This window comes from Malaya genurostris, chromosome 3 (genome assembly GCF_030247185.1).
Source record: "Malaya genurostris strain Urasoe2022 chromosome 3, Malgen_1.1, whole genome shotgun sequence".
Lineage (NCBI taxonomy): Eukaryota > Metazoa > Arthropoda > Insecta > Diptera > Culicidae > Malaya > Malaya genurostris.
Window position 1 is genome coordinate 49,077,611 of NC_080572.1, and position 113,984 is coordinate 49,191,594.

At 37.9% G+C, this 113,984-nt stretch overlaps 1 protein-coding gene across 1 annotated transcript; it reads right to left on the reverse strand.

Moving 5' to 3' along the window:
• Positions 1 to 2,261: 2,261 nt before the first annotated feature.
• On the reverse strand, positions 2,262 to 93,729 carry LOC131434641 (uncharacterized). The gene is made up of 11 exons (XM_058601576.1): positions 93,016 to 93,729; positions 29,054 to 29,132; positions 18,841 to 19,262; positions 4,608 to 6,366; positions 4,316 to 4,547; positions 4,138 to 4,260; positions 3,799 to 4,085; positions 3,594 to 3,735; positions 3,247 to 3,533; positions 3,099 to 3,190; positions 2,262 to 3,038 (listed from the first exon to the last, which is right to left on the reverse strand). The coding sequence occupies exons 3-11, from the start codon at positions 18,983 to 18,985 to the stop codon at positions 2,557 to 2,559; spliced, it is 3,549 nt and encodes a 1,182-aa protein (XP_058457559.1). The 5' UTR covers positions 18,986 to 19,262; positions 29,054 to 29,132; positions 93,016 to 93,729; the 3' UTR covers positions 2,262 to 2,556.
• Positions 93,730 to 113,984: the final 20,255 nt, after the last annotated feature.

Consider the following 113,984-nt stretch of genomic DNA (forward strand, 5'->3'; position numbering starts at 1 on the left):
GTCTCGAAACATATTTTGTTTACAAAGGTAATTGTGACAGATATTGTCAAAAAACGGAATGTTTTGACATAAACTTCTGTGTAACTCTAAAAGTAAACATCCGATCTTAAAAACATTCAATAACGTTCAGGGTGACGAGGAGACCTTTCATTTCATGAAAATCGGTCCAGTCATCTCTGAGATATCGACCCGACCGAGTTTGAGCGAATACTATACCTGTTTTTATATTGATAAAATATGTAAAAATGCATCTTATATTGAACTTATTTAAATTTGTTTCATTCATAAATTTAATCTGTCCAGATTTTGTCGCGAGCAAGGGTTTTTTGAGAACAGAGCCAACGTAATATATTATTTTCCGAGAGGAAAGAAAATAATTGTTCATTGCCTTTCTCTTTCACCTCCGGAAACGTTCCCAAGGGCCTTTTTTTTATTTCTTGGAAGAAGATTAGTTCATTTTTTTTTTTGCTTAAGAGATTTTTAGCCGGAGGCTGGTTCGTCCCTTTTCTTGGGAGAGAGTTGTAGCTGAATAAAAACAACTACCTGGTCAATTCGTAATGCTGAACTGTGCATTTCCATGTAACGTAGTGCTAAAATTTGCACTTCCAAAATACTACCTTGATCAAAAAGCTCCCGGAATTTATTCAGAAAATTAAAAATACAAGATTATTCGTCAAAACCGATATTGTTCCCTTCAAAGTACTCCCCATCGACTGCAACACACTTGTGCCAGCGCTTTATCCAATCCTCGTAACATTTTTTATATTCAGTTTTCGGTATGGTCATCAGAGCCATCTGCGATTTTTCCTTAACCTTATCTCCGTTGCTGGAACGCGTTCCACGAAGCGGTTTCTTGAGTCGAACGAATAGGAAAAGTCGCAGGGAGCCAAATTAGGTAAATTCGGTTGTTGCTATATGATATTCGTTTCGTTTTTATCCAAATGTTCTCGGATAACGATGGCATTGTGTGACGGTGCGTTATCGTGGTTCAAGATCCACGAGTTGTTTGCCCAAAAATCTAGTCTTTTTCGGCGAAGTGCTTCACGCAATCGGTTCGTGCCAATGATAATCGACTGTTTTCTTCAGAATAACACTTTTCTAACATTTGCAATGTCATCGCATTATTGAAATCGTTTTTAACGCAAAATTGCAAACTCATTGTTGCAAATTGAATTCCTTTTTTGAAAATTGTACAAAATCGAGGACACGTACGATCGCGTAACTTTTAAACATGTCCAGGTATCAAGCTGAAAATCAACGACAGATGCGGCAACCTATAAATAATCTAATCGGGTGACTGAAAGCGCCACACGGTGGTGATTCCGGGAACTTTTTGATCAAGGTAGTTCGATACACTTAAAGGTATTTTTAGCATCTGCGCAGTAATAACAGAGGAAAAAGGCCGATCATCAAGTTTGAATATCAAATGGCTGTGACTTCTGGTTCAGGAGATATGATGGTATAAGTGACGTAACCGACAAAAAGCAATGCTTTCTTCGCGCTCAATTTTCTCGAAGATGCCTGAACCAATTTCAACAACCTTAGGCTCGTTTGAAAACTACTGTTGAGTCATTGATCAAGTTCGAAGATCAAATGTCTGACTCTTTTGCTTCTGGATATATAACGGTATAAGTGACGTCACCGACAAACCCCTGGCTTCCAGCGAGGAACGTTGTTTGAGTAGTGATGGATAACGAAACTGAAAGTTACATCCATTCGCTCGCTGGATAGTTGCTTTTATATGTGTGCGGTGTGTTGATACCGTATTCACTGCAGTATATTGAATACTAGTAGCAGTTTGTTTTGATTCTCCGGTTACTAGCAGACCAATTTAAAACTATCGGCGATATATTTTTTGGACCTAATTTGAAGCGCTTGTATCTTGGTGATTTGTTGATGGATTTGCCTTATTTAACTTCAATTGAGTGCTTCAATATGTTACGCATAAAAATGTTTTTAATTTGTCAATGGTTCGTGTGCATACTAAAATCTCCATTCACTTACAAACAAAACGGTGGCGTGCAAATGGATTGAGTATAAAGCTGTGTTATGATGATAATCATACATATATCATTTTCATTAAATGTGACTAAACACAATTATTATTTAACTCGTGTTAGTGTTAGCTCGAAACAACTAAATATCAGTTTTTTAGTTGAACCATAGCAAACCTAATAATTATGATACGAATGAAGTAGTGCGAACTGAGGATTGTCGGAATTTCGGATAGAAACAGGCCAAACAATGAAAGAACTCAAATATTTGATGGAATGTTTATGATTTTTTCCTGGATTGTGATTACGTTTTAGTGAATTTACTTCTTCTCAATTGAAATCTTTTCCAAAAACAAACAATCGTTAAAATGTAATGACAAGTTTACAATCTTACTCCAATACTAAAAAGCTAAAACTCCAAGAAATCCACAATTATTTTCGTGTGGCAAGCACAAATAAATAGAAAATTGATAAATCAAAGCAAGACTACAAGAGGTTACTGTTATTATTATCAGTGTTATTCCACACTTCTCTACATCATATCAATTCATGTGTGGTGAGGTTAGATTCTCCGCTGTTTCTGAAGCGTGTTAGTTCTCGAGCTACCGGATTGATTCGCCGCCAAGCTTGATCCATCCCTTGGCCTTCGTGGTAACGAGTGTGTCTGATGACCAGCTCCGACAGTTCTCGGATACCGGGAGTTGTCGAATGAAGAGCTCTTGTCCGAATCCAGATCGTCCTTCACACTTGCGTTATTGCGACGGCTTTTCGGTTTATTCCGATTCAGCGTTGATTGACTAGTCGATCGGTTCTTTAGCGGTCGCGGTAGGGTTGAGATCGGTTTCGTCACCGGTTGCTGTTGATCGTTATGATAGTTAATTTCGTATCCTTCGCGGATGTGTTTCGGTTTCCATGGTGCCAACACCGATATCGAACGGGAGATGGTTCGCGTCATTGGTTGAAGTTTTTTTGGGCTGTTCAGTGACTCCCGTGAATACGCCATCCGGTGAGCGTTTGCTATATGTGGATGGGGTATGTCACCAACTAAGAGGAAAGAGGAAAGTTTGTATTATTCGTACAATTGTGGATTATCATTGCATGGACCTGTTGTGGCGTGAAGAAATACAACGCTGCGCTGACTTTGTTGACTAGATTCACCCTCGGTACCGGAGCTGTCATGAACCCGATCGAATTCCCTATAGTGATAACAAAAAATATAGACTTAATCGAGAATTGGAATTTTTACAATTACCTGGTCAAGCTTCCTCTTCGTTCGAATGATCGCGCTGGTTTTTGGGGCCCTGTAGGTGGTTTGTTACTACGTTGTTCGTTCCTACTGCGGCTCGAGCGCTGGTAATGCTCTGATTCTGAGTGATCAACACTGTTCTCCCGTGATCGACTGTAACTTTTTCGACTAGTCGACCGTTCTGGAGTGTAATCCCGATTTATACTATGGACCCGCTTAGGCGGATAGGCAGGAGACGGTGATCTCATTCGATAGCTCGTCGTATCCTCGGAAATATCGTAGAGATCATTTCGCTGTAAATAAATACTATACTTGAACCAGGATGCTCAAAATCTACGTGTAAAGTTTGTAACCTTGGAATCCTTTTGACGATCGCCATGGTCCAAGTTCAACATAGACGTTGATCGATTCCGGTTCTCTCGAATCTTTGGTGTCGCTTCCAAATCGTAAGCACTTTGATATCGTTTGTCAACTTTCGACAACGAAGACTTCGAGCTGTTGAAGAATCAATTAACCAAATGTAGACATTTCTTCGAACTGATTTGGCTATGTACTTACCGACTAACTTTCTGTGGCACATGATCAACGTATTCCGAATCGGTATCCCCGAAAAATCGCAGACTTTTCTGCTGCTTGATACCACTGGATGATTTCGAATCGCTACCGACATGGGACTTGGCATCCGACTTTTTACGGGACAAACGATCAAACGACTTGAACCAATCGGATCGGGAGGATTTCGTTGCTTCGCTACCCTTTACTCCCTTGAAAGATAGCGACCGCTTCGTCGTCGATGGACTGGACTTGGGCGTTGACAGTCGACGACGATTGGCAATGTCGGACACCTGACGGAATTAATTATTAGTTAAACCAATTTCGAACTACTAAACTACTCACCTTTGAAAGATGTTGTTCCTCATATCGCGCCCGATCCTCACTGCGAATACTGCTTTGTCTGGAGCCTTTCTTATCCGTATCGCCTAATAATTTCTTTTTCGTAGAACTCATAAATTCTTTCACCTTGAATAATTATATCTAGTAGTTGTGGAAACAAGACCTATTGGTTAAGGCATACCTTTGCTAAACCTCCTGGTTTTTTCTCTTGCTTTAGTGACGATTTCAGTACCTTGGTGCGATCTACTGAGTATTCATCCAATCGTGGATCAAAACGGCTGCCATCGTCAATGCTTCGTTCCCTATAAGTGTACATCCTTCTCGGTTTCTGTAGACAGTTGTTGGTATGAACTCGTTCATTCCGAATGAAACTCTCACAAGCCAAAATATTCTGAGACAACGAATATTTTTTGCTGCAATTAAAAATAAAATTATTGTAACTCTTCATGACTCACGAGCATTATTCATCTAACCCCGTCGGAAACTCGTTGACGAATGAATCCTTTCTGAAGTCGTTCTCGATTCCAGAATCACCTTTATCTAAAAACTGCCTTGAGTATCCGATATCATTCAAATTGCGAGTAAAGTTTTGCACTTCCTTCCGTTCTACAGACCCCTCTCGATCGTACGTAGTTCTTGTCGTTCGAACGTCCTCCAGATTTTTGGTAGGGTACTTGAAGCGTTCCACAAATTCCTCTGTGTACGGTTTTCCGTCCCGATTTATTACTGTCTTGGTAACAAATGACTCAACATAACCATTCTTCGCATTCTTTCGTTCAATGGGTTCTTCTTTCACAGGATACGGTGAAACAGTTCTTCGTCGAATCGGGGACTCACTGCCCATCCGATCAGCGCTTCTCCTAAACGCACTCCTTTGATGACTTTCATATCGAGAACCACCCGATTCAACTCCAAATATTCGATCGGGTGAACGCTTATTCAACAGCTCCCTAGACCCAATTCGGTTTCGTATTCTGGATTCTAGAATTTCGCGTCGTTGACTGAGTTCGTGAAATTCTGGTAAATATTCTTTCCCATCTGCCTGACCTCGATAGTTGGCACTAAAACTATGATTGTACAGAGGACGCTCGGGTGGTGCATGTTTGACCGTCGGGGTAATATGATCTTCATCCGAATTCGTGATGGAATCAGTGGTCGTTGCTTTCAGATAGGTGGTTGAGAAACGTTTGCTATAGTCGATTCCAAGACCTTCGTCTTCATCGCTATTGTAAACTTTGAACTTCGTTCGAGGAAAATTATCCGTTTCGTCTAGCGTGTACTTGGGAAGTGGTGGGCTGGGACGTTTCATGGTGAGGTACTCCTTTGTGGTCATTCTGTCTTGATCGTAGAGACTAGATTTCGTTATGTCTTCTTCGTTAACGTTGGCCATATACTGATTGCGAACAGTGTGCTTTTCTTTGCCTTCATTACTACAAACAACCTGTGCATAAACAACAGGTTCACCAGGACGAGTGTAGGAAAATCCGTCGCGGACAATTTGCGCTGGAGGAGGTGATGTGTGACGTTCGCTGGAAAGCCGCTTTACAATGTTCTCCACTGTAACCCCCTTGGTGAGGTTCGGTTTCTCCGGTGGTAACTGAGAGCAGTGCAGTCTTTCTTGAGGTTTGGAGTTTTGGCGCAACAATGCTATCGTTTCCATTACTGGCTTTGAAGCGGTGTGAGCGGAGAAGTTGTCCGACACTGGCGTGTGAACACAATCGTTGATCTGCTGAGTATAAACTGTCAATGGATCCAATTTCTTTGTATATTCCGCCGGAGATGCTTCGATGATCGGTGTTAATGGATCATGTTTCAGCTCTTGAGTGTTTCGCCTGGGTGTTTTACGTACTCTCACCTGGCCTGGTTGACCAACATCACTTTTGCTACGACTGACCACAGTTCGTGACTTTTCGTTCGATGGCGGTGCTGCTCTATCTGACTTGCTTTTGTTGTTAAACAGATTGAGTAAGTTCTTCTGGGGTTTCTGAGACGATGCGTCACTGGAGCTTCGTGTAAGGGCAGCTTTAGCTCGAGATTTACGAGATGGGAGAGAATTAAATTGATTGTCCTTTCCTCGGATCTCTCCTTCACTTTGCGAACGGGCTCTGTCGATGCGATCCGCGTGTGCAAGAACAAATTCAGCTTCCTTCCGTAGTGCTTCTGCTGATAAGTTCTGTGCTTCCTTGCGAACGTTCGAATTTGAAGCGAAAGTTCGTGGCTCCGAACGTGATCCTGAAAATATAGAAATGTTAGAGTTATATCATCTATTCACAAACTGGAAACACACAACCCGATTAGGTCCAAAATGAGCCGCATAAATCATTTAATTATTATATGGTACTTGAGTGAGTGAAAAGCGGATTCACAGTTAAAAAGCTTCAGTTGAACTCAGTAACCCTTGATTATGTATGAAGTAAAACAAAGAAGATAATTTTTTTCGTGTAAGCTGCCGATAGAGCAGTAGCGCAAGGAAGTTCGGTGCGACGATTCTAAAGCGTGAATCTACATTTGGCAGAGCGACAACGTGGCCTAGAAAACTTCAGTTCCTGGGCTTCTGGGATCAAGATGACCATCATCCGGGAAGGTACGTGGGCATCAGGGAAGAAAGCCCTTCAGAAGAAGTCTCGGAAGGGGCACTGGCTACTATATCCGAATAATTATAGTCTCGTCCAGAATGCGGAAACTGCCTGGGACAGTTTGAAGGCAGCGTTCCAAGATAACGGATACATCAGGGTGTTTGGTTTACTCAGGCAATTGCCTGGAGTGAAACTGGTGAACATGGTAATGTCTGCAAGACCTGAACTGTCTCAAATTGGCTTTGAAGTGAACAATCGACAGATAGCCAAAATTTTACTAATAGGACTACTAAAGATGTATGACCCCATGATCATGGGTTTGGTAGTCACAGATATCCAATCACGAGCCGGTACCATCTGTGCGGATGACTGGATAATTGATTCCGGAACGTCATCACTTAGGTGCCGAGAAGAACGGATCTTAAAAGACGCACAGAAGGTGACTGACAGTGTCATAGTTGCGAATAGCATGGAAACATTTGCAGTTCTCGATGGAAATGTAACGATCGAAGCAGACGTTGGAGGTGAAACACAAATACTCGATGTTTCCGAATTCATTCAGAAAATCAATGAAAAAGATCGCTTGTATGCACAAAATTTTGTCGATCGTTGGAACCAAAATTCCTATTTTGAATTGACAATCAAGACAAGATTATTTCGGCAGGATTACGTTACATAATAGTCACTGTAACCTGGGGCAAAACGTAAAAAGTTTACCACACTTCAGCTGGAGTATCTCTGACATTCACTTCTACAATGTCTCGCCAGTGTCGTGTCAACTATCCAACATAAATTGAAAATACTTCGACAGCTGCACAACATCTTTGGGAAAGTTATTCGTCCTAACGAAACACCGGCAATAATCCCCCATCATTTTTTATACACTAAGGTCTCTTTTTACGCGGGGGATGTACCGTGTAAATCCGAGTAAAATAAAACCTCCAAACTAAAGAAAAAAATAGTTCTGATACCAAATATCTTAGAAATGCATTATAAGTCCAGATCTGGTGTCTCCATCGAATCTCGTACGTAGAAGTAGGGGAGAGAAATGTCAAATTCGTGAGCACCAAAATAGTAGCACTGCGCACCAATGCATAATAAAATTTCCGTTGTGTGACATAATCTCAAATAGTTCAAAATTCAACTTTTCTGAAATGTTTGGTATAAACGAGTATCAAAGAGGATAATTCATAAGACGCGTTTGCCTTTCTCGTATTTTGAAAGCTCATATCTCAGTGATCTGTGGAAGGATTTATATAATCTAACTACCATTAGAATCGACATTTTTCAACATAAACGTATATAGCAAAAGCATTGAAGAACGCGTTCTGAGGAAGAGAACAAAATATCTGCTGCTGTACAACAAATCGTTCGAGAAAAATGTTCCGAAAAGTGTTAAAAATCGTTGTGAGTTCCTCAATTTGGTCCTTCTGAATGCTAGAAACGAGTCCCTACAGCATATTGATAGTTTCTTTCAATAAATTATGCAAATCCGAAAAGAAATAATCGACATTAAAATATTGTATGCGGCTATTTTTATAGCCGTTAGGACCGCCCATTAGTGAAAAAGCTACAAACGAAATCACGTAAAAGTAAGCTACTAACAAAAATTGAATCAGTTTGGATTCTATCGCCAATGCGAGCAGATGTATTTTGTGCCGTATTGTATTTTGTGATGTACCAAATCAGCCGTTCTAATGGCTCTAAAAGTTTTCTGAAGAACTGTTAGGATTTGTTGTTCGCAAATCGAAAAACAATATCCTCAGTTTAGTGCAAATCTAGAACAGTTTGGTTAGATTTGTGCACTTTTCGCTGTGTGAAATTCACAGTAATCGAGATCAAGTGAAGCCTTCTTTGTTTTTGCGTAAAACGTGGAAAAGGGGAATGCTTGCATAATTCATACAATTGATCAACTAATTGATATTCAGAAGTGTTAAGGAACATGTCAGTTGATTTCGTATTCACGACATCCAGTTATGTCTCTGACATTACCCACCCGCCTTTTTTTTCTCTGAATTTCGGCAAAATAATTGACGAGATTTGCTACGCCGAGTACTCGGTAATCATCTCGGCAAAAGATAAAATTGCGGAGTCTCGAAAATCTCAAATTAGTAGTCATACTTACTGAATAGATCATACTGAAACTTTTTGTTCTAATGCACACCGGAAAGTTTCTCCGAAATATTTCGTCAGAAACTAACTGCGTAGTGCCAAACGAAAATAAAAAACGAAAATGACAGTTGTCTAGCCGAATTTCGGCAAAAACTAACACATAGTTCGAAATTTCGGCCTAGCCCTAGATTATGCGAAATGTCAGTAAAATGGTGCAATTTTCCGAAAAATCAGTAAATCCACCAAACGAATCTCGGAAAACATAATATTGATTACTGATCAGTGAAATTGTGTGTTGCCGTTCTGTTTCGGCATTTTACTTTACCGAGCTCGAGAATTGGGTTCAAGTGTGTGCATTCAATTATAAAGTTCCGCGGAATGAAATGCAAGATTGTTCGATATCATGCATATCTGAATTTGATTTGTTATTAATATGAAAACAAACATCGTCATAGTTATGACGCATACACACTAAAATTTTATTGCTGAATCTTGACAAAAAATATCTAGACACAATTTACAATTCGATCTCAGCATTTTTCCAAAATGAGTCCTGCGTGCGCTTCGCGCTTCGAAGTAGTTTTTTTTGTGATCGCACTCGAAAAGTCCCAAAATGACCCAAACTGCAGCAACGAAATACATGCAAAATTCGAAACAGTTTGTGAGTAAGTGGGTGAATCGTTTTGAAGAGGTGAAAAATGTCGACGACGGCAGCTTGGGTCGTTTTGGGACCTCCAGGTGCGAGCACAAAAAAACTGCTTCGAAGCGCGAAGCGTACGTGGTACTCATTTTGGAAAAATGCTGAGATCGAATTGTAAACAATAGTCAGCTGATTTATTCTCGCATTGCATGAAGGACACTACTGCCCTCTGTGTTAGAAAAAATCACATCATTCCAATTTACCGATCGCGAGTAATCGTGACCACGCTCATATGTAACAGACTGTAAAAGGTAACACACTGTTTGGAGTCTCGGCAAACGGATTTTCTGATTTCGGTATATTTTTTGTTTACTGACATATATTGTTCATATATTGTTTCATACTTCGGCAAAAAACGCGCTTTACCGTGATATCAGAATAATGCTTTAACGAATTTCGGAAGAAAGCATGTATTAACAAAGATAAACTCAAGATTACAATGTCCCATACGATTAATCGAAAAATATCGGACCATTGATCGTGAACCAGTGAACTTAGTAATAGTGTAAATTTGTTGACCCTTCGTTAATAAGCGTCGATAAACATTTGAAATTGACGATAAAATTCCATAGCAACAATACAAGTTTGGAAGGAAGTAAACATACCGCACAAAATATGTTGTAACATCCATTCACTCTAATGCTTCGCAAGATAAGAATATTGCAAACTGAACCGATTCTTAGCAATAATTTTAGTTGATTTTTGTTTTCCTGCAGCAAAATCCACTCGATATGCAGCGGAGAACTGCAATTTCTGTCATATTGCAACTTAACGTTAATTCTACATAAACAAACATTGTCATAGTTACGACGCATGTAGCGATTCGACGCTTGTTGTTTTGTTTCAAATAATAATTGAAGTACAACTGACGGTGAACCGAAATCGTCGAGGGGTCCTATTTGAATGGTACATGAGAAATCATAGACTATTCCATCTTGAGTTTATCTTTGGTATTAATCCACATGCTACAATCAGTAAAATGTTGCCATTTCATTATGCTGAGCTCGAGAATCTGTTTTAAGTGTGTATAGTGACTAAACATTTAGTGTTTCGGTTCAACTAGTCGTTGAACGGCAACTGACTGTAAACCGAGTGTATCGAGGGTTCCTTTTTGAATGGTACATAAAAAAATCATACATCATTCAATCTTGAGTTTATCTTTAGCAGAATAATCATCGTAGCTGTATTGCATCTACAGGGTCCGGCACTCGAAGTGTAACCAATTAAAAAGGCCATAAATTCAGTTTGGAAAATTACTTTTACTTAATTCAAAGTACAAAATGTGTAAAAATAATACAAAATTCAGAATCAATTCACTTTTGCTCGATATGACCACCTTTTGCCTTGACTTGATGATTTGAGAGAGCGAAAAAAGGATTCTGAACCCTTGATTATAAAGGATTCATAAAGTACATTCCAATTTGTTATACCGTTCTCACCAGACGTCTTTCTATTCTATCAGTTCCAATAACAAATAGCAATAATACCCACATACTGATAAAAGTTGTTACTCCGATCCTGCAGATCATAACAATTTACACATGAAATTTGTAGTTTCCAGTTTCCTCCACGATCCACCGTGTATAGATATACGGGCGACTGACGGTGCATCTGGAGCACCCTTCATCTGCCAATCGATCCGATGACAATGACAGTGACAATCCACAACTCCGAGATCCCAGTAAGTACTTGCGCTACAACCACTTGGCCGTAATTTACGAGCTAGGTGCCAGTAAAGCCTATTTGAACACCGTGTAGCAACCGCAAATCAACGCACTCTTAGCTGCAGGTTCGAGGTCTACCATTCATTGATGGGACCACTCTGACTGCCGCAATGGGGTATTATTTATGCTTCTGTGAGTACGCTACTCAAATAGACGATCCTCTAGCCGCTGCAACTTCTGTGATGGAGCGAGCTGCGCGCAAGTAAAGTAGCACTTGTTTGTTTTTCTTTTCTCCAACATCGAAAAGTTACCAACACAAATTGGTGCTACACTTCTGTCCACAACGCCCGCAAAACTCGATGCAATCGCGGAAAAAGTGCTGTTTATGTTTCGGAGAGTGTGCCATCCACCGTGGGAGGACGATGCCTACATATTCACTGGAGAGGTCGATCTGCCCCGCCAACATAAGTGGTGGCTGATGGCGCGGGCATAAATCAGTAAAGTGGTAGTTTCTTGACTGGGTGCGCGCCGTCAACTATGTTTAGGCAAAGCGAAGCATAGTTTTAAAACCCGGGCACCTCATTGCGCTGATCAGAAAGAAGGTGAAGAGAAGAAAAGCCTTTCTGGTTTTTCAACACTTCCCGACTTCGATGATAGTTCGGCTAATGGGATGGTATCAGCTTTCCGCTGACAGTAATAAATTGGATTAATGCAGAGTAAATGATCGATGTTCTGGGAGCCACATTGTTCAAATATAGTATTTTCCTAGTTCGACACGGAACGACCGAAATTAGCTCTGCGCCTAATTCGTATTACTGTTTTTGAATTAGTTGATTTTAACAACAAAATTTCCAAAATAACTATAAAATTAGTTAAAATTTAGAATTTACTGTGCTGGAAAAAACTCTTATTTTTAGAGAATGTGTTTAGTTGGCGAATATTCTGGACACAAACCAGCAATATTTCGATCCAACACGAAATTCTCATTGACAACTAATTTCGTTATTAAAATCAGAAACTTTGATTCTATTTATCTATCACCGTCATTACTGAAGGACAGTAGTGTCAAAGCAAAACAATCCATTAAAAAGCTAAAAGGGACAGTCTTGTTGAAACTGCTCGCAAATTGTTTAGATGTTTTTCGCATGTGTTACGATATATCCCTATATAAATTTCTAAACCGATATGTAAAAATGACGTAAACTGTTAGTGGAAAGTGTATTTATTCAGAATTCGTGCGCAGTTGAAGCGATTGTGGGTAATAATGTTTTTACGCGAAACAGTGAAGTGAGTTTCGAATGTTGCACTCTAATTGTATACGTCAAATGATGTTTTTTGTATCTTCTCATTCCGGGCTACGCCGTCCGGTGTACTACTTGTATTCGGTTTTGTTTTCCGAGTGCTCAAAGTTTTCAGTGAGAGAGTCGATTTCGCGAAGTCGAATGAAGAAAACAGCGATTTAGAAGTAAAATTTTTCAAGAAGAAGTTTATGCAAATATAGAAAAGATAACCGCGACTGAAATTTTTTTCGGTAGTGGTGTGCCATCTAGTGGCTAGTAGTCATTACGGTGTTAACGAGCGCCATATAGCTGCTAATTGCAGAAACCAATTCAACCATTTATGTTTGTTGAAAACAACGTTTTATTTCTCTAATTCAACTAAAAAATTAGTTGAATGGATATGAAGCGTGCCTTAGCTAAGAAATGACAGCACGTTTAATTGGTGAATTCAACTAAAAAAAATAGCCATTTCAACAAATATTTTATTATTATTAAGAGAATCAGAATTAAAAAATCTAAATTAGCAAAAGTAAGATTTTTTTAGTTGTCTCAAAAAATAACTAACTAAAATCAGAAAATCAACTAATTTTTTCGCCAAAATGCTAATTTCGGTCTTTCCGTGGATAACTGCGCGATATTGAACGAACATTAAAAATATGTGAGTGTTATTTACCATATACCTATCTCGGTGAAAATTTATTTCAGAGTAGACCGCCGAATAAAACATTAGAATGTGTTGGCATATTAACTGCACATTACTCATCCCCACCGTTTGTGAACATAGCGCAAGGTTGAAGTGAGGCAGTTTGGCATTTATCAAAATTCCACTCATCAAAGATAAAAGACTTCTCGTTACCGCATGGATGATTTTTTGAAGAATTCCATTCTTTAGAACAGTGGTTCCAAAATTTACTGGGTATATTTTGAATTGTGCTTCCCAGTAAGTTGAAAATTTTAAAAAATTTGAATGGATGGATTAATATGTAGCTTTATTGCAGTTAACTTGAACTTCAAATGTGAAATAGAGAAAAAAAAGGACGATTTTTCCAATTCTACAATATTAAAATAACATTAAAATAACATGTTAATTCAAGTTCCTATCTAGCAAACATTGATTAAGAAACCTATTCTTAATCCAACTAATGGTGTGATAATGTCATTCTCTTTCATCGATACAGTCTCATTGAAATATTTTGTGCCTTTCTAATTGGACTCATTTTTGACACCAATTTACTCATATTGATTCGGGTAGTTAACAAAATCATGCTTCAGCGCTTCGTCACATATTTCGAAACAGGTCTCAGACCAGGCAATAATATATTTGAACGTGATCATAGGTCACTATCTGAAATCATTATACAGAGAAAAAAAATATTTTGTCGATTACGTCACTTTAACGATTATATCTCCGAAACTTGAAATGTTAGCCATATGATTGTCGAAATCGATCCAGAACCCAAATTTAGTCTCGAACGAGCCTTGAATAATTGATATCGTTTAATCCATATGCAAAAAAGTTGAGTGGTAACGAGTTTTGACGTTTACGTCACTTTTGCCATCATACCACTGGAACCGTAAATGACAGCCATTAAAACTTCAAATCTGTTTAATGAACCAATAATATTTTTCACACGAAATTAAGTTCGTTGAAATCGGTTCAGCCATCATGCATAAAATGAGAGGAGAACAAAACCGCGTTCAGTTGGTTACGTCACTTATACCATTATACCTCCGAAATCTGAAATCACAGCCATTTGATCTTCGAACTCGACAATGACCCAATGGTAACTTTTCTGATAATATTGAGCGCGACAAAAAACGACGCGTTCTGTCAGTCATATTATTATATTTGTGGAACCAGCAGTCACAGCCATTTGATCTTTGAACTTGACCAATGGTCCGATAACAGCTTTAAACAAGCCTACAATTGTTGACCCCGCTCCAGCCATCTTTGAGAAAAATGAGCGCGAATAAAACAACGCGTTTTGTCGGTTACGTAACTTATACCGTTATACACATCTCCAGAACCAGAAGAGACAGACAGATTTTCCAACTTGATCAATTATTCAAAAGTACACGGAAAATAAAAACTACCTATTATTTGACTTCTTTTTACTTAAATTTAAGTTCTTTTGAATTTTTCCTTTCATTCGCTCCTTCAATTGTTGTCAGAATACAAAGAGCAAAACCACCCAACAGCGAAAGTTTCATTTAATAAACTAAAATTAAGTAAACCACACCAATTTGAAATTAAGTAAATACGACTCAACTGTAGAGTAAATATAACTCATATTTAAGTATTTTTTGCATGTGCCTTACGGAACTACCTAGAGCCACTTTACCTAAAATTAGGTTATTGAACGGAACCCCCAAATTGGGTGGAATGTACTTAAAATTAGGTTGTTTTGCGGTTCCGTGTTGCTTTCAAACGCGCCTCAAGTATTGTTATCAAAGCTAAAAAAAGCACTTTGTTTGATAGAGGTCAAATTTATTACATGTAGTTATTAATTTATTGTTATGATAACCTAGAGTGACTGTAATCAGAGTGGCGACAGCTGTTCGTTTGGAATGACAGCTACCAGTTCCAAACGAGCAAACGACCTGTCAATTCAATGTAAAGCTAATGGAATGTTTTGAATTGTTGCCAACATTACGGATGAGATGTCGTCACTCTGGTTATAGGCACTCTATGATAACCAAGTAACATGGATCAAAGAACGTGTATACTGACCCAAAAACGTCGTTCAAAATATCTCTGGTGCTTATAAACACAAATCTCTCGTGGTTATGTTTTCGGAATAGACTCGAAAACTGGAATAGCTCATAGAACCAACATTACTTTTCCTTCTTCGGAAGCAATATATAAATAACGTTCAGAATTGATGTGCTGCTAAAGTATGTATTTAAATTTTTAAACTCAACAGTAAATAATTATTATTATTTCGTACGCTACACAGTCTTTAATTTTCTGTTAATTAATCGGAAGGAAGTTTACAAAATCTCTATCTCTTAGATTTGTATTTTAAGGAAAAAAACGAACAGCGACATTCGTTTTATCAAAACGATTTTTGCAAAATTTATCAGCACAATTCATTTTGATTTATTCAATTTTCACACTTCTATAAAATCAATCCGAGCACGCACACAAATCCCAGTTTTTAAATTCGAAATCAAAAAGTTCATCAAATTAGCCTCACGGATTTAATTAGTTTTCTCTTCGTGTGTGTGGGTTTGTATGTGTGTTGTCAACAAAGAGATCGAGATCTCAGAGATGACAAGACCGATTTTGATCAAACCAGTCGCAAATGAAAAGTCTCCCCGTCACCCTGAACGATATTGAATGGTTTTGAGATCGAATGTTTACTTTTTGAGTCATACAAAGTTTTATGTCAAAATTTTCAGATTTTTGACAACATCTGTCACAATTGACCTTGAAAACAGAATATTATTCTAGACTTAGATTCCGCACGATAATAGCTATCCAACAAGCCATAGATTGTCAAAATTCGTCAATTTTTAACGGAGATATCGATAATATTGTGTAAGCGACTTTTCGCCTAATTCCAGTAGTAAGAGTTTTGAGCGCTAAATGACAAATTAATGTTTGGAAGCAACGTGGAACACGAGTTTTTATACAATTATTTCTAAGTACCAAAAAGACTGTGTACAGCATACTTTTTCATTAAATTTTGCCTCGGGCCGATTTTAGCACGGTTCGTTTTTGGCAACATAACTGTTCGAATATGACACATGTAAACCAGATGATGGCAGCATTTATGAGTTGAAAGCAATTCCATAATTATATTGATTTAAACTACTTACAGAAATAAATGCTGGAAGAACATAACACCCATATACCATTCGAATCAGTTCGTCGACATCAGCAAATGCGTGTGTGACAAATAATTTCACTCAATTTTCTCTGAGATGACTCAACCGTATTCTACGAACTCAGATTCATATGATAAATCGTATGCTCCCGAACAAGGTTCCTCAATTACGTTTGGATTCGACTTCTGGTTCCGGAACTACAGAATGATATGTGAAACGAAATTAAAATAGTGTTACTAATTTTTCTCGTAGATGGCTAAACCGATCTAAGATTCAAATGAATTCTAGGAACCATAAAAGATTAAAATGAAAGGTCTTAAGATCCCATAAAACATCTCGCTTTTTAGTCAGATCCACCTTCCGGTTTAGGGGATACAGAGTGATAAGTATAAAAATGTCCATTTCACATAAATTTATCAGGTTTATCGGGTTTGTAGATTTGGATAGTCAGTAACCAAATAAACTTATTTCAATTTTAGAGGTATTCAGTTTTCGATTCGATGGGTATCCAAAAATTTAAGCACTACGATTCTTCAAAGATGTCTACATTGACTTTCAAACATTTTGAATCTAATGTAAACAATACAGCTCCTCAGGTGAAATTAACTGACTTCGGCTACACCTATTTCCGAATTCCGTTTCCGAAAGTATTGGGATTAGAGAAGCTAAAAGAAGGCCAAAACGAATTTAATAAACAAAAATTCAAATTAAAATAAACTTACAAAATTGCTGAAAAATTAAAATGACGATACTAAAAAATCTTCAAAGTTGGGCTCAAAAACATTTCAATCTATTCGTCATACTAATTCATGAACATACGAATTATTTTGGTTTATGCTGGTCTTTGAATACCGTACCATAAATAATGACAAACACTCACTCAGCTCACTTCTACAACTCATGGAATGCTTAATCGATTGTCATACGTTCAGATTGAAAGGAATAATTTTAAGGTTCATACATTTTCTATTTTCGATTCGTGTTGCAGTTCCGAAATTTTAATATCAATTCATTTAAAATGACGGTCATTAAAATAATTTCATGAAAACTAAACACAACGAAGAGCATTCACGCGAAAAACACATGCTGATTGATAAAAAAAAGTATAATCTCACTGCTAGGTGGATTAAGCACGTTTTTCATAAGGTATTCAATGATCAAGTTTATATGTATTAGCCAGATCGGTCCTTCTATTCGTACCAAATAATTGATTTGTCATACTGAAGACTTGTGCCAAGTTTCATTTTAATTGGAATATTTGAACTCTGACACATTTCTGGAATTACTCAGCTGGGTTATGTTGTTTTCGCTTAATGCCAAACCTAATCCAGTTTCCACCGTAACTGCTGTCACCCCGTTTGAACCTAGTCTAAACCGAACAAGTTTTGTCCAATTGCGAAATAAAAATATTTTATTTTGCGTTTTGCCTAATGCTCTAAACCCACACAGTTCTCTAACCTGGTATTATTATTACGAATAAATCCAATAAATTTGAGAGCTTAGAATAGAATAGCCGTGACAGATCGAGGCGCACCTAGCCCAAAAAATAAACACATTCAAACCAAAGGAATTCAATTACTCATTTTGGCATAAATTCTCCACACTTCGCCCACATCGAAGTCGCAAATAGTTACTTCCGCTCCATGGCGGCTATTTCACGGAATTCGATCGGATTGGAACGCACCATCATGATCTTCCTACTTACAATAAGATCAAGATCACGCTGAGCAAAGTCATTCCTTGAAAATCGCCCCCGCTATCTGAGCCATGGAGCTATCGCGCATTTTAATGCCCTAACACTTTTTTTTATTACATCATAGACCCCAGAAGGAATCAGATCCTCACGATAGAGTTTGCACACTTGAACGCGTGCTAAGTTCGAGATAGGCCTACTGAGTTAGTGAATTGAAATTCCTTTTACCCGATGACATGTGTTGTTTGTTAAGTGCGATTCTCTACATTCTAGAGATGAATCCAACGAAAAGAACTAGAAAGAAAAAACAGACAAAACGGTACCACGAAAAGCATTGAGGGGCAAAGAAGTTTTATAGCGAGCTAAATTCTTGTTATGTAAATTTGCATCTTCTTTTGGGTGTGGGCAGCTCGCGTTCATACGTGGATGGAAGGAAGGTCGCGAAACCGAAGCGACACAAACGAAACAAATAGCTGTCTTATCTGGCACAGCTCCACGCATTTGAGCGCGAAGCCTCGACAGGGCCCGAATGACGTAAGGCGACACTGTTAATTGTCAACCGTCGTTAGTTCTAACAAATGAATCGGACGCTTCCGCGTATGCATACTGTGCCCACACATTGATTCTGTTCCGTAAGTTAGATTTTAGAACTGTTCGTGTCAGTGGAGTTATATCGTTTAGTAAAACAAATTCTAAGCTGGCATATCAACACCGGAAAAGCTGTCAACTCTTTGACTGTTAGAGTGTGTGTGTTGTGCGTTAAAACGTTTCTGCGATTCAGGTGCAGTCCGAAAAGCTTGTGCGTGAGTGTGTGTGTGTGTGTGTCTGGTAAACTAAAATTTTGACAAACCAATCCTTTTAACGTGCACGTCTCGATTGAAGGAAACACTGCGTGGTCCACTGTTACCGGAAGTGGTCAAATTATTGTTGTTGTTGTTGCTGCTGCTGCTGCTGTTGAAGTTCAGTATCTTATGAGGCGTGGCAACATCCGTCATTCTGAACCCGAAGCACTTACTGAATGTACTATTACTACTATTAAAGCTAGCACCTGCACGGACCACCGCATACTTCTACTCGTGTGCCTACTGGGGCTTATTCAGAATAGATTGAATGTATTCCGGAAGCATGGCAATCGAAAGACAACCTTATGTGATAGCAAATTTTCTACGGAAAGCACAACTTTACTTGACGATCAACGACAATTATGAGGACCAAACCAATATAATACGATCACCAGCTAAATACGTTAGTCAGTATATCCGCATCTGCAAACTAAGCAAAAAGAAACAATTTTGGAAGAATTTTTCAAACGTCTAAAGAGTTCAGAGGTGAAAAATGAAGATAACATGCATCACAATACAATATTTGGCTAGTAACACTCAGAGTCTTCGATATACATAAGAGTCACGTACAGAGAAAATATCTGAAACTGGTGCCCCTGCCACTGAATGATATTTTCGTTATTTGCTATTTTTGTGTACTTCAATTTTTTTCATTTTTTTGCACACACCCTCATCGATCCATGCTATTGAATTATTAAAACAAATTAATAATTGCATGTAGTAAGTTGGATTTGGATTCATATTAAACAAAATCGTGTGCTTCGGACAATTTCAATTATTCAAATTCTTGACCTTATTAACAATACTTTATCTTAAAACTTTCAGCAAAAAAGTAATATTTATTTAATTTTATCGATTAGTGCCACTTGGATGGCTAGATTTATTTTTTTTGGGCTCACTCTGTACGCGACTCTTTTCATAGCAAGGACTCTGGTAACACAGTCAGATCGCATTTCTTTCTATAGTGTGTATAAACAATTTGAGGCTGATGCAAAGCTCCTGTTTAATATTATTGTTTCTGAAGCCACAAAATGAATGCATTGAAATGCTTATACCTGAAAGTTCGGTAAAAAATTTATTGAAATTCATTAAAAATGTTACTGAAAAGCTTAGAATTACGAGGGCTGCGCGTCGATGACGGAAACAGAACTGTAGATACTACATTTTTCTAGGTTTATCCGAATCTGTTCTTACACACGCTAGAAATAGTTACCATCAATGGTCATGAGTGCTTTCTACTTTTATTTTGAATAATTATTTAGTCCAAATGAAAAATTGGAGTAACTAATGCTCATCATGTGTAATTTCAGCGCTGAATTTGAGAATTTTTTTAGTCTGAACACCAAAAATTAAAGTTTTTTTTCAAGGTTGTTCCACGTTTTCTGTATATATGTAGGGCCTTACTCATTTTTAAGTAACTTTTTCTAAGCGTGCAAGCTAGTAGTTGTTATACAATTATCAGTGCTTGTTTATCTGAAGCAGTCATAACTGGCAAAATGTTGCTTAATGTAATTTGTGTATTAAGTACATTTTATTTGGTACGTATGCCATAGATCTGTGTATTCATATATGCAGTGCACCGAGTTTATCAAAGTGGATTGCACGATTGAGATTCAAACAATCTCTTTTCACAATAATTTATTCTCAAATGAATGTTAAGCCTGACATCTTGGATGAAATATAAGTTTTGATCAATTTTTCACCAACGTTTGATGGAAAATTGCTTACATTTTATGAATGTAGATTTTAATTCCCTAATAAAAAAGTTAGCAACACTGCTTCAATGCATTTGTATTAGATTGCGCTACACAAAATAAACAAAACTAAATATTTTCTGTTACAAAAGCAGTTTGCCGGAAAATAAATAGTTTTACGACAACATTCCATATCAATTGCCTTTCGCGTGTTAAATTCAAGGTTCGTTTTTTGCCGGATTACTAATAGAAGGTACGAAAATCTTTATATTGAAATAATTTCTGCAAGAGGAAATCCATATAGGAATGTGTTTGTTACTAATCAAATGTGTCAGTGGAAGTAAGCTGAAACTGAAATAATTTTTCTCGAGCAGTTTTAAGGAAAACGGAAGAGTTTTAAACTAAGATTTTTGCTTTTCTTGAATTGCAATTTTAAGCAGTATGAAGTGATTGGTTTATTTTTCAACCATATGGAAAATTTATTGATTAAAATCAGGAAAAGAAGCGCCGGAATTTGTATTTACGCACAAATTGTTGGCATTACTCATACGCTTGCAAAGAGTCTTGCTCCTTAAGGAGCTAGACTCTTTGCAAGCGTATGAGTAATGTCAACAATGTGTGCGTAAAAACAAATTCCGTCGCTTATAACCAACTGGAGCAATCAGCTGAACCTGAGAGAAAAATCGTAAATCTGGCGACGTGATATACATAACAAAAATTCTAGCATCTCTTGCATTTTTATTTGTGTGCGAGTGACTTTTTCAATGTTCGAATTTGTTTGCTTGTGAAGTATCATACTTGTAGCAAAAAAAATAATCATAATAATTTGTTTTCTTTAAAATCATTGAGGAATAGCATAATTTTTTTTTGTTATAGCCAGACCTTTGCCGGATGCATAGGGCGCTGGTCTTACAAACCAGTTGTCGTATGTTCGAGTCCCGACCTGGAAGGATTCGTAGTGCCAGTAGAATTGTAGCACTAGCCATGTAATGGTTCTGTACACTCTGAATCGGCTGCGAAATCTGTTGAAAGAGAAGGTCAAATTCCGCTACAGGAATGTAATACCAATGCTTTGCTTACCTTTGCCGAAACTCTGACTGAATGTTGGCAAAAGTTTGTGAATTGACTTAGCTAGCCGTCTGGGGGGGGGGGGGAATCTTCTCGCCAAGTACAAGTGGACCTTTTTCAAGAATGGGTGTGAGAACCATCATGTCTACTGCGTTATACTTTGACCATATCTCTTCAGTTGTGAAAGTGGCATCGAAGCAAGTGGAGCAACACGACAAAATTTCGATTGCGCATTACTAAAAATCCGAACTACTCATACGCCAACTTGGTAAAATTGTTGGATGTAGCCAAATCAAGTGTTTGGAGATGGGTGAGAAGGGAGAATCGAAGGCCGGAAACCATTAAAATGCGGAAAAGAGTAACCAGCTGTTTGAAGCGAAAACCAAACCTCGCCATACGAGATGTCGCAAGGAAGCAGTCTACAAGTGTGCTTTAAGCTAAAATAACGAACCGGACTGTAAGAGGGTGATGACTTCAAATCGTGACGACATGCCAAAACGGAGTTTAATTGTGTTGTGCGATAAAACCAAGGTATCGAGACAGATTTTAAACAGTATACCGATCAAAATTCTCAAAAAATATCTCGAGTGGCAGGCCATCTGTTTCTGTAGTTGGAAGAACAACATTTACATAGCGACCAAGACTATGAAATTTATTTGCTGAAGTGTCTCGTTACTCTGTTATATTTTCTCAAGCAACGCAATTGTTTCGCTCTGATTTGGCAGATTTGAAATATGCCACTACGGAAGAAGACCATGGAGTGGTATGTCAAGGATATGAACCCTCCCAACTAGTCAAAGCTCTGCCCAAGAGAAAAATATGATTCCATCGTCAGACGAACCTCACTAGGACATTGTAGACAGCAGTCAGCAAGAATTCAATGCAAGCTGATGTTCTGCGGATAGGAAAATTAACCTAAGCGAAGTAGTCCAACAAAAGTACCAGCAGAGTATAAAATGCGCAATAAAAATCAAATCAAAGTTTTTTTTTTTTTGAATTTTAAAGTTTAGATTCATACAGAAAAAAATATTCACTCTAGGTTCCATTTTAGCAATCCACATTTGCTAAAATGGAAGCCCGAGTGAATATATTTTTTCTGTTTGAATCTAAATTTAGAAAACTGATTTGATTTTTATCGCGCATTTTATACTTTAAACATTTAAGATTTCTGCGAGAAAATTATTTTCACAGTCCGTTTCCCGCAGTGCACACATGCAAATAAGCCCATTCTATGAAAACCAGTGATGCCACGTTTGCAAATTTACAGATTTTACTTGTAGTTTTTTTTTTTCTAAATTTGATTCTAGTTATAGTTTTTTTTCTAAGTTTGAATCGCGCAATTCTAGAAAAGTGTTTTTAATTTATGTTAGAGTTACACTCAAGGATGGCTTTTATCGTTTTAAAGAACGTTCACTCTTCACTCTTCACACGATTGAATCAGTGCCATCAAAGAGAGACTAATATCATCGCAACAACAAACACCCGGCATGGCTCATTTAACATAGTATAAACACCAGTGCGAGAGCGAATTTCTCTCGATGACATTTCTGAGAATCAAAGGTTAGCGCGCTGCTGTGGGGATCCTCTCTGAAGCAACAAACGGTCGCTTTTTCTTACCTTTGCCGAAACTCTGACTGAATGTTGGCAAAAGTTTGTGAATTGACTTAGCTAGCCGTCTGGGGGGGAATCTTCTCGCCAAGTACAAGTGGACCTTTTTCAAGAATGGGTGTGAGAACCATCTTGTCTACTGCGTTATACTTTGACCATATCTCTTCAGTTGTGAAAGTGGCATCGAAGCAAGTGGAGCAACACGACAAAATTTCGATTGCGCATTACTAAAAATCCGAACTACTCATACGCCAACTTGGTAAAATTGTTGGATGTAGCCAAATCAAGTGTTTGGAGATGGGTGAGAAGGGAGAATCGAAGGCCGGAAACCATTAAAATGCGGAAAAGAGTAACCAGCTGTTTGAAGCGAAAACCAAACCTCGCCATACGAGATGTCGCAAGGAAGCAGTCTACAAGTGTGCTTTAAGCTAAAATAACGAACCGGACTGTAAGAGGGTGATGACTTCAAATCGTGACGACATGCCAAAACGGAGTTTAATTGTGTTGTGCGATAAAACCAAGGTATCGAGACAGATTTTAAACAGTATACCGATCAAAATTCTCAAAAAATATCTCGAGTGGCAGGCCATCTGTTTCTGTAGTTGGAAGAACAACATTTACATAGCGACCAAGACTATGAAATTTATTTGCTGAAGTGTCTCGTTACTCTGTTATATTTTCTCAAGCAACGCAATTGTTTCGCTCTGATTTGGCAGATTTGAAATATGCCACTACGGAAGAAGACCATGGAGTGGTATGTCAAGGATATGAACCCTCCCAACTAGTCAAAGCTCTGCCCAAGAGAAAAATATGATTCCATCGTCAGACGAACCTCACTAGGACATTGTAGACAGCAGTCAGCAAGAATTCAATGCAAGCTGATGTTCTGCGGATAGGAAAATTAACCTAAGCGAAGTAGTCCAACAAAAGTACCAGCAGAGTATAAAATGCGCAATAAAAATCAAATCAAAGTTTTTTTTTTTTTGAATTTTAAAGTTTAGATTCATACAGAAAAAAATATTCACTCTAGGTTCCATTTTAGCAATCCACATTTGCTAAAATGGAAGCCCGAGTGAATATATTTTTGTCGTGAACACGACTTACTTTACTATGGGGCGCCTTTTCAAAATTAGCCATATGGAAGAATGGGCAGAACTTAATCGTGAATATCTCGACTTGTATTAATGGTAGCAACATAATTCTTTCACCATTTCATCAAAAATATGATCAGGAATTCAGGATAATATTTTGAACAGTGTGCGATAACCACAAACAACTCAAAAATTAAGTTTTCTTAAAATTTGAAAACAACGCGGAAAACACCTTACTTTCGCTTGGGTTTTTCGCGCAAGGACGACGATTTTGAAGTAGTCAGCACATATCTTCAACTGAATGCGTATAAAAGGGGAACCGTGGTCGAAAATCGATCATTTTTTTTCGTGCGTTCGATGGAAGCAGACGTCGTGGGAGTGGAATCATCAACCAGCAGCGACGGACCAAATTGAGTTCCTCAATTTGGTCCTTGTGAATGCTAGAACCGAATCCCTACAGCATATTGATAATTTCTTTCAATAAATTATGCAAATCCGAAATGAAATAATCGACAATAAAATTCTGTATGCGGCTATTTTTATAGCCGTTAGGACCGCCCATTATTGAAAAAGCTACAAACGAAATCAGGTAGAAACAAGCCTCTCAACAAAACTTGAATCAGTTTGGATTGTATCGCCACTGCGAGCAGATGTGTTTTGTGTCGTCTGCACGCTTTCGACAAGAGCGATTACGTCACAGCTGCCAGTCATTAGCATTGGGAAAAAAAACAACGGTGGAGAGCATTACACAATATCAGCCGTTCTAATGGCTCTAAAAGTTTTCTAAAGAACTATTAGGATTTGTTGTTTGCAAATCGTAGGGAAATATCCTCAGTTTACTGCAAATCAAGAACAGTTTGCTTAGATTTGTGCACTTTTCGCTGTGTGAAATTCACAGTAATCGAGATCAAGTGAAGCCTTTTTTTGCGAAAAATGTTCCAGAGTTTAATGTCGTAGAGAATTACGCAATTTGACTCTTCTGAATGCTGGAAACGAATCCCTACAGCATATTGATAGTTTCTTTCAATAAAATATGCAAATCCGAAATGAAATAATCGACATTAAAATTCTGTATGCGGCTATTTTTATAGCCGTTAGGACCGCCCATTAGTGAAAAAGCTACAAACGAAATCACATAAAAGGAAATTTCTTAACAAAAATTCAATCAGTTTGGATTCAATCGCCACTGCGAGCAGATGTGTTTTGTGTCGTCTGCACGCTTTCGACAAGAGCGATTACGTCACAGCTGCCAGTCATTAGCATTGGGAAAAAAAACAACGGTGGAGAGCATTACACAATATCAGCCGTTCTAATGGCTCTAAAAGTTTTCTAAAGAACTATTAGGATTTGTTGTTTGCAAATCGTAGGGAAATATCCTCAGTTTACTGCAAATCAAGAACAGTTTGCTTAGATTTGTGCACTTTTCGCTGTGTGAAATTCACAGTAATCGAGATCAAGTGAAGCCTTTTTTTGCGAAAAATGTTCCAGAGTTTAATGTCGTAGAGAATTACGCAATTTGACTCTTCTGAATGCTGGAAACGAATCCCTACAGCATATTGATAGTTTCTTTCAATAAAATATGCAAATCCGAAATGAAATAATCGACATTAAAATTCTGTATGCGGCTATTTTTATAGCCGTTAGGACCGCCCATTAGTGAAAAAGCTACAAACGAAATCACATAAAAGGAAATTTCTTAACAAAAATTCAATCAGTTTGGATTCAATCGCCACTGCGAGCAGATGTGTTTTGTGTCGTCTGCACGCTTTCGACAAGAGCGATTACGTCACAGCTGCCAGTCATTAGCATTGGGGAAAAAACAACGGTGGAGAGCATTACACAATATCAGCCGTTCTAATGGCTCTAAAAGTTTTCTAAAGAACTATTCGGATTTGTTGTTCGCAAATCGTAGGGAAATATCCTCAGTTTACTGCAAATCAAGAACAATTTGCTTAGATTTGTGCACTTTTCGCTGTGTGAAATTCACAGTAATCGAGATCAAGTGAAGCCTTTTTTTGCGAAAAATGTTCCAGAGTTTAATGTCGTAGAGAATTACGCAATTTGACTCTTCTGAATGCTGGAAACGAATCCCTACAGCATATTGATAGTTTCTTTCAATAAAATATGCAAATCCGAAATGAAATAATCGACATTAAAATTCTGTATGCGGCTATTTTTATAGCCGTTAGGACCGCCCATTAGTGAAAAAGCTACAAACGAAATCAGGCAGAAACAAGCCTCTCAACAAAACTTGAATCAGTTTGGATTGTATCGCCACTGCGAGCAGATGTGTTTTGTGTCGTCTGCACGCTTTCGACAAGAGCGATTACGTCACAGCTGCCAGTCATTAGCAGTGGGAAAAAAACAACGGTGGAGAGCATTGCACAATATCAGCTGTTCTAATGGCTCTAAAAGTTTTCTAAAGAACTATTAGGATTTGTTGTTCGCAAATCGTAGGGAAATATCCTCAGTTTACTGCAAATCAAGAACAGTTTGCTTAGATTTGTGCACTTTTCGCTGTGTGAAATTCACAGTAATCGAGATCAAGTGAAGCCTTTTTTTGCGAAAAATGTTCCAGAGTTTAATGTCGTAGAGAATTACGCAATTTGACTCTTCTGAATGCTGGAAACGAATCCCTACAGCATATTGATAGTTTCTTTCAATAAAATATGCAAATCCGAAATGAAATAATCGACATTAAAATTCTGTATGCGGCTATTTTTATAGCCGTTAGGACCGCCCATTAGTGAAAAAGCTACAAACGAAATCAGGTAGAAACAAGCCTCTCAACAAAACTTGAATCAGTTTGGATTGTATCGCCACTGCGAGCAGATGTGTTTTGTGTCGTCTGCACGCTTTCGACAAGAGCGATTACGTCACAGCTGCCAGTCATTAGCATTGGGAAAAAACAACGGTGGAGAGCATTACACAATATCAGCCGTTCTAATGGCTCTAAAAGTTTTCTAAAGAACTATTAGGATTTGTTGTTCGCAAATCGTAGGGAAATATCCTCAGTTTACTGCAAATCAAGAATAGTTTGCTTAGATTTGTGCACTTTTCGCTGTGTGAAATTCACAGTAATCGAGATCAAGTGAAGCCTTTTTTTGCAAAAAATGTTTTAGAATTTAATGTCGTAGAGAATTGACTCTTCTGAATGCTGGAAACGAATCCCTACAGCATATTGATAGTTTCTTTCAATAAATTATGCAAATCCGAAATGAAATAATCGACAATAAAATTCTGTATGCGGCTAATTTTATAGCCGTTAGGACCGCCCATTAGTGAAAAAGCTACAAACGAAATCACATAAAACATAGCATTGAAAAAAAAACAACGGTGGAGAGCATTGCACAATATCAGCCGTTCTAATGGCTCTAAAAGTTTTCTAAAGAACTATTAGGATTTGTTGTTTGCAAATCGTAGGGAAATATCCTCAGTTTACTGCAAATCAAGAATAGTTTGCTTAGATTTGTGCACTTTTCGCTGTGTGAAATTCACAGTAATCGAGATCAAGTGAAACTTTCTTTGTTTTTGCGAAAAATGTGAAAAAGGGGAATGCGTGCATAATTCATACAATTGATATTCGGAAGTGTTAAGGAACATGTCAGTTGTTTTCGTATTCACGACATCCAGTTATGTCTCTGACATTACCCACCGGCCTTTTTCTGTTTGAATCTAAATTTAGAAAACTGATTTGATTTTTATCGCGCATTTTATACTTTAAACATTTAAGATTTCTGCGAGAAAATTATTTTCACAGTCCGTTTCCCGCAGTGCACACATGCAAATAAGCCCATTCTATGAAAACCAGTGATGCCACGTTTGCAAATTTACAGATTTTACTTGTAGTTTTTTTTCTAAATTTGATTCTAGTTATAGTTTTTTTTCTAAATTTGAATCGCGCAATTCTAGAAAAGTGTTTTTAATTTATGTTAGAGTTACACTCAAGGATGGCTTTTATCGTATCAAAGAACGTTCACTCTTCACTCTTCACACGATTGAATCAGTGCCATCAAAGAGAGACTAATATCATCGCAACAACAAACACCCGGCATGGCTCATTTAACATAGTATAAACACCAGTGCGAGAGCGAATTTCTCTCGATGACATTTCTGAGAATCAAAGGTTAGCGCGCTGCTGTGGGGATCCTCTCTGAAGCAACAAACGGTCGCTTTTTCTCGTTTCGCGATCCGATTCTGTATGGGCAGTGGATAATTGCAATAGAATCATTTTACTATTGCCGCTTATTCTAACTATGTGCATATAACCTTTGTATAAGTTTTGTCTATGAAAATGTCTGTGAATGCTCCACACAAGGGTTTTGAAATATTGCAACCTAGTATGAGAAACATCAAGTTGAACCATCGATTCGATTTTCTGCGATACTTGTCAACTTGCGATTCTCTCTTGGAAAATTCCACACAGCAACGATCATTATCAGGCTGTATATTTTTTCATGGGCCGTGAAATACTCAGAGTATGAAGTGGAGCGAAGAAATGTAGAAAAATTCTCTCGCGGTTCATGCATTGAGAGACTCGAGTTCTTGTAGCATCTTCTACCGGATTGAAAATGTTGTATACAATATAGATAGCAATATAGCAGCTTCTGTCAAATTTTCGGCAATCACCAACACTGGTTACACTCATGAGCCGCTCGGTAATAAGTTACCTTAAGACCTAACCTAATTTGTTCACGCCACATTCATATCAGAAATGCGATCTGTTTATTTAATACTCGTTTAGGAAGCTTCTAACTTACCCTTTTATCACACAACAAATGTAGTCAGACTTTCGTTCAGGTACTCAGTAGATTTCGAATCGACCCTATTATGAAGAACCTGTAAGAAACGAAAAGAAAAATACAATTAATTTCTAATTACATTCTGTGGCTAAAGAAAGTGTATTGGAGATATAGCATTCTGCGGGACAACAGCACTAGTTTTTCCCGTGAGTTTGTACTTCATAGTTTTCGAAGCACTTTTAATTAAGATGGTATCTCGAAATTGTGAGAGTTTTTCGAAACCTTAAATATCTTCTTTCCATGTCTCTATCAGGTAACTCCGGTGTTTGGAATCATTGTTCTCTCGAATCAACCAATTTTAATGTACCTAATCTACCTAACGGACTTCCAAAATTTCCGACGGTAGATTTTGTACAGATTGTCGGTATTCGGATTTTGGTTCCGAGCAGTTCACTATGACGAGTCTGAGACAAAACGTCTGTGCGCCTGTAGCACAAAATTGGCTTTTCAGCCAAAACCTCTCAATACAGTATAAGTTATTGTTGCAAATTTTCGTTTCTACTACTAGGTATATCGAAAAGTAAAGGTCTTTTCGTCATAACAATAAATTATGATAAAGAGAGAAATGTTTTACTAGCACACTTCGAATTCTTCACTTATTTTTCACTTTTCATTCAACCGCTGTTTACTTTATTAAGCATGTTTTGTGCCGCTGCACCAGTTTCCTTAAGCCCTCTGCATAGACGTTCACCGCACTAGTTAAACCAGTTTTCGACGGCGTTCTTAAGTTCCTTGTCAGTTGTCCACTGAACCATTTTATTTGAAATGTAATAATTTTCAACCGATGATCAAAACGCAACTTTTAGTCCACCTAAGAGACAAGTTCTTTGGTTTGTTCTCACTTTGTTCTACACTATGGAAATTGGTTGGTAGGTTCATCAATTAGGAAAAACTTTCGGTGAATTTCAGCAGCTGAATATCATTTTGCATATAAAGATTATATAACAGCGTGAACCTCACAGCTGGCGAGAGCGGATATTGTTTAATGTACGTACAGATAGGCCGATGACTACTGAATCAAATCAACACCAAAAAAAAAACTGCACGAGTAGTATACCTATAGATACAATCTTTAAGTAATGATAAAAGTTAAACTAAGCTCTAGACGACTCTCACCTCATTGACTTCCAGTGGGTGTAATGATGCCTTTATCATATTACTCATATTTCCGTATATATCACTAGAGGATTCCTCCAAAAAATATATTTGCAATTTGAATCAACTTGAAAGTTCATTTAGGAATAATCTTACATAATCCGTTCGTTTTGCATCGTCGCTCCAACTGAAGATTTGCTATTTTCAACACACTTCACCATACAGTTCCGAAAGCGATTGTCGGATCCGGATGAAATTGATAAGCAGTCTGTGAGGCCAGGGGTTACCTTTTATTCGAGCATAAGTTTGTGGAAATCGGTATTTTCATCTCTGAGAAAAAAAAGTGAGTTCGGCTTTAGAGTTTTTGACCACTATTTCCGGTACTTCCGGAACCGGGACCTGGAAGTCGATATAGCTTAAGTCGGTTCGTGTGACCAGCAACTAACATAATATACAAATAGAATCAATTTCAAGCCAAATTAAGAAGAATTTAGCCCTATTATGCATGGTCGTTCTAAATGAAGGTTAGCAATTTCAAACTTACATCACTCGGTGATTCCGGAAACGAAAGTCTGATCCGGATGAAAATCAGTAGTAACCTATGTGATTATCACCTTCCATTTGAGTTTGAGTTTATGAAAATCGATGCAGCTTTCTCTGAGAAAATCAAGTGTGTTCCGACATAGCAAACTCTTGTAAGGAGTGTATCGAAAATAAGCTGTCCACAAATTTTTCTTTCAAATTATGATAAAAAACGATATTTTATTCAAACTAAAAATTGATCCTTTATTGTACGAGGTTAAACTTGAGCATAAAGAAAACCGGATGAAATTTAAGTTATTCCTTCACGAGTTTTCGAACTTTTGATCGAACGCTCCTCATCAAGTTACGGAGTGTTGCATCGCATTTTTTGGACGCTTGAGCCCAAATTTTTTTGAAGTCCTGCATGTTGCCTAACCAGTCTTCTTGAAGACCCTCTTCACGATTGCCCAGTAACGTTCGATGGGTCGAAGCTGAGGCCAATTTGGTGGATTGATATTTTTCTCAACGAAATGAATACCCTTTTCCGCAAGCCAATTGAGAGTGGTTTTGGCATAGTGAGCCGACACCAAATCCAGCCAAAACAGTGGAGGTGTACTATGCTTCTTATATAAAGGCAGCAATCTCTTCTGGAAACACTCAGATCGATAGATTTATGCATTTATAGTTCCGGTAGTGTAAAAATGGTTAACTTCAAACTACAGGAACATATTGCTTGCCATACCAGTACCTTTCGACCGAGTTTCTCCACTTGAAGCGACCTGTCCGAATCGCTCACATCCTCCCCAACGACGACAGTAAAGTATTGGAAGGGTTTTCGAGTCCTCCTTTACATAAGTCTAATCGTCCATCAAAACGCAAGCATCCGGACCCTGCAAAAGACGCGAATACAATTTCCGGGCCCTTGTTGCTGCTTGCTTCTTCTGTTTTACACTTTGTTCCGAGATTTTCTGGTGATTTCGCCTCTTGATACGCTGGACCATTCCGACACTCGTTCCTGCTGTTTTGGCAAAATCACGTATTGACATTGATTTGTTCTTCATGATTAGAGATACAACTTTCTGGTTGGAAGAACCGGGTTTTCTGCCTCTTCCTGGTAGCTCATCCTAAGAATAATGTTCCCCAAACTTATAATTTATGTTTTTAACACTGGTATAATGAATTCTAAACCCCTTCGCCAATTTTCGCATACTAATACCCTTCCCACTTAGCCATGTGTCCAGAACTTTAATTACCACTTCCTTTTCAATACGCGACATTTTGAAAACGCAGAATTTCAACCGCACAAACAAGTAAAGAATCGAAAGCTGACAACCAAACGCACAGCATGCTGCGATCTGAGCATAAAAAACCATCACAAATACATGCGTACAACACAAATGTATGTGGATAGCTTATTTTCGATACACTCCTTATATGTATTGTTTATTACAATATTGTACTGTATTTTCAACCCAAAAATTGAGAACTGATTTTTCTCTAAAATTTACTGTATTTTATGTTGTTCTGTATTTTTCCATTGAATTTTCCACATCGGAAAAAATAAAACATTTAAAACCTTTGAAGCATCGAATTTCAATTTGCGCAATAAAAAACACTAGATAGAACAGTGGCAACATTTAGCAAACGATGAGTTACCACGAATGAAAGTATCAGATAGATTTTTCTCTACTCTCCTTTTCATCATCATTGTTCATTCCTTATCAGAGCGCATCACAACCATTTTTCCAACATTTGTTAATTTAAAACAAAAGCAAAATGTCTCCAATAGAGTTTTGAGTTGTTGCCAACATTACGGATAAAATGACTTCACCCTGCTTACTCATTTCATCCAAAATGTTTGCCACTTCGTAAGGCATACCCGGAAAATAAAAACTACCTACTATTTGTTCGCTTTTTTCTTTGTTGTTCAAATACAAAGAGCAAGACCACACAACAGCGAAAGTTTCGTTCAATAAGCTAAAATTAAGTAAACCGTATCAACCTGGAATCGAGTCAATACGACTCAACTGTAGAGTAAATATAACTTACCATTGAGTAGATATAACTCATCTTTAAGTATTTTTTGCCCAAGGATCAGCCCCATGGGGTTGTTCGAGCCATTGATGTGGAACAAGGTACTCAAAATTTCTAATGATCGAAATTGTCAATAAAACAGCTCAATCAATCATCACACTTTTGAATCCGCAATTGCACGAGAGTCTGCTTGGATTGATTTTTATTAGAAACCAACACCGATCAGGCGAACACAGAATATAGACTCTCTTTGTCTTGATTTGCATTTGTTTTGTAGCCGACGAAATTACATCAATAGACCAAATGTATGCAGTTATATGCTTGTACATACGGATTTCTATATTTAAGCTTCTCTTCGTCAAGCTTGTGTTCAAGTTGATTGATTTTATAGCGTTAAGTTTCTCCATCATTACTACCATTCTGCGATTTAGATTGAAGCGATAAACTTTTTCTCATTATTGATCGAGTTCATCTTATATAAATTAGAAATTAATTTTAAGCACTTAAAATCTACCCTGCAACTACCGCAAATTTCTCAGACGAAAACGACATAACATGGAATTTCATCCAAATTCGTATGACACAAGCTTCAAACCGTTTCATAGCGCTTTGTTTCTTGCTGTTTAGCAACAACCTAACTCTGGCATGTTGCACGTAGGACTGCAGACAAAAAATGTCCGCAGCACTATGTACGAAATCTGCAGATTTACAGACAAATCTGCAGATCTGGCATCTCTGGACTGAAACGTTAGCTATAATTTCGCTTATATTTATAGATTCGCGTGCTTCCAACAGCTTCGCTTTTGTTTCGATTGACCAATCAGAGCGATGCTTTCCCATTGACATTTCGCTTACTCCTTCAAAACCGTCGTCTACGTTAGGGAAATCCGGTAAGCCAGAGATTTTTAGCAGGCAAAATTGGACAGTGCTTGCTATCAATCAACATTTCAATGATATATAATTGAAAATACATGGCTATGAATATTCAAATCAATACGTAGAAAAAAAAATTTTTCGGAGCGGTATTGATGAGTAAATGTTGGAAAACGAGTTTTGAAGTCGTTTAAAAATCCAAGATGGTGATTTCTGATTCATCGATAATTCCTGAAAACCCGTTTTTGTTACGGTATTTTTTCAACGGGTATTTTTTTCAACAGGTTGATGTTCTAGGAAACAGAAACACATTTCAGGGTAACGTTTCGGGTGAATAAAGAAACTATTGCAACGCGGTGATCTATTTAAGCTGTGAACCATTTCGCGGTAAATTTTAACTTTTGGTTGAAATCTGACACTTGAGCAGTTATTTTGTGTCGAGTAGTTAAATTTAACAAAACTGAGGCCCATTTCAAAGTTTGACGGATGGGAAGTTGTTTGGGTTTATTTTGCACTGGAAATAATTTTAACCAAAGAATTGATATTAGAATTTTCATTGCATGATTTTTTTCAGTGTCGGAAAATAACCATCGATTTGTCAAAAATAACCATGCTTTCGAGCAGGGTTGTTTTTGACATCGTCATAATAATTGTGTCAGATTTTAGCCAAAAGTTAAAATTAACCGCGAAATGGTTCACAACCTTAGAGGCCAAATACAGGGACACGCTGACCCTGTTCACTCGTTTTCGCAATCTGTCGAGTACTTGTCGATGGTAGAATATAATATAATATAATATAATAATTTTAGGTTTTTTCCGATGGTCTCCCGCTGCGCACCTCGTCTTCCTCGCTTCAACGCCTCTTCTCAAACTTTTTATGCCATCGAAACACCTGGGCGTAACCAAGAGAATAATCACCATGGACTTCCATAATTTAGACGTATGCTTCCGAAGTTGTTTCACCCAATCTGGCGCAATATTTTATCGCGACGGATTGCTATTGAGGAGCAATGCTCCATTTTCGTGACGAGTACCAGCAACGCACGTCTACCCAACGCGACAGGCGAATTAAACGAGCTTAAGCGAAGCTAAATATATCAATGGAGAGGAGAAGGATACCTTGGAAGGAGAAAGAAATTTAAAGGTCGCAGGTTGCCATAAGTGTGGCAATAAAATCAGTCTCATTGCTTAAATATCACACCTCGTAAATTGGTAACTATTCATCAAGTTCCCGTATTGTGAAGATTTGAAATGAATATCGACGTCGACATTTATTTAGGCGACTTAAAAAATCGCTTTCATACATCTACTCATCAAAACCATTCCGAAAATACCATTTTATGATTGTTTGTAACAAATTTTGATAAACCGGAAGTTGACATCTTGAATGTTTGAATTTTGTTCACTTATTATGCGGAAACCTCCTTTTTACAAAGTCGGTTGGTAAATGAAGGTAACATAAAAAACAGGTTTGGGTGTATTAATTCTGGAATAATAAGCATGCCTCGATCTCTCAGATAAATTTATTTCATGCGAAAGAGACCGATATAATTTCTTCTGGCGCAGACTGTATCTGATATTTTCTATCAGTGCAGTAATTGTTTCAAATATCGAAAACTACGTGCGCATGTACCTAATCAGTCTCTTAAAACGTGATCTTTAAAAATTGTTTCCCGAAATCACCGAACCCCAGGTGAAAGCTTCATTAACCTCAAACGAAGCGATGCGTTGTGTCGTCTGATCCTGCGATCCGGCGATTCATCAAAATCTTCCGGTTTTCTCGAGCCATCCCGATGAATATTGCGATGACCATTTTCGTTTCAGACACAGTATAAATCTTTCGAGGTCACCGAGCCATCGGCCCATCTGCATCCTCAGACTCTCCAGAAAGTAATGGAGCACGATCATCCATTATCAGACTCCATTGTGTTCGCTTAAACGACGTCAGCTCGGAAGCAACTCCCGTTTGTCCATTACGAACAACCGATCGACAAGGGTTGACGACCACAAGGAAGTGACCTCAAGTAGACACACAGTACTGAATTCGTTCCGTGCTCCTCCTCCTCCTCCTCCTCCTGCGCGGAACGACGGCTTACAACGCCAACGTTAAACATGCGGCGTTGATTTACGAGTGGGGATGTTCAATCGCTTAATTATCCTTTTTTGCCATAGCTGATTTGACAGAATCGTAACTGTACAGTTAATTGCCTGTAAGACAACAGGTTCCGCCAAACTCACGAATGATGCTGGTGGATAAATATATCTTGATCTTCGCTCAAACCAAGCAAGTCGACAGAGTGACGATAAAACACACGGCAACAATGATCACCACACACCGAGACAGCACACATCTGGAAAAGGAGGTTACCTTCCAGCGGCCTTTTAAGGAGTCGTCAATGATTACGGGTTTGTGTGGCTCTGCTATAATGGACGCTGTATACTCAATACTTATAAACCAATAAGTACGGATTCTAGCTTAATATGTTTCGAATTACTCGAGCTCAGTGAGGAGGGAATCGGAAGGTAATAAAAATAAAGTGCTTTGACCAACTTGATCCACACAAAACATGACTCGCGGTCATTAAAACGATGTTGTGCAAAAGTTATAATTTTTTTCAAAAACCCTGTATTTATAAACTTCTTAAATCTTAAACTCATGCTGGCTAAAGCCACATTAACAATCAAACGGAAAATATAGCCAATACCACAAGTGTCTTTACACTACACTCTTAGAAAAAATGAAATTTACGGTTGACGTAAACTCAAGTATGCCGTAATTTCTTCGGTGATGACACAATATTACATCTACTAACATGTAAATATAAACTTTGCGTCTGTATCGATGTAAACTTCAGTTAAATTAATTTTGAAGGTAATGATATGACTTATCTTTACATGCTATGTATTGTGAATGTAAGTGAATCGCGACGCTCCTTTTATATGTGCATCTAAGAAGATGCAACATTTTTTAAGTGTGTAGAACCAACCACAGAAACCAAAAACCCTTCTGAAACTGGAAGCATCACGGTGAATTTATAATTGATTCGAAATTAAACTGGAATAAATTATAAGCTTTCTTCCATCGCGTCGTCTAGTGCAATGGTGCCTATCCATTGTGAGTGACTCATTTTGGATTAATTATTATCTGTCACGTACAACTGAGAAATATACGTTATTCAATTAGCATCATCTCTGTGCTCGCACTGCACGAGAAAATCATGTAAATTTACGCTTCAATAGATGCACATACAAGCAGCGTCGAAAACGTACTAAATTTAGAAACCAAAACATATCAAAATATGCATTGTCATTAATTTCACAGCTAGTTTAACTGGATTTGAGATCAGATAAGAGAGAAAATTGAATTCTAATTGAAGTCATCAATCCAAAAAAAAGGTCAACTTTGATTTACGTCAAATGTAATTTTCGATTTTTTAGGAGTACGGCTAGTAGTTCAGGAATCAGGAATCAGAACAAATTGGCTCAAATGGCACGTTCCCCTTGATATTTGGAGATTTGTGCCTTGCCATCAATTTGTTTTTAGCATCATTTTCCCGATATATAAGAGGGAAGGATTGAAAGGAAATGGTAAGGGTTGGACTAGGAGGATGGGAAAAATTGACGACACAAAAACACATAAAAGCAGAAGTAAATTCTGCACCCCTAAGGGATGCCGAACAATCTGCTGAGGATCACATTTAGTGGAAGCAGAAGTAAATTCTGAACCTCTACGAGGTCCCGAACAGTCCGCTGTTAATAAAACCTCCAACCCCCGAGAGGATTTGAAGATCTTACAAAAGCGACACCATTCTGCACTCCCGGAAGAATGCAGAACGATTCGCAGTATGTACGAGCAGAAGTAAATTCGGCACCCCCTAAAAGATGCCAAACAATCTGCTAAACCCTATTTAAGGTAAATACAGAAGGGATTCATTCACTCCAGGAAGAACGATGAACCCTTCTGACTATAGCTCCTTACCACATTGGGTAAGAAACGAGAGAATATCCTTCAATTTTAGCTCCGCATACACAGACTCAACCATGTATGGAGAACCAAAAACCCGGATACGTAGCTGCGTCAATGCGGGACAGTTACATATCAGATGATATGAAGTACCATAATCGCATTCACACAAATCACACGAATAATACCCAGCACGTTGAATAGTAGCCATGTGATAATTGAGTTTGCAATGTCCAGTCAGAGCTCTGACCAGAATACTGCAATGATGCTTGGAGAAATGCAGTAGACACTTTGACATTTTCAGATTTAAATCTGGTAGAAATGCTTTTGTCTGAGCGCAAGTTTGCAAGCTGCGCCAGTAGCTGGCATGTTTGGATACAGCCCAAGAACGAATCTTGTGCTTTATCCAACTAGTTGAAAGTGGTAAAGCTGGTTCAGGACCAACGAAATCATTCGTTGCACCAGCTCTAGCCAACTCATCAGCCCATTCATTTCCAGTAATACCAGAATGGCCGGGTACCCATAAGAAGTAAACAGCATTTGAAATGCTGAGGTCTTCAATTTGAGTTCGACATGCGATCACTAGATTCGACCGTGAGTCATTCGAACTGAGTGCTTTTAAGGCTGCCTGACTGTCGGAACAAAAATAAATTCGCTTACCACAGATCCTCTGCTGAAGTGCCGATTGTACTCCACACAGAATCGCGTAGATTTCTGCTTGAAACACAGTACAGTATCTACCAAGTGAATGAGACTGCTCCAGTCTCATTTCACGACAGTAGACACCAGCACCAGCACGACCATTCAACAGAGAACCGTCCGTATAACAAACTATGTGTTCATCAAGTTGTCGTTCCAGACAACCAGACAACCATTCCTCACGAAAAGGATAGCTCACATTGAATGTTTTGAAAGGAAAACTGCATGTGAGAGTTAGGTCACTAGGAGCGAGTAAATACTCATCCCACGTAACCATTTGAGACCACAAGCGAGTGTGGCTGGTAGCATAATCTAATGGGTTACTGTTCCAAAGCCCTGTAACCTTAAGACGATATGCACAAGATAATGCTTCTTGTTTTAGGAACACATGTAGTGGTTTAATGCACAGTAGCGCCTCTAGAGCAGCAGTAGGAGTTGTCGTGAATGCTCCTGTCATCGCCATTAGGACCATCCTTTGGAGATGATTTAGCTTTGACTAAACTGTCGCGACTTCTCCTTTCTGCCACCATACAAGACATCCATATGCTAAAATTGGTCTAACAATAGTTGTGTAGATCCAATGAATATATCTGGGTTTGAGTCCCCATGATTTTCCAAAAGCTCGTCTACATTGGCCGAAAGCCATGCAAGCTCTTTTAATTCTGAAGTCAATGTGAGCAGACCAATTCAGTTTTGAGTCAAGAATAACCCCGACGTATTTAACTTGTTCGACCACAGTGACCTCTGAACCAAAGAACTGCAACGGACGGGCTCCTGTGATTATCCTACGATGAGTGAAAAGCACCATTGATGTTTTGCCCGGATTTACAGATAATCCAACCTGACAACACCATTGTTCAACAGATCGCAGGGCTTGCTGCATTAAATCAAAGAGAGTGTTAATGCTTATACCGGTCATCAATATATGATAATCGTCGGCAAAACCCTAAGTCGGAAATCCAAGGTTATTAAGTTTCCTTAACAAACCATCAGCGACAAGGTTCCATAAAAGTGGGGATAGTACACCACCTTGAGGACACCCACAGACACTTAGCTTTCTAATCTCTGCTTGCCGAAGCGATGAACAAAGAAGTCGATTGCTAAGCATTGCGTGTATCCAATTTGTGATACTTGAAGGTATGCCATGACCACGGGCTGCTTCCAGAATTGAATTGAAAGACACGTTATCAAAGGCACCTTCAATATCTAGGAAAACTCCCAAGCAAGATTGCTTTTGTGAGAAAGCTTTTTCAATGTTGTACACAACATCATGTAACAGGGTTGTAGTGGACTTTCCACGCTGGTAAGCATGTTGCATTCCATGTAGCGGATGCAGGCCCAAACTAACATTTCTGATATAGTGATCGACTATGCGTTCCACTGTTTTAAGAAGAAATGAGCTTAGACTGATAGGCCTGAAACTCTTCGCTTCCTCATAAGTGTCGCGACGCCTTTGGGAATAAATTTGACAATTATTTCCTGCCAGGCTCTTGGAATATATCCTGTCGCAAGACTAAAAGTAAGTATTTTCTTCAAAACATGTTTGAAATGTTCATACCCTTTCTGCAGTAACACTGGGAAAACTCCATCCTTTCCAGGAGACTTGTACGAAGCAAAACTCTCAACTGCCCATTTGACCGATTCAATCGTCACAACGCTTCGAGCAAGGGCCCAAGAATCGTAACTACCTGAAAAAGTCTCGGGAAGAGCTGTCGGTGATGGATCCATACATCCTGGAAAGTGAGTGTTAAAAAGATAGTGAAGTACATCACCTTCATCAGACAAGTGTTCACCATCTGAAGTTCTTAAGAAACTGACATTAAAGTCCTTAGACTTCGAAAGTAACTTATTTAATCTGCTAGCCTCGTTGAGACTAGAGACATTTGTGCAGAGGCTTTTCCAACCACTTCGCTCAGACGATCGAAGAGCATTTTTGTAAGCCCTTCGAGCCAACACGAATGCCTCCGACCCATTTCTGCGACGGTGGTTCCAAGCTCTTCTGCATAGTTTCCTTAGTCTAGCAAGTTCAGCATTCCACCAAGGAGTTCCTCTAGTAGCTCGCACAATCCGAAGTGGACAAGCCTCTTCATATGCTGCAACTATGAGTGAGTTTGTCTCGTCGACAACATTTTCCAAATCAATTGGGGTTTCAATTGTTGGTTGGTACCCGTAAAATCTAGTCGCCAAGCCCTCTTCATAGAGGTCCCAGTTTGTAGATTTGGGATTACGATATGTGATAATATCAAATTTAACGTTTGAATGATCAAAGAATATGTACTTATGATCAGACAACGAAGGCTCGAGCTCATCGGAGACGAGCCAATTCACCAACTCATGCGCAATTCTATCAGAGCAGAGAGTTACGTCCAAAACCTCCTCTCTGCCAGATCTCGCAAAAGTTGGACGGTTTCCTGCATTGACTATGTGCAGGTTTGTACTGCTCACAAATTCCATCATATCAGAGCCTCTCGAATTAATATCTGTGCTGCCCCAAATGATATGGTGAGCATTTATGTCACTGCCGATTACAAGCGGTAAATCACTTTTGCAGCAGTATGATACAACCTTTTTGAAGTCATCGCTTGGCGAAGGTTGGTTATGCGGCAAATATGCCGAACAATAGACATATTTCCTGTCTATGCCATCAGTAGTCATACCAACTGTGACAGCACAAATATCCCGAGTTGTGAGCTCCGATATGAGAGAGACATCGAGAGCACTATTTGCAAGTATGCATGCTCGAGGCATTTCACGTGGATTAGTCATTCCGGTCTTGTTAAAGGCAACAAAGACTGGGTTTAACAATTTTCCAACGTAGAAGTTTCCCTTTTGGAAATATGGTTTTTGAACCAAAGCTAAAGAAGCTTTACCTTCTTGCAGAAGTCTGGATAGATTCATAGTTGCTGTACGTTTATGCTGGAGATTGATTTGTGCTACTCTAACCATTATCAATTAAAGTAACGAACACTCCACCTCCAGCACTTACCGTACAACAACTACAAGAAACCAAATATATTGGCTTATAATCGCCTATAGCGAACCATGTAAGGATTTTTTTAAATGTTTTAATCATTTAAATCCCACGAGTTGCGAAGAAAGAAGTCGTCCAGTGTGCCAGAGCTTCGCTTAACACAGTAAGGGAAAATCCCAAGATATTCCGTTCACGACTGCATTGTTTAACCTCCTGCAGCCATTCAGCCATCGGCACGGAAATACACCTTGACTTAGGAGTTCCTATTTTTGTGGCCTTTTACGACATGGAACAGGAAACCAGTGGATCAATTCTTGGTAAAAAATAATTCCGCCGGATGCCACACGGCTTACCTGTTTGGTGGACTTATACCACCGGTACAGGTGGACCGTAGCGTTATTCTTAGCCAGTTGGGAAACCGCTACCGACACTACACGGCTATCTAGGCTGCTCAGAGAGGGAAATTGACATTTATGGTCAACTTCCATGGATGGCCGAGCAGCCGACTGATCTTGATCCACACAAAACATGACTCGCGGTCATTAAAACGATGTTGTGCAAAAGTTATAATTTTTTTCAAAAACCCTGTATTTATAAACTTCTTAAATCTTAAACTCATGCTGGCTAAAGCCACATTAACAATCAAACGGAAAATATAGCCAATACCACAAGTGTCTTTACACTACACTCTTAGAAAAAATGAAATTTACGGTTGACGTAAACTCAAGTATGCCGTAATTTCTTCGGTGATGACACAATATTATATCTACTAACATGTAAATATAAACTTTGCGTCTGTATCGATGTAAACTTCAGTTAAATTAATTTTGAAGGTAATGATATGACTTATCTTTACATGCTATGTATTGTGAATGTAAGTGAATCGCGACGCTCCTTTTATGTGCATCTAAGAAGATGCAACATTTTTTAAGTGTGTAGAACCAACCACAGAAACCAAAAACCCTTCTGAAACTGGAAGCATCACGGTGAATTTATAATTGATTCGAAATTAAACTGGAATAAATTATAAGCTTTCTTCCATCGCGTCGTCTAGTGCAATGGTGCCTATCCATTGTGAGTGACTCATTTTGGATTAATTATTATCTGTCACGTACAATTGAGAAATATACGTTATTCAATTAGCATCATCTCTGTGCTCGCACTGCACGAGAAAATCATGTAAATTTACGCTTCAATAGATGCACATACAAGCAGCGTCGAAAACGTACTAAATTTAGAAACCAAAACATATCAAAATATGCATTGTCATTAATTTCACAGCTAGTTTAACTGGATTTGACATCAGATAAGAGAGAAAATTGAATTCTAATTGAAGTCATCAATCCAAAAAAAAGGTCAACTTTGATTTACGTCAAATGTAATTTTCGATTTTTTAGGAGTACGGCTAGTAGTTACACAGATAAAAATATTTTGTGAATTTACATCTATTTTCATGCACATATTTGGAGCAGGTAATTAAACATAAAATTACTTTACAATTCTGTACGTTTCAATATAATTTAATTGCAAAACAAGCGTCAATTGAAAGATACAGTTATATTCATTGAAAATTCAACGCAATTCAATTTAGTTTTGCATCGATGAAGGTTTTCAATCAAAATTTCGATTCAACCCATGTCTATTACATGTTACTATTGATTTACATTTCGTGTAAATTTCATTATTTCTTTCTGTGTAGGAGAGCAATTTTGCAGTTCATTTCATGCAACTTCTTCTGCTTAACTAGGATTCAATTTCATATTCAAATTATCGCATCGAAAACCACCATTCACCCATTGCATTGCCAGGTAAACTGTAGGTTGGTAGTTTAAACTTCATTGGTCACAGATATCTATGGAAACGATAAAGAGCTTCGTCTGTCTAATCGTAACACAGATTAGCACTTCGACGGTGTTAATCGACTTGAGCCGAATTTCAACCATTTTGGATTCCGATAGAATCGATTCATTGATACGGTCAGTGTCCAAAAGCAACACAAAAGCAGACAGTAACATGATGATAACCAACTTTGGTTTTGCCATTGCATCCATGGTCTTCTGCTTGAACGTGCTGCCGTCGTCAGTCGTCACGATCAACGTGGACTACCGTCGTGACGTAACTGACATCAGTGTCAATTGATTGTCAGCCCGAGAAGTAGGCTACTCGAGTTATTAGACAGCCGATGTTGGTTACCAGAATAGGACACCATTATTGCATGTTTCCTCAATGCAGCTGAACTCCGCGCGTTTATTTTTGGATTTATTTTGCTTTACGATTCGTGACTAATTTGCATTTTTCATGCGAATCTGTCCGAGCGTACTGAACCGCACAGATTGTATAGTTAGTATGAGAAGATGTGACGAGGAAAGCAAATGTTTGTTCTTATTCTCCCAAAAAGCAGCCAAACCGGACACTGAAACAGAACCGAATGGCTTACACTCGAAAGTTTTATAGAGAAATCACCAAGTTTGCAAACTAATGGACGACGAAACGTACGAAAACGGAAGGCACTTAATGGGCAAACGAATTATGCTTATGAGATATGAATTCCTTTATTGATTGATTAGCTGCCTAGAAAAATGCTGATTTGGCAAGCGATTTCCGACTGCTGATAGAGAAAATTCAAGTTTTTAGTGAAGAAAATCTATGAACTTGTGTGTCAGCTCAATTTTTTCATCCAGACATTACAAGCGCAACTACAGATGCTATACACAAAATTTGACTTTTGGTATTCAGTAATAATTTGTATGAGACATTTGCGTAGAGCAATTCGCCGAAAAGGACTAGATTTGTGGCAAACAACTCGTGGATCTTGAACTACGATAACCGTCACACAATGACATCGTAATTCGTGAACATTTGGCTAAAAACGAAACGAATACCTTTCAGCAACCACCGAATTCACCTGATTTGGATCCTTGCGATTTTTTCCTATTCGGTCGACTCAAGAAACCGCTCCGTGGAACGCGTTTCAGCATCTAAGATGGGATTTTGGAAAATTCGCGGATGACTCGAATGGACATACCGAAAACTAAAACCTTTTCAAATCCATATTCAGAAATAATTTTTATGAGACATTTGCATAGAGTAATTCGCCGAAAAGGACTAGATTTTTGGCAAACAACTCGTGGATCTTGAACTACGATAACCGTCACACAATGACATCGTAATTCGTGAACATTTGGCTAAAAACGAAACGAATACCTTCCAGCATCCACCGAATTCACCTAATTTGGCTCCTTGCGATTTTTTCCTATTCGGTCGACTTAAGAAACCGCTCCATGGAACGCGTTTCAGCATCTAAGATGAGATTATGGAAAAATCGCAGATGACTCTTATGGCCATACCGAAAACTAAAACCTTTTTAAATCCACCTAGCGGTGTAATGATGCCTTTCTCATATTACATATATTTTCAAAAATATCACTAGAAGAATCTGTTAAGAAATTTTTTTTTTAAATCTTGAATAAAATAAGAAACTTTCTTTAGGTATAAACTAACATAACCTTTTCAATTTGTAAACCGTTATGTCAAGTTAATAATAATTTTTCTTTATTTTGCATTGTCGCACGAAATGATTAAACACACTTTACAGTATCAGATCTGGAACCAAAAGTCGAACCCAGATGAAATTAAACAGCAAACTGTGAGACTGTAGGAACATTTATTTGAGCCTGAGTTTGTGGAAATCGATCAAATCATCTATGAGAAGATCGTGTGAGTCTCGTTTTAGAGTTTTTGAACACTATTTTCGGTACTTCTTGAACTGGAAACTTGGAACCAGTATAGCCGAAGTCGATTAGTTTGGTAAGAAACTAATAGAGCAATTTTAAAGTGGTAACCCTGCACGCTATACGAAATTGAACAAAGCACGAAATTGAACGGAGCAAAGCGTACAAGTTTTGCATCGTCATTTTGAATGACGAATTAAAAGTTTTGACACTCATCGCCCTATAATTTCGGAACCGGAAGTCGGATCATAATGAAATTGCACAGTATATTTAAAGACAATGAGAGCTTTAATTTGAATCATGACTCGAAAAAATCGGCTTAACCGTTGTTGAGAAATCGAAGTAAGTTCCGTTTTAGGAGCTTTTCTTCACTATTATCGGTGCTTTTGGAAGCGGAAACCGGGAACTAGTAGTTCCAAAGTAGTTTTATATAAGCATTAACTAACAAGATCTGCAAACTAGATGAATCCAGCATTAAAAATGTGCACCTCGTTTCGCCATCGCTTGTAAAAAAATACCCATTAAATTAAAGATTTTACCTAATCGCACTGTAATACCAGAACCGGAAGTCGGATCTGGATCATTTTCTCGAGAACTTTGTAAAGAATTTTAAGACCTTTTATTTGCTTCTTAGTTTATGAAAATTTGTTGAGAATTTTTCGAGAAAATTGAGTGCGCATATTTCCTTGTAATTCCGGAACCGGAAGTCGGATCCAAATGAAATTCAAGAAAATTGCATGACGCTGTAAGACTTTTCATTTGAATCTAAGTTTGTGAAAATCGGATCAGCCATCTCTGAGAAACGTGTGTGACTGTTTTTTTCCTTTTTTGTCCATATCACTGTAATTTCAGAACCGGGAGTCGGATTCAAATGAAGCTCAGGAACTTTGTATGGGACCTTAAGACCTTTCATTTGAATCTAAGTTTGTGACAACCGGCCATCTCTGAGAAAATTGAGTGCCATTGTTTGTCACATACACACACATACATAGACAAAAACACAAACTCAAACACACACACACACATTTTGGTGATCTCGACGAACTGAGTCGAATGGTATGTGACACTCTGTTTTAAAGTCGGTTTTCACTGCGATTGCATAGCCTTTCTAAATGAGAAATGCCAAAAATGTTTCGAGGATGGATCAAGCGCTTGCTTAAGTGTGTCGCAATAATCTCAATAATAACAAAATCGAACCCATGTTTTGCTACGATATTCACTTGCTTCTGGCCTGCAAAACAAAGTCTTGGCATTACATTCCTGTGGTGGAATTCGGCCTTTCTGTTTCAACAGACTTCGCAGCCGATTCTTAGTGTACAGAATCATTGCATGGCTAGTATTATGGATCCTACAGACACTAAGAATCCTTCCAGGTCGGGGTTCGAACAGACGACAGCTGGCTTGTAAGACCAGCGTCCTATGCATTGAACCGCCAACCCGGGACAAAATTCTGGCCTGCCGCCACTTAATTACTAACACAATAAAAAATAGTCTAGATGACTACAAGTTTATTTTATATCGAGCCAGATAGCTAAAAAAAATAAGTAGTACAGCTTTGTATGTACCAGAAACCAAAAATCGGTTTCACGTACCTGAGAAGTCATTTTTCTGAACAACGGTGATAAAAATAAATTGTTACCTTCAAACATCGCTAAAAACGTTAAATATATTACCAACGTAAGCCCATAATTTATTGCGAAAATTCATTTTCAAATATTACTATATCCATGAAAGCAGTTGATTTGTGTTGACAAACGGGGAGGAACCAACTAGTAAAAAAATTTAAGAAACACAAGAGGTGTACCGATAGTTGATAGTTCGCGCAGTTCAATATAGGTGGCACTAATGGCCCACGAAAATTTATTTTTAGAAGAATTTACTCACAGTGTCATGTCTGTTAGTCGGTGTATTGACTTAATTTGAAATTTAATGTGGATGTCAAAAACAAACAGATCCCGGTTGAAGTTTTTTATTCAAAATTCGATTTGGCGAGATGGATCAACTATGGTATTAGCCTGTCGATAAGACAACACAAACAAAAAAAATCGATTTGTGAAAATTCATGGTCTGAAATAGGCACAACTCGATCATCAGACAAAAGTGAAAACAATTTTCGCCTGGTGTCAAGGTAAACAAGCCATCATAAGCGGTCTTTAAAAAAAAAGAATCCATCGCAGCTTTTCCTCTCGCGTCTCACTATTTGTCTGATGCCATTACATAATCGTTTTTACTCAAGCTTATTGTGTCCGATCGAGCACTTGTGCGGAGAATATATTTAAGAAGGTCTAGCAAAGCTATGTTGTTGATCGAGTGCCGCTCGGTTGGCCGGAGGGCTCTGAAAACGAGACCCCAAAGACGATGTGTCCGTAAAAGGAGACTACAACTTTTGCGTTGTGAATTAGTTCACCCGAATGATTCGGCACCTTGTCAAAGGGGGTACGTTTGAGCACGCACGGAACACCACCGATCCACCGGGACCCGAATGATTGTTTTGTCAGAGAGCCATTCATAATCACTCCCCAACAGGCATGACACAACAAAGAGAGGATTCGAAAGGTGATCGGCGAAGCCTTTCTTTCATTTTCGTACTCGTCGGGGTGCACGGTTGGAATTGAGGATCTAAATTTAGGTTACTTGTAATTGGTCGGGCGCCTTATTAGTCCTGGTCCAGTTTACGCAAAAGCCGAGAACAAGTTTTGGTGCGCATTCGCTGCTGCAGGAGCTAATCTTCTACATTGATTAATTTTTGCAGTGCGGTACCGATGGCGATGACCGTATCTAGGCGACAGCTGAGTAAGATCCGCTCCACAAATGTGACTACACCTTTAATCGCAAGATCCACGTTGATACAACTGAAATAAGTCGCGATACGTGGGTTCAGTGGTCGTTGATGGGAAGTTTAATTATTCAATAAATCAATTATTACGGACAGCTGGCGACCGTCTACCTAAGAACAGCAAGGTCCAGCTAGTCATGGTACTTGGCAGGGTTGATTAGGGTGAGGTAGCAAACAATAGCATTCTAGCACGGTCCTTCTGAAACCCCACCCACGATTTGCTCTGCGTGGTACGATGAAGCTTGCCAAGAGCGGCTAGTCGCCGGCTAATTGTAAGCACATGAAAGTCATAACAATTTTGTTTAGCTCATTTTTGCCAACATATTAAATTAAGAAATTTAAACATGTTACTTGAATGCTGATCAATTGAATCTTGCGAGTTTGTATTATGGAATGTCGATGTTTCTTTCTAGCAGATTTCAAGCTCGAGCAGCATGAATAATAATTCCAATTTGCTGTCGGCAGTTAAATGTTGCAAAATCTTACGTCTTGGTTTATGGTATCGCCGAACGAAAGAACTAGTGTTATTCGTTTGGGCATCGTTCGAATACAGTGACTTTTTGATGCTAATGGGGCTTACGTTGTTAACAAAGTAACACAATGTAGCCAGTAAGTAACGACCGCCGTACGACCCCCAACTTACGTTTCAGGTCTGCTGCGAGTCTTATGTGGAAAGTGATCGTGAAAATTTGGCTGATGAAATGATCGAATCTTGATTATGTGATTTAGAAAACGTTGAGGAAGAAATAATGCAATTGACGCATTTAGTAAACTTTAACAGGCGTCCTACTATTTAATTACAGTTCGTCAATAAGTCAACTCTGCTTGGCACCGAAAAAAAACTTTTCCTAAACTAAATACTGTCCCAGAAAGTATGGACGCACTTTGATTTCGCTGTAAATAATTCAAGTCTTAGATATTCAAATTTTATTCGATATTCTGAAAATATTAGACTACAACAACAGAATATTATTCTCAACATTCGCTACTTAGCCATTGTAGAGTAGCTGGCGCACCTTCTTGCGAACGTTCCTCATTAAATTCCGTACATACTTCTTCGCGACAAGTTTTGACACCTTTTTCCAATCTTTTTCGAACTGTTGAATGGTTTCGGCTGCCGAGACATGTTTCCTAAGATGTGCCTTCGTTAATGCCCAAAATTCCTCAATTGGTCGAAGTTGTGGGAAATTTGGTGGATTCATGTCATTTGGGACGAATATGACATTTTTGGTAGTAAACCATTCTACCGTTGATTTCGGGTAGTGGGAAGAAGCAAGATCTGACCAGAAGACAACAGGATCCTTGTGGTTTGGGGTAAAAGTCGTTTTTGTAAACATTCCTTGATGTATATTTCGCTGTTCATTGAAGCAGTGGTGATGAAGGGTTTCGAAATCTTGCCGCAGTTACAAATTGCTTGCCAGACCAAATTTTTCGACTTCAATCGATGTCCCGGACTGGTTTAACACTTGCCCTTATCGCACCGTATAATATTGTGGTCCCGGCAAGGATTTGTAATCGAGCTTCACGTAGGTTTCGTCGTCCATGATTATGCAGTTCAAATTTCCAGCAAGAATCGTATTGTACAGCTTTCGAACCCTCGGCCTGATCGATGCTTCTTGTTTCGGACTACGTTTTGGTTGTTTCTGCTTCTTATAGGTTCGAAGATTAAAACGTTCTTTAGCACGAAGAACATTTGACTTCGAAGTGCCCACTTTTTTGGCCACATCCCGAACTGAAACCTCCTTCTGTTGCTCGAACGCCTTCAGTATACGTTTATCCAAATGAGGGTTAGCAGGACCTTTTTTTCGACCCGTTTTCGGTTTATCCTCAAAGGTGTTATCCTCACCGAACTTCCTGATTTCATTTCGCACGGCTTTTTCACTTACTCCTTCCATTTTTGATATCTTTCTCAGCGACAGTCCGCGTTCTGTGCACCATTTGTACACAATTTTTCGACGTTGTTCTGCTGAAAGTCCACGCATTTCGAAACAAACTAATGAAAACGAATAAACTACTGCACAAGTGGTTAGAGAAGAGTGTAAAGAACAGGACGCAGCCATAAAAATTCTGAACCATTGCGAAATGGCAGCGGTTTTTGTGGCGATATTAGTGCAGTAAATAGTAGTACGGAAATCTGCGCACACGCACATTTTTATTCAATTTGGAGTTTCAGGAATGGCAATCCCTGCCCTGAATAAATTTTTGGTGGAAAGGGAACCTCCTCAATGAGCAATTCAATCACAAAATAAGTCCTTTTTATCCTAGCTTAACTTTGAAAATGCGCACGTAGAGGACACTCAAATCAGTGTAATGTTTTTCTTCTATAAAATTTTATTGCTAAACCACTCTTAAAGTGGTTCGTAGGTTTGCTTTTTGAGAATTTGATCTTCACTAGGTCCAAATGTACATCCACAATCGAGAAGGAGGCGTCTCTCGCAGAAGAAAAAAAATTTTTACTGTCGTTGCTGAATAACTGTTCTTTATTCTAAATGGCTGTAATTGGCTCAAGTTCCAGGCACGTTCCCCTCAATTATTTTATGATTTAGGTTTCGCCTGATCGTTTTCCTGATGGGAAGGTAAGGATAAATGGAACATGAAGCGGTGCAGTAGGCGAAATGGGAAAATAGCACAAAACAAAAAGAAACAATTCGTTCACCTGCCCCGAAAGTAAACTGAACGTTTTACTGGTGCCAAAATGCACATTTCAAGAAACTCCTAGCTTTCAAGAGGGTTTAGAGATTTTACAACAGCGAAACCACTCTGCATTCCCAGAAAAATGGAAAACGATTCGTAATCTGTATGAGCAGAAGAAAATTCGGCACCCAAAAAAAATATAGGAAGACAATACAGTAAATATATAGGAATCAATACAGAAAGAATTCATTCACTCCAGGAATAACAATTAACTATCTGACTATAGCTCCTCACCACATTGGGTGAGAAACGATACAATATCTTTCAATTCAAGATCTCCAAACACAAATTAAACCATGTATGGAAAACCAAAAACCTGGATACGTTGTTGTGTCAATGTGGAACACTTATATATCCGATGTTATGAAGTGTTGTAATTGCATTGATACAAATCACACGAATAATACTCAGCACGTTTTGATCAGAATACTGCAATAATGCTTGGAAAAATGCAGTAGACATTTTGACATTTTCAGATTCAATTCTGATAAAAATGTTTTTGACTGAGCGCTGAGTTCCAGAGCTTCGCCATCGGCCCATTCATTTTCAGTAATATCAGAATGGCTGGGTACCCATAAGAACTAAACAGTATTTGAAATGCAGAGGTCTTCAATTTGAGTACGACATGCGATTACTAGATTCGACCGTGAATCATTCGAACAGAGATCCGTCATGAGAGATAATTATTACGGACGTCACTGAATGGCTGTTCTGTATTTTAACCAGTGCCTTTCATGCAGCCCACCTGGGTTCGATTCCCAAAAGAAAGATCTAAAGAACTATAAAGATTACTTCTTTGCAAATCGAAGGTAAAAATCATCAGTTTAGTGCAAAGCCTTTGGTAGCTTTGCGTTCAAGAAAAAGGCTCCGAGCCAAAAATGAATCTCATACAGCATTTGGATAGTTTCTTTTACTGATTGAGGTATATGAAATATTTAAATAGATGAGCAATTGTATGACTTGTGTTACGATTATATTTATGTAATGACTTCTTCTAGGTCAATGCTCAAGCTTACAAATGACTTGGACTGGCGCCCTACTTCTTGGAATGCAAACGTAATCATTCGTAGCTAAATAGTACGTTTCAGGACTACAACATCTTAAACAGAAATCAGTTAATATCGTCAATCTCGCGGTTATGTCTCTGACATTAAATACTCCAAGTTTTTATGTATGTTCAATTCATGCCAACAATTAGTAAGACTAATCCTAAGGAACATTTAAAAAATGAGGAATAATTTAAATGATGATTTTCTCACCCTCAATTTCCAAACAATGAAAACGTTGTTTGCCCACACTTGCGTGAAACTGAATTGTTTGACTCATTCATGAACCCTTTTCGCTATGTCGTTAATATCAGTGACACACTTTACACATCCAGTACCGCTCACGAGCGAAGCAAAAATCGCACACACTTCGTTTCTAGGAATCGAAGATCCGCCAAAAAGTCCATAAAATCACCCAAGCGCACCGGCGCGGGTGCCTGCACCCTACTCAGACTGCATTGGCCATAAAATCGGGCCAATTTTAATTGTTTCTGTCACGCCGTCATCGTTTTGTGTTTGTAAGGGGAGCCGTGCTTTAAATAAGTACTTTCGGGGCTTTTTTGTCTTCATTCATAGTATGTTTACTATCTGTCGTAGGTGTAGTACGGAATATGTCAATTCAATAGACTCGAGCAGTTTCTTATTGACTTTGCTGGCGTCAATCTTCGAACAAAAGGAAATAAAACAACAGCATCGGTGTCTGTCTGGATGAAGGTTTGACAACAAAGTGTTTGTTTCGATTAAAAGAATTTTGTGCCAGGAATCATTTTCAACTTGAGCAAAATGACATCAGCAAAAACCAAGTAGCTAAAATATTCGAACTGGAGTAAAAACCGCTCATGGGGCAGAACACATAACGTGCCTCTCGCAAAAGTACAAATTTCGATATATTTTAACGAAACTTAAAACTCCCCATAGACATTATAACAACAATTTAGTGATCTTACAACCAAAGCTCAGCAGAAAGAGAAATCGATGATCTGGCAACGAGATAAACATGACAAAATTTGTGTGCGATTGTCTTTGAATAATCGGGTTGTTTATATGAAATTTTTTCAAGTTTCTTTCAAATGCCAAATACTCACTATTTGCTATCAACACTCCCCACTGATTGTGAACAACGAGCAACATGGCACATCTGAACAAGTAGGATGGATGTACTTTTGACAGTTCACAGTTGCATTTCATTGAAAATTCATTGAAAGCAATTATCTGTTTCAGCTCTTTTTATCACTGCCAAACGTCAAAAAAAGGTTCACGGACAACAACAATGTTGTTATGCAAAGGTCAGGGCAGTTCCCCGATCTTATTCGAATTCGAATATTGGAATTCGGTTAAATCCTTGAAATTCAGAAACAAAGTGCAGTTTAAACTTAATTAATCCGAAACAATTTTTACACTATCAAAAAGTGACAGATAGATACAGAGGGAACAGGTTTGAGACTGTTTCGTTTCTTTATCAAAGCCAATAACATTTGTCCATTGCGTTGCAAATAGCTATGACTTCACGTCTGCTTAGCGGATTTCGTTGATCCACTAAATGGCATTAGCAGTTCAACATAATCTGTTAATGCACTAATGAGCTGAATGCGAAACGTAAATAATTAAAATTAGTTATGTGCAATTTAGTATAGAAGTATTAGTATTTCAGTACATAACCAAAGCGATTTGTTTCATGATTTCATGTGCAAATTCACTAAGATGCGAGATTAGATTATTTTTCACTTAGCTTTGATGTGTTTTTTTCTTTGGATGTGATGTGTATTGCTATTGAATCGAACTACATGTGTTAAATACTTCATTTTCTAGTGGTAATGAGTACAGCACAAATGTATGTGCAAAACACTTGAATCGGCCAACTCTGTTTCAATTGAAATCTATGTGGAAAACAATGTGACATTCATATGAAATGCATATAGAATATGGAGGTAACGATATATCTTTTCGTTTTGATGTACATTTCATATCAATGTAACATGATTTCCTCTAAATATCAACAGTTTTTACACTCATTTTATGAGTTAAGTGTATATTTTCATGAATTCCATGTGTTCTACAAGTAGTAACATACAAGTTCAAATGCTTTGCACTCGATGCCAGCGTGCAAATTATTTTCAGTGTAGAGACCCTGTTATGATCAGAGGCGCGCGAAAAGAAAGCCAAAAGGAACCAAACGAGCCAGGTAATTAAACATTGTTTGTTGCTGAACAACTCATGAGGAGTATTGTTATTAAAGCTAAATAAAGATTACCCAAAGAACTCAACTAATAAAATGAAAGAGAAAGGATTTTGTTTAATAAAAGTCAAATTCATTGCATGCTATATTCTATTTACAGTTTTGATAATCAAGTAACATGTATCAAGGTACGTGTATTCAGCATTTGACCAAAAATTTGGGTAGAATTATTTTTATAGTGATAAGCTTCAACTAGTATTGACTTTTAATACTGGCCATAACTGGAGAGTTTACCAAAAACTTGCTTAACTTTACTTTAAAACCCTCGATGTCGATATGCAATCAGCTTGACATACACGAATAACATTTTATCCGAAGGAATACCGATTGGAGCATACCGCCATTTCGTCTGTGACAAAAACACCTGTGATCTTCACAGTAAATGACATTTTAACACAAACCTCTCGCGGTTGTTCTCTGTAACGCTTAAATTCGAAACAGACTCGTAAACACATAGTTCCTGGAACCAACATTATTTTTCCTTCTTTGGAAGCAATATGTAAATGGGGGCATAAGGTCGTTTGGCATAAGGTCATTTGGCATAATACCGTTTGGCATAACAGTTATTTGTCATAATGGCCATTTGGCATAATGACATTTGTCATAATAATAATTGGATTCGTAATATTTTAATCTAATGTAAATTTTCGTTTATTTTTCGATCGAGTGATGTTATGCAAGGAAAACTCGAACGAAATTCTGTAGTAAATAGCACACTGTCATTTTATATAAGCAACTCACTTAGTGCCAGCACAATCTTTTGTTCGTCATAGATGATTCAGGTCGAGACGACCGAAGGCCGCGAGTGCACCAGCGACCCGCCGTCGGAAGCGCCGACCACTGCGAGGGGAGCAGCGCCCCCGCAGAAATCACCTCTATCTAGCTGCGGGCGTTTGCCCGGATAACCCAAAGCTAGGAGCTATCCATAAGTTAGGTCCGAACGAGTGGCAGCGAGGTCAGACAGCAGGTCATTGAAAACGATGAGGCGCAGCCGCATTAGACCTCACAAAATTTCAGTAAATAAAAACAATTTCCATTACGCAGCATGTTCATCTGTTATGCCAAATGACTGTTATGCCAAATGACCATTATGCCAAATGACCATTATGCCAAATAATCATTATGCCAAATAATCATTATGCCAAATAACTATTATGCCAAACGGTATTATGTCAAACGACTTTATGCTAAACGTGGTAGCCCCTATTTAAATCACATTTATAATTGAAGTTCGGCCTAAAATTTTCTGTTGATTCGCAGGAATGAAGTTTACGAAATTTCATCCAATTATCTCTTAAGTTTCTTTTTTAAGGAAATTAAAAAAAATAACAGCGGTAAACGTTCTATCAAAACGATTTTTTTTTTTTGTAAAATTTAGCAGCACACTTCATTTTTATTTTTATATCTAGAATATCACGAATTCAAGTGTTTAAATTTCAAAGCAAGAATCATTTGAAGTTCACCAAATTAGCCAAACCAAATAACAGGCCTCAGTTTGACGAATTTTCTCTCTGCGTGACTAACTATAATAGCGATTGTAGGTACTTGCTTCTACAAACTCTTGAAGTGAAACAAAAAAGAAAACGAAACTCGACGCAAAACTCAACCGATCACAAAGAGTCGCCCGACAGAACTCCGTTAATTTAAGTTACAAAAAAATGACATGTATGTCAGAGCGAGCGCGATGCGATCAGTTACTAGTCGCTTCGCAACGCATCAAGTTCTCTCTGACTTCTGCTGCTGAACTTACATGAACGAAGCGTGATCGCGCGACTCCTTGCGATCTGTCAAGTTTTGCATCGCTTCGCTTCGCGCCGCGTGTCACTTTCTCTCTGGCTTCACTCTTAACATATGTCGTTTTCGCTTTTTGCCAAACCCAATCCAGTTTCCACTCTAACTGCTATCAAACCGTTTGTGTAAAGCTGGTTTCGAACCTAGTTTCAACGTTGTTGAACTAAAAATTGAATCAGATTCGAACCTAATTTTTATATAAGGTTTGCTCAAATACCCGTTGCTAAGTGCGAAACCAACACAGTTTCGTGAAAAGTCTTTGTTTGATGAAACTACCATAGGTCAGTTTCAATTTTTTCCAGGGGAAACGACTTTAGAATGATTCGAAATCGGATCTTGAACATTTGATAGATGTGTTAAATTACCCTTAACTCTAAACCAGAGATGCCATTTATACAGATTTTGACATACGCATACAAATTTAATACAGAGTACAGATTTTATAGAGATTTCCTAAATTTAATGCAGACTTCTAAGAAAGAAGAAAGAATTTTCCGTCCTATTAGCATTTAATTGCAGTGACGATAAAAGGTAAAAGTTTATTGATCAGCGGATAAATAACAAAATAAAATGAAAATCTTTTGTGCAAATATTTGATAATAAACACTGAAATACAATAATATTATAATTTGAAACTGAGCTGAACTGATATTCAAGGAAGTCATGTCATCATGAAACATTATTGATAAACTAACTTGACGTCGTATAACCTGTACGTACCTGTAACGTTGTATAACCTGACTTGACGAAGAGCTTGACGTTATAAAGACTGTCCCAGAAAGTATGGACGCAACCAAAAACCGCTGCCATTTCGCAATGGTTCAGAATCTGTCAATTTTTATGGCTGCGTCCTGTTGTTTACACTCTTCTCTAACCACTTGTGCAATTGTTTATTCGTTTTCATTAGTTTGTTTCGAAATGCGTGGACTTTCAGCAGAACAAGGTTGAAAAATTGTGTACAAATGGTGCACAGAACGCGGACTATCGCTGAGAAAGATATCAAAAATGGAAGGAGTAAGTAAAAAAGCCGTGCGAAATGTAATCAGGAAGTTCGATGAGGATAACACCTTTGAGGATAAACCGAAAACGGGTCGAAAAAAGGGCCCTGCTAACCCTCAGTTGGATAAACGTTTACTGAAGGCGTTCGAGCAAAAGAAGGAGGTTTCAGTTCGGGATGTGGCCAAAAAAGAGTCAAATGTTCTTCGTGCTAAAGAACGTTTGAATCTTCGAACCTATAAGGAGCAGAAATAACCAAAACGTAGTCCGAAACAAAAAGCATCGATCAGGCCGAGGGTTCGAAAGCTGTACAATACGATTCTTGCTGGAAATTTGAACTGCATAATCATGGACGATGAAACCTACGTGAAACTCGATTACAAATCCTTGCCGGGACCATAATATTATACGGTGCGAGAAGGGCAAGTGTTGAACCAGTCCGAGACATCGATTGAAGTCGAAAAATTTGGTAAGAAAGTTATGTTCTGGCAAGCAATTTGTAGCTGCAGTAAGATTTCGAAACCCTTCATCACCACTGCTTCAATGAACAGCGAAATATACATCAAGTAATGTTTACAAAAACGACTTCTACCTATGATTCGAAGCCACAAGGATCCTGTTGTCTTCTGGCCAGATCTTGCTTCTTCCCACTACTCGAAATCAACGGTAGAATGGTATACTACCAAAAATGTCACTTTCGTCCTAAAAGACATGAATCCACCAAATTGTCCACAACTTCGACCAATTGAGGAATTTTGGGCATTAACGAAGGCACATCTTAGGAAACATGTCTCGGCAGTCGAAACCTTTCAACAGTTCGAAAAAGATTGGAAAAAAGTGTCAAAACTTGTCGTCAAGATGTCTGTACGGAATTTAATGCGGAACGTTCGCAAGAAGGTGCGCCTGCTAGTCTACAATGGTTAAGTAGCAAATGTTGAGAATAATATTCTGTTCTAATATTATCAGTATATTGAATAAAATTTGAATATCTTGTGAATTATTTACAGCGAAATCTAAGTGCGTCCATACTTTCTGGGACAGTCTTTATATTGGGTGTTGTAATTCCATGTCAACTTGTGAAGTCAGCATTTTCAAACTAGATAATTATATAAAATTACAATTTCATTGTTGTTGATAAAAATAACTATTAAATTTCATCGTTGAAGTCTTGTGTCCGCGGCAATGACCTACGAAGATATGAAGAATGAATGCTCACTGAATCTATTATTCTACATCCATAATCTATTAGAATAACATATTTTAACATATTTTTATTGTAGAAATTTCATTTTATTAGTAAATACAGATAAATACAGATTGTTTATGCAAAGCAATACAGATTTTCTGCGAAAATATCTATATCTGGTATCTGGTATCTAGAATCTTCACAGTTATCACTTAGCCAGTCATTTAAGGGACCAGCATATTCCGGGAATATAAAATGACGATTAACAACGAGTCGTGGCAAATTAACATATCATTTCCAGCCACCTGCATACAAACAACAAAACAAAAAACCAACTGAAAACAGAAATCCAATTCGATGCGTAGAAAGGTGGCATTGGAGAACGTTCGGGAGAGCTATTATTATAGTGGATCCGACGGAATTAACGACAGTGTAATCGAATCGTGCAGTCGTATAAATTTTATGAACTTGATCGGCATGTTAATGTATCGTAATCGGCAAACTGAGAGGCAAATTTAGAGACCATTCACCGTTCACCCCCAATCGTCGTTCGATGTTGGCACATAGGTTAAAATCAAAACCATTGCATATTTTGAGCATTTCAATAATAGAGAAGAGCTGAAGGTTAGCTTAAGATGCAATACATTTTCTCTGATTTTTTTTTCAGTATTTGATACACTGATAATTAGTTACAAATTGGTTGGATTCCACGGAGTCATTGACAGTAACTATTATCTCTCCGGACTAGACCAGCCTAGATGTCGTATGACATTCGAAGACAAAACTACAGCTAAATATAGCTCCACTGGAAGCATACTTCCATGTCGTAAAAGACGACAATTGCAGAAGTTTCTTTTTTCCTAATCTCAGTTTCCAGATTCTTTCTGCGATTCACATCTGCATGCTCGGTTTCACTAAAGTGCCATTTCGTGCTCAACAGTCTGTAATATTCAAGTATGATTTGAAGAGGTATGTACCAAATCGGTACCATAGTCAGAACTCTGAGCTGTTATGCCTTTTATTAAAAAATATCGATATAATGATTTGTTCACTTCTGAACGCAAGTCAAGAAATCTGTTACTTCGCGTTTCCCATTTGGAATAATAACTTTAAACAGTATGAAAATAATTTCCAGCTACGACTGCATTTTTAATGCGAAAGAAAACAGCAAGGAATGTTGTTTGCCAATTCCACAACAAGATAACGACAGCTATCACAATCAGGGATAACTGATTTGCCAAAATTCTTCGAAATATACCCGGTTTTGGTGAAGCAAGGTCTCGAGAATTGGTTGGAGAAGTTATGTTAATTTTATTCGCTGCTCGTATAAAGATTATCACGAGTATAGCAACATGTTTATTTGATTGGACATTCCGAGGGTGTTCTGCGGTTCAAGGCCAACGTCGGAAATGTGAGCAACCGGTTGGCAGTTGAATGTCCTGCTGTACTAACAAATGTCTGATAATTTCACCGAAAGCTACTTCGAAATAGAGTCGCAAAATATGGAAATTTTAAGAACCAAACTTAGTAAGATGCAAATAAGACCATTAGAGCAAAACCGATAAGGTTGCAAATTCCGAAGAAATCTTCTTCCAATTATGATCCCCCTTGATCCGACCAAGGCCACGCGCCGCTCGGAATCTGTCTGAAAGCAACTGTCTCATCATTATTCTTTGAATCATACGCATTTTAATCTGCATGATTAGGCAACATTCGAAATGTCAGCCACTTGTTACGCTTCGGCACTGTCTGTTCGGACCCTCAGCTGTGCAATGAATTGCACTCCGCTGTGCTGGAGTCTGCAGCCTACAAGGAACCACCTGGCTCTCACAATCGATTGCCGTAGCAGGTTTCAAAGCCAACTATGTTTTTGTTATGCTTTGGCACCCATATGCTAAAACCGACCAACGGAGCCGGTAGACCTTCAAATTAAAGCAGTATTAATATGAGCTTGAAATATTGCACACAAATTCAAATGAGCTTACTGTGAACCATCCTGAGCGAACTGCGTGAACGTGTCCCAGCTTGAGTCTAGCCAAAGACTGCAAATTCTGTTCGTCATGATGCTGCTGTCTATAGTAAACATTCTTGCTCAACACGTTTCGATAGTTTCGTGTCTTCTCCATCATCGGAGCTTCCCCTGATGAAAAGTTAGGAAGGATTCGAAAGTCAGCCAGCGCTACAGTTTTAGGCCTCATCAATTATTAACTTATTTTCTACGTCTTAATGTCAATCTCATTCTCTGCTGAGGAAAAAAAGAATTGGCAAACTGTAGTGATCAAAGTTGTCAGGTTTTGCAACTCGTTTCTACTTACATAGAAGTGTTGTTATGATTCCGCAAATTCGTTAATTTATACATAGTTGATGATGCGTTGAAAATTGATAGCCCAAACCATCTGTAACTTCGAACAAAACAAATAAATGATCTTCACATATGAGTTTGGAATTGCAAAATCAATATGAAATTAGTGGACCTCATCACAAGGAAAAAAAGTAAATGAAAAAACAATCGAAATCTTTGGATTTGGATGAAAAACTTGTTTTGAGCTTCAAGTTGACAAAAGTTGCACGTGTACTTTTGAGCAACAAGTAAGTACATTTTTTACAGATACTGTGGAACTTTTGGTTGGTTGGGGTATCAGTATTGCTCTATAATATACCAACATGGGTAGTTAGCACAATCATTAGGTACGTTTCTGTCAAACCACAAAAAATATAGCAACTCACACACTTGAACAAATAACACATGGATGAATAAGTCCCGAGACTAACAATGAAAACAACATTTTTTTACAAAATTTGTTTTTATTCATCAACATAATCACCTTTTAGGGTGATACAATGGTTCCAATGTTTTTCCAATTTTTTTTTTTCATCGACTCGTTGCTGTTTTTGTTCCATCGAAAGCAATCGCGGCACCCACTTGGAAAAAACCTTTTTCATGCTCAATTTTTCATGAAGCATAGTAAATACACTTCCATATGATATATGCGTCATCTCAGCAATCTCACGGAGTTTCACTTTACGATCTTTCATTATAATTTTTGTCACTTCACTCACATTTTCCGGTGTAACGGCTTCCACAGGTCTACCCGAGCGTTCCGCGTCATTTGTGTCGGTACGACCATGTTTAAACTCGGTGAACCACCGACAAATCGTTGCTTTTGATGGGCAAGAGTCCGGATAACATTTTTCAATCCATTGTTTCGCTTGCACTGTGTTTTTACCCATTAAAAAACAATGTTTTATCAAAACACGAAATTCGGTTTTTTTTCCATTTTTTAAACAAACTACAAAACGACTTTACTCCAACCTCGATAACTCAGCTGTTTCTGGTCGGATCGACTTAAAATTTTGACCCGTTTCAAACAAAGGTTAGTACTCTAGAAAGACGTGGTTACTGGTTTACTACGAGCGCCATCTCTGCTTTAGTCTCGGGACTTATTGATCCATGTGTTATCATCAGATATATTTGTGTAAGACAACCGGCGAACGTTATTGCTTCATTTTTTATTCATTCATTCACGAATTTATTGCTATAAAAACGTGATTTTATTATGTTGTAAACATATAATATTTCAATTATTTGTTTAGTCTTGTTAAGCCGTCTTGTGCTAGTTATAAATTTGATCAGTATCGAACGTGGAAAAATGACATGCAAATGCAACTATGTAATGAAACCCGCAAAAATGTTCCTACAGAGATGGGACTCGAACCCGTAGCTAGCTCCTAACCGGGGAAATTGTCAATTAAACTACCCTGCATATGAAAACACATGAAGAGACAGCCTAAGGGTGGTGTCAGAGTGAAAGCGTCACGCGAAGCTTCTGGACGCGCGTGTGTGCTAGTTACATTTGATCAAAGCAAACCTGTCAGGGTGAATGCGATGCGAAACAGTACATCGCATTGAATCGCTTTGCGTTCCGCGCTCACTCTGACATCAACCTTAGGTTCATGTCAGAGTGAAAGCGTCACGCGATGCGTCGAGGCGCGCGTGTGAACTAGTTACATTTGATCAAAGCAAACCTGTCAGAGTGAATACGATGCGAAAACAGTACATCGCATTGAATCGCTTCGGTCCGCGTTCCGCGCTCACTCTGACAACAACCTAATTGTATAGAAGAACCAAGCATGCTTCGCTTTACTTGGCCGCCAAAGCATTTAAATTATAGTCCTATCTCTATTGAGACACATCCGACAGAAATCCAAAACACACTGTGAAAACTGCGAACTTTTGAACCCATACCTGGTGGGCCGAGTATCATATACCATTCGACTCAGTTCGTTAAATACTCATAATTTCTGTGTGTATGTAACGTTCCTTTGTGCTAACTGTGTGTATGTAACGTTCCTTTGTGCTAACTGTGTGTATGTAACGTTCCATTGTGCTAACTTTTCTCAGAGATGACTGAAATGATTTTTACAAACTTAGATTCAAATGAAAGTTCTTATGGTCTGATACAAAATGTCTGAATGTCGAACTTTCGGTTTCGGGGTTACGAGGTAAAACGTGCAAAAGCATCAAAATATGTGTACTAACTTTTCTCGGAGATGACGTGACCGATTTTCACAAACTCTTATTTAAATGAATGGTCCTGTACAAAACTTCCGAATTTCATCTGGATGCGACTTTCGGCTCCGGAATTATAAGGTAAGGTGTGTTGAAAATTGAATGTTGAAAATTGAAGGTGTGTTGAAAAATGAAAATGTTGAAATAACTTAGAGGGGCGAAACAAAAAAAACGTAAAAAAATTCTAAACTGACCTCAAAACTATTTCAATTGGTAGTCATTATCAGTAGATGGCCAAACAAACCGATTCCGGCTATCCTGGTTCCCGGTTTCCAAAAAAATCTATTGCCAGTACCATGATTTTTTAATCATGAAATCATGAACCATGTCGTGTTATGAAATTTCAGTAATTAAAAAATTAAAGTAAAATTATTGATATTATGAAAATTTTCATGAAAGATGTGTTATTGTTCATGATATCGATTATTTTTTTCATGAAATTATAACTAATTATTCATGAATTTATGATTTCAATCATGGTACCGGCAATGCATTTTTATCCGTGTGGTCATATTTTCGAAAAAGGAACTTACTCACTTTTCTATCGACCGATTTTCACAAACTTAGGTTTCAAACATAGGTCCTGTAGTCCCATACGTAATTCCTGAATTTTATCCGGTTCCGATTTGCGGTTCCGGAATTACAGGGTGAAGTGTGCTAAAAATTTCATATCTTCACAAAAGGGCTGAGGACAGTACCGTAAAGCGATAGGTTTTTTGCTACTTTCCCGTTTCAAATTATATTTTCTTGGAAACGGTGCAGAATATAGAAAAACCCACCTGACAATGTCTTCAAAATTTAGTTGAGAATATTCTGTGAAATTTTCAGAATGATTCATTGAATTTAGCGGTCGTGTTGTATTTTTTTCTGACTGAAGAATTGCTGAAAATTGGAACGCTCGGAAATGCATACCTCTACTTGTTCATCGAATATATCTGCTTTGAAGGCTTGTATAATAAATCTACCGTGATAAAATCTAGATAATTTAGTTTAGATTAGTACATAAAAACATATATGTTATCGCGATAAAAATAAAGTCTCGTATTTTTCTGTGAAACAAAGTCAGTTTCAATGCATCCGCCATTTTTTTTTTCGCTTTGGTTTCCTGATAGCATTCTGAAAAAGTGGAGAAAAACAAAATTGGCTCGACAAGGCTGCCAAACACACAGACGTTTCATTGTATATAACAGTTCGGCTGAAAAGTTCGTATCGTTTAATAGAAACACACATTTTTTGCCAAAATTCGTTTTTATTATTCAACATAATTGCCATCAGAGGCGATACAGCGATTATAGCGATCTTCCAACTTTTCGATACCATTTTTGTAGTACTATTTGTCCTTTGCCTCAAAATAGACCTCAGTTTCAGCGATTACCTCTTCATTGCTTCTAAATTTTTTACCAGCGAGCATTCTCTTGAGGTCTGAGAACAGGAAAAAGTCACTGGGGGCCAAATCTGGAGAATACAGTGGATGAGGGAGCAATTCGAAGCCCAATTCGTTTCTATTTCAGCATGGTTTTTCGTTGTTGTTTTTGATCGTTTGTGAGCTCACGCGGCACCCATTTTGCACAAAGCTTTCTCATATCCAAATATTCGTGAATAATATATCCAACACGTTCCTTTGATATGTTTAGGGTGTCAGCTATCTCGATCAACTTCACTTTACGGTCATTGAAAATCATTTTGTGTAACACAATTTAAAATGAGCTACAACACATGAATCAATTCACAGTCTCTGAAACTCGGAAAAACGATGGCATCCAGTCATCGTGGTTCTATTTACCAAATGTCATCACCAATACACAGGGAGGCAAGAGATAGCACTTATTGATCTTACAACCGACTGTTTTGTATTCTTAGTGTACCTTCAAAATATCCATGCGGTAACGGTTTGGTTAAATTTAGTTTCCAACCAGCAATCTATCATATTTTCGGCATGATTCGCGTTTTTCGGTTCAGCATTTAGAACGAAATGATTTCGTGCGACACTTTACCTTGAATTGTGAAGTCAATTATAATCCAATCGTGGCACTTTACTTGACCTTGCGAGTCAATTGCCAAATTCTGTACTCAGCTCCTGTTTGACGTTTGAAGCATCAAAACTTCACTGATAACAACAAAATCGCGTAGGTTTCGTGCAGAAACCGATCATTTACGGGGAACCTGAAATTATGCCAGTGAAGAAATTCTCTTGCATGCCTGTTTCTATAGTCGTCGTGGTCGTCGCTGTCGCCAACTCGAAGTGGTATTTCTTTTCCGGCGGGTCGGGGGGACCGAACGGGCCCTGAAAATAAATCAATTCTGCACATATGCAAAGTAAGACTTGAAATATGAATTAAACCGTGGGTCGTTCAGCCTCAGAAGTAGTTATTTTTTCACGACCCGGAAAGTCATCATCCACCACAGATGGAACTGGGTTTCCGATCGTGCCAATTGGCGCATGAGTCCTCTAAACCGCAACGAGAATCTACGCACGCAGACAATGTCAGTGTCGAAGAGAGAAAATAACCGCTCAGTCGGGCTCGGGTGGATGATATTGATCCCCACTCAGATGCATTGCGGTTGTCACCGGTAGCTTCCGTGATCGGCGTCACCCAATATGGAAGCGAGCCGCCAGAAAGATGCGATCATGTGGTAGAACATGTAGCAGACAAATTGCCATGGAATGGGATGATCACCCTACAATTATCATAATACATATATTGTGGGGAGTTCATTGTGTGATTGATGAAGATTTGAGTAAATTTCCCGAACTAAATGTTGAATTGACCAAACTCTTTATCCGTTCCTGTTACTGTTGATGATGATTGCAATCCTTGTCGAGACTTCGAATCTACCTTCCGATGTAGTGAACGACCTTCGAATTTTATCTTTAGTGCACATTTGCGAATCATCCGCATAAGCCAATAAGCTAACGGCAATGGATGCCAACCAGGCAGTCACGTACCCAGAGCAGAGAGGGGGGGGACCGGCCCTGGCCCGAAATTCATTAGTATTTTTTCACAAACGATGGTCAAAAACTGGTACAAGTCCCATAAAACTGTCTGATGAATTCTTCTAGTTTGCAGAAATCGAAACGGTTACGGATGTCTGCTACTAGTGTGTAATATTGGTAAAAGACGGTGCTGCGGTTGGTAAAAATTATAGCTATTTTATGATCAGTACGGCCAAAAGAATAAACGAATGTCACTGAAATCAAATTTATTTGAAAAAAAATGTGAAATCTTCACATCCGGTAGTGCAGTAATACCGCGCCGGTGGTGTAGTGATATCAATAATAATAATAATTATATTATTAAAAATAGTAGTAAAAATAATGAAAATGATAATCCTACTACATGTTTCGTGCTGCTGATTTATGCTGTTTAGCTTCACTTACATATGCAGCAGTAACAGAAACGCAGGTTCGCTTCGTTTGTTGGATTTCGTTTAATTGATTTAATCGACTAGGTTCAAAACTGTTCCATTTTTTAGGTCATATTTGTTGCTGGCAAACAAACCAACTTCAGCTATTCCGGTCATCTGGATCCGGTTTCGGAAGAATTGGAAATGGTGATTAAAAACTGCAAAAGGGTCTCACTCACTTTCCTTCAAGATGACCAAATCGATTTTCACAAACTTATAGGTTCAAAGAAAAAGCCTTACAGTTTTATACGGAATTTCTAAATTTGATGTGGATACTACTTCCGGTTCCAGAGCTACAGGATTTGTAGAGTTTGTTAGATTAAGTGCGAACAAACTTTCCTATTTCTATTCAATGAACATGATGTTATGAGTAATATGAGAAAGGCATCATTACACCACTAGGTGGATTGAATCAGGTTTTTTAAAATGGCTATAGTCAAAAAAGACAAATCCTGTAAAAAAATGTTGCATGAGCAATTTTTACAAAATTAGTCAGTTATTCGAATGTCTATTCGAATCCTAATCTTAAAAAAAGATTCAAAAAACGCAAATTTCGATTTGAATGAAATTTCGTCCCAAAATTATTAATTATACTCCCTAAAACTCGTTCACTCATTGCCAGATAGGAACTTTTAAAGAAAAAGATTATACAACAGAAACTTTTTCCTATCCAAACTAAATTTTTTTTCAGTCTTTTTTATTCGAAAACCTAAATTCGAATTTCTTCGAAAAACTCTAACTGTTATATCGAAAAACTGTAACCATTATATCGCCCTATTCTGACACGAATTCGGGCTGATAATTGCTGACACAAATTCATTCAGATTGATTCGGTTAGTTCACAAAAACTCAAGCTCCTACGTCGCATACCCGACAACATTCTCGTAACCAGAAGTATAAGCAATTTCAGAAAAAAATGTGCGGAGAGAAAAAAACAGTGATTTATCGGCAACGTCACTTTTTACTTTTATATCTGCGAAACCGGAAGTATAATCATACCTAGTCATTTGAAGTTTTGCTTGCTCAGTTTCAAGTGCCAAGTAGTCTAGCTGCTTCATTGGTTTCGCTCTTGCTAGTGAGCAAGTTCAAATGAATAGAATTATAAATGAAGTAAAGTGTTAAAAATGAAAGCTGAAGGAGGAATGTTCGAATGTTTACATGAACCTTATTTGAAGGCCGCTCTCACACTATTGAAAGAGATATTTTGTTACTTCATGAGATCAATTGACGGTGGTAAAACTGAGCTTCGATTGGAAGAGAAACGAGTGAACGTGTGTTCCACATTCAGTTTCAATTGAATTACTGCACTGGTTCCAACCACCTACAACATTGCTGAGGACATCGAATCAATCAGAAACCGTTTGAAAGATAGGCTATTTTTTTAAATGGCAAGTACTCTTAAAAGTAAGGCTAGAGTCAAAATGGTGAAATAATGATGAAATGATCCATTTTGGTCATGCTGTACTAAATTTTAGGCAATACTCCTCCAAACCATTTTCAAAAAATTGAAAAAAAAATTCGTAAATTGCACGATAAATCGCGAAGAACAACTTTGATCGGCTTTTGCTCGAAACCATGTTCTTTCAACTAGGTGCCACTCGTATTCCAAAACTATTGCACATAAAGACTGTCCCAGAAAGTATGGACGCACTTTGATTTCGCAGTAAATAATTCACAAGTGTTAGATATTCAAATTTCATTCGATATAACGATAATATTAGACTACAACAACAGAATACTATTCTCAACATTTGGTACTTAGCCATTGTAGACTAGCAGGCGCACCTTCTTGCGAACGTTCCTCATAAAATTCCGTACGGACTTCTTGGCGACAAGTTTTGACACTTTTTTCCAATCTTGTTCAAACTGTTGAATGGTTTCGGTTGCCAAGACATGTTTCCTAAGATGTGCCTTCGTTAATGCCCAAAATTCCTCAATTGGTCGAAGTTGTGGGCAATTTTGTGCATTCATGTCTTTTGGGACGAAAGTGACATTTTTGGTAGTATACCATTCTACCGTTGATTTCGAGTAGTGGCCAAAAGACAATAGGATCCTAGTGGCTTCGAATCATGGGTAGAAGTCGTTTTTGTAAACATTCCTTGATGTATATTTCGCTGTTGATTGAAGCAGTGGTGATAAAGGGTTTCGAAATCTTACCGCAGCTACAAATTGCTTGCCAGACCATAGCTTTCTTACCAAATTTTTCGACTTCAATCGATGTCTCGGACTGGTTTAACACTTGCCCTTCTCGCACCGTATAATATTGTGGTCCCCGCAAGGATTTGTTATCGAGTTTCACGTAGGTTTCGTCGTCCATGATTATGCAGTTCAAATTTTCAGCAAGAATCGTATTGTACAGCTTTCGAACCCTCGGCCTGATCGATGTTTCTTGTTTCGGACTACGTTTTGGTTGTTTCTGCTTCTTATAGGTTCGAAGATTCAAATTCGATTTAGCACGAAGAACATTTGATTTCGAAGTGCCCACTTTTTTGGCCACATCCCGAACTTAAACCTCTTTCTTTTGCTCGAACGCCTTCAGTATACGTTTATCCAACTGAGGGATAGCAGGACCTTTTTTTCGACCCGTTTTCGGTTTATCCTTAATAGTGTTATCCTCACCGAACTTCCTGATTGCATTTCGCACGGCTTTTTCACTTACTCCTTCTATTTTTGCTATCTTTCTCAGTGACAGTCCGCGTTCTGTGCACCATTTGTACACAATTTTTCGACGTTGTTCTGCTGAAAGTCAACGCATTTCCGATCTAACTAATGAAAACGAATAAACAACTGCACAAGTAGTTAGAGAAGAATGTAAACAACAGAACGCAGTCATAAAAATTGACAGATTCTGAACCATTGTGAAATGGCATCGGTTTTTGATTGCGTCCATACTTTCTGGGGCAGTCTTTATCAACATGAACCAAACTGCATTGTACTCGTTAGATGTCTCGCCATGGTCGGAACTACAATCAAAAGTATTCATTGTTATTTAAGAAAGTTATTAACAATGATGAGTGCAAAAACGGGACAAAAAAATCCGCTATTTTGGAAATTTTACATTCCAGTTAGAATATTTTCAATAAAACAGTTCATTCAATCGATATTTTTAATAGAACAGTTCATTCAATCGGCAATCCTTTGGATGCGTAATTGCTCGAGAGTCTTCGTAGAATGATCTATATTCGGAACCAACATCGTGTACACAAACCCACGACATAGACTCTGTTGGCCTCGATATGTATATGGCTTGTATCCGACGAACTATGTGCTCACTAGTGTAACGGATTTCGATATTTAAGCTTCGCTTCTCCAAGCTTGTGTTCAAGTTTTGCATGCATGCAGTTAATTTTATAGCGTTAATTTTCTCTTGTGAATGTGCCGCATAACGATTTGTGATCGCTCTACGGTACTACCCATTCTACGATTTCGGATGAAGCGATAAAATTTTTCTCATTATTAATCGAGTTCATCTCATTTAAATTAGAAATTTATCTTAAGCAGTAACAATTTACCCTGGGTATTTGAAGATTTCTCGGACGAAAACGACATAACATAGCATTTCATTATTTTTACGTTTCGTCTTTGACTCATCAGTGCAGAGCAGTTAATGAAAACTAATGGTTGTTGTGCCCTAGCACAAAATTTGACCAACCCCTAAATGACCATACCTGCATCGGCCAGAAATAGTCGAAAACACGTTTTCGTTCGGCACGTCAGAAAAGACATTGCACTTCGTTGCAAAACAAAAAGTGTTCTGTAAGTAGCAGAAACTTTACGTCTGTATAGCGGTTCAAATTGAACTGCCGAGTTTAGCACTAAGCAGTTCAATTTGAACTGCTCTGCACTGATGAGTCAAAGACGAAACGTAGAAATAATGAAAACGGTTATGTGCCCTAGCACAAAATTTGGCTAACCCCTAAATGATAGCATTTCATCCAAACTTGCATGACACTTAAGATCAAAGCAAACCAGTTAAAGCTACAAATCGTTTTTTTTACTCTTTATAAGAAACTTGCTGTATAGCTTGTAGGGGAAAATCTTATAAAGCGCCTCTGCTAGCCAAAATGCCCCCTTTCCTTTCTTAAGCATTGAAAACTTTTCTGAACCAAAGTTTTATCACTAACACTATCTTTTCGTAGAATCTTTCTGCTATGCAAGTTTGGTGGTTGTCGTTTGCAGGAAAGTATGAAAAAACTAAAAAATTCATTTGGCAGCTTTTCGATGTAAAATTTTGCTTCGACTAAAAAGATGTTTTATCCGCCATTTTTTTGACATACTGATTATCTCAAAACAGTAACTTTATGGACATTTCAAGAAGCATAATGCATCATTGTTGTGGGATAAAATGTCTTTTATTGTGTGTCATGCCACTGATTTGTTGTGAGAGATATTTTACGGCTGCTGGGGCATTATGTCCGAGGCGAGCGAAAAAAACTAAGAATGTAGCCGTTTTGGAAAATGTTTTTGTATCAATCAATTCTCATCTTTTCTATTGTAGTCATTGAAAATTATGTTCCTCATCCGTATTCAATGAAATACTTACATTCTCGAGGAAAATATATCAATACACTTCGAAATATCTCAATGTTTTCTTAAGGGGGGCATATTATAACACTTTACCCTATTAACAGATTCGTGTGCTTCCACAGCGATACTTTCAAGCTGATAAATCACTTACTGCTTCGAAACCATCGTCTCCGTTAGGGAAATCGAGTAATGCTGGCTTACTGTGTCTTAGATTTTTAGCAGACGAAATAGGACAGTGATCGCTACTTATCAAAACTTCAATCATATATAATTAAAAATTAGTTGCTTAATATACTGCCCATACTTGCATATCAGAGAGTATTTTGAGAATAGATTTCATCCCTAAAGCTAACTCAAAATTGACGAAAATCGATATGGGACTGATATGCGAGTATATTCAGTATATTCAAGGGCAGTATATTCAAATCGAAACTTTTGCAATATTTGCAATCAAAAGGTAAAAAAATAATAATAATTGATACAAAATTGACTGAGCTGTAAGTGTTCAAATCCTGACCACATGTCTTCGTATATTTACCCTTGAATTTCATATTTGCACCCCTATATAGATATAAATATACTTTTATTTGTAAAAAAAGCATAATTTTGAAATATTGTTCAAACAATAAGTGTAATTTTTTGATCAACAAGATGTAAAGATAAAATAATTTTTCAAAAATAGAAAATAATTCCTCTATCTTACAGGTCTTACAGGTAAGCCGAAGACCGTACAAGCTCACATCTGATATACAGATCCCAAGAATCTAATGCCGGAACGAACCGACTTCGGATATACCTGGTCCCTCGAAATTGTGGCCAAAAACTTCAAAACAAAACACACTCACTTTTCTGCACGACTGCTCAACCGATATTCACAAACAAAAAGAAGTGTGTTTAAAATTTCAGAACCGTCACTTAGACCGGTGCTGCAAAAAACTAAATAGGAAAAACTTTAAATTTTGGCTCGAAAAAATTTCGATTTTTGAGCTTCGCTATTTTGCACCCGAACAAAATACAAAATACAAATGTGACAATACAAGTCCCATGAGAAAGGCGTTATCAAAACACTAGGTGGATTAAAACAGGTTTTTATTTCTTCTATCTTTTCACAAATATCGAAATCTTTTGCCTTTGGTCGGTATAGGGATTATTTTTATGGGATCGGAATCATTTTGATAAACAAACAACTGGTTCCGCAACTGTAATGTCGTCGTGGTTTTATGTCGTGTCAATATTGTATGTTGTTACGCCGAAGCTTTTTTCATGTTGATATAAGTCGATAATGAATCATGCCCAGGATCTTGCAGATTGACTTCTTTCCGGTCTATAGTTCTAACAGCTGGAACAATTTTTGGACATAATCAGATCACTTTGACTAAACTATGCGCATCTCCAACGCATCGTTGAGTTGAGTTCCGGTAAATATATCCATGATTAGTTACATACACTCTAGACATAGTGTGAATAATAATTTATATTTGATATAGCTAATTACTATGTCAAGAATTAGAACAACATTATTACACTAAGGTCTTTTTTATGCGGTTTTTTGTGCGTTTTTTTATGCGAATTTTCAGAGTTATGCGGTTTTTTTTATGCGAAGTTTCAGAGTTATGCGATTTTTTTATGCGAATTTCCAAAGTTATGCGGTTTCCCTACTGCGATTTTTTATGCGAAGTTCCAGAGTTATACGGTTTTTTATGCAAAGTTTCAGAGTTATGCGGTTTTTTATGCGAATTTTTAGAGTTAAGCGTTTTTTTTTATGCGGTACGTAAACTCGCATAAAAAAAGACTTCAGAGTATATGATTTAATAGGTCAAAAAGTTAATGTTACTTCAAATAAAATTACTGCCGGTCGGGGGATGCATCCAACGTGGTAACAGTAACTACGCAAAATTGACGCGTTTTACCGATGTATCAGAATTGAAGGTTAGCTAAAAAAATAAAATCCGAATCTACTGGAAAGAAAATCTAGAATAACTTCGTTCTATCAACCGAAGCCTACACAGAACCCTTTGACTGTGACAAATTATTCCCTCCCATTGGCATTCTGTTCTTCGCAGAACAGTTTTCAAGCATCTCCGAATGTCCGTCCATTCAGCGCGACAAACAGAACTTTCCGAAACATTAATAACCATCAGATTTCCAGTCTCACTAGCTGCAGGCAGCCTTCCAATGACAAACCCATTTTCAAGCAAAATGAGAGAGAGAGAGAAAGCAAAAAAACCATTCGTATGACCTGTCGCAAACCGTTTCTTTTGCCGGGTATAAATCGAACAGCACTTTGTATAAATTTAAATCAACAACTATCTTTCTGTCACCCTCGCAAAACCAACATAGCCGATCGAAAAAGCGTGAGGCGTTCGTTGAGTAAACGTTCCAACCGACCGAAAGCCGAGGACGCTCAAAGCTCCGAACGGCGGCGCCGCCGCTCGTGTTTATTGCATATGATCGAGACGCTATTTCTGCCGATGACATCATTGGTTGAAGGAAGCCATAGCCCCGTGGAGCAACCAATGCGGCCCGAAAGGCCGCTGTGAGGACAGAAATACCGAAGGCCGAATCCAAGTGTCACATGCCGCGAACGGTTTGTCCCACCCGGTTGTCGGGTTTTATCTTTCTTACGATGCGGTAGAAAACTTGAACTTGAAAAAAGTAAAAGCAAAATCAACAAACTAACTTTTCAAAAAGCTCCGAAATTGATTTGATCTGTGGCTTTAACCGAAGGTCATTCAACTGTGTCAACTTAATAGTGTCTTCTTCTTCTTCTTCTTCGAAGAAAATAAAACGATTCAAACCTCGCTGCCGCGATGCCTTCGTGGAAAGCCAGAGCATGTAATGCGACAATTTGTTCGTCGCAAACACCATATTTTTCACTAATTTGTTATTCCAACATTGTAACGACTCGTGCTTACAACGACCTTCAGCATTCAGGCTCGATTTCATGATCCAGTATTCCATGAAACCACGTCACCGCCTGAACCGGGCAACGTTCGCTCGTGTCCTGGTACACGAATGTTGGCAAAAAATCGACATTAATTTGCAATTGTTGTCACCCGTTACCGGCAGTACCTTACGTGAGTTGAGAGAAAACATCGAATCGAACCCGTGGGATACGAAGAAGTCAACCAGTTTCCCATTAACTGAAAGACGCACGATACAACCCCCTAAACAGCACCTGAACAGCGTCGGGGTTCGTCGCTGTACACGCATTTTCGGTCATTGAGCTCACCACAGCACCCTTTCAAGCGGGTAAGGCGATGCTCGAAGAGGCGTTTTCGATTCCGCTGAATGAATTGTCTACCGGCTATCTCGGCCCAGTCTACCGGAGCGGGCTGGAGGGGGAGGGAAGACTATGGCGGTGTTTCTATTAGTGTCACACAGAGGACGATCGAAAGTCTGAGGAGCGAAACGAAAAAAAACAGCAGGAGAAACTCATTAAAAGAATCGCGTTTTTCTTCTTTTTGTTGCTGTATAGGAAGATTATCGAGCCATTGGTAATGTGTCATGTGTAGGAAATAGCCACACTCGCACGTTGTAAATATTTGCAGCTTTCGTCGTCGGTTAGCTGGGCTGTGGCGAATTTGAACTCTTCGTCGCGTGAGAGATGGGTGTCAAGAAGTGAAATGATGAGGTATACAAAAGAAGTGAATTAAGGGAATTGGTTTCACTTTGTTAGATGGCGTAGAATCAATAACAAGTCCACCGGTTGGCTCCGGCAAATAGATTAGATTGTTTAATCGCTCAAATAATATCATGAATCTTTTATATCTGCTACTAGTGGGATGCAATTTTTTTCTTGCAATCATGAATTCGCCAGAATTTGTACCATATTCAGACTGCTGAATTTTCAAAGGTCCCAAGTTGTACGCATTTCACTCAAAACTTAGTACATTTATGAATTTAACTAAGCACTTTGTTTCAGTTAATCTTGAGCACTCTCTTAGATCTCGTCAGCTCGTCCGTTACAGTTCTTCGGTTCAGAGGTTACTGTGGTTGATCAAGTTAAACACGTCGGGGTTATTCTTGATTCCAAACTGAATTAGCCTGCTCACATTGACTTCAGGATTAAACGAGCTTGCATGGCTTTCGGCCAATGCAGACGAGTCTTTGGAAAATCATGGGGACTCAAACTAAGATACATTCATTGGATCTACACAACTATTGTTAGACTAATATTAGCATTGTATGATGACAGAAAGGAGGGAAAAGTTGCGACAGTTCAGTCAAAGCTAAATCATCTCCAAATGATGATCCTAATGGCGAAGACAGGAGCATTCACGACAACTCCAACTGCTGCTTTAGAGGCGCTACTGTGCATTAAACCACTACATGTGTTCCTAAAACAAGAAGCATTATCTTGTGCATACCGTCTTAAGGTTACAGGGCTTTGGAACAGTAACCCACTAGCCGCACTCGCTTGTGGTCTCAAATGGTTATATGGGATGAGTATTTTCTCGCTCCTACACAGTTCGAAAAATTCTTGTACTTTTACGTCTTATCAGATGCACATAAATGGAGCGTCATATTTCACACAAATTTATATTCAAGAACATGTAAAATTGTGTGATTTGAAAATTACATGGCTTTAAAACGAAAGGAATAAAAATCAAAAGATCGACATCAACAACGCGACTTGAACCGAAAAACATTAGATCACAAAGCACACCAGTTAGTCGACTGAGCCACAGAAATACATATCTGCTTGGCTGGTAAATCGTGCATATAAATTCGTACAGTCTCATTTGCTAGCCGAGTGCAAATTACATTCGGAGCTAGTAAATTTCTGTACGAATGGAATATTGTGTCATTTGAGAAGTTCAGTAGTTATGAATTGTATCGTTTTAAGAATTATGTAACCTGTAAAATTCATAATTTCTTTCTGTGTAGTGACGTAACTCTCACAAGCAGTTTCCCTTTCATTCTTCTTCACGTTCATTGTGAGCTATCCTTTTCGTGAGCAAATGGTTGTCTGGATTTGGAGACAACTTGATGAACACGTAGTTTTTTATACGGACGGTTTTCTGTTGAATGGTGATGCTGGCGCTGGTGTCTACTGTCGTGAAATGAGGCTAGAGTAGTCTCATTCACTTGGTGAATACTGTACTGTGTTCCAAGCAGAAATCTACACGATTCTGTGTGGAATACAATCGGCGCTCCAGCAGAGAATCTGTGGTTATTGAATTTATTTTTGTTCCAACAGTCAAGCAGTATTAAATGCACATAGTTCGAATGATTCTCGGTCGAAACTAGTGATCGCATGTCGAACTCAAATTAAAGACCTGGGTTTTTGGTTCTCCATACATGGTTGAATCTGTATACGGGGAGCTAAAATTGAGGAATGTTCTATCGTTTCTCACCCTACCACATTGGGAGCTATAGTCAGAGGGGTTCATCGTTCTTCCTGGAGTGAATGAATCCTTTCTGCTTCTGCCTTGGTTTTAGCTGCTCATACATATTGGGAATCGTCCTGTATTCTTCTGAAAATGCAGAATGGTGTCGTTTTTGTATTTTCCCATACAATACTAATGGCCGAGGATAGAATCTTACGAATGTTTTCATCATCATTATCACACCACTAAAGGGATTGGGAAGGGGTTTTCTGTTCCATATTGTGTTATTTTTTAAAATAAATTTTCAAGTTAAATTTTTATGTATACATAGAATCTGGTTACAAAAAACTCACAATGAAGGTAAGGCATACTAAAATGTCGGAGGGCGTTTGTTTGTGTATGTAACATTATTGTGCACTCACTTTTCTCGGAGATGGCGATTTACACAAACTTATATTTAAATAAATGGCCTTATTACGCCATAGAAAATCCCTGAATTTCGGATTAAAGTGATTTTTGGTCCGTAATTATGATTAGTGTAAAAATTTCAATTTCGAATAACTTACTTAGTTTCCTCAGAGATGGCGGGATCGATGGTCACAAATTCAGGCTCAAATGGAAGGTCTTATGGTCAAATACAAAACTTCCAGACTTACAGGATGGAGAATGTTTAAAAGTTTGTACCGTCGCATAAGGAAAAAGCGTAAAAATAATTCTAAACTGGGCTTAAAACTATTCCAACTGATAGTCATTGTTAGTAAACGGTCAAACAAACCGATTTAAGTTATCCTTGCTGTTGGTTTCCGATTCCGGAAGCACCGGAAATGGTTGTCATATACTCCAAAATGGTATTCACTCACTTTTCCCAGTCCGCTCATGTCCGCCATGTAACTTTTTTTTAACATGCAATAAAACACAAATGGTTCATCCGATTTCAAAATTTATTTTTTCATATTAAAGTGCAATCCATCCGGTTAATTGTGGAATATAATTTCATTCAAATGGCTGCCTCGGCTGGCCTTGCAGTACGCCATACAGTCGGTCCAGTTTTTTAGTACATTTTCGATTGTATGCAGCTTTATTTCAGCTATGGCTGCACGAATGTTGTCCTTCAAGGCTTGAATTGTCGCTGACACCTATCTTTGAAAGCCCCTCAAAGATAATAGTCTAACGGCGTCAAATCATAGCTCCGAGGCGGCCAAATGGCATTCGAATTTCGACTGATAATTCGATCTTCGAAGACTGTGCGCAGAAGATCGATCGTAGCGTTGGTTGTGTGGCACGGAGCGCCGTCTTGTTGGAACCAAATGGTGCCCAAGTCTTCCTCTTCAAGTAACGGGAAGAACCAATCGCTAATCATGACGCGGTAGCGCTCGCTATTGACCGTGGCGGCGGCTCCTACCTCATTTTCGAAGAAAAATGGTCCAATGATGCCGCCAGACCAAAATCCGCACCAAACCGTCACTCTCTGAGGATGCATCGGCTTCTCCATGATAACGTGCGGGTTTTCCGTCCCCCAGATGCGACAATTTTGCTTATTAACATACCCGCCGAGATGAAAATGTGCCTCATCCGAGAAGATGATTTTTTGGAAAAATCGGCGTCTTCTTCAAGCTGATCGCAAGCCCAGTCGAAGCGTTCCTCAAGCGTATACACAACCATTTTGGTTCAGCGGAAGGATAAAACTAAGTTTCTGTCAAATCAGAAGTGACATGAAGGTTACCAATGTCGAAATAACCGCTAGTTAAAAGAAAAATGTTAGATGGCGGACCCTGCAGTCCAGGTCTCGTAGCCATAGACAATAACCGGTCTAATGAGTGTTTTGTAGATGGTTAATATCGTGCGGTGGGGTACTTTACTCGATCGAAGAACATCAGTCTACCCTACTACTGGCCTTGATGAAGAAGAATGGAAAGATGACTCGGGATGCGGAAGAGATCAGAGCTAATAAAAGTCATTTTCATTGACTCCGAGAACGAGTTCCGACAAAAGCGGAACAGTAGTTTCAAAATTATGTTCTTTCTTTCGTTTACCCTTTCAATAATTATTGGGTTTCAGTGAAAACCGTATACTGTGCTGTATCGATATTAGACCGAAACTTCGGGAATCGAAAAAGACACGCAATGATTTTTACCTGTTGGTGCTCGTATCTATAGTAGTTTTGGTTTCCAAAGAGGTCATAGTAATAGTTTTGTTTTATCAGATTTTAGACAATGTTTATGGTAAAACTTCGTGAGTTTTCATTACATTGAAGAAGAAATGTGAATTGAAATTGGATTAAATTTCCAGATAAATGACATTTTGGTTTCGTTTTGCGAATGAAAACGATACGATTAATACTCTATTTTATATTGACGGAAATGTATCCTCTCTCTTCGTTTGTTTTGAATGCGATCATTTAAACGAATGATTTAGAAAAAGAAGCCTCATCTTAGTTGGACTGTATACTTTCATTGCAAATACGTGACAATTTTATGATGAGTATCCGAAGAAAAATTCGAGATGTCATCGAAACCTAATCGAAATAATGTTTTCGCTATTTTCCTTCCAAGTACAATAAACGACCATTATTTAAAGTTTCATCAACGACATATTTAATTACCGAGATAAATCATCAGCTCTTGAAACATCATGTCTCGTCAAATATTGTGGATTTCGAGAACAAACGTTTCTTTCAGCCCACGCCCAACATCAACTAATGACGACCTTGATCTGTTGAACTCCATAAACTTCTACCTCCCATTGGAACCCCATTCTAATTCCCTTCCGCATGCAATGAATCAATCACACCCCAGCAAGAACCAATCCACAAAACAAAACCCATACGACCGGTCACTCTGTGGACCGATTTAACGCACGAATGATCACCACTGAGCTTGGAACTTGGAAGGCAACTGATCGCATTTAACAGGAGAACAAAGAACTTGTCCCACCCGCGTGCGCTCCGAGATTGCTCAATTGTTTGGTGGATGAGCATTTTCTGTCAAGGTCAAAACCGCGCCAAATCCAATTACCGGCTTATTGTCATCTCGCTTCGTTCCCATCCCTCACCACTCGAAGGTAGGTGCGCGGCATCGGGATTAATCAACCGGCAGCCGACTGGGTATCATTGGAAGAGCCTATAACATGTCCCTCTCGATTCGGTAGGTGACGAGACAGTAGAACGGGTGGAACCTAGCGGGTCCAGATTGACAGCAGCCTCGGCGTAAATGTTTCGGAAGGCATGTGGAGGTCGTCGTTTGGCAGTTTTGGAAGAGTTGTGGTGATTTGCCATCAGTTCCTGAAGCAGACCGAACGAAGGCGGTATTTCGTCCGCCCACGACGTCATCGTCGCTCTGTATGATCGTACGTGATTTGTGTTATTTGGCATTGTAGCTGTGTTCTTTGGCTTGAGCTAAGAGATGAATGACACAAAATTAAATGGTTTCGCATCTGTCACTTGAGCACACTTCAAAGTAGTAGGGTTAGTTTTTTCGGTTTATTATGTTTGCAAATGTTTAATAATTTTATCGTTGCGAATTTCTTTTGAGGAGTAAGACACTTTGCAAGCGTGTTCGTAACTGTAGGTTCCGGCACATTATTTTCGGTTCAATATAACAATCATAAATAGTTATTTGTATTTCATTTATGTTGCAAAATAAAGTTACCCGTATCTTTTCAGAATTACGGTAGAAGTTATCAAAAAATTTACTAAGGTTTTTTTACCAATAGTCATCTCATTAGTGGAATCACCTGTCATTCCTCTTTCCTTTCGTCTAGCTGAACGGTGATGGCGCAAATAAGTCCGAATTACTCGCTATAGCAGCAGCAGAGCAGCAGTCGTTCTGATCATTAGGTCACTCTGCGTGGGTTCGCACTTTGCGTCCGGTGCGGTGTAATTTATCCTGTTTATAAGTATCATCATTCACCGCACGCAGCCACCACAGTCGATGTGCTTTCGAAAGAAGCCGGTTGTCTCCTTGGGTGGACCGCTTTAATTTATTTATTTATTTTCGACAATATTAATCCCGATCATACTCCGGATCGAGTTTCAGCATGTCATTGCCCTGCGTTCGGATTTCGGGATCAATGGTTCCAAAGGTGCGTATTGTTCGAGAGTTTCAGAGAAGAAGACGAGATCGGTTAGGTTACCGAATCAATTCGAAGGAGAATGGCCGATGACATTTGAAACGTAATCAAGATTCGCTTCTGTGTCAGCAAAATATCTACTATTCGACAAACATTTCATTTGGTGGCCATCGCGGTAAGATGAGGCACGAGATCGTGTCCAACATATTGACAAGTGCGAGCGGTTGTTGATGGGTTGCGTTGGATGTATGTAGGAATAAACAAAATAGAGAGGTTATATGTAGAGGTACACTCGGCATTTTGGTTGATCACCTCCTAATGATCTTTGCACCTTAAAGCTTGCTTCATTTAGAATTGGAACAAACTTTTGCTCATATCGTGGCGCTTCTGGTGGACGGATTTGGAAGTTCTTGGGGCCCACGTGTCTGGAATTTTGTCAGCTTCACGTATGATTTCTGACATTCCGCAAAACGACTGTACTTTGTAAACAATCAACATGGAAGAGGGACGGGTATAGCGTAATGGGATAGTCGATGCCTATCACGCAGCCCACCTGGGTTCGATTCCCAACTCCGCACAAAGGACCAGAAAAATTTTCTGGTCCGAAGAGGCGAATGACCTTAAGGTGTTAAAACCTCTATAATTGAAACAAAAAAAAATCAACATGGAAGCCGAAAGAAGGAAAAAAATTGTGCACAGTTATTTGGAAAATCCATTGTGGTCTGCATCTAGGCTAGCTAAACAGCTGAAATTGCCCAGAAATACCGTATGGCGCGTTATCAAACGATTTCGAAAGTCTCAAGCCAATCGTCGGAGTGGAACTGTCGACCGGAAACTACGTGGTAAGATTTTGAAGACGATTAAGAGAAATCCTAATCTGTCGGACCGTGATTTGGTCAGAAAATTCGGTGCTGTCCATAGTACCGTGAGGAGAACTCGACTCCGGGAAGGAATCAAGTCGTATCGAGCTAGCAAACAGTCAAATCGGACCATAAAACAGAATAGTGTGGTCAAAATTCGTGGACGATGAAACCTATGTCAAGGCTGACTTCGGGAAAATCCCAGGTCAAAAATTTTACTTGGCAACGGTTCGGGGGGAAGTTCCAGCCAAATTTAAATTTGTTTTTGCCGACAAATTTGCAAGAAAAATTATGGTTTGGCAGGCAGCTGTGGTAAAAAAACGAAAGTTTTCGTTACAAATAAGACAATGACATCGGAACTATACCAAAAACACTGTCTCCAAAGACAAATTTTGTCGTTCATTCGATCCCACGACCATCCCGAAATGTTTTGGCCAGATTTGGCAAGCTGCCATTACAGCAAAGTCGTTTAAGAAAGGTATGCAGAGAAAGGGGTCCTGTTTGTTCCGAAAAACCTTAACCCATCCAACTGCCCCCAGTTCCCCCCTTTTGAGAAATACTGGGCTATCATGAAGAGGAGACTCAAGGCAAAAGGAAAGGTTGTCAAAGACATCAATCAGATGACGACCTGGTGGAATAAGATAGCTAAAACGATGGACGAAGAAGATGTGCGCCGACTAATGAGCCGTGTTACAAGAAAAAATCGAGAATTCCTACGAACCCGTGACGAATAATTTTATCCGTATTTTTTCTTAAAAGTGTGAAGAAAACGCTACATTTGTATAAAAAACGATCTTGAATTCAATAATAAATAACTGAAATACAGGCAATTGTCTTTGTTCCAATTCTATCTGCAGCCAGCTTAACACGATAAAAAAATAAACTTCGACATCCGAATATGGATTTCAGGTAAGATTTATTATTTTATTTTTCCTGGAAAATGCTTTGAGTACTAGTTAGCCATCTCAGTCAATCAATTAGAACTACAAATAGAAATAACTCAGATGAAAATCGTTTGTTTCTTTTTCATGAACTGAAACCCAACTGAATCTTATCTATCTAGTGGTGTGATAATATCATTCTTTTGTAATTCAAACGATCTCATTGAAACATATTTTTCCATTGACACGTATTTGGGCTGTTTTTGAACACAAAAGGGGAATACGCAATATCACAGGCATAACTGGACGTGAATACGAAGAAAACTGACTCTACTACAACACATTTCCGAATATGGATAATCGTTCCTATTAGTATATTGTGTGAATCTTTCCACTTTTATTTTTCCGCTTACAGAATTGTAACGGTGCATCTATGCTAAAGAAAGTTCTAATAACGACAAATATATTCTACCATACAATTAGATAATACGAAACAAATAGTTGTTTTTTTGTAGAGCTAAGTACGCTTTTGTGTAGTTTTTTTATATAGATTTTGATTGTAGAGGTATACTTCGCATAATCCTTTGCGAAAATTTTGATGGTTCTCAAATGAATCTATTTTCGGAATTTATTCAATGTTTACAACCGTAGAATTTTAGCCATCATTTAATTTAATTTTTGAGTTCTGGAACTGGATCCAAGTACTAAATTCGAAATTTGTGACAGGTTCAGAATTCAGTGGCGAAATTTAGGTTCAGAGTACAGATCAAGAAATCAGGTCATAAATTTAGTTCTAGAATTGTGGAACTGAACTCATTTCAGAGTTTAGTTGTAGAGCTGAATTCTGAACTTGAATTCCAAACCGTAATAAAGGTACTGAACGCAGTTCCAAAATCAAACTTCATCATCCCATGTTTCGAATTTTGTTATAGCATGTAAGTTCCAAATTCTGGAAATGAATTCTAAAACTGAATTTAGGAATTGAATTCTAAAACTGAATTCAGGAATGAATTTCTGGTAAGAAGTCAATTCTAAAATTCATTTAGTTCTAGAATTCAGATCGAAAATTCATATTCCAGAATTCTGCAGTTGAAAGCCTGAATCAGAATTCTGGATTCGAATCCCGAACACAATTTAACGAACTAAAATCAGTTCCAAAATTTAGTCAAGATATTCAAGGATTCAGTTCCAGAATCATAGTTTTTAATTTTGAGCTTGTGAAACTGAGGCTAAATTCTGAAACCAAAAGGGTGAAAATAAATTCTAAACCAGTTATTAAGTCCGGATTTTGTATTCAATTTTAGCATTCTGTTGTGGAAATTAATACAAAATTCAGTTCCCTACTGCTGCTGGTTGCAAGCGACTGCTCGCCTCGTCGTCCAAAACACTAATGAGAACGCGATCTGAGCGTTGGAGGCATTATACCAAACAGAAGGTTTGTTGTTACTATTATGTTGGTGTAAGATCCTCATCACAAAGTCCAGTTCCGTTCAACCTAGTGGTGTGATAATGCCATTCTCTTTCTTCAAAGCAGTCTCATGATTTTTTTTATCATTTAATGAAATAATTTCTGACACTAATTTTGGCTCATTTTTGACACCAATTAATTCAGATTGATTCGAGTGGTTCACAAAAGCATGCTTCAGTGTTTATGTCACATGCTCGGTATCGTTTTTTCAAACAATGGACCGACAGTAGCTTTCAAACGTGCCCAAGTTTGTTAAAATCGGTTCAGCCATCTCTGAGAAAATTGAGTGCGTTCAAATATCTTCGAAAAGTGCACACACAAACACACACACACACACACACACACACACACACACACACACACACACACACACACACACACACACACACACACACACACACACACACACACACACACACACACACACACACACACACACACACACACACACACACACACACACACACACACACACACACACACACACACACACACACACACACACACACACACACACACACACACACACACACACACACACACACACACACACACACACACACACACACACACACACACACACACACACACACACACACACACACACACACACAGTTCAGCCGCCTCAGAGAAAACTAAGTGCATATCAAAAACAAGTGCGGTTAATACGTCAATTCTATGACTATATCGTCGGAAAAGATCAGAATGTATTGTGAGTTTTTGCACTTTTTAAGAAATTTAGATGCTCACCAGCGCATTGAGATTAGAACTTAATAATTACGACTCCACCGTCCATCCAATAGGTATAAATACTTTCTTATTGTGAAACGTTGCACGATCGTATTTTAACAGTAAATGTTACATCTAAAAAATATTCATTCCAATAGATCTTCGAAGCGTTAGCAGTACAGAGATTGGACACGGGAGCATTTGTCAATTGCTTTACACCCGAAAATTGATCAACTATGACTATCATTATCAAATGTACAACAGAATTTAATAACAAAAAACTTTTTTAATTCACCTGAAGGTGTAATGATGCCTCTCTAAAATTACTTATATTTCCAAAAATATCATTAGAAGATACTGTCAAGAAATTTTTGTTTCAATCTTGAAAAAATGAGAAACTTTCTTTGGGTATGAACGAACATAACCTTTTCAACTTATAATTAGTTATGTCAAGTATATAAGAATTTTTGATTATTTTGCATCTGAGCTGAAAGTCGGAACCGGATGATTTGAGCCAAAGTTTGAGGAAATCGATCAAATCATCTCTGAGAAAATTGAGTGTGTCTCGTTTTAGAGTTTTTGACCACTATTTCCGGTATTTCTGGAACCGGGAACCAAGAGAACCAGTATAGCCGGAATCGGTTCGTTCAGTAAGTAACTAATATAGCCTACAAATTGAATCAGTTTTGAGCCATAACCAGGAAGTATTTTACCCTTTCTTGCATCGTCGCTCTAAGCGACGGTGTGCAATTTTAAACACACTTTACCCTATGAAAGCATGATGAAATTCAATAGCAACCTATGATACTATGAGATTTTTTATTTTATGAGTGACATTATTTGACACATACTCACACACAGACACATACATTGCTCAGCTCGATGAACTGTGTCGAATGATATAGAATTTTTTCAAGGGATTATATAAACTTTCCATATGAGATATGCTTTTATAAAAAAGCATCGTTATCATGATTCTGTGATAATACTAACAAGTAGGTACATATTGAATAAAAGATTTACAAACATACATTTTTTTCACCTGCACGCTATACGAAATTGAACAAAGCACTCTGCTAACGAAGCAAAGCCGCACGTACCAACGCGTACCAACAGTTTTGCATCGTCATTTTGAGTGACCATTTAAATGTTTTGACACTCATCGCTCTATAACTTCGGAACCGGAAGTCGGATGATGAAATTTCACAGTATATTCAAAGACAATGAGAGCTTTTGAATTTGAATCATGATTCGTGGAAATCGGTTTATCTGTTGCTGAGAAATCGAAGTGAGTTCCGTTTTTTGAGCTTTTCTTCACTATTATCGGTTAAGAAAGTTCCAAGAAAATTGAGTGAGCATGTTTTCATAAATTTGCACATATTTCCTTGTTATTCCGGTACCGGTAGTCGGATCCAAATGAAATTCAGGAAAACTTTAAGGGATCCTAAGACCTCTTATTTAAATCTAAGTTTGTGAAAATCGGTTACGCCATCTTTGAGCGATTGCATAGCCTTTCTATATGAAAAAGGCAAAAAGCAAAAAAATCCCCGATCATTAAAATCGCCTAACGGTGGAAGTTCATTATATCATCATCGCTGTCATAGAACCAAACAAATTGATACAGTGAATAATAACTTAATGATGCGTATCACGATATTAACTATGGTTTTCATATACTGTACAAAAACGCTATTCTTCTGGACTCATAATTTCTTGAGTTCAAACAAAAAAACGGTTTTTGTTGTTTTTACACCACGTTCTGATGCTCAGTGATTTTTATCAGTCAGACACATTTTTTATTCATTCCACTCTTTTCGCGAGATTGATCAGCAACAGAGAGGAAAGACCGTCTTCATTGAATATATCCGCACGAAAAGATTGATTGAGTGGATTGTGTTTCATGCGCACTTTTTTTTCTTTCTCTCCTTCTCTCTCACACACACTATCTCTCACGTAACTCTCTCCCGTATTGATGGAAGCAGGCGTTTTGTCTAACGTCTATCTTCACATATTATTCGTCATTGTGTTGTTTTCGGTCGGTAAAGGGCACAAACCGCAAAACATAGCGAAAGAAAAACAAAACGACGACATAAAATCAGCCGAAAATCGGAAACGGGTATAATGAGATAATAAATGTACTTTTTATACCATTTCTGGCTCGTCTTTTCCTATACCGTACTCGATCGGAGACAATGGTCCTTTTGCAGCTCACCTACCAACGAGCAAGTGTGGAAATTAATTTGCGATCATCGGTTGGTGATGGGATTGGTGTCTGAATGAATTTGGTATTTTTCAAACCAGCACAGGTACGGTCGTAACGACCTCCGATTCGGGATCCGGAGAGGGAAAAAGCAACTGGTGTCGAGGGCGTGAGAAAGATGATTTTTAAACGAAACAGTAAAACTTCATTTAGCCTGCCTCGTGCATATTGATTATACTCATAAATAATGACCATGTCAATCCGATATCCTATCGATTGTTGCTGATTGAGGCGAAATTATCGCCAAACACGGTTTACTTATGGTGTAGATTTGCGAGCGCAAACTTTTAGATTTTGTTTTCTGTTGGTCCGTACCACGGGAATATGTTAGGCTAATGCTATGCTAAATCGGGAGGATTAAAAACGCTATTTTGTTTCGTAAAGAAAGTTTGTATTTTAAATAACTTGTTGATGAGATAACTTTATCAAACTAATACGTTTGAAGCTTTCGTTATCAACTGGCACTAACATAAGAAGTTTTTTGAGTGCGGAGAGTAAACCCGCTCATTTAGCGCTCAAATTAAAATTTTCATTAACTTTTGGAACATAAACGAGGAACTTTTGACAACTTGGAAGTACAGAACAAGTTCTGCATGAACTTTCTCGCTCAAAAGACGTATCTTATTGGGTAACTTGAAAGTACACTCCAATAAAATTAGAATTTTACAGGTGACTTAATCCGTCATACGATGTATTTCATAAAGAGCAAATGACGGAAAATTATATTTGTAATGACTTAATGTTAGATTCGCTTGAATTTTACTGGTCTCGACTGTAACTTGCGTGCTGCTAGCCAGACAAGCAGATGCATGCTTCTGTGGCTCAGTCGATTAACAGACATATGTGCGATTCAATGAGTCGCGGCGGTTGCTATCAGTATTCTATTTTTTTTTATTTCAATGCATTTCATGTCATGGAGTTTTAGACACAATATTAAATGTTCTTCCACGTAAATTTGTGTGAGCTGCGACGCTCCATTTATGTGCAGCTAATAAGATGTAAAATCACAAGATTTATTTAAGTGTGTACAGAACGGGTTCCAAGAGAACTTTCAAGCTACTTAAAAGATGAACAATGCATTTCAGGAGCTGCTAAGAATCTCATTCAGTTGAGTCGTGAACACTTTTTAGTGTGAATAATTACCTTGAACCTGCACACCAAAAAAAAATAATAATACAGGTGGCTTAATTCCTCTTACGATGTAATTCATAAATACCAAATTTATCAAATGACGGAAAATTTCATTTGTAATTACTTAATGTTAGATTAGCTTGAATTTTACTGGTTTCGACTGTAACTTGCATTCTGCTAGCAGGAGTGACTGTATGCATTGCTCCTTTTACCAGCCATGCAGATGTGTGCTTCTGTGGCTCAGTCGATTAACAGACTTACTTGCGATCCAATGATTCTCGGTTCAAGTCGCGGCGGTTGCTATCAGTGTTCTTTTCTTATTACAACGAATTTTATGTCATGGAGTTTTAGACACAATATTAAATGTTCTTCCACGTGAATTTGCGTGAACTGCGACGCTCCATTTATGTGCATCTAATAAGATGTAAAATCACAGGGATTTTTTTTTAAGTGTGTGTAAAAATCGGCTCAGTTGTCCATGAGAAATTAAGTGATTTCCATTTTAAAGATCTTAACCACTATTCCCGGTACTTGCGGAAAAGCGAATTGAGCATCGCTATAACATGAATTTCACGACATGTTAATCAATACTATATATTGATCAATATTGAAATATTGAAATATAAGATAGTTGAATCGAAAACTTGATTGAAAACCATCATCGATGTAAAACTATATTGGAATACATTGATTTTTCAATTAATAGACTTAAATTATCAATTAATTTTGCTTTAAAAGTACATTGCAAAATAGACAACTATGATGTAATTATATATTCAATTTCCTGGGTATGTGCATGAAAATAGATGTAACTTAACAAAATCTTTTATCTGTGTAATATAATCTACATAATGAAACAGTTTTTAACAAAAATCAGAAGACGTTTTCACGTTTTCTGCATCGCCGCTCCAAGTGACGGTTTTAAATCACCATGTAAAGCCATTGTCAGTTCGTGTAAAGACAGTCCCAGAAAGTATGAACGCAACCAAAAACCGCTGTCATTTCGCAATGGATCAGAATCTGTCAATTTTTATGGCTGCGTCCTGTAGTTAACACTCTTCTTTAACCACTTTTGCAGTTGTTAATTCGTTTCCATTAATTTGTTTCGAAATGCGTAGACTTTTAGCAGAACAACGTCGAAAAATTATGTACAAATGGTGCACAGAACGCGAACTGTCACTGAGAAAGATAGCAAAAATGGAAGGAGTAGTGAAAAAGCCGTGCGAAATGCAATCAGAATGTTCGGTGAGGATAACACCTTTGAGGATAAACCGAAAACGAGTCGAAAAAAAGGTCCTGCTAACCCTCAGTTGGATAAACGTATATTGAAGGCGTTCGAGCAAAAGAAGGAGGTTTCAGTTCGGGATGTGGCCAAAAAAGCGGGCACTTCGAAGTCAAATGTTCTTCGTGCTAAAGAACGTTTGAATCTTCGAGCCTATAAGAAGCAGAAACAACCAAAACGTAGTCCGAAACAAGAAGCATCGATCAGGCCGAGGGTTCAAAAGCTGTACAATACGATTCTTGCTGGAAATTTGAACTGCATAATCGTGGACGACGAAACCAACGTGAAACTCGATTACAAACCCCTGCCGGGACCACAATATTATACGGTGCGAGAAGGGCAAGTGTTAAACCAGTCCGGGACATCGGTTGAAGTCGAAAAATTTGGTAAGAAAGCTATGGTCTGGCAAGCAATTTTGTAGCTGCGGTAAGATTTCGAAACCCTTTATCACCACTGCTTCAATGAACAGCGAAATATACACCAAGGAATGTTTACAAAAACGACTTCTACCCATGATTCGAAGTTACAAGGATCCTGTTATCTTCTGGCCAGATCTTGCTTCTTGCCATTACTCGAAATCAACAGCAGAATGGTATACTACCAAAAATGTCACTTTCGTCCCAAAAGACATGAATCCACCAAATTGCCCACAACTTCGACCAATTGAGGAATTTTGGGCATTAACGAAGGCACATCTTAGGAAACATGTCTCGGCAGCCGAAACCATTCAACAGATCGAAAAAGATTGGAAAAAAGTGTCAAAACTTGTCGTCGAGAAGTCTATACGGAATTTAATGAGGAACGTTCGCAAGAAGGTGCGCCAGCTAGTCTACAATGGCTAAGTAGAAAATGTTGAGAATAATATTCTGTTGTTGTAGTCTAATATTATCAGTATATCGAATAAAATTTGAATATCTTGTGAATTATTTACAGAAACACTTGTGAATTATTTACAGCGAAATCAATGTGCGTCCATACTTTCTGAGACAGTCTTTAGTCAGCAACTAACATAACCTATAAATTGAAATTGTTTTGAGTCTAATAAAAAAAATAGATTTTTTGCAACGTTACACTAAATGACGGTTCGAAATTTTAAACATTCATCATTCTGTAGTTCGGAAACCAAAAACTGAATCTGCATAAAATTTAACAGCTACATATGAGATTGTAAAACGTTTCATTTGAACCTCGGATTGTGAAAATCGGTTGAGCCATTTTTAAGTGTTTCCGATACTCTTATTACCGGACACCAGTATAACTAAAGTGAGTTTACTCGATCATCAACTAGCAACATATGCAAACTGAAAAAATTTGTTACTTAATTTTAGGAAAAAAAATTAACAAACCTTTTGATTTGGTGGGGGGGTGGGGTGGTTTATGGTCTAAACGATGAACATATTTTTCCAGAATTATCGATCAACAAAATAAATTCAAATGTTTTGCATCATTCGAACAACATTTCGTAATTTTTTCGTGGAAAAGTATTGAGAAATAAGTCGGTGAGAGAGGCATTTTCGAGAACGCTTCTTAAAAGTCATGATTTGCGGTGTCCACTGTATCTCAGCGCAGACTAATCAGAAGTGAACAAATTAATGCAGCATAGTTAGAGTAGAAGTTTTTCTAGAACCCAACGTTTCTGTTTGATTTTATTGATTTTTGGTGGTTGTTCAAAGTGAATACTACGATTTTTCACGAAAAAATCCGCCATTTTGTAGCTGTTAAACCTCCACAAAGTAACAAACAACGAAAAGGAAAACGTTGGGGTCTGTTTTTTATATGTAGAAAATGTGTGCAAAATTTGAAAAAAATGGTGCAGTAGTTTTTGAATGACGATGGACACGGACTTTCAAAACCTGCTTTCGAGGAAAACGCGTTTAAAGTTTTTTTTTCTATAAAATCAATGGAAACAATTAATTACTCCAGGGAGCCCGTAGGGTCTAATATTTTCAAAAGATCATGATTTTTCTTTTATAATTTATTATAACGAAACATTTTAAGAATGTTTTGTCAAGTTTTGAAGTCAATCGAAGTAGAAATCTTGGGCCTGTACGCCAAGCTCTTGCTTCTTCGTAGATTGAGATAGCCATAGATAAAGGTCCATAACTTCCAGAGTTTCGTTCACAATTTCACAGAAAATTCTTCAAATATTTTACTCATATTATGCTCATTACCCGTTATATTATTATGCTAATTACCCGACCCACAAACGACGAATTGCGTTATAATCGGTCGATGTATATTCACTTCGGTTCTAAGAAGCAATATTCCCTATCCGATTCTTAGTCTTCTCTTCACAGTTTCACTTGGGAAAGAAGAGTCTTAAAATTGAAACTTTCACACAAAACACTCTGTATTTGCGGATCCGGATGTTAAAATTCAGAATTTTTCATGGTAAGTTGAACCTTTCATTTGAATTAAAGTTTTTAAAACATTATTTCAATACATATCACTCTAAAATTCCGGAACCGGAAGACGGATTTACCAGGTGCACAAGTTTAAAATGTCGTTTTTTGTGCATCGAAGAGAATCGCGTATTCAAGAACGATGAAGAAATATTTTGTGTTCTCGCCCCAGCGCATTCTGTACATCTCTTTGGCAATTGATGGATACCATTGTAAAACAAATCTTCAACTTATTTTGCCATCCATCCTTGAAGTCATTTTTGTAAATCTTCGAAAACTTGTGTTGCTCAGTCAGTCCGTGTCCCATTGATGAAAAAGGATAGTAATTGGAAGGTGCCAGATCTTGTGTGTATAGATTGTGCGATAGAAGCTCTCAGTCAAGTGTGGAAAATTGTTTTTTAGACCACTTTGGTTGAATGTAGAGAAGAGTCACTACGCTGCAGCATGATTTTACCGTGTGTATCACACTTCCCATCACTAGGTGAATTAAAACAGGTTTTTGACATTATCTGTCACAATTTTCTTTGAGAACTAAATATTCAAATATTTCAAATTTAGATAAATATCGATATATTTGTGTAGTCCATTTTCGTCATATCTCAATAGTAGGAAACAAAGCACAATGAAATAACGCTTAGAATCTAAATTAGACACAATTTTCAATACAAACTTATCAGAGGGCTTGAAAAATAAATATTCAAATATTTCAAATTTAGATGAATATCGATATATTTGTGTAGTCCATTTTCGTCATATCTCAATAGTAGGAAACAAAGCACAATGAAATAACGCTTAGAATCTAAATTAGACACAATTTTCAATACAAACTTATCAGAGGGCTTGAAAGATTGAATACAATACATTTCAGCATGCATCGTATGTGACGTGTTAAACCTTATACTGGAAATTCTGCATCATCTTCGAATTCAAAGTGATAACCGATACATCATTATAACTATATCAATTGTAATTATCTTCAACGGAAAAAACGAAATTTTCATATCACTCAAATATATTTTCTTGAATTGAGTATTTATTGAAATTGTCCTGTTTATTTAAATGAATTTTTTGTCCTATTCATTTTAATAATTTACCAATCGATTACCATTCATTCTAATCACAATTTTTGACAGACAAACAAATATTGATGCAGAAAACGTGTACATCGAAAAAAAAGGCATCATCTCACTGCTAGGTGGATAAAGTACGTTTTTTATTCCAAAACGATTCCTTCGCCATTCGTTCGACGAGTAGTCAACTGGTCAGTGTGCAGTGCGACGCTGTATGATAAATATGTCAAGCCAGTTCTTCGCTGCACATCGTGTTTGTTTGTGAGGGTGTTCAGTGCACTGCAGTTCGCTATTATTTTGGTACACCGGTGAACGAGGGGGTTGTGGGCTCAGAATAGCAGCAATTTTAAGCGCCTAATTAAGTGATTTCATCAGTATCAATATAATTAACAGGGGTATAACGAATAGATGTAAAAAAAATGTTTTGAGCTATTTTCGAATCCAAGATGGTAACTTTCTGTGTTGTCTAGTAGTATTTAGGTCATTTGCATTTCCAAGTTCGAGTAGCACGAGCTAGTGGGCATGTCCACGTCGGCGATCATGTAGTATTGTTTCTGACATTACCCACAGTTAGTTTTGTTATTAAAAGTCAGAATGAAACGACTCGTTTCATCGTTCGTGCAAACTAATTTGAGTAGCTTGAACAGCGTTTTGTACTTTAAATATCGTACGGCATCAGTGATTCCAGTGAAGAATGCAGTTTATCAAAGAGTAGATATCAATCGGTGTCAATTAGATTGTATTATTGAATTATGATAAGGAAAACCGGGGAGAATTTTCTTTAATTTGACATTCAAAAATTATATAATCATAATTGAGTAATTCTCGATTTCAATTTTCTGTAGTTTTTTCAAGCAATAATCTAAAATACATAAATTCTCAGAAGTAAATCCGTAGAGAAAGCAGGCTAATCGAAAACACCAATTTATTGTCGACTTCATGTACAGCAATAACAGGTATCAAACATAGCGAACGAATCAACGGTGGTGCTTATCATGTGCAGAAATCTCTATTTGCCAACGAAAACAGGTACTTCTTGAACGCACTTGACGATAATATATTAGTAATTGAAGCTTCTAACTTCTTAAAATGCAAACTTTAGCTTTAGAATTGCATGTTTAATGTCATCGTGATCGGTCATGTTTCGCACAAAACCGTTTAGTTTTGATTCTACAAAGCAGAAAGAACATAACGTGACCCTCAAATTTTCTGTCTGGATAACATTTGTAAATGTAACGTTTCTAATTAACAGCGACTTACCTAGATAAATTGTTTCAAAAACTCCAAAACACTAGATCAAAACCAGTCCAATCAGTTATTTCCACTTGAATTTCAATAGCATTTATAAAACGTAATTGTATGTTTTTTTTTATTCAAACGAAAAACCTCGTAAACCAAGAAACGCCCACTCGTCGCTGGTCCTTGAACAGCGCTTGAATTTAATTTTCAAATTTCAAAGTTGCCAGTTGTGACACTGATCGAAATCACTCGTAATACTGTAAGAAATCACTCACGCATTTGTTTGTTCACACTACTTTGAATAGCACTATATACTTCAAGGCAATCCAATCAATGTATAATTTGCACACCGAAGCAAAGGTCGCTAATTTATTTACGCCAATCGCCTTCCTTTATCGGGTTCGTGGTTTGCCTTCGAAGAGCGGCAGATAGTTGAAATCGTCGCTTTGTCACAATTAGTACTCGAAAATGGTACGTTTTCGTTCCGAGCTGAACGAAATCCTACAAAACCACTGAAACAAATCACACAACTCCGAACAAAATCAAGAAAAGTTCACAAATGTGCCAGCTTCGTCTGGACAAAAGAACGCAACACCATGGAACTTGAGATAGAATGCAGCAGGAAAAAAAACTTCGAACTAAACTAGGCAAACCTCCAGAGCAACTAGTCGTACTCGTACAGCAAAACAAGTGCACGCGACACCGCGATCGAACTGAGACTGCGAAAAATTTACAAATCAAAGTCGCACGCTGCCGATGCCGCATATCTGAATACCTGCCTGTGTACCGTCGGTTCTCCAGCACTATCACACCTAATACAATACAGCGGATCCGACGAGAACAAGTATTGCTAGCAGCAGCAGGAGCAGCAGAGAACCCCAGAGTCGCTTTTTGACGATCTCGCTCTCCCCATCATCTCTCGCCGGTGGGAGCTGTCCTCTGGTGTGTGCGGGTCCCCCAAAACAGTTCGATACTTGGAGCACGGACCGAACAAGCCACCGACCATTCATCCAAAACCACTTTGAATTGCTGCCTGTATGCACAATAGCACAGAGGTTGGCGTTGATCAGGTTCGATCTGCTCTAAGTGGTTGCGTGTTTGGCGCTAGACTTGTTTATCGGAAAAGTTGAATGAAGTGGTTGTAGAAGCATTAGGGTTCCTCCAGAACTAAGACGACGTTTCAATTCTTCGCATGAAATCCATAAAAGTTGTTAGTATAATAGTATCTTGAATAATAGTATCTTGAAAATATACTATTGATAATTAAGATATTTAGGGTTCGGGTGACCAAACGATCAAAATATGTAAACCGACACTTCCATTTACGAACTAAACGGGGATTCGTAAAAAAAAGTTTACGTTATTTAGAATTTGGTTCGTTTTAAAGATCCAAGATGTTAGTTATTCAGGTAGCCTTGAAGATTGAAGCCTTGAATAGATTCAACTCTAGGTAGCCAGAAATGTGGAAAAGTTGAATTTGGAAAAGTTGAATTCAATAATTCAACACTGTTATTTTCAGTATCGTTCTGCAAGCATGTGCTTGGAAATAAAATATATAAAAAAACTTTAATTAAAAGTTTGTGTAATGTTTGCAACAGCTGAAGACAGTCCCAGAAAGTATGTACGCAACCAAAAACCGCTGCCATTTCGCAATGGTTCAGAATCTGTCAATGTTTATGGCTGCGTCCTGTTGTTTACACTCTTCTCTAACCACTTGTGCAGTTGTTTATTCGTTTTCATTAGTTTGTTTCGAAATGCGTGGACTTTCAGTAAAACAACGTCGAAAAAATTGTGTACAAATGGTGCACAGAACGTGGACTGTCACTGAGAAAGATAGCAAAAATGGAAGAAATAAGTGAAAAAGCCGTGCGAAATGCAATCAGGAAGTTCGGTGAGAATAACACCTTTGAGGATAGACCGAAAACGGGTCGAAAAAAAGGTCCTGCTAACCCTCAGTTGAATAAACGTATAAACGGCATTCGAGCAAAAGAAGGAAGTTTCAGTTCGGGATGTGGCCAAAAAAGTGGGCACTTCGAAATCAAATGTTCTTCGTGCTAAAGAACGTTTGAATCTTCGAACCTATAGGAATCAGGAAGATACGATTCTTGCTGGAAATTTGAACTGCATAATCATGGAAGACGAAACCTACGTGAAACTCGATTACAAATCCTTGCCGGGACCACAATATTATACGGTGCGAAAAGGGCAAGTGTTAAACCAGTCCGAGACATCGATTGAAGTCGAAAAATTTGGTAAGAAAGCTATGGTCTGACAAGCAATTTTGTAGCTGCGGTAAGATTTCGAAACCCTTCATCACCACTGCTTCAATGAACAGCGAAATTTACATCAAGGAATGTTTACAAAAACGACTTTTACCCCTGATTCGAAGTCACAAGGATCCTGTTGTCTTCTGGCCAGATCTTGCTTCTTACCACTACTCGAAATCAACGGTAGAATGGTATACTACCAAAAATGTCACTTTCGTCCCAAAAGACATGAATCCACCAAATTACCCACAACTTCGACCAATTGAGGAATTTTGGGCATTAACGAAGGCACATCTTAGGAAACATGTCTCGGCGGCCGAAATCATTCAACAGTTCGAAAAAGATTGGAAAAAAAGAGTCAAAACTTGTCGCCAAGAAGTCTGTACGGAATTTAATGAGGAACGTTCACAAGAAGGTGCGCCAGCTAGTCTACAATGGCTAAGTAGCAAAAGTTGAGAATAATATTCTGTTGTTGTAGTCAAATATTATCAGTATATCGAATAAAATTTGAATTTCTTGTGAATTATTTACAGAAACACTTGTGAATTATTTACAGCGAAATCAATGTGCGTCCATACTTTCTGGGACAGTCTTTATGTCTCTCACATTAGCAATCCACCTTTATTTGAATACAATAAAATTAAATTCAATAATTATATGTGATATGTAAAAGTTTGATGTGTATAATATGTTTATTTGTTGAAAAAAATCGAGGACGAATATAGCGTGATGGGCTAGTCGATGCCTTTCAAGTAGCCCGCCTGGGTTTGATTCCCAACCCCGCACATAGGGTCAGAAAGTTTTTCTGGCCCGAAGAGGTGAATGACCTTAAGGTTAAAACTTCTCTAATCGAAACAAAAAAAAATTGTTAAAATTGGTATGATTTTGTTAAAAAAGTGACCAAAAATTACATTAACTTTCAGTATTATCTAGAATATATTTTTTTTTTGCTGGGCGATTTTACGAATTCTGACCCATTTGACTTCAATAATTTATGGTTTATTTCGTGTAATTAGAATATATTAGATACTACTGTGCACTTAATCAGGCCAACGAAATGCTTTCAAAGAGGAATGCTATCAAACACAACCAAAGCCACAACAGTAGATGCAAAATCTTGACAAATTCAGTGGCGTTCAGAACTTAACCGTCTGAAGATCTGACGTCAAAACACCGTGTTCTACTAATGTATTTGTAAACTCATCGACCTATCATTAGCATTTGGGCGGAGTGTGGGCTGTGTACCGCAAAGCCACAGCCACTCGAGCCGAGTTTCGATAAACAACGACGGCTAGAACTAACTCAAAAACTCTTTTATATTCTCAGAGAACGAGCTAAGCTTGAAAATACACCTTCCAACATATTGTCTATCAGGTGGGTGAAAGAAGGTGTAAATTGAGATTCAAATGACTTCGAACAGAACCCGCAAAAATCGCACACTGGAGAAAATGCTGCGGTTGTTGGTTTGACTGTCGTTTCTCGTTTTGACGATAGAAGTTCAACATCAATAATTTTCTACGGCTTGTGGAATCTTGTTACTGACAAGGGCACGCCTAATGACCTCAGCTAAATGGCGCGGCCTTTCTGTTTAACCCGCAAAACGGTACCCATAATAATTTCAAAACAATATTCGTTATCAATAATTTAAAAAAAAATATTACGAGAAAATACGAATACAGTACTCAGAATCGACATCTTCTTCGTTTGGCCCTTCGAAACGGTGCTCATCAAAAGAGATAATAAAGCAAATAAACGAGTGATTTTTGCTTTATGACGTTGGCTGCAAAAGTATTTATAATGAACCAGTCCTCTGTGCGAGTAGCAAGTAAACCATAAAAATAAATAAACAAAAATGTCGACACCGATAATTCACTTTCGGATGGCCCAGTAGAATAGTTTTTGAAATTTATCCTCACTTTCGTGCATCTCTCATTAGCGATGATCGTTCGTCTCAGATGTTCCAATGACTCCGAAATCGAGCCCACTTCAGACAAAACGAAACGAACTTGGTCGACATCTTCATACAGTGGACTTCCGAAAAAGAAGGAAAACAATACTGCTACAACTGGGAATAAATTAAATTAGGATTAAAATGTCCGATGAAATATGGACGCCCATATTTAACGCTGTGCTGGTTTTGACAGAACGGAGATGTGCAAGGATAAAATCGAAGCGAAGGGAGCAATTCGAGTGGCCAGAATCGCATTCGTTCCCGTACAGCCTAATGAAGTCCTCGCGTTTCGGCTGAACAGGGTTCATCGCCTGTAGCCGTTCTCGCCGGTCCAATGTCAGGTCCCACGAGAGTTACAGCTGGCCCCGAGGGAAAGTTTTGATTAACTCACAGCATGTTCTCTTCTTCGAGATGGCATTTCGTTACACGCGAGATTTGCGCGCGGGTATCAAATTCCACGTCTTTAGCATAAGAGCATAATTTTATTCTGAGCGTTCAAGTTGGGGCCTGTAACAATTTTCGGCTACGACCATAAATAACAGCAATATGCTGGGGTTAGGTGCAAATTTCGCTGCCTCGTTAGAACGAATATGCATACACACACACAGATAATTGGACCTGATCGTCGCAGCAGAGCTTTTTCCGTCAGATTCGGCTCGCTTTTGATGGTCGTTTTACAAAGCCCACTTAACGTCATTTATATTCACCTTGAAAGATTTTTCCCGACACAAACTTCATCTGCACGACGCTGAATTGAAGCAAATGGTGTTGAAGGGTACTCTGCTTGCAGGTTTGGGGTTACCTTGGCACTGGGTCTCCACGCGCCCCAACACTTTCGCAGCCATTGAACCGTCCGACCGGGTCGGTGCTTTATGCTCTTCCGAATCTTCGATAGCCAGTTTTTGTGCCACGGCCGGGCGGTCCATTTAAAACAGACAATCATCCACCATGTCTTCCGAATCACAGCATTGCAGAAAAAATCATTCCGGCAAGTGAGAGTACTTACGAGCCAGTGACTATTATTTATTTTGTTGTATGAGAATTGCAACCACCTGTTCAAATCTCATATGAAATGTTTTCATTAGGAAAAGTATCCATAGTAAATCCAGTACATAATTGCAAGTGAAGAATTTGCCACAGCAATTATTTGGTTGTAAAATTTCCAATGAGTTCCATATGCACACTAATCCATACGCCTAATGAAATCATTCACATAACATCGGAGTATACTGTTCTGGTTTCGATCGTGACCAATGTTCACGTCTTAACGTCAACCAGGTAGCGCTGATTGACACGGTAGTCGGTTGGTACGGGGGCCAGAAGAGCTCGTCTTTTGGAGCCGTGATGAATGAAGCGTAAAACTTAACCCAACTCCGGGGGCAGCGATCGGTGTAGTTGCAAATGCAAAACCAGCACATGGTTGCAAATCTGGCCACCAAGTCGCGATTTGGCTCCTGTCACGGTTCCGAAAGCGGATCATTCGATTCCAATTTGCGTAATTTGACTAAAGAGGACCACTTTGGATCGGACAATGTACGGCATCCAGTCCGGGCTAGCGGCCTGTGGTACGTCATCATCGTAGTGCTGCAAACTAAGGGGGTTTGTAGTGCACAGCCAGATGTGTTACCGCGATCACTATATAGATGATCCACGAAAGCATACAAATGTACTCCGATTGGATCGGCACGCGAATTGATGTAACCATATAAAATGATCCATACGGATTCTATCGTAAAGTTCGGTGTGACGGGTAATCGGTACACCTTACGGAAATTGAAGCAGCGAGGTTTTGCGTGATTGGCGTTTCGGTTGATATGAATGGCAGCGTGGTGAGGAGGAAGGAGGTTACTGTGATGACTGCATCAGATTTTTTTCCCATTCGAAACACGCAGAGCGAATGAATATGTATGTATAACGTTTAATCGCAGATCCATGACGCAGTTTGTTTGTGTCGTTATTTTGTTATAAAACGACTAATCAAACTACTACCACAGTACGTACCGAAAGATCTTGTGTCTTCTGCAATATTTGGTTCACCATCGTGTCCTTCTGGTGGTTCCTGAGATACGTTTTTGTTCCTCTCCCAGTCTTCCTGGCTGTTGTCAAACGTGTATCGAACGATTCGAGAACCAAGCTTTTTTCGCATGTTTTCTAAATGACAGATTCGGATTGCTTTTCACACTTGCTATACTTTTGACCCTATCTTCGATTTACACAATCAATCAGTCTAGTCATCAGTAAGCGTATTGAGGAGTGTCCAGATTTTGACACGAACAAGCCTTATTTGGTTCAACCAAGCAGGAAATAAATCAAGTGCACCTCATTTCGTTCGGTCGGCAGAGCTCAGTACTGGAATCCAGTTCCAATATCTAGCATTCAGTTCCATTTCAGTTTCAAACAATGGAGGAATATTCTATTTATGTGTTCTAGATGCATAGGTCAGTTTTAAAATTTTAATTTGGAAATTATAACAAAAAAAACCTTCTTAATCCACCTAGTGGTGTGATAATGCCTTTCTCTTCTTTCATAACAGTCTCATGAAAATATATTTCATACATTTATTACATAATTTCGGATACTAATTTTGACACCAATTGATTCAGATTGATTCAAGTAGTTCACAAAAGCATGCTTCAGTGTTTATGTCACACAGTCAGCATCATTTTTCCAAACTAGTGCTTGACATTTACGTTGCCTATTTGTATGAGAAGAGTGATGGTAATCTAAAAAAAAAACCCTTCTTAGTCCACTTAGTGGAATTTTCATATATCTTGAAAAATCACCATAATTTTCGATTTCGGAAATTTCATGGTGCTTTTTCAAGATCGAAAATTTTCAAACCTTAACCGCCGGGCAGCATCCCTTACGCATGTCCGATTTAGCTCAAATTTTGCATGAGGACATTTTTCGATGTGCTTAAACTTTTGAGCACTAGCGCTTTACGAAATTAGAGGGGATCCCAAAATATCGGCACCCTTATATGTATAAGAGCGGTAAAAATCAACGTGTTTTGTCGGTTACGTCACTTATACCATTATATCTCCGCAACCAAAAATCACAGCCATTTGATCTTCGAACGTGATCAATGGCCCAACAGTAGCTTTCAAACGAGCATAAGTTTGTTAAAATCGGTTCAGCCATCTCTGAGAAAATTGAGCGCGTATAAATATCTTCTAAAAGTGCACACACACATACACACATACACACACAGACATTTTCCGATCTCGTCGAACTGTGTCGAATTGTATATAACACTATGGGTCTCCGATGCTCCGTTCGAAAGTCGGGTTTTCTAGCAATTCTAATACCTTTCTATAGAGAAAGGCGAAAACTGGTAACCCCGGCAGCGTTTTACTCATGTTTCAAATATAGAAAAAAAAATAACGGCAGCGTAGTAGGGGAGAGTGGTGCTACTTGAACTACTTTTTCTGTTAATTGATGTATCTTTTAAATTATTTAGGATAAAATAAGTTTCACCTACGATTAATCAAAACAAACCTTCCTTTTCGATATTCAATGTAATCAATAAATGTAAATTCGCTTTTTGACATAAATTACAGCTTTTTACAATATTATGTCAGATGGTTCAGGTATCCCCATGGGGATAATTGAACCACCTTCAAGGAAAGAATAAAAATATATAGAACTATATGAGAATAAATTTTGTAATATTTTTGAACATGTCTCTTTTTTTTAAATAAAAAATAAATGTCAGATTTTTTCAGTATAACGTATGAAATGACTTTGTCTGCCTTTGTTTGCGAATCTGTAGCGATAATACTTTTTCCTCAAGTTTTACACTCCCCTTGAACTTAGTCTCAAATGAATAGTCTTCTTATCCCATAATTATTAAATTTTATCCCGATCCGACTTCTTGTTCCGAAATTACAGGGTAAAGTGTGTTAAATTGTAAAACACTCATATAGCGTGAAGTTAAAAATGAGGAAAAAAGAAGTCTAAAGTTCGTTAGAAATTGTTTCAATTTGTAAATTATGCTAGTTTGGGCATACTGGACAATTTCTTGTTTCTGTTTAAGATTCGAGGAAAAGTTTTTTAAATAACATCACAGTAATAATTATGACAGTATGAATAATATGAAAACGGCATCATCAAACCACTAGGTGGATTAAAACAGGTTTTTCTGTATGTCCGGAATTTATCGCGATCAGGATTTAAGGTTCATACCTACAAGGTACCATACCTCACCGTGCGGAATTTATACCTTCCTTTCCGTCGACCTGCCTCCCGATGTATATTTTCGTCATCATCTCGGAGTGGCGTGTATTTTGTTGTTGATTTCCGTCTTCTTTTCGTTTTCCTTATTTTTCGCAGTTTTGAGTTCGTTGCTGTAGATGCGCCTTGTTGTACATTGGTTGCAGTTGCTGGTTGGTTGGAGGGTAAGTTTTTAGCTGGTGTACTTTGTTATATACAGGATACTGATGGATTCGTTGAAGGGGATGATTCATTTTTGTTGGTGCCTGTCACAGGTGTACTGGGGTTGCTTAAGGTTGGTGTGAAGGAAGCACCGTTGTCCTTTGGTGTAGTTGTCTCCTTGTTCAGTTTATCACATGGCTGTCCGTAGTGAATAGCTTTTTGACAATATTGACATGTGGCCATCTGATTGTCATAGGTAACAAGTGATTTGCACGGGATTCTTGTATCCTGACCGAAAGTCACATAAGAAGGTATAGGCCTCCTCAAGCGCATGCGTAACAAACGTACGCCATTTAGAATACCGAGGAAAAAGTTCTTCCACTTTTCTTTTTCGATAGAGAGAATCTCTTCGTATTGGGACATAGTTTTACGAATATAAGGATCGATGACGCTTGAGGGAAGATCATGCACACGCACATCTATAGCCCTATCTTCCATATATACTGGAATGTTGTACTTAATGTTATTGTCTTTTGCGAATTGAATTGCATCCAACGCTTTATAAAACTGAATGTAAACAACATTATTTGTCTTATTGAATTGAAGTAAATGCACACGTTTAATGTCAAGATGCATTTGCTCCTTAAGCAAACCTTCAAGTTCTCGTATCGAAGGTCGAATTTTGCACAGTCTGAAGCAGTGCTGTAAAACTTCATTCAATTCAATTGAAACTGAATGTGGAACACATTAAAGATCTCTCTAATGCAGTAAACTTTACTCTCTGACACACACAATGTTTGCTGACGGCCCGAACGGGCAGCATTCAATTCATCACTCGTTTCCAGAGCTTTCACCATTCATTCATCAATGCGAGTGACTTGCAACAAAACGGATCAGCGCAGCTACAGCACTCATACCAACAGACTGAGTTACCGGCTTCGATGCAGGAAATATACACGAGCGAACAGATTGGAGAACGAACCATTCCATACATACTTGCCGACGAGTGTGCCGTATTACGTTTAATACTATTGAACCTGTCTGAAAAAGAGTATGCAGTATTCTCTTTTCTCTCAAATATAGGCAATTCGTTCAAATAATTCATCGGTAGTATAAGTGATTCAAGCACACTATCGCTGGTGAACCATTCATCATCAAAGAATACTGTTGAGTTTGAATGTAAAAATAATTTATATCATTAAAGTATTTAAGCATAAAAAAGTTAAATTTAGAAGGTTTCACGCTGCTGTAGAATAGACTTTCCACGTCATCTTTCACTACCAGTTGCTATAATTCATGTTTTTGAGTCAGTTAGAGCTTGTGTTCCTTCAAGTGTACGGAATAAGGAAAGTTTCGTAATGAATGGGCACTGCACTGAAGCATATTTCTCTCATTTCGGAAGAAGATTAGCTTGATCGATAATGTTGCGCAATACGGTTTGCTTCAATGCGTGTGCTGTTTAAAGAAGGAAACCAAGCACTTGCAAGCATTGGTGGACATTCATGAATCAGAATTAAAAATAATTTATCTGCCGTATGAACATTTAGCAGTACTTAAAACTAAGATTAGCGGCAGTGGGATTGATATTATTTATAATCTCTCATTAGCTCTCTTATCATACTGAGCACTTTTTACTTCAATGTTGGTCCCTTTGAGGAACGATTTTTGCTTTTTGTAGCCATAGTCATCACAACAATCCTGACACTATTAAAGCTCAAACAAAAGTGCGAATGCGAGCGAAGTTTGATCAATATACACCGAATGTGAAAGGGAAACAAAAAAGAGCTTTTCATATTGAGGTTCATTCGTTCTCCACGCCGTGGCTGCTTACAATGCAGAACGAACGATATTCGCTCGTAGCTTCGCCTTGTAATGTGGAAGAGAATGAGCAACTAATACCACTTCTATACGCTCACCTTCCACGTCCAGTAGTGCGTTAATTCACAAACACAAACAAATGTGAACCAAATCCATCAGACCAGAAGTGGATGATGAATGGTTCAGTTGCTAGTACATTCATGAACCAAGAAGCGTATGAAGGATATTCACTCTAATTCGGTTCATTTGTTTTCCAAGCACTGCTCGTTTCTCTTCAATCGAGGATCAGTTTAACCACCGTCAGTTGATCTCTTGAAATGACAAAATATCTCTTTCAATAGTGTGAGAGCGGCCTTCAAATGAGGTTCATGTAAACATTCGAATTGGTTCAAGAAAATTGATGAAATACAAACCAAATAGCTGAAATATCAATCACAGAATACACATAAATTAATTTTTTCCTCCTTCAGTTTTCATTTTTAATACTTTACTCCATTCATAATTCTATTCGTTCGAATTGGCTTACTACCAAGAGCGAAGGCATTGAAGCAGGTAGACTACTTGGCACTCGAAACTGAGCAAGCAAAACTTCAAATGACTAGATAAGATTATTCAACTGACGATGAATTCCGAGAGCTTCACTTGAAAATAGCAGCAAAAGTCAAATGAATTAGTAGGGATATGCTGACTGTCAGCGGCCATAAATTTCATTTTCATCTTATTTCAACAATAAATGTATTCTTTCGTATCGGCGATAGCTTTTGTTCGTTTGGTTCACTCATTTCAAGATCGTTCTATTGTTCACTACACAATACACAATGTGAAAGCGAACTGGAGTGGCGTGTTGCAGTATTAACGCTGAAAAGGAGACAAGTATACAGTAAAAAAATATGAAACAAATGATGGTTACTGTTATGGTGAAATTTTTAGGACGGTATATTCTTCATAGTACTTAAATTTGCGGCAAATGCATGGAGGTTAGTAAAATTACATTGATCACAATCATATTGGGTTCAGAAGATAAAGATTTACACAATTCTTGCCTTTTTTATATACAACTGTGGGCAAGAAATAGTCAGACTTTGTTCATAATTTCAAAATCGTCCCCCTTAACAATAACATATCCCCGCACCAAAACACTTGAGCCAACGATTTTTTCCAATCCTCAAAACAGTCTTTAAAGTCGATTTCCGGAATAGCGTTCACTGCGCGTAGCGATCTCTGGGAACCCTCGTATGTTTTCTGGATATTTGTCCTTGTAGAAATCCACACTTATTTAGCATTCTATTGCCTTTTTTGGCACTATGGATGCCAACGGAATATTGTCAATATTAGAGAACATGTCAGACTGAATTGAATCAATGGTAGCAACAATGTTAGAATTTTCGACGATGTTCTCGGTGCTAAAGCATCTGTTAGTAAATTTACTATACAGAAAATGTTTGTGGATCAAAAGGAAAAATTCCTGTCTTTTGAAATCCAGTCTTTGTATTCGTTGGAGTAATTGCAGTGTCATGCGCAGCATTCACGCATTCTGCAACCTCGTAAATTGTAGAGGTAGATGGGGTAAAACGCACCCCCTAAGGAAATGTTGCTATATCTTAACTAAAGAAAATAAAACGTAAAAGTTTCATGGGTGACTATCTTCCGTCACCATTATTTCTCATAATAACTAATACATAACGTTTGTAAGCCAATTCTTAAGCATTTTGCCCCACACAACTCAAGTCATTTTGCCCCCAAAAGCATGGGTACGATAATTTTGAAGATGTATCCATAAAATTTCAAATACATTGTCTGTATTAGAACTAACTCTAGAAAAACGAAGGATAGGCAAAGAAGTTCGTTGGTTACTTAATCAAAATTATCCTCCTCACTCCAGAAAATTACTATGGAACGAAGACCAAAAATTTTATTTTATTGATATTGGTGTTTTTCCAGTCATGATTGAACTATTGCTACCAAATTTTTATAACAATCTACTACCATGACAGACTTTCTGTTTCATTAATATTTCTGTGGAAAAAAATTGGTTGCTGCAAAGATCTGCATGCAGAGAATGGTCGTAAGCTGTTTTAAATGAACTGTAAATGAAGTTCTGTCTAATGGTTACATCTTATGTATGGTGGTAAAGTTAAAATTGTAATGCAAAAACTATTCTGCATTCATACATCCTGTTTTATTTGCAAGGCCGAGTGCTTTCGGCACACTGTTTTTCAACATTTTAGGAATGAAGGTAACCCGTGGAAATACCATCGCATGTGGTAGAAAGCTTCCAGCAGCATTGACGAAAGTGGTTCATGTAACCCCACAAAAAGTGGTTCATGTATCCCCACAAATCATTAACAGATTGGAAGTGATTTCAAGACGGCGAGAAATTTTTTATCTTTTCAAACTTTTTGTGAAAATGAATGAATTTGTATGTATTCACGATAACGGTTATGCAGTTATGTACCACAAATGGAACACAATAAACATTTTCCAGAATAAAGTGAGGTCGCGATTCGTGCATGAACCTGCAGAGAATAACTTTTATAATTAATAACAGTAACGACAAACGTCAGAAGTGTGCACAAATATGTGTGAGGTTATGTTACAGATAGGGTTACCAGTACACTTTACGTAGAAAAGTTTCTAGTCAGTGAAGAAATATTCCTAATGGTTCATGTACCCTCGTGGTTCAACTAACCCCACTCTCCCCTATACTTACGAACAGTAGAACTGTTCAAATAAATAAAACTAAACCGGCTTACTGGAGACATGTTTGTTTCAGTTTCAGTTCTATTATGCATTTCTCATATAACATTTCCAGCTGCTGAATTTGCTCTTTGGACCGCTTATTTAACAAAAAGCTGCAAACGAAACCATGCAAAAAGAAAACCATTCACAAAAATTGCTTCAGTAATGAATCAATTCGCTCTGTGAGCAGTTTCACTGCGGGACGGATTTTTTTTTGTGTGCCGTTCGCAGTGTGAGTTTCGTTTTGAACAAGAGCAATAACATCAGCTGCTTTGAACAAGAGCAATAACATCAGCTGGCTTGACTTGAGTGGAAGTTAAAAAAAAAAGTTTCAGTTTAGTCAATGCTCATGGAATTTTACGATGAAAGTTGACAATTGCATATACAATAAGTTGAAGTTCATTGTATTATCTGTGATCAGGGAAAGTTTCTGTCAAATATGTTTATTTGTTGAAGAATGGTATGATTTTGTTGAAAAAATTACAAAATATTTCAGTTCATAATAACTTCGAGAAATTTTTTCTTTTAATGTTTCTTTTGAACAAAATATCATAACACAATAATCATTTTAATGTTCAAATACACCCAAATTATCAACACTTGAACGAAAAATAAAAATAGTCATTTTTTCTAGAATTAGGACCTACACAGAGGTGAAATGCAATTTCACTTAAGCAACACTGCACCTCGACACAATATCTTCATTGACGTATTAGACGACAATTGGAAACTACCCTGCGTTGTTCCAATATTAATGTATAAGGTGCTGACGGATCCGATTTCGATTTCGACTTCCGGTTCCGGAACTACAGGGTGATATGCACCAAAGTTATGAAAATAATGTCACTCACTTTTCTCGGCGATGGCAGAACCGATTTTCACAAACTTAGATTCAAATTGAAGGTCTCACGATGCCATACAAAGTTCCACAATTTCATTTGGATCCAACTTCCGGTTTCGGTGTTATGCACCAAAAATGTGAAAATAATGTCTCTCACTTTTCTCGGAGATGGCTGAACCGATTTCCACAAACTTCCTTTGATAATCCCGTAAAAGATCTGTTGAGTTTTATTCAAGATCTACTACTAGTACATTTTTTTCCAAAATTCGAATCTTAATAGAGAATCGTAAATAAATTGGTAGGTCATATTAGTGTATGGTTGAATGAACCGAATATCACTATGTCGATATCCAGTTTTTGGTAGCGGAAGTACTAACAATAGTAACTAAATGTATTCAAATGTAGCTCACTTCACTTTCTCACACATTATTGAATCGATTTTCACAAGCTCAAATTCAAATGTAGTAGGGTAACGGCTCCCTATTTCATCCGAGCTCCTATTTCCATCTCATCCCTTCACCTCATTACTTTGAACATGAATAATATTTTAAAACCTACCTGAACCAAACTGTGAAATGTTTTAAAATGATTATAAAAGCTATTGTCACACTTTCCTATTGAAAGAAATGGTTTTAAGTTCTTCGGTTATCGTTTTTTTCATTTCAAATAAACTCACTTTTCAATTTAGGACACATTTTCGTCTCAAGATTTACAGTTCGTCATGTTTTTGATTATCTACTAATCGATTCGTCTCAAAACATGATCACTATTTCGCACAATTACACTACCATTGAATGCTGGATGACTTCATAATTAGTAATGTTCACTTGCTACTTGTTTAATCAACGATTTAATACTTCAAAAACTACCCGACAAACAATAAAAGTCTTTAAAAATATGAGATGAAAGTTTTTCACTTAGTTCACTTGATTGCGCTTTGTTTTCATCTCATTTGGTTTCGCAAAGTTGCCAAGTTATCTTATAATGTTACAAAACAAAAATTGTTTTTCTTCTTCAAAATCTCATCAAAAATTATATTTTTTTGGTATCCGTGACATTAGTTTAATTATATTATTGATATTAATATATAAATAAAACTGTTTTGGCTTCGAATATTACCAGGAAGAGCATGTTAAATACTAATGAAATAACCATTGTGGCAAATCTAGTAGCACTGGTTTCATTCCGCTATACGCCAACATAACGCTGTGAAGTGTGTGTGTGTTTCATCGGCTCAGAGATGCCAGATATTTTCATAGAAAACATGTATTACGTTGCATAGAAACTCTATATCTGGTCTATCTGTTTTCACTAATAAAATGATGTTAAATCTGTTTTCACTAATAAAATCTGTTAAAATCATTTTATTAGTGAAAACAGATAGACCAGATATAGACTTTCTATGCAACGTAACACATATTCTATGAAAATATCTAGCTTCAAATAGTTCAAATTGGTTCCAAATTTTAATATAAATGTTTGTCAGTGTTCATAATCAATTATCTACATAAAAGATTTCCACTTTAACATGTGATTTGTCAGTTGATTAATAAACTTTTAACGAATCACCGCAATCAAATACTAATAGATACTCAGAGAGAAAAGTCTAATTTTTTACTTCTTTCTTTCTATGAACCTGTACAAATCTGTATTGAATTTAGGAAATCTTTACAAAATCGGTACTTTGATTTAAACGAGTATGCGAACGCAAAAATCTATACAATACATATAAATCTGTATAAATGGCATCTCTGGCTCTACACTTTGTCTTAAGAAGGGCTAATGAATAAATAGTTACAATCACAGTTTTGTTTTTATTTAAAGTTCGCCAATTTAACTTTTCAGTTAAATTTTAAATTTAAAGCGAAAGGTAACGGAAACGACTGAAAAACTTTTAAACGTTGAAATAATTTCAAACTGGTTCTAAAAATATCGTATATTGTCTCACATTAGGCCGTTTTTAAGAAGAATTCTGACATTTTGAACCTGAGAGTGTAATAGTGGAATATTAGGTTTTGCACGAACATGCCATAACCTCACAAAATGAACTTTTTTTGACAGTCGACGTGTACTTGTTTACAGTTTATAAGTTCATCGTTGGAATGTAAAAATTGCAAGTCGCTTCACACTCAACTGATTCATACATATATCACTCCTTGAAGCTGGAAACACATACAGGGCAATCTTTTTATTTATTTTCTCTGTAGATTCCGTTTTTAACAGGCACTTTTTCGTCATTTTTCAATTTTTAACATGCAGTCGCAAAACAAAACAAGTACACTGCAACTGTCAAAGATGAACTTGATTCATCGGCAGTTCATTTGTGTCGTCATCGTGCAAAACCTAATTTCGTTTTGATTGCTGTCGCCATTGCTAATTTATAGGATGAATAAAGGATCAACGATAGGATGGATAAAAATCCATTGAGATGAAATTAGGAGCAGAGTAGTGAACATTTCATAAGTGTTTTTTGCTGTTTTATGAACATTATTTTAATTTCCAAGGAATGTGAATCAAATCACAATGTGGAGCAAGGCGAATGAAGCAGTAATATGAAATAGTTATATTGATTTTAGTGGCTAAATCGAGGTTTGAAGGCGACTTCCTTACAAATAAGATGAAATAGGGAGCCCTTACCCTATATCAATGTAGCAGTATTATGCAACAGAAATCTTCAAAACTATTTTCTACCCATTTTTAAATTATAGTATTTCGGGGATTTTCTGCTGTAATATACAGGAGAAAATGAAAATGAGAAAGGCATCTTTACACCACTAGGGGGATTAAAACAGGATTTGTATACATAGATTGTGCAGATTGAATCGATAATTTTTTGTTTGAAACAGCCTGGACAAGAAACAACAATTGCACCATTACAATTTAGTGATCTCCGTGTGAGCCTTTTTCGTACATGCTTTCGTCATGGTTATATCCTAAAAAAATGCCGATGTGCTATAACTAGTCTACCGATCGTATGCTTTTCACCTCTGATCTTCACAACACACCCGCAATTATTGATCATTATCTCATCTTTTCGTTCATCAATGTTCGACATTAGATGAGTGTAGAATTGTATAATCGAAGCTTTATTCACGTTTCAATTAAACTCCTCAGCCACCCAAATTGCACTTTTTTGACGATATGCGGTCTACTATAGCTATTTTTTGTTCGGCACGCCAGGAAAGATTTGCAACAAAAACCGATTGGTGTGAAATACCGGTGGGTAAAAGCGGCTCAGGGTCTTTTCATGTGATCTGAATCGAAAGAATCAGGGAAAGCCGGACAGTACATTTTGGGTATACGCACTAATGAATCTCCAAGGAAACTGCAAAACCACCAAAATGATGTCAGCTTAGAAAAATCTCAATCGGCAACGCGACGGCAGCCATCCCGGTTGGTCTTGATCGGTTGGATCAACAGTTCGCAATTAGTAAACTGCCCATACTTGCATATCAGTCCCATATGGGAAATCGGCATGTCGAGAAAAAAACGATTAAAATTTCATTTTCAAATTTTTTGATTTATTGTGCTACTTAATGCTAAATTATGGTATTATTACATGAAATATCGTTAATACACCTTTACTATTCCAATATTGCAAGAAATGAAATTTTTGAAATTTACACTGAATGGGACTGATATGCGGGTACTTCACATATGGGACAGACATGAGTTGATATTTTTTCCACATTTTACTGAACAAACCCTCAAGTTTTGTTGCAATTTCTGAGAAAATATTGAGGAAAATTTGCATTCCTCAAGCTAACTCCATATTGGCGAAAATCGATATGGGACTGATATGCGAGTATGGGCAGTAAAGGTACATTAGATTCACACTTACACTCTTCAGAAAAATGAAGCTTACACATGACTTAAATCCAGAGTTGTCATATTTTCTTGGATGATGACAGAATATCGCCTCTATTATCTATCTCATGTCAAATTGCATTTCATGTCTATTTCGATGAAAAATCTGCTACATTAGTTGTGCAGTTAATGAAATGACTGATTTTCGCATGCTTTGGAATATAAATTAAGGTGAATTGGGACGCCCTTTTTATTTTCATCTACATAGACTTGAATTTATATGATGGTTCGCAACACATTCCATTTTGCCACATGTCACATAGCCGGTAAAAACATACTAAGAAACGCTCAACTGGGAAGTTCTACCTCACCCGCCGTGTATCCCAGATATTGTTCCTTTCGATTACTGTTTGTACCGGCGATGCAGCATGGCCTGGCTATTCAGCACATCTCAAATTATGATAAAGGCAAATTATAGATCGTTTCATCGATTTCGGTCAAACCAGACGAATTTTTCAAAAATGGTATCCGTGAATTGCCTGTAAGATGGGAAAAAGTAGTGGCAAGCGATGACCAATAAGTTTAACATTGAATTTGTAACCATTTTTTTCGAAAAAGTTTCGAATTTAATATTTTTGTGATTCAACACGCAACTGAAAAACTAAGAAAGTTGCAAAGCGGGGACCATTTGCTTTAAGGGGTGGGTAGCGACTAACACTTCTGAGAAATCATTTATTTTTTTCTTTGTATTTTCATATAAAAAACCAGACCCCAACTACTTTGATCAACCACCAAAATTTTCTAGAATTAAAAAAAATCAAACAGAAACTTTAAGGTCTAGAAAAACTTCTACTCGAACTATGCTGCGTTGATTTGTTCACTTTTGATTAGTCTCCGCTGAGATACAGTGGACACCGCAAATCATGATTTTTATGAAGCGTCTTCAAAACTACCTCTTTACCGACTTATTTCTCAATATTTTTCCACGAAAAACTAACAAAATGTTGTTCGAATGATGCTTTCTATAATGCAAAACATTTGAATTAATTTTGTTGGTCAATAATTTAAAAAAAAATGTTCGCCGAAATGAGAATTTTTCTCATGACCTACCCTTTCCTTAATGGTTGTTTTCACTATTTAAATGACATATTTATTGCGTATAATAATGTGCATTGTCTTTAGTGACTAATAACCCGACTAAAAACTTTTTTATCTTAACTATTCGTGGCCGATTGAGGTGAGTTTTTAGCTATTTTTTTGTATTGGATCTCGTTGTCACCCTGTTTCTAAGGAGAGAGGAGCTTCCATTTCTCTCCTGCGAGGATTGAGAGGCTGTTTGTTCGTGGTTCGTCTTGTCATCCATTGCCGTGGTATTGTTGTTGATTTCGTTGCTAATTGCTGTAGATGCGCCCTGTTGTACATTGTTTGCAGTTTCTGGTTGGTTGGATGGTAAGCTGTTAACTGCAGCTGGTGTACTTTGTTTTATAGGGGATACGTTGGATGGTTTCGTTGAAGGGGATACTTCACTGTTGTTGGTGACTGTCACAGGTGTACTGGGATCACATGGCTTACCGTAGTGAACAGCTTTTCGGCAATATTGACGTGTGGCAATCTGATTGTCATAGGTAACAAGTGATTTGCACGGGATTTTTGTATCCTGACCGAAAGCAGACCCTGTCAGCTTGGAGCGATCTCAATTTTCAGTTCAGCAACGCCATCGCACGGCATCACATTCAACATATCATGTCAATTGTATGGGTGCGCAGCAGTGCGGTAAAATTTCATTTTCAATCGAATAATATAAGATGAAAATGAAATTTATGGCCGCCGACCGTCAGCGTATCCCTACTAATTCATTTGACTTTTGCTGCTATTTTCAACTGAAGCTCCCAGAATTCATCGTCAGTTGAATAATCGTACCTAGTCATTTGAAGTTTTGCTTGCTCTGTTTCAAGTGCCAAGTAGTATAGCTGCTTCATTGTCTTCGCTCTTGGTAGTAAGCCGATTCGAACGAATAGAATTATTAATGGAGTAAAGTATTAAAAATGAAAACTGAAGGAGGAAACAATTAATTTATGTGTATTCTGTGATTGATATTTCAGCTATTTGGTTTGTATTTCATCAATTTTCTTGAACCAATTCGAATGTTTACATGAACCTCATTTGAAGGCCGCTCTCACACTATTGAAAGAGATATTTTGTCATTTCAAGAGATCAACTGACGGTGGTTAAACTGAGCCTCGATTGGAGAGAAACGAGTGATGACTGAATGGTGCCCGTTGGTACGTCAGCGAACGTTGTGTGTATGTGTGTGTGTGTGTGTGTGTGTGTGTGTGTGTGTGTGTGTGTGTGTGTGTGTGTGTCAGCGTGTGAAGTTTACTGCAGTAGCGTGATCATCAATGTGTTCCACATTCAGTTTCAATTGAATTGAATGAAGTTTTACAGCACTGATCATAACTAGAAAATAAATGGGGTAAAACGTTGCAACGAGTTTGCTGCTGTCAATAAAACTATATGCAATCGATTTGTTAGACTTTTTTACATCGGAAACACTCTATTAACTCTCCTGCAAGTTCTTCGGTTTCATGTTATATAGTTAAGCTTGAATACAATGCAGTATAAAAAGGGAACTTGGGGTAAAATGAACATGATAGCGTTTCGTGCGGTCCTTCTAAATACATGGAATCGATTTTACTGACCATTGTAAAAAAGTGCTTTGTGGTCAGCTGTATCATGCTTTCAAAAAAATCGTCGCGTTTCTGGTCTATTTTTCCCCACTGTACAATGCTTGGGAGCAACGTGAAACACGATTTTTTATACTGTTACATACAATTGTTTCTAAGTACCAAAAAGACTGTGTACAGAAACCTTTTTCATGAAATTTTGCCTCGGACCGATTTTAGCACGGTTCGTTTTTAGCAACATAGTCGTTCGAATATGACATATGTAAACCAGATGATGGCAGAATTTTCGAGTTGAAAGCAATTCCATAATTATATATAATATAATTTCCGGTTTCAGGGATACAGGGTGATTAGTATAAAAGTGTCTATTTCACATAAATTAATCAGGTTTATCAGGTTGGCAGATTTGGATAGTAGATTACCAAATAAACTTATTTCAGTTTAAGCGGTATTCAGTTTTTGATCCGGAAGGTACCCACAAATTTAATTCGCACTATAATTTCTCAAAG

Coding starts and splice junctions, on each gene's coding strand:
- LOC131434641 (XM_058601576.1), bottom strand. CDS start 18,985: ATGACGGATGTTGCCACGCCTCATAAGATACTGAACTTCAACAGCAGC. Junction 4,548..4,607: donor GTCAACGAGTTTCCGACGGG/GTTAGATGAATA, acceptor TTTTAATTGCAG/CAAAAAATATTCGTTGTCTC. Junction 4,086..4,137: donor AGGAACAACATCTTTCAAAG/GTGAGTAGTTTA, acceptor TAATTCCGTCAG/GTGTCCGACATTGCCAATCG.